The sequence below is a fragment of the Aethalodelphis obliquidens genome, unplaced genomic scaffold (genome assembly GCF_003676395.1).
Source record: "Aethalodelphis obliquidens isolate GAN/ISIS:26980383/991018 unplaced genomic scaffold, ASM367639v1 scaffold31, whole genome shotgun sequence".
NCBI lineage: Eukaryota > Metazoa > Chordata > Mammalia > Artiodactyla > Delphinidae > Aethalodelphis > Aethalodelphis obliquidens.
This window is the reverse complement of record NW_020837975.1, coordinates 12,943,539-13,084,432: the sequence shown is the minus strand read 5'-3', so window position 1 is coordinate 13,084,432 and position 140,894 is coordinate 12,943,539. Positions and strand designations below refer to the sequence as shown.

Sequence of the window (140,894 nt, the reverse complement as noted above, 5' to 3'; positions counted from 1 at the left end):
TGTGTCCCCCACCTCCAAGCTGGCTGCTGGAGATGGAGGCATGGCCCTGGCCCCCCTCCTCTGTCTCATCGGTAATTGGCAGCGTAGAAAGAGTGGGGCTTGGTTTGGTATCGTGGAGACCCAGTTTGCATCCTGGCTCACTCACTTCTACCTGGGTCTGTGATTTGGGGCAAGTCATCTGAACTCTCTGAGCTTCCAGTTCTGTTGTGTAAACCCAGGAGGATGGTTCCCACTTCACAATTGGGAGAAATTAAGTGAGCACCTGGTACAACACCAGAGGCTTCAGTAAATGGTAGCTCCCTTGCCCGGGTCTGCCCTCCCTGACGCTTACCCAGCAGCAAGCAAGGGCAGCCTCACACGGCATGTGTCCAGCACCTTACCTGGTGCTCACTGTGCAACAGGCACAGTTCACAGCACTTTACATGAATTAACCAGTTTAATAGTCACAACATTAAATATCAATTAATATTAAGTACCAGTATTTCCCCCATTTCACAGGTGAGGAAACAGAAGCACAGAGAGGTTCAGCAACTTGCTTAAGCCTCACAGCCTTCCCTTCAGCACCATCTTCCCTGGGGGGAGGGAGGGGTCTCAGGGCTGATCCTCTACTGGATAGATCCTCTTCATCCCCCAGGGAAGTTAATGAATTCTGAGCTGCTGTTAATCAAGTATAAATGCCCTTATGCACTGGCCTCCAAACTTTTTTTTTTTAAAGTAATTCAACTTTATAACAATTATAAGTAAACCTCTTAAAATTTTCTGGACAGTGCCAGTCTTAAAAGAAAAAAAAAGACTTATTTTTTAGAGCAGATTTAGGTTCACAGCAAAATTGAGTGGAAAGTATAGAGAGTTCCTGTGCACCCCCTGCCCCACACATACCCAGCCTCCCCCATCATCCACGTGCCCCCCAGAGTGCTACATTTGTTACAACTGATGGATCTGCACTGTCCCATCATTATCACTCAAAGTCCATAGCTAACATTCAGCGAAACATATAACGACATGTATCTACCACTATAGTATCGTACAGAGTATTTTCACTGCCCTAAAAATCCTCTGTGCCCCACCTATTCATCCTTCCCTCCCCCTAACCTCTGACAACCACTGATTTTTTTTTTTTTTTTTGGCTGCGTTGGGTCTTCGTTGCTGTGCGTGGGCTTTCTCGGGCTTTCTCTAGTTGTGGTGAGTGGGGGCTACTCTTCTTTGCTGTGCGAGGCCTTCTCATTGTGGTGGCTTCTCTTCTTGCGGAGCACGGACTCTAGGCACGCAGGCTTCAGTAGTTGCGGTATGTGGGCTCAGTAGTTGTGGCTCACGGGCTCTAGAGCGCAGACTCCGTAGTTGTGGCGCACGGGCTTAGTTGCTCCGCGGCATGTGGGATTTTTCTGGACCAGGGATCGAACCCATGTCCCCTGCATTGGCAGGTAGATTCTTAACCACTGTACCACCAGGGAAGTCCCAACCACTGATATGTTTAACTGTCTCCATAGTTTTACCTTTTCCAGAATGTTGTGTAGTTGGAATCATACATTATGTAGCCTTTTCAGATTGGCTTCTTTCACTTAATAATATATATTTAATGTTCCTCCGGGTCTTTTCATGGCTTGATAGTCCATTTCTTTTTATCACTGAATAATATTCCATTATCTGAATGTACCACAGTTTCTTTATCCATTTTTTTCATTGAAGGGTATCTTGGTTGCTTCCAAGTTTTGACAATTATGAATAAAGCTGCTATAAACATCTGTATGCAGGTTTTTGTTGGACGTAAGTTTTCAGCTCATTTGGGTAAATACCTAGGAGCATGATTGCTGGATTATATGGTAAGAGCATGTTTAATTTTCTGAGAAAGTTCCAAACTGTCTTCCAAAGAGGCCGTACCAGTTTGCATTCCCACCAGCCGTGAATGAGAGTTCCTGTTGCTCCATATCCTTGACGTCAATAGCATTGACGTTGTCAGTGTTTTGGATTCTCGTCATTCTGATAGGTGTGTAGTATTATCTCATTGTTGCTTTAAACTGCATTTCCCTAATGATATATGAAGTTGAGCATCTTTTCATATGCTTGTTTGTACCTGTATATCATCTTCAGTGACGTGTCTGTTCAGGTCTTTTGCCCTTTTTTTTTTTTTTTGCGGTATGCGGGCCTCTCACTGTTGTGGCCTCTCCCGTTGCAGAGCACAGGCTCTGGACGCGCAGGCTCAGCGGCCATGGCTCACGGGCCCAGCCGCTCCGCGGCATGTGGGATCCTCCCGGACCGGGGCACGAACCCGTGTCCCCTGCATCAGCAGGCGGACTCTCAACCACTGCGCCACCAGGGAAGCCCCTTTTGCCCATTTTTAAATTGGGTGGTTCATTTTCTTATTGTTGAATTCTAAGAGTTCTCTGTATATTTTGGGTAGCAGTCCTTTATCAGCTACATCTTTTGTGGGACTTCCCTGGTGGCTCAGTGGTTAAGAATCAGCCTGCCAATGCAGGGGACATGGGTTCGATCCCTGGTCCGGGAAGATTCCACATGCCGTGGAGCAACTAAACATTTGCGCCATGACTACTGAGCCCGCATGCTGCAGCTACTGAAGCCTGTATGCCTAAAGCCCGTGCTCTGCAACAAGAGAAGCCAATCACAATGAGAAACTCACACATTGTAATGAAGACCCAACGCAGCCCCCCAAAAATAATAAATTAGTTTTTAAAAAATAAAAAACTTAAATTTAAAATTTAAAAAAAGATATGTCTTTTGCAAATATTTTCTCCCAGTTTGTGGCTTGTTTATTCATTCTCTTCAAAGTGCTTTTTGCAGAGCAAAAGTTTTAAATTTTAAGTCCAGCTTATCAATTATTTCTTTCATGGGCCCTGCCTTTTGTATTATATCTAAAAAGTCATTGACAACTGCCAGTTCATCTAGTTTTCTCTTACATCATTTTCTAGGAGTTTTAGAGTTTTGTGTTTACATTTAGGTCTGTGATCCACTTTCAGTTAATTTTTGTGAGGACTGTAAAGTATTTATTTTTGTGTGTGTGGATGTCCAATTGTTCCAGCACCATTTGTTGAAAAAAGTGTCTTTGCTCCATTGGGTTGCCTTTGCTCCTTGGTCAAAGATCAATTGACTCTAGTTATGTGAGTATTTCTGGGCTCTCTATTCTGTTCTAATGATCTATTTTTCTATTCTTTGCCACTACCACACTTTCTTGATTACTGTAGCTTTATAGTGAGTCTTAATGTTGGGTAGTGTCAGTTATTCAACTTTGTTTTTCTTCAATAATGTGTTGGGTACTCTGGGTCTTTCACCCCTCCATATACAAACCATTTTTTTTTTTTTTTTTTTGCGGTACTTGGGCCTCTCACTGTTGTGGCCTCTCCTGCTGCGGAGCACAGGCTCCGGACGCGCAGGCCCAGCAACCATGGCTCACGGGCCCAGCCGCTCCGCGGCATGTGGGATCTTCCCGGACCGGGGCACGAACCCCTGTCCCCTGCATCGGCAGGCGGACTCTCAACCACTGCGCCACCAGGGAAGCCCTACAAACCATTTTTTAACGGCTTTATGAAGATATAATTCACATACCATACAATTTACCCATTTAAAGTGTACGATTTAGTAGGTTTTGGTATATTACATTACTAATTGTTTTAAATTATGGTAAAACATTTATAACATACATTTTTCCATTTTAATAATTTTAAGTGTACAAGTCAGTGGCAGTAATTACATTCAAAATGTTGTGCCACCATCACCACTATTTCCAAATCTTTTTCATCACTCTAAATAGAAATTTGCAACTGCTAAGCAGTGACTCCCTAGTTTCTTAGCTTGGCCATGACAAAATACCAAAAGCTAGATGGCCTAAAGCAGTAGCAATGTATTGTCTCACGGTTCTGGAGGATAGGAGTCTGAGGTCAAGGTGTCAGCAGAGTCATGCTCTCGCTGACGGCTTTAGGGGAGAATTCTTCCTTGCTTCCTCTAGCTTCTGGTGTTTGCTGGCAATCCTTGGAGTTCCTTGGCTTGTAGAGTCATCACTCCAGTCACATGGCCATCCTCTCCCTGTGTCTTCACATCACCTTCCCTCTGTGTATGTCTGTCTCTGTGTCCAAAGGACACCAGTCATACTGGATCAGGGCCAGTTCTAAAATGACCTCATCTTAACCTTGTTCAATTTGCACAGACTCTATTTCCAAATAACATCACATTCTGAGCTACTGGGGGTTAAGACTTCAATGTATCTTTCGTGGGGGGCATAATGCAACCCATGATGCTCCCCATTCCTCCCTTCCCCCAGCCCCTGGCACTCTGTAATCCACTTTCTGTCTCTATGAATTTGCTTATCCTAGATAAGTGGGATACAATACTTGTCCTTTTGTGTCTGGCTTATTTCACTTAGCATAATATTTTCAAGGTTCATCTATGTTGTAGCATGGATCAGAACTTCATTCCTTTTTATGGGTGAATAAATAGTCCATTGTATGGATATGCCACATTTTTTTTTTTTTATCCATTTATATGTTGATGGACACTTGGGTTGTTTCCATCTTTTGGCTACTCTGAATAATGCTACAATGAACATGAGTGTTCAAGCCCTGCTTCCTCTTAAGTATTTTGACAGTGCACCTATATCAAGGTTTTAAAATTGCTGATGCAGGGGACACGGGTTCGTGCCCCAGTGCGGGAAGATCCCACATGCCGCGGAGCGGCTGGGCCCGGGAGCCATGGCCGCTGAACCTGCGCGTCCGGAGCCTGTGCTCCGCAACGGGAGAGGCCACAACAGTGAGAAGCCCGCGTACCGCAAAACAAAACAAAACAAAACAAAATAAAATTGCCCATCAATCCCCATGTGTGTCATTTACTTATAAATTATATACCTGTGCTATTATGTTATATATAGTGTATATAATAAATATGCTTAAAAGTGAAAGGGTGAGACAAAGAGTAAATAGGAATGAATCCAATATAAATGAAGTAAATATAAATAAGTGTTTCTGCGTGAATCCCGTTTTGGAGACAATGCTGTACCACTCTTCCTGAAAGAATATATGTGATTGACAGACGGCCTTGCCTTAACCTCCTGGCTGTAGCTTTCTCAGGATCTCATATTTCTTTGACAATCTGATGAAAATTATGCGCACTCTGCAAAAAAACTTCCCTCCAATAAACATAGCATTTCCAATACAAGTTTGGGAGATCCACAGAAGCCCAGAAAGCCTCATTTAAGATGACTTGCCTTAATCTGAAGGACTGCTTCAGCGGTGGAATTTCAGATATCTGCATAAAGTGACATTTGAAGGTGGGGAGAAAGAATTTTATTCACCTCCGCAGCCCTGTTTCTGAGTCTATGGGTTTTTTAGGATAGCCTGACATTGCTGAAGAGAACAAACAAAGCAAAATATATGGAGATTGGAGTTGCATCCAATAATCAGAAAGTGCTTCTGAAGAGCCGAGAGAATAAAACAGAACTGCAGGTGATGAAGGTGGTGGTAGGAGTGGAAGGGAGGTTGTTGGGTGGGGGGTTGTGTATCCTGGCCCCTGAAGATGCCCATGGACTCCCACTGGGGTGATAGACAGTCTGGCTTAAAGTCGCCAAGCTGATGGGTGGGATAATGTCAGATTCTCACTAAGGGGAAAATCACGGCGAGTTTGCATTTGGGTTTCCTTTCTGTTTTGGACCTTGCAGTAATAAGAAGCAAGCCATTGTCACATTCTCACTATCATCTCACTTATTGCCATTCGTATCAATTAGTGTCCAAACAGGAAAACAGAAACCATTCTAGGTGCTTTTAGCAGAAGGGGGTTTAATACTGGGAATTGGTCACAAATGTCTTAGAAGGGAGGAGGTGATGCTCAGAGGCTAGGAAGCTGCTACCATCCCTGGGTTGGAACCCACACTCGGGGTTGAGTAGCTGGAAGTGTTGCCACTGGAACAGCTGCCACTGAGCAGCAAGCAGGGACCCTTCTTGCCCACTGATGCTAAGGAAGTGCCTACCCCAGGTGCCCACGCTGCTGCTGCCAATTCAGAAGTAACCTGCGGAAGCAGAGAACTCTGCTTCTCCCTCCCTCGTGCCTTCCCATCTCTCACCGGTCCCTCCCATTCGCAGAACCTAACTGGAGTTTGGGAAATGTAGTTTGCTAGCTTCCAGCACCTGCAGAACACAGAAGGGAGGACATGAAGCTGGGAGCCAACAGAGCACCAGCAAGTCACAGCAGCCATTGCAGACTCCGCCAGAAACAGACCCATGTGGACCACTGAATTTTCTGTCTCCCTTCCCCTGGGGTGCCCTCCTTAAAGACAGGGTGCTGTTTGTCCACCACACTTTCTCCAGCACCTTGAATGGGGTACCTGAGTCAGTGCTCCATAAAGCTGTTTTCCCTGACCATTTTATCCTCCCACGGAGACAGGGTGAGTGTTCTCCGCTTTCAGTGTATAAAGGAGGCAAGGTCCAGAAAGTCATGACTTGCCCAAAGAGACCCAGCTGCCATGACATGCCTGTCCGACAAGTCTCGGGAAGGTTTTGGGCGAGGACAGGCCTGACTTGGCAGTTGTCGGCGCCCCACTGCCCGCCACGCCTTCCGGTCTGGCTGCCCAGAGCAAGCTGTGATGTGGATGTCTCTTTCAGGTCTACAAGTGCTCTCAGAGCTGAAGCCAAGAAGGGCTGACTCAGCTGTGACCTCCTCAGGGCTGGGAACTTCCTCCTGCCCCAGGAAATAGGGCATCCTGGCACCTCTCTGCCAAACGGGCCATGCTGTAAGTCAGGTAGGCTAGTCGATGGAGACAGGGGCTGGAAGAGGCAGGAGCGGGACCCTGCGTGGGACCCTCCCTCCTCTGTTCCCCAGGGTGGAGCTCTCCATCGCAGAGTCTCTGCTATACTTAGAGGGACAAGATTTCCCAAACCAAAAATTGGTACATGTGGTTAGACACATACGACTGTCTTTATGAGGAAAATGGGAGAGAGTGTTAGAAATAGGGTCTGTCTCAGGGTTTCTCAATCTTGGCACTCTTGACACTTGGGGGCCAGAGGATTCTTTGTTTTGGGGCTGTCCTGGGCACTGTAGGATGTTTAGCAACATCCCTGACTTCTACCCACTAGATGCATTCCTCAAGTTGCGACAACTGAAAATGTCTCCAGACATTGCCAAGTGTCCCCAGGGCAGGGTAGAGGGAAGCGCTCCAGTTGAAAAGCAATGGTCAGAATTCCCTGGCAGTCCAGTGGTTAGGACTCCATGCTCTCACTGCCAAGGGCCCGGGTTCCATCCCTGACCAGATAATAGGATTCTGTGCAACACAGCCAAAAAAAAAAAAAAAAAGCAATGGTCTATCCCCAAAACTCAGGTTGTATCTCTACCCTGGACATGGCCAGTGGCCAGGAGATGGTGCCCAGTCTGGCAGAAATATAGTCCTGCCCCTTGAGGAGGGAGGCACAATACTGGCCCTAGTCTGAGGGAAGAGACAGATCCTGACCCTGGGGAACTTCTGGTCTAATGGGGGAGATTAGACAGCCCCTAGAGAAACAGGAAAACATGGTGGTTAAGAGCATTGAACTTGGGAGCCAGAATCCAGTATTCAAATCCTGGCTCCACCATTAATAGGATAAGTTACCTCTTTGAGCCTCAGTTTCCTTATTTGTATGATGGGGATAATGATGGCACCTATGTTGTAGAGTTCTGTAAAATTATTTATTTGTTTTTATGATCGACTTTATTTTTAGAAAAGTTTTAGGTTTACAGAAAAATTGAGAAGCTAGTACAGAGTTCCCGTATATCTCATGCCAGTTTTCTCTCTTATTAACATTTGTTATCATTACTAACCCAACACTGATACTTTTTATTATTAACTAAAGCCCATAGTTTATTCAGATTTCCTTAGTTTCACCTACGGTCTTTTTTCTGTTCCAGGATCCCATCCGGGACGGCTCAGTATATTTTGTTGTCATGGCTCCTTAGGCTCTTCTTGGTTGTGACGGTTTCTCAGACTTTTCTTTTTTTATAAATTTATTTATTTATGGCTGTGTTGGGTCTTTGTTGCTGCGCACGGGCTTTCTGTAGCTATGGCGAGTGGGGGCTACTCTTCATTGCGGTGCGCAGGCTTCTTATTGCGGTGGCTTCTCTTGTGGAGCACGGACTTTAGGTGCATGGGCTTCAGTAGTTGCGGCACGTGGGCTTCAGTAGTTGTGGCTCACGGGCTCTAGAGCGCAGGCTCAGTAGTTGCGGCGCACGGGCTTAGTTGTTCCGCAGCATCTGGGATCTTCCCAGAACAGGTCTCGAACCGTGCCCCTGCATTGGCAGGTGGATTCTTAACCACTGTGCCACCAGGGAAGCCTTCAGACTTTTCTTGCTTGTGATGACCTTGACAGTTTTTAGGAGTACTAGTCAGGGATATTGCAGGCTGCCCTTTTACTGGAATTTGTCTGACTTTTTCTCGTGATTGGACTGGGATTCTAGATTTGAGGAGGAGAAGGTCACAGGGGTAAAGCACCCTTCTCATCGTGTTGTCTCAATACTACATCCTATCAACATGACTTATGACTGATCACCTGGCTGAGGTGGTGGCTGTCAGCTTTCTCTGCTGTGAAGTCCCTCCCTCTCTCCTGGCTGTGCTCTGGGGAAGGAAGTGGCTGTGCCCAGTCCACGCTTAAGGAGTGGGGAACCTCGTAAGGAATTTGTGAAGACTGAATCAGTGCAGAAATACATGCTTCTTAGAACAGTGCCTGGCATGGGGTAACCCTTCTGCACGATTTGCTGTTATGATGATGATAGGGAGACCCTCTGAAGAGGAGATTGGATGGTCCCCACACAGAAAACATACTCAGGGCAACTTGGAAGACGGTATGCTGGGTTAGGCAGAATAATGACCCCCTACCCTCCAAAGATGTCCCAGGAATTTATGAATACGTTGCCTTACATAGCAAAAGGGATTTTGCAGATGTGATTAAAGGTGTGGACCTTGAGATGGGGAGATTACTCTGGACCATCCAGGGGAGCCAATCTAATCACATAAATCCTTAAAAGTGGAGAAGCTTTCCTGGCTAAAAGTACAGAGAGAAGGGCTTCCCTGGTGGCGCAGTGGTTGAGAATCCGCCTGCCAATTCAGGGGACACGGGTTCGAGTCCTGGTCCGGGAGGATCCCACATGCCGCGGAGCATCTAAGCCCGTGTGCCGCAACTGCTGAGCCAGCGCTCTGGAGCCCACGAGCCACAACTACTGAGCCAGCGTGCTGCAACTATTGAGGCCCGCGCGCCTGGAGCCCGTGCTCCGCAACCAGGGGAGCCACCGCAATGAGAAGCCCACACACCACGGCGGGGAGTAGCCCCCGCTCGCCACAAATGGAGAGGGCCCGTGCGCAGCCACGAAGACCCAACACAACCAAAAATAAATAAATAAATTTATTAAAAAATAAAAGTACAGAGAGAAGGTACACAAGGTCAGTGGCTTGTGACATGGACGGCAGAGGGTCAGAGAGATGGCAGCATAAGCACTTGACCTACTGTTGCCAGTTTTGAAGGTGGAGGGAAGGGCTCCAGACCCCAGGAAGGCGTGCAGCCCTGCCAACGCCTGGAGTTTAGCCCCATGAGACCCGTGTTGGACCTCCTATCTACAGAACCATGAGGTGATACACCTACAGTATTTAAAGCTGCTGACGTTGGTCAAGACGGCGATAGGAAACTAATACGTGTACCGACAAGCACGGGGTTGGAAGTGGAAATATAGTCCTCGAGCAGAAATTGCTGCTTACTAACTGCAAACGAATCAGCTTTCTGGCCCTCTTACCCTGTGAACTCAGTTCTTCCAGAACAATAACAACAACCACCAAAAAAACATTGGTGCTGATGCTGCCATTTCTTGGGGGCCAGCTGCGCCCCAGGCACTCTGCTGGGGCTTTTAGAACACTGTGTCGTTTAATCTTCACACCGCACCATGCTGTCTCCAAATTTACAGAACAGACAGAGGCAAGGATCTTCTGCCCTTCTTCATTCCTGGGTCAGCTCCCTGCTAATAATTAACTCTTTACAAGTTGGAAGTGGATTTTCAGTAAGTCAAAGTCCCTTTCAATCCAAGGGGTCAATTAGAGGAGATGTGTTTGCTATCTTACAGGCCTTGGTTCAGGGTCCTGGTAGATGTATCAGACATTGCCAGAGCATCTGGAATATCCTGCAAGCATTCATTCATTCATTCAATAAGTATCCATTAAGCACCAAGTATCCCCTGCCCTCTAGAAGCTCCAGCCCGATGAGGGAGAGTGGGCCTTGGACTGGCATAATTGTAACCTGGGCAGAGTAGGACTGTGGCCTTCAGGAAGCATGTCATAGGTGTTTAACTGGGGAGGAGGCACCAGGATGTGGGAATCCAGGAAGGCTGCAAGGAGGTGGCACATTTAAGTTGGGTCTTGAAGAATAAGTAGGCTTCACTAAGCAGAGATGATGCCAGTGGCATTCCAGGTAGGACAAAAAGCACCAGCAAAGGCATAGAGGAAGAGAAGTGGAGGCTGTGGGTTAGACCTTTTACTCCTCACAGGGTGCCCATGGAGTAGGTACTATTATTATCCCCACTTTGCAGAAGAATAAACTGAGGTAGAGAGCAGTTAAATGACTTGCCCTGGAACACACCGAGCTTACAAGTGGTGAGAGGGGTGTTTGCAGCCCGGCAGTCTGACTCCAGAGCTCCTGTTTTTGGTCTTTTCATCACGTCTGCTGGGGAAATGCAAGCTTAGCAGGGTGAGTGCAGACGCTCATGGGCGAGAATGAGTGAGCTTCATTTATCCATTCCCTTGGTCATTCAACAAACATGGATGGAGCACCCACTGGGTGCCAGCTCTGGGTTAGGGGAAACAAGGGGACTCGAGGAGCTCCCATCTGGAGAAGGCAGACATGCAGATGCTGAATCCCCTTGCTGTACAGTGAGCACCTGAGAGATGGGCAGAGGAGGGAGTGTGGAGGCCAAAGGCCGGCTCCTGGGAAACCTTTTCCAGGAGGATGGGAGATGGAGCAAAGTCAGCGAAGGAGACAGGGCAAGGTGGTCAGAGAGCTTGCAGGAGAGCCAAGGGGGCAAAATCAAGCCCACCCCTGACATTTGCAGGGCCTGGGAAATGCAAATGGCTCCTGGCTCCCAGCCTGCCCCTCCCCCTTTCTTTTCACACTTTCAGCTTGTCCTGCAGAGTGAGGGTCTCCTATTCATGGAATGCATGCACATTCCAACCATAAACCCCAGCTCCGTCCGTGCTCTCCACCTGCAAACAGCTGCCCGTAATTGCCCCTCAGGGCCTGGGCACACGCACCCGTCATGCTTCACCCTCAAGAGGACAAACCAAGGCAGGAAGCCCTTGCAGGCTCTGGAAGTGGGCCTTGAGCTGTTTGGGCAAAGATGCCCAAATATTGGGTACCTGGAGCGTGGCCTAGAAGACAAGTCACGTGCTCCGGGCGGGGGCGGGGGGCATGCTCTTTGGCCTCATGAACTCCTTATTCTGTCAAGGACTCTGGTTGTCTGGGTCTAAAGGTCATTTTGCAGACAATTATGGAAGCCCTAAGAAGAGGTTTCCTCCGATGTCACATTCTCCAGGGAGGTTGAGTGAACAGGATTAAGAAAAGGCCACTGCCCGAGAAGGTGGCCCTGGGCTTGGTGAGAGCGGAGTCTGTGTAGGGCGGGGTGTGCAGAGATGTGGGGTGAGTGTGAGGTGAGGGATGGGAGGCAGAGAGCACAGAGCTCTCTTTCAAGAAATTTGGCAGAGAAAGGAAATAAAGCCGGAGGAAGGGAGCGTGAGGGGGAGGGAGACGAGAGGGAACGTTTGTGTTCCTTGGTGTTTAGAAGGCAGTAGACAGGAATATGTTTTAGTCGGAGGAAAAAGAGTCTGTGGAAAGAGAGACAGGCTGGGAAATCAGGAGAAAATATGTCCAGGAAGGATCTTTTTAACTCATCAGACAGGGGATATGATGGCCTTAAAAAAAAAAAAAAAAGGAAGGATTCCTCTTTCTCTGAGTGAAGATGGTGGGAGGAGATTGAGAGATTGAGGGAGCCCTAGCTGGGGGGTCTAGATTGTCCCTGAAATAATCCACATTTATTAAACACCCATTCACTATGTGTCAGGCACTGTTTTAGGGGTGCTAAGCATATAAGATCTTACCCATGTCTCACAACAGTCCTTAGAGTCAATACAATTATTGTCCCCTCCATCTGACCATAATGAGAATGGGGGCACCAGGAGGACTAGTAACTGGCCCAAAGTAACACATCTAGTTACTAGTGATCTCAGACTTAGGCAAAGGGGCCTCCGACCAGGGATCTGCAGTTTCGAAGGCTCTGCATGTCACAGCCACGTGGGAAAAGAAATTTACTAACAGAATGAGACTTCAGCTTCTGGCCATCATGAAGTGACAGGGGCTAGGTTTACTCTCCTGCCCTAAAAAACTAGGACTCCAGACAAAATAGCTGAAAAAATGATTTTCAGACTTTGGACAAAGGCAACACGGGACTGGTCCCTGGGGAGAGGGAAACAAATGAGGTGAGCCCTGTAATTAGCCCAGCTCCCCGCCCCCGGCAGCTTCCAGGCTTCAGTGCAGGGAGGAGGGAATGCAAACAGAGCTTGGATGTCTTGCTGATTGAGAAGACAGATTTAGAAAGGTGCTAGAAATTCACAGGCCAGAGTCCCAGGGAAGTGGAGCTGAACATATATCCAGAGATCTGCAGAGGTGTCTCCCTGGGTCTGGCTGAGCACTGATTTGCACACACATGAAAGGAAAGGCTAGGAAAAGAGCCACTGAAGGCAGAGCAATGCCTGGAGCTCACACAGGGCAGGGATTAGTTTGTGTTCCCATCAGGCAGAGCGGAAAGACCTCATAATACACGGGATATTGAATACAGTCCTCAGAAGCGTATCCCCTTAGCAGAGGTCTAAATGAACCTTCGACCAACAGCTACTCTGTATCTGTCCTAAAAATCTTAAAAGCAAGCCTCAAAAGTATACATCTTACTTCAAGTATGTTAGCTATGTGCCAGAACAAAGTCCAACCCTGCTTAAAGGAATGCAACAAACTCCTACACCAAACAATGGAAAATTCACAATGTCCAGCATCTAATCAAACTTCAGACCAATGGCCCTCACGAACATAGATGCAAAAATTCGAAACAAAATTTTAGCAAATCAGATCCAACAATATGGGGGCTTCCCTGGTGGCGCAGTGGTTGAGAGTCCGCCTGCCGATGCAGGGGACACGGGTTCGTGCCCCGGTCCGGGAAGATCCCACATGCCGCGGAGTGGCTGAGCCCGTGAGCCATGGACGCTGAGCCTGCGCGTCCGGAGCCTGTGCTCCGCAACGGGAGAGGCCACAACAGTGAGAGGCCCGCGTACCACCGCAAAAAAAAAAAAAAAAAAAAAAAAAGAAGAAGAAATCCAACAATATATAAAAAGGGTAATAATACATCATGACAAAGTGGGGTTTATCTCAGGAATGCAAAGTTGGTTTAATGTTTGAAAACCAATCAATTGAACTCGCCATATTAACAAATGAAAAAAGGGAAACCATAGGATCATTTTAATAGATGTAGAAAAACTGACAAAATCCAACATCCATTCCTGTTAAAAACTTTCAGAAGACTAGGAATAAAAGGGAAAGTTCCTCAGTCTGATAAAGAATATCTAGAAACAGGGAATTCCCTGGTGGTCCAGTGGTTAGGACTTGATGCTTTCACTGCCATGGCCCTGGGTTCAATCCCTGGTTGGGGAACTAAGATCCCACAAGATGTGCAGAGGGGCAAAAAAAAAAAAAAAAAAACAACTAGAAACAAACAAACAACAACAACAAAAGGACACGCTAACAAGTAGAAAGGTATGACCCACAATCAGGAGAAAAATCAATCAGTAGAAACAGATTTAGAAATGAAGAGATTAAGTAATTAGCAGAGGAAGACACTGAGATAATATAATTGTGCCTCACTCATATGTCTCATGTATTCAAGAAGGTAGAGAAACATAGGAACATGATCAGGAGAGAAACAGAAGTTATAAAAAAAATCCAATTGTAATGTCCAAAAGTGAAATATATAATATCTTAAACAAAAAAATACACTGAATGTGATTAAGAACAGATTAGACACTGTAGAAGAAATGATCAGTGAATATGCAGTTACAGCAATAAAAAACACAAAAAGAAGAGGGGGAAAAAAACATAAATAGAACATCAGTGACATTTGAGATACTACCAAGTCATCTAACATATGAGAAATTGGAGACCCAGATTGGGGCAGGGAAATAAAAAATATATATTTCTCCAAAGGAGAAATAATGATAAAAAAATTTTCAGGTTTGATGAAAACTAAAAACAACAGAGCCAAGTGGCTCAATGAACCCAGGCGGAAGAAACATAAAGAAAACCACATAAGAAGACATCATAATCAGATTGCCGAAAACCGGTGAGAAAGGGAAAACTGTAAAAGCAGCCAGAGGGAAAAGAACACATCTCAGACAGAGGAACAAAGAAAAAGAGTGACAGCATATTTCTCGTGAGAAACTGTGCGAGCCATAGGACAATGGAGACACATCCTTAAAGTACTAAAAAAAAAAAAAGAAAGAAAGAAAGAAAAGAAAGAAACCATCAACCTAGAATTCTATACTTAGTAAAAATATCTTTCAAAATGAAGGCAACCTACCTAGACTTTCTCAGACCTAGAAAAACTGGGATCTGGAATAGTCAAAGCAAATTTGAAAAGAAGTAGAAAGTAGGAAGACTTATACTGATGTCAAGACTTATTATAAAATTACACAAAATTCAGTGACTTTTATATTTTTCTGTCTGTCATCGTAGAAAAAGCATAGCTCTGTGTACACACGCTTACACATTTTTGGTTTTAAGGAAGATATATTTGTCAACCTAGGAAGCTGGAACTTTTTTAATGTAATGGTTTGTTAGCTTTATTTGCAGCTTTTAACTCTCAAGTTATGGAGCTGGGGAGTCTCCTCTGCACTCTTGCCCTGGGCTGCAAACATGAAATGTGGGGCTGTGTCTAGGAGGTGATAGACCCCAGACCTCACCAAAGTGGTCTGACCCCGAGTACTCCCCACTGCACCATACTGCCTGCTAGTAGAGAACGGGGAGAGTATTGCGGAAGAGTAAAGCACAACTCTATAGCACAGGGAACTCTACTCAATACTCTGTAAAGACCAAGTGGGAAAAGAATCTAAAAAAGAGTAGATATATGTATATGTATAACTGATTCACTTTGCTGTACAGCAGAAAGTAACACAATATTGTAAATCAACTATACTCCAATAAAATTAATTTAAAAAATAAATAAAATAATGGGACTTCCCTGGTGGTCCAGTGGTTGAGAATCCGCACTTCCACTGCAGGGGACATGGGTTCGATCCCTGGCTGGGGAACTGGGATCCTGCGTGCCGTGCGGCATGGCCAAAAGAAAAAAAAATTAAAATAAATAAATAAACAAAATACTGTATTCAAAAATAAATAAATAAATCGATTCCCACTATATTTCAGTAGGGGGGAAAAAAGAATAAAGCACAGAGGAGTTTCTGAAAAAGGCCTGTAAAGATGCCAAGGAATGTCTGTGGGAGTGGAATTTAATGTACAGGAGGAAAGTTTAATGCGTGAAGGAGGTAAGGGCGGTGGGGATGCTGAGGGCTTTTCTTCTGGGGACAACAGACTCACTGGAAGTAGGGTTATCAGGAGAGAGCTTGTAGCCTGGAGCTGGGAAGCACTTGGGTTCTGACCACTCTGTTGAGATGATTCTCCTTACTTCAGCCAATGTTCTATTACCCTCAGGAGTGGAAAGCCAGTTCACTTGATGATTGTAAAGATAAATGCATGAAGGCTTCCTTCCCTGGTGGCGCAGTGGTTGGGAATCCGCTTGCCAATGCAGGGGACAGGGGTTCGAGCCCTGGCCCGGGGAGATCCCACATGCCGTGGAGCAACTAAGCCCATGCGCCATAACTACTAAGCCTGCACTCTAGAGCCGCGAGCCATAACTACTGAGCCCACGTGCTACAACTACTGAAGCCCACACGCCTAGAGTCCATGCTCCGCAACAAGAGAAGCCACCGCAATGAGAAGCCTGTGCACTGCAACGAAGAATAGTCCCTGCTCGCAGCAACGAAGACCCAACGCAGCCAAAAATAAATAAATAAATAAATTTATTAAAATAAATAAATAAATGCATGAGAAACAAAGCAACATACTACGTTCTGGCAAGATACTTTGCCTGCCAGATACCACTAATGTCGGGCCAGCGATAGCTAGCGGTAGAGCGTGTTAGACACAGGCTAGCACTAAGCCAACAGCTTTCTCTTTGATGGTATCAAAAGGATTAAAAAAGACTCAAAGTGCAAAGTTACTTTTTAAAATATATTTTAATTAATTTATTTATTTTTGGCTATGTTTATTTATTTTATTTTGGCTGTGTGTGTGGGCTTTCTCTAGTTGCAGCGAGAGGGGGCTACTCTTCGTTGTGGTGTGTGGGCTTCTTGTTGTGGTGGCTTCTCTTGTTGCAGAGCATGGGCTCTAGGTGCGTGGGCTTCAGTAGTTGTGGCGCTCGGGCTTCAGTAGTTGTGGCACACAGGCTTAGTTGCTCTGCGGCATGTGGGATTTTCCTGGACTAGGGATTGAACCTTTGTCTCTTGGCGTTGGCAGGCGGGTTCTTAACCACTGCGCCACCAGGGAAGTACCAAGCAAAGTTACTTTTTGCCATCAAATCATCTCTGGGACACCAGTGATACAGCCCGCATCGTCTGGGAAACATTGCTCTGGGCCAGACTCCTGAGGGTGCAAAGCCGAGTGGTCAAGCCAGACTTCCCCATCTACCACTGACCTAACGTTATGTGCTGGTACCTTGTCTCCAAAGACCGCCCCCAACAATCTCTCCCATCTCTGTGCCATGTCGCTCCTCCTACCAGGAGACAGAGGCTATCTCCACTCCCGTGAGTCTGAGCTGGCCTTGGGACTCACCTTGAACAACAGAATGCACCAGAAGTGAAGTGTGCCAGTTCTAGCCCAGGCATTAACTGACGGCTTCTGCCTGGACTCCTTGGGGCCCTGGGCTGCCATGCGAGAAGCCCACTTTGCTGGAGAAGGAGGTCCAGCCACCCCAGTTGAACTTCCAGCTGAATGTAACCAAATGAGTGCCCCACTACCGCCACAAGGAGCACAGGTACTGCCCAGCTGAGCCCCCAGAATCATGAGAAGTAAATAGCTGTTCTTTTAAGTCACTATGTTTTGGAGCAGTTTTTACACAACAGTAGGCAACTGACCATATGCCAAGCACCGCCAACAGCCTTACGCATGTTATTAATCCTTCCAGCATCCCTGGGAGAAATGTTACCTTTCGCTCCATTTTACGGATGGGAAAACCCAGGCTCAGAAGGGTGACATCACCATGCCAGCAGTCTCACAACTAGAAAGTGCTGGAGTGTAGGCTGGACCTAGTCTGTCCAACTCCAAGATGGGCAGGACAAGGGGCTGGCTGGGAGACCGGGGGAGAACCCGTGTTCCCATGCCAGGAGGGAGAAAGAGGTGCCGCCCAACTTGCTCTCGTCCAGGACCGTTCTGGTGCCCTGGCCAGAGTGCAGCTGAGGGGGGCACTGCAAGATGGAACAGGAGGCCAGGTTCTGCACTGGGGGTTAACGTGGGGAGAAAGAGGCTCCGTGACCAGGAACTCTTTGACTCAGACGGATCCCAGCCCCCCACCCTGCCTGGGACACCACCAGACTTCACATGGTCCCAATTGGATACTATCTCTGAGACAGTCTCCTGGCTTGTCCAGCTTGCCAACCCCGGGACCCACATGGCCAGCCTCCTACTACCCCGTGCCCATGCTGTGATGGATACGGGGCTGCCCACTGTGGGCATTTCCCTGGCACAGAGGTCCCGCCTGCCTGTCTGCTGGCATCCTGCCAAATAATCTTTTCATGTCACAAAGTAAACCTGAAATTCCCCTCCCCCCCTTGATCCTGGATGTTTATATGGCCGAGAGGGGACATTAACGACACTAGTATCTCCTCAGGCCCGTAGAGCCCGCACTGTGATTCCGAGCTGGGTGCCCAGGGGTCCCTCCAGGCATCCGTTTGCATGAATTTACTAACAGACAGGTGGGCATTCCTTGGAGGCCTGGGAAGAGAAGGGATGTTTCTGGTGCCATAGCCTGGGACAGAGCGAGACAGGAGAAGAGTGACGTGAAATCAACAGAGGGGACTGTGGAGTGTCGCTCTCAACCTCCAGTCCACCCTTCTCTGGAGACGTCAGAGAGCTGAAAGCCACATTTCTCAGACCTCGTTGGCAATAGGGGTCCGGGTGCAAATTAGTTTCCCCCTAATGTAGGTTTACTGGGTGGTATTTGGAAGCAGCAGTGAATGCCCTTTTGGGCTGCTTTGGCTCCCAGGAAACGTGCAGGAAATGGGCCATTTTTCTGCTGCAGCCTCCCAGGGGCCATTCTGTAGCTTCCTGGGTGTTGAGAGGCCGGTTTGGCAGAAGCAGTAGCAGCTTCCTGATCCCTGGATGGCAGCCATGGGGTGTCATCTTGAACTCTGCGCTCCAGTGGGGCCTCAGAGGGAGAAGTCCCTGGTGGGTCCCAGGTAGTCATCTCCTCTCCTGGGAGATGTCGTTCTCCTGACTTGGGCAGGGCCACACCTTTCTGGTAGGAGCCACACCTCCCTCTGCCTGGACGCTTGTCTTCTCTCTTCTTATTACCTCTCCTCCCTCTTTCAATCCTCTCCCCATGAGAGCAGCTCAGTTTCCAAACTGTGACTTATTCTGTACATTCGAAGGTGCCCCTGGGCTTGCAGGAGGATGGACAAAGAATCCAGAGGTTGACAGTGTAGCCTTGGAGCTGTCACTCACCACCTGAGCCCTGGGGAACACGCCCTTTCTTTTGTGGGCCTTGGTTTTCTAACCTGTAAAATGATAGGGTTGAAATGAAAGTTCCCTCCCAGCTTGAACCTACGATGATCCATTCCACAAACACGTAATTGAGGGTCTGCTGTCTGACAGGTACTGGGCTGGGTGCTGGGGCAACAAGATGAATGGGGCCTGGTTTTTGCAGAGCTCACCTTCTAGAAGACAGGCAGGTGAATAAGCACGGAATTAAACCATAGAGGGCTGTGTGCTGTGCCGTGGTTGAAAGAATAGAGCTCTACCAGTCTTGTGAAGAAAACATCAGTGTCCTGGCTCCCTGCCCCCCCGCTCCACCCCTCCACCCCACCCCCAGTCCCCCCACTCTCAATTCTTTTAGATGATTCCTTTGAGTTTTAGCATCATACATATCTGTAGAAAAGAGACTTGCATCGCTACTTTTTGACTTTTCAGTTTTTGTTTTTTTGTTTTCTTTTTTTTTGTGGTACACTGGCCTCTCACTGCTGTGGCCTCTCCCGTTATGCGCAGGCTCAGCGGCCATGGCCCACGGGCCCAGCCGCTCCGCGGCACGCGGGATCCTCCCAGACCGGGGCACGAACCCGCGTCCCCTGCATCGGCAGGCGGACTCCCAACCACCGCGCCACCCGGGAAGCCCGACTTTTCAGTTTTAAGTGCCAATGAAGTTCTCACTTTATAAGATGTAGATTAAATTCCCTTTTATCCACCCTCCCCATTATAACCTTCCCCAAGAACCCTTTCTCGTCTCCCCATTCTCCCAATATGGTTACATCATCCTCTTGGTTAAATGCGATCTCAGTGTCTTCATTTTTATGACTGAATGTTATTTATAGCTAAACCATGTAGTTAGTATATTATTACTATTTCAACATTTTTTTCTCTCTAGAGTGAGCTGCCCTTTTTTATTTGCTTAGTTTTCCTCATACATATTAGTGATTCAATCTCTAAATCTTCCCTGGTAGTGTGGATCTCATCTCAATATGTCCAAATTTTAGGCATTCTGTGCATGTCATCTTCTTGAAAATCTCTCCCAGAGCCCTTTCACTTCTCCAGGAGGACCTGCTTGCTCTCTCCTCCTGGCACGGATCCTAACCTCTCTCTCATGTTGATTTTCTGCTTTCTTTTTCTTGTGTTTGGGGGAGGGAACACATCCTCCACCCTCCCGCTGTGAGAAACGGTAAATGAGAGTTGCAGTTTGGGGAGAATTTGCATGTCTCAACATGTTTTTATTTTACAAATTAATAGTTTAGCAGGGTATGGAATTTTAGGTTGGAAAAAAATCTCTTAGAATTTCTATGGCAATGCTCCATCATCTTCTATGACTGTGCTGTTGAACAACCAGTGGTGTTTTGAATCCTGATCCTTTCATGTGACTCATTTTCTCTCTAGAAGTTTGTAGCATCTGTGTCTCCAGTTCTGAAATTCCATGATGCTGTGCTTTGGTGAGGGTACATTTTTATATGCTCATTGGCCTGTTCCGTTTGGAACTCATGTTCATCAATTCTGGGAAAGGTTCTTGAAACACTTTTTAAGGGATTTTCTCTTCTCTGTTTTTTCTGTTTTCCTTCTTTGTTTTTGTTTCTTCCTTTGCTTGCTACAGTTTGGGAGGATATCTTTAACTGCCAGTCTTCCTGTTTAATTTTCATTCCTCTTACGTTTTAAACTTCTGAGACCTCATTTTGTTCTCTGAATGTTCATTTTTATAGCATCTTATTCTCATTTCATGGATGCAATATCACATTTCTCTGAGAATAAATAATTTTTTTTAAAGTTTCTTTCTGTCTGCATAACAATTTCCTCCAAGTTGCTTTCATCTATTTGTTTTGACCTCTGTTTTTCACATTAGATGCTTTCTTTATATGTCTGTGAATCTTTGGGTTTCTGGATTTTTTTTTAGTTTATTTATTTATTTTTGGCTGTGCTGGGTCTTTGTTGCCGCACGCAGGCTTTCTCTAGTTGCAGCGAGTGGGGGCCACTCCTTGTTGCGGTGTGGTGGCTTCTCTTGTTGTGGAGCATGGGCTCTAGGTACATGGGCTTCAGTACTTGCAGCATGTAGGCTCAGTAGTTGTGGCACACGGGCCCTAGGGCTTGTAGGCTTCAGTAGTTGTGGCTCGCGGGCTCTAGAGAGCAGGCTCAGTAGTTGTGGCGCTCGGGCTTAGTTGCTCCACAGCATGTGGGATCTTCCCGGACCAGGGGTTGAACCCATGTCCCCTGCATTGGCAGGCGGATTCTTAACCACTGCGCCACCAGGGAAGTCCCTGTGTTTCTGCTGAAGCATGGAACTCTAAAAGCTTTGCAACTTAGAAACCCTTGATATCCGAGTCCTTCACCCAGTCCCCTGTAGTGGTCCTGCCTCTCCTACATCAGTGTTTCCTCCAGCCCAAAGGCCCTCCATTTTACTCACTCCAGAATATGCATCTCCCATCATCTACAGTGCTACAGGGAGGGGAAGGGACCTGCCTGCACAGAGCAGGGGAGGGATCTGGAGGACTAACTGCTCCTTAAGCTGACTTTCAACTAGTTTACTTTTTTTTTTTAATAGGCTTTATTTTTTAGGGAAGTTTTAGGTTCACAGCAAAATTGGGTAGAAAGTATAGAGCGTTCCCATATACCCCCTGCCCCACACATACCCAGTCTCCCCCGTCATCCACACCCTCAGCCCAGGGGACATTTGTTACAACTGATGGACCTACAGTGACATATCATTGTCCCCAAAAGTCCATAGTTTACATGCAGGGTTCACCCTTGGTGTTGAACATTCCATGGTCCCATTGGGTTGGGACCAATGTATAAAGACAAGTATCAACCATACAGTCTCACAACGAGTATTTTCACTGCCCTAAAAATCCTGTGTTCCATCTATTCATCCCTCCCTCTTCACAGCCCCTGGCAACCACCTACATTTTACTTTTTAAAATTCACCTTTAGGGCTTCCCTGGTGGCGCAGTGGTTGAGAGTCCACCTGCCGATGCAGAGGACACGGGTTCGTGCCCCAGTCCGGGAGGATCCCACATGCCGCGGAGCGGCTGGGCCTGTGAGCCATGGCCGCTGAGCCTGTGCGTCCAGAGCCTGTGCTCCGCAACGGGAGAGGCCACAGCAGTGAGAGGCCCGCGTACCGCAAAAAAAAAAAAAAAAATTCACCTTTATCCCTAGTTCTAGAGGTAACCAAGGTAACCCATGCCAATCCTCCCCTGAGCTCTGGGCCCTGAGTGTGGAGCGGGGGGAGGCAGGGAGATTGCCTCTCAGCTGCCCTCTTCACTGGCTGAGGACTCAGCTTTCTCTGCCCATCCTCTCTCCAGCTTCTGAAACTTGCTGTTGTCTTCTCCCTTGAAACTTGTCTTCTCCCTTGTTCTTTTTTTTTTTTTTGCTGTGCCGTGCATCTTGCGGGGATCTTAGTTCCCCAACCAGGGATCGAACCCAGGGATCTTGCAGTGAAAGCAGAGGCCTCACCACTGGACTGCCAGGGAATTCCCTCCCTTGTTCTATTCTATTCGTTTCTATGAGTCTACACCCTAAAACAAGTCCCTCTGCTGTAGTTTAGCGGGGCTTCAGATGGCTGGAAGGGAAACGCATGAGCTCAACTGGCCACCTTTAATTAGAAGCTGCTCCAGCTGGATTTTCTGTTGTCACCTCCAATTCAACTTGACCCAGACACCCCTCCCCCACCCGCCCCATCTTCTCCTGCAAAATAAGCTCCTTCTCTTAGGAGATTCTTAGTAGGTTCTGATTTCTGCCAGTGGCTTCCGCTGCTCTGTTACCTAAGGCTTAACACCATAGGGTCCTCTCCGCACCCGTGCGTCCCTTGCCTCCTGTTCATGAAACTAGTCTCCCCTCTGGTGTCCTTCCCATTTCCCCTCCTCTGTTCACAGAGGTGGCCAGATCCAGCGTCTCACACCCAGGCCTGAAGGAACGGCCTGTTACTGATCTCCAAGCATCCTCCCTTCACGTTTAACCTACGAAATGTCTTCAAACAAACTTGCCATGGTCATGTCATTCACGGCTCAAAAATATTTTGTCTAGAGTAAAAAGTGCCAATTTCTGAGTTAGGTAGGGGAGTTTCTACAATATGACTCCTATCTGCCTCTCCTGGCCTCATACTCCTGCTAGGACCGCTGGGCATGGTTACGGTCACTCTGAACACACTGGCCCTTCCTGACTCTGTTCCCTCTGCCTGCACACCTTTCAAGACTCGGCTTAAATGCTGCCTCTGACACAAAGCTTCACAAGTTATCCCGGGGAAGTTGCCAACACCCTCTTCTGTGTTCCCAACCTCAAGTCGAATGTCCTAGTGCCATTTTTTTTTCTTTTTTTTTTAAATTAATTTATTTATTTTGGCTGCACCGGGTCTTAGTTGCGGCACGCGGGATCTTTAATTAGGCATGCGGACTCTTAGCGACGGCATGTACGTGGGATCTAGTTCCCTGACCAGGGATCGAACCCGGGCCCCATGCATTGGGAACGCGGAGCCTTACCCACTGGACCACCAGGGGAGTCCTGTATTGCCATTTTTCGGCTTACATATCTGTCTGTCTTTGGGGTTCTCTGAGGGGAGGGACTGTGTCTTATCCATCTTGTACATTCAGGGCTTAGCTTGGTGCCTGGTATACATTGAGTTCTCAATAAACGTTGAATGTATGAATGATCGACTTCATAGTTACACTGCATTATTTGTGTCTATTCTTTTCTATGCTGCTGCCTTCATTATCACCATATTAATAACCCTTTGATAGGAAGATCGTTTTAATAATTAAACTCCCTGCAAGTGTCATTAGAAGGACCTTCTTTGTACCAAAGATTGTTCACAGCAAAAGGGAAGAGAGTATGTTCTTTCTGCATGTTGCCTAGCTTCATTTATTATTTAACTTCTTTACATCTCCGTGTTCTTTCTCCAGCTGCTCTGTAAGCCTCCCGAGGGCAGGGCCTGTGCCTAGCTCTTCCTTCCAGCATTTTCCATAGCACCGAGCACCAGCCTAGGTAGAGAGTAGGGGCTCAGAGAAGATTTGTAGATGGACCGCGTGTGCTCTGAGGTCGGGGAGGATAAGTGGGCCAGTCTGGGGTGACTCTCTGATGTGGAAGCGAAATCGGGAAGCCCAGCTGGGCCTGGGTCAGGCCTGGGAGGAGGGAGATGGCAAGGACCAGTGTGGACCATGGGAGAAGGCATCTGGGAACAGCCCATCACAGCCAAGTGTTCTTTGGGAAGCAGGGAGAAGAGGGAGATGAGGAAGGAGGGAGAGGGAGGGAGGAGAGGAATGTGTGTGAAAGGAGTGGCAGTGGGGTGGGAGGTGGCCAGTGCACTGGGGGAGGAGCTCAGTGGGTGGGAAGGCCTCCAGGCTCAAGGCCTCAGGGCAATTTCTTCACTCTAGGGGCTGACCAGCCCCGGTCCCCCCACTCCTCTGCCTCCCGTTCGCCTCCGTAGCCCCACTTTGTAGTGTGGGCATCAGAGCCACCTTCAACTTCATTGCTGCTGAATCTTCCCTGCTCCCTCCTCCCCTCCCCTCCCTTCCTCCCCTGGTGAGTCCCATGACCAATTCCAGACTCTCCCTCCCAAAGGGGGCCCCACCCCTCTTCCTGAGCAGCTGTGGTCAAGTCCTGAGGGAGATACTGAGAAAGGAGATGTGAGAAACACCTAAACTGATGGAGCAAGGAGGGTCCACTCACAGGCACTCATGGGAGAATCAACCTGAACCTCTGCTGCCCTCTCCCCACCCCGCTTAAATATGTATCAGAAAACACAAAATCATTACAGCTGAGAAAACTGATAGCAAAACCTTTTCTTGACATTCCATGGCGGTGTCTCCTCCCCTCCACCTCTGGGGTCCTTCTTCTCTTTCTCCCTTTGCTGCTAAACTCAGTGAGAGAGAGATTCCCCTCTCGCCTCTGTTTCTGCTCCACACAGGGACTCCTTCATGCAGCTCTCCTGTGCTCTTCCTCTCCTCGGAAACTATGCTGTCCTAGGGTGCCAGGGGCCTCCTGTTGCCCAGTCCACGTTGGTGTCGGTGGCATGGAGACCGAAGCTGTCCCTGGCCTTGCCTTCCGTGAGCACTGCAGCCCTGCCCCTGCAGAGCCCCTGCCTTGGCCTCGGGACCCCCTCTCACCAGCTCTCCTCCCTCCTTGCCCCCTGACCATCTCTGTCTTCCTTCACAGCCACGCCTCTTGCCCCATGACCAGATGTGGGCCCAGATGTGCTTCACCAAGGTCCACCTCTCCAGCCCCTCTGCACAGGGCCAGCTGGCCATCCTGCCCCTCCCTGCAGGCCCAGTTGAACATCGAACCTCTTCCTTGGCTCTGTCTTGAGCCCAGAGGGGCTGAAAGCATGAGATTTCTTCCTCTGGCCCAGGACCCAAACCTTGGAATCATTCCTCTTTTGTTTTTAAATGAAATATTCCAGCCACACAAAGGTACAGGGAATAATGGAAAGTACCCCTGTGTTCCCAGCAGCTGGCTCAGGAATAAACCATTATCGATATACTTGAAGCCCCTTGAGCGCCCCTCCTCATCGCATCTCCCCTTCCCCAAAGAGGCAGCCACCATCCTGAATTTGTTATTTATCATTCCTACAAATTCTTTAAATGTTCGCTACATGTGCATGTGCCTTACATGATATATAGCTCTCATATGCATGGCTTTAAGCATTATGTAAATGGCAGCACTATGTATCTTTCTTCCATCTTCTCCCCTTCAAATGTACCCTGCTGCTGACAAGTAGCTCTGCTGTATCCCTTTTCTCTGCAGTCTAATATTCCATTGTGAAAATGTGCCACACTTGACATCTCCCCATCCTGTGAATAGACATTTCAGATAACACTCAGCTGAGGTCATTCTGGACCTCTCTTCTCTCGTGCAGTCACCTGGTCCCAGTTTCTACTCTGTTGTTCAAAAAGCTTCCTGATGTCATTTTCCAAAGCAACCTCCCTATTTGGGACTCCTTCGCCCATCACCTGGACAACCCCAGTAGCCACCTAATGGCCCCCGCAGCCCCAGCTTAGCCCACTCGCCCCACAGCTACTTTCTCCCCGCACCTGATGTCAGTCGGTTCCCCTCTGCTCTAAACCCTCTCCTGAGCGCTGCCCCTGGCCCCCAGCCTGGACTCCCAGCTTGCCTTTGGACCCTCCAACAGTCCCTCCCACTGGCTTTCCAGTATCATCTCCCAGTCCTGCAGCCTCTCTGGCCTTCTTGACTCTCCCCTAAATGCCCTAACCCATCCCGCCCCTGCTTTCTCTAGGTGGTTGCCCCGCTTGCCAGGCTCTCCTGCTGAGCCTTATCTTTCCCTCGAGGCTACTACAGTGCCGTATCCTCTCTGAGAAGCCTCCTCTGAACACCTCTGCAGGCCACAGCATGGCGTGATGGAATCACGGATTTCGCCCCTGCCAAGCTCACTTATGTATTTATTGAAGTACCAGACTGTCCCCCTCTGATGTAAACTCCTCGGTGACACGGGCCACAAGTTTGAATCTTCATCAGCATCGCTGCTGACGGCGTATCAGGAGGCATGGGCCCGTCTGCGTGCTTCACATCCACGATTCCATTTAATTCTCCCCTCGATCTCCTGAGCAGTCAGGGATTCTGGTCACCACTTTATAGATAAGGACACTGCACCACAGTTCACGTGCCGGGGGTCTAGCCCGGTGCCAGAGGAGGTGAGTGTGGGGTGGCAATGACAGCGGTGGGCTGGGTTTCTGCCAGTCCACTGGCTTCTCTGCCCCTGCCTTTCTCTCCTCACTCAGCCCTTTGTTTTCTGCCACGTGAACCTTCCCAAAGCTCCATCTAGGTCTACCTACAAGCTTAGAACGTTTCTTCTCTCCCCGCTTCCTACCCAAGTTTCCCCCTCCCAGCTGCAGCCTCTCTTCCAGGGAGTCCTCCAGGAGCGCACCGGTCCCCTCACCCCCATGGTGACTGGCATCCAAGACCACACTTTGTTAACAGCTATTATGTGCTGTGGGCCTACTAGGCACTAGACATGTTTTGATATGCTGTATAATTAGTCTTCTCAACAAGGCAGTGATGATCGCCCCACCCCAGTCTACAGACGAGGAAACTGAAGCCCCGAGAGGTCAAGACGTTTTCCCAAGGCCACAGAGTCAGCAAGTAGCAGAGGCAGGATCTGAACCCCTGCAGGCCCTGAGTTTTCTCCCCTGCCGTCCTCGGCACTTGGCTGACCACCGTCAGTTTCCCAGCCAGAGAACCAGCCCTCTGAGAGCCGAGTCCCGTGCGCCTCTGGTGTCTGCCCACCCGTGTTCTTACGTTTGGCCTGCTCCTGAGCCCAGGCGGTGCCCTATGGAGACAGTCTGAGTTCCAGGTCTGAGAGCAGGAAGGGCCCTGACCCCTAGCAGGGGTAGAAGCCTTCTACTCAGGGCCAGGAGCTCCAGAATGCCCGCCCCACCCTGCACCCATCTTGCTAATTTGACCCATCTCCCAAAGGTGGCCAGTGCCCCCTTCCCACACCCCCTCCCCGGCCCCTCTTGGGTAGGACAGAGGGCCTTTCAGCCGTGGCTGCCACCGTGACCCCCTTCTTGGGAGGGGCTGTTTTTCTAAACTTTTGAACCTGAGGTGGAGGCAGACCGCAGGCGTGGAGGGGACCTGGGCCTGTGTGATGGGATGTCACTGTGACTACCGTGTGGTATGTGTCCCTGCCCTGGCTGGCCACAGGATAATTGCAGGCTTTCAAGATGGAAGGGACCTCTTGGTGTAAACGTAGCTAGCTAATTAGCAGCACGTGTGTGTGTGTGTGTGTGTGTGTGTGTGTGTGCGTGTGTGCGTGTGCGTGTGCGTGTGTGTGTGTGTGCGCGCGCGCGCGCGCACCTTGTGACTCTGCACCCACTCCCACCCCTGCCCAGGGGCCTCTTTGCCTTCACTGCTCAGACTCGCTCCATTTTCCAGCAGAAGGCCCCCCAGTACCCCCCTACCAGCCTGATTAGTTTTATAGAGCGTTTCAGCCTTCTTTCTCTGGTTCCCTCTGTCCCTTAGTGACATTCCAAGCCCCAACTTACCTCATTCTGCCTAGAGAAGAACAGCATCTGGGGAACTCTGAATTCAGGGCCTGATTCCTGGCTCTGAGGCACTCTGTACCTCAGTTTCCCCTTTGGGAGCCTCCAACAAGGGGTGGGAGGCAAGCCAAAGTGTACAGCGTCGCTAGAAAGCTGAGACTAAGGCACGGAGCCGCTGTCTTCCCTTCCTCCACTGCAAACCAGATTCCTCACTCATAATGCTTCATCTGTTAGCCTCTGAGTCCCTGAGTCTCAGTTTCCTCATCTGTCAAATGGGGATAATAACAACATCTAACTCAGAGCTGTTGTTAGGATTACACAGAATATAGGGCTTCTAGAATAGTGTGTGGTATGCGATAAGAACATTGTTAGTCATTATTGTTACCATTAAAAATCTTTACTGAGTCCACTGTGGCGCGCAGTGTACTAGGCTCCAGAGGCGTCATCTCTCCAGATCCCGCTCATCTCTCTTCTATTTCTGCTCAGGGTGCTTCATACGTCACAAGTTGGAGGGGGTCTGGAAGCTCCCAAACAGCAGGAGGAACCCTTTTCTGCCCTAGGTAAGAGACTGCTCTCGGGGACATGGGGTGGTAGGGCCGTGGTTGTCACAGGAAGTTGAGCGCCCTCTCCCCACACCCCCACCTCCCATCCTCCCCTGGACGGTAAGTTTGCCCAAAGAGGAGCAGAAGCTCGGCTTTGTCTGAAGCGCCCTCTGCTGGCCATCGGCGAAGGCCTTGGTCAAGGGCAACGAGTTAAATAGAAGGTTGGGAGAGAGCAGAGCCTTCTGAATGCGAAGGGAAGGGGACTTCTGTCCGATGCACAGCCCACAGTGCCACCTTCTCACCCTCAAAATGCCTGGCTTGGAGTATTTTTTTTTTTTTTAACCAGCCTGAGAACAGTTTCCAAAAACAGCTTCTCTCTCCCCTGGTAAATGCTGAAATAGACCAGGGCAAGCAGCCAGCCAGAGCTAACCACCTGCCCCCCAACAGCTGCACAGAACAGGAGGAAGGAGAGCAACTAGACAGCATGCAGAACTTCCTGACAGCAAAACATGATCGGGGTCGGGATGTGGGAGGTGGTGCTTATTTAGAAGAAGGTAACGAGGTAATGATGGGGAGGAGTGTCCCGCGTGGGATCTGTCAGATCAGAAAGGAAATAATTATGGAGTCTGTACTCAGAAGACGGAGGCCCACAGCAGCCTCCTGTTTCTCAGATCGTAAGACCTTCTTCTCTGCCAACACCTGGGCTAGATCTTCACCCCATGTCCAAATGTACTGACCAGACATTTGCCGGATCCCTGTGGGACGGAATCAAAACAATGGACTCAAGTTTGAAGCAGGAGTTAGATCACTGGAAGGACTGTCCTGGAAGTGAGGCTGGGTGTATCCTTGTCCCTCTAGAGTCTCCCATGTGGGAAGGATGCTCCCAGGGCCAGCCTAGAAAACAAATCTTCTTCCGTGGGTGGAGTAGGGAGTTTGGCAGCCAACACCTCTGGATTTTCTAGAAGGCTGGTGGGTTCCAAGGGGAAGGGGGGGGAGGGGAAGCGGCGGCTGCAGTGAAGCTGAGGGTGACTGCTTTATGGCGTTGTAGAGAATGCCGTCGTCCACACCAATTATAGTTCTACCGTACAGAGCCCTGGCGGCCTCCACGGAGGGCAAGGTGGGGCAGATTACTATATTATCAGTGCCACTTGCTCATAGCGTCTGGTGGGCGAGCTGGTGGGTGGACGGTGGGGATTCTGAGCCCCCAGGCTGAGCTCCCCTGGCCTGACCCAGCCGGGCCCCTCCTGAGATGCCCTCTGAAAGGAGGGACAGGGGATTCACCCTGGGCTCTCCAACAATGTCCAGAGGATTAGAGCAGGGGGAGGAGGCAGGGTGGACAGAAAGTGGGGAGAGTGAGACAGGACACAGATGATGGCTGCAAGGAGTAGGAAAGGCCTGAGACCCATAAGTCAGCGGAGATTCCATCTCCAGCTCCTGCTGGCTCTTTCCTGCTCTACTTCCCTCAAGCTTGGCTTTCGGAAAGTTCCGGCAGTTTGGTGATGTGTGGGGTTACCGATTCCAGTTCTGCTACTTTCTCAACGTCTTCCCCCCTCTCTCCGCACTTCCGCCAAGTACACACACTCCTTCCTGCGCCCTGCTCTGGACGAGGGAGTGTCTGGAAGGTGAACACAGTGCGGGGAGTAGGGGACTGGCCGATAACCCAGTAATGGCACTGGGGTCTGAGGAAGGCGGAGGGGGCTCCCTTGTTGGGGTGGGGCAGCAGATGGGGAGCCAGGACTTAATGTGGGCTGGTGTGGTGATGCCCCCCACCCTACCCCTTTAACAGCCTGCCCCTTTTCCTCCCCCAGCTGTCGGGGTCCAGACTGCATGGGCTAGAATAACCTTTTTCGACCTGAGCCCACCAGTGCTATGACGCTGCACACAGGGGTGGGCGAGCATTTCAATGCTGCACACACACACCTATCCAGGTAGCGCCCAGGAAGACACCGGTGATGGGCCCAGAGGACACCTGGGCATGCGGTCCTGCAGCAGGAACTCTCTCCATCCCCAGAGGAAATCTCCCTGATGAAAACATCCAGGCCAGGAACCTGGATTTCAAACCCACGAAGGAACCGGGGCAAGGAGCTGTGACTTTGAGAGAAAACAGGAGAAAGATGGAGAGACCTGGTTTGAAATTTCCGAGAATGCTAAGATGACGGATGGAAAAGGGGGCCAGGCGGAGCAGAGAGGAGCCAGAGCCCTGGCTGGGATGAACGTGGAGGTGTCGGTGCCCGGGACTCAAGCCCACTCCCGTACTTGCAGGAAGTGCCCCTTCAGGAGCCCCCAGCTGTCCAGAGCCATCCTTGTGCTTTCACGCCCCTGCCCTCCCTCCCCTTGCTGACACACGCAGGGCCCTGTGAATAGAGGACGTTTAATATTTCTGTGCTGGTCAAACAGAACACAGGTGGGGAGTACATAGGGGAGGGGGCGGAGGGCCCCCTGCCTCTTGGGAGGGGTGCCTTGTGAAGGGGTGTATGTGGGGGATTCTTGGGAAATAGTCCAAGGAGTCTTCTCAGCAAAGGGGCCTGGCCTGGGGTGTCATAAGCATCAAATACACCCAGTCCTTGGCCTTAAGTTGGGGTCCCCCATAGGGGGTCTGTGGAGAGTCTCACTTTTCTTCCAGCTCCTTCGCTGGAATCCACACTCCCAGTGTGATGGGGGACTTGGTCCTGGAGAGAGGGGTCTGGAGAGCCCCCAGTAAGCAGCCCAGGGTTGGGAAGAGGGCTCCCGTGCCCACCGCCCAAGGGGCCAAGAACCCCGCGGGGTGCCAAGGGCTGCCCACCTCCTCCCCTCTGCCTGCTTTTCTTCCCCCGGGCCGGGCAAGAGCAGAGGGGAGGTGAGCAGGGCCGCCAACCTCTACTGAGTCCCAGGGTCCTCAGGGTGGGGTGGAGGGAGGCTGAAGAGAGAGGGTCTTGGCCACCAACAGACACTGTAAACTTTGGTTTAAAACAATAACTTAAGTTGGGGAGGGCTTCCAGCCTGGGGCCGGGATGGGAAGCGGGATGAGCAGGGGGTACGGGAGGCGACAAAGGAAAAAGCCAACAAAAAGTTTTGGTTTTTGCTTCCGGCATAAGAAAGGTCTTTGGTCATCTGTGTAACTGGGGGGTGGGGGCGCAGGGAAGGGGTGCTGAGGGCGGGTGAGGGAAGACTGCGAAGGGGCACCTGAAGGCTGGCGTGGGAGTCCTGTCGGGTCACAGCAGCCGCCGTGTTCATCCCACCCGCCCCTCAAGCCTGCTTTCAGCCTGGCCTTTCCCGGGACACAGGCAGGTGCTTCCCGCAGTCCTGGCGCCACCGGGGGCCCCAACTCCAGCCTCAAGGGCAGCTCGGCCGCCTTCAGCGGGTCCACCTCTACGAGTGCACCGGGCACAGGCCTCTGTGGAGGAGGTGGGCACCGGGCCACTTTCCTATGCTCCCTGGCCTGGGGGGCAGCACCCAGCAAACGGGAGTGGAGGCCCAGTTCGGCCTGGGGGGGACCTGGAACCAGGCAGCCCTGCTCCCACGGAGCCCCCAGGGCACTCCACTTGTCCCCCCTCGCCAGCTGTGCCTCTTGATCGGGCACAGCTGAGGGGCAGGTTTTTACTGGGGCTGCTCTGAGACTTTAGCTGCCCCCAACCCAGGCCAGGGCAGGGGTAGGAGCGGGGGGTGAGCTACTTCTTCACAGTAAGGACAAGAAGGTGGAAGGGAGCACAAATTAGGGAAACGGGGGCCTCTGGCCAGAGAGTACTGCCAGAGCAAGATGGGGGGGCCCTGGGTGTGAGAGGGTGGCTCAGCCCCGCCTGCGGGTCTCCATGGCACTGAGGGGCCCTGCGGGGGCGAGCTGGTGGGGGAGGAGGGCCCTGCTGCTGCTGCTGGTGGTTGGGGGGCGGCGGAGGCGGGATTCGGATGTGGGCGGGGGAGTCTGAGGAGGGGTCTGGGCCCTCCGTGTCCTCTGCCAGTCCCAGACCAGGGGTTCTGTGTCCCCTCGGGGGCGGCCGGTCCCTGCCCCCCCCACTCCGAGCGAGCGTCGTCGTAGGTCAGGTCACCTTGGGAGTTGCTGGCCCAGCCCCCCCATCTGAGTCCTGGAAGTGCCTTGAGGTTGGGCGGGGCGAGGAGTCGGGGTAGGTGGGGCCTGGCTTCCGGGGGAGGGAGGGGTCTCACCCCTGCCCTGCCTGCCCCTAGAGGCCCTTAGGACAGTTCCTCTCCCGGCAGCTCCTCCTCCAGGTCCCTGTCTTCTGGAGGCCCCGAGGTGCTGGGGTTAGGGGGCCCCAGGGGGGGTCCCGGCCGCCTGTCTTCCTCCGCCTCAGCTGGCTCCTCTTTCACCTGCACCTGGTGGCTGTGACAGAAGGGATAATGTGGACACCCTGGAGGTCCTCTCCTGCCGGCCCAGCCCAAAATGCATCCAGGATCTGGGGGCGCAGGGATGTGTCCAGAGTTTGCCTCCCCAGGACCCCCTCATCTCTGAGCCGCTGAGGCCTGACGTTTCAGGTCTGGTCTCCCTTCAAAGGAAAGGAGGTCTTGGGATGAACAGAGATTGCCTTTGGTTGGGAAGGAGAGAGGAAGGGAGATGACAGAGGATGGAGAAGGGAGGGAAATAAAGAGTGTAGGGCGGGGAGGGGAGCAATGAGAAGGAAGAGAGGGGCCACCTGCCCTGGGAAGAGAGCTGTGCTGAAGGCGACAAGATGGGGATCCCAGCTGCAGGGGGAGAAGATTCTGCCTTCCTGATGCTTGCGGGGGGCACGGCTGTGGGCTGGGGTCCATGCCATGGGCTCACCTGTACTGGGGTGGGGAGAGGCGAGGGGGGCTGCTGCTGCCGTTGCTGGGCAGCGGCTCCATGGGGGCGCCCATGTCGTCATGGCTGAGAGGCAGGAGGCTGCTGGCGGAGCCAGGGTTCAGCATGCCAGGGCTGTTGAGGAGGGGGAAGCTGCTCTCGGCCAGGGCAGCCTGGAGGGCACAGAGTTGGGGCCTGTCAGCGGGCTCCACCCAGTCAAGTACTGTCCCTTCCCCAGCCCTAGAGAGCCTCCCGTGTGTCCACGGGCTGGCAGATCTCTGGCACCCCCTCCCAAGGCCAGCGCTCCGAAGCTGAGCTGCCTCCCAGCTTTCCTGAGAACCTGGGCCTGACTTCTTCCCTTCCTGGGAGACAGAGGACCCCCACCCCCTGCCCCCGCTGCCACCCCAGATCTGTAAGCCAGGGAAGGGATCACCACTGGCTATGCCAACCTACCCGCTCTGTGCCCCGTCTCTGCCAGGGAGGGTGGGGGAATGTCTCTTCTGAAGACCAGTGTGCTGGAGGGAACGTGAGGGGGTGGGAGGACACTGGGCGGGGACCAGTCCACTACCTGGTAGCTGGCGTTAAGTGCTCCATAACTGAGGCCCGAAATCATGTTCTTCACCAGCGTGGGGCTCCTGGAGGAGAAAGAAGGCAGCGTCTGCTGCATTCATTCGCTTGTTCCTCACTCAGGTCTGGACCCTAACTGAGGGCGTGCTCTATGCCAAGACTGTCCCATTCATGAATCCTGGGAGGCCAGAGTCGGCTGTGCCCCATCTTATTCAATCCTCCCACTGACCTGGCACATCTGGGACTGAAAGCCCCCTTCACAGGTGAGCTGCCGGGGCTCCTAGGGGCCCTGGAATGTGCCCAGGGTCTCAGGGCTGAGAAGTAGGACCCAGACCCCTCCCAGTGTCTGTCTCCACGTCAAGTGGCCCAGTATTTTCGCTCCAGTCTAGATTTCCCGATGTCTGGCAAGGTCCGAGTGATAACCTCCATAGTCCCCTACTATAAAATCCACTTTCTTGCCATCCTGAATTTTGGGACATCCAATAAGCTGTGTGCTCAGCCTGTCCCCACGTGCTCCACACCAAAGGCTTTTCTGCACAAAAAAGTGATTAGGAGTTGGGTCAGGAAAAGCAATGGCTTAAGGCCATCCTTCCACAGTGACTATCCCCAGTTTAGAGGGTGTCTCAGAGAGGTTAAGGAACTGGCCCGAGGTCACACAGCTGGTGAGAAGCAGAGGTGTAATTCGAACCCAGGTCTTCTGATTCCAAGCTGATAAGGGGACAGGAAGATTCCAACCATTGTGCCTGGCACGTGGGGACACTCAGAAGGGAATGGCTTTCCTTTTCGGGTCCCAGCCCTGCCCCAGCACCCACAGCTGTCTGAGGGTAGAGAGGCTCTTGTCTGGGGTGAAGGAATCTTTGAGGGGCACAGGCGCCCACAGAGAGCCATCTAACTTGCTTCAGAGGCCCAAGATGCGCAGGCAAGCCCATGTGGGGTGCTCGGTGCGGGGAGGTGGTGGTGCTGGAAGGGAGGCTGAAAGAGGAAACCTCCCCCAGGTTCCTCAGTTTCCACTGGAAGTGCTACATGGTAGAGGTCAGAGACCCAGCTCTGCCAGGAATCTGCTGTGTGACCACCCTCCAGCCCCTTGTCCTCTCTGGGCCTCCTCTCCCTGTAAAATGAAGAGGGCGGGGGGGCCTGGAGATCTCACAGACTGGCTCATCCTGCAATAAGATGGGGGGGAGAGTGGCCCTGGGGATGGCAGCCCCCTCCCCAACGGCCACACTGGCTGCCACCTGCCCACGCCTCGGCTCCGGCCGGGGCTACTTTGGGCTTCTGTCTCTCTCTGGTGCCAGGTTCCCCTCAGCTCCTTCCCTCAGTCAGAAGCAAAAAACAGAAATGCCCTCTTCCTAATCATCTGAGATCCCAGGCTCTCCTGGGCTCCTTCACCCCTTTCCTCCCCCGACCCCCGACCCCACAGTGGGAAGGATCCGGGGCAGAGAGGTACCCTGGAGAGGTCTGGGGGGGGTGGGCCCACGTACCCCGTCATCTTTGGTGGTCTCCGCTTCTGGTACTCCCGCTCGTCCACAGTCCACACGGCGCCCTTGACGTTCTCCACGCGCACGAAGCACTTGTGCAGGCTGAGGTTGTGTCGCACTGCATTCTGGGGGCGCAGTGACAAGAAGCAGACGCTCAGAGGTGGCCCCTCCTCCACTCGGGGGAGCACAGACAGGAGGGTCCTCAAGTCCCACCTTCCCCAGCAACAAGCCAGGGGAGGGCTGGGCAGGAGAAGATGCCGCTGGAGCCGAGGGAAGACCCCTCTGGGCCCTTAGAGCCAGGGGCTCCGGCATCCTCACCACCGCCAGCCCGTTGTATTGTCTGCTCCCTTCTCCCTGCCACGTGTTGGAAAACTCTTGTCTACCAAGTGAATGATACCTCGTTAGCGATAATCTGTTTTCTCAACATCGTTAGTCCGATGCATGTAGCTGTTAGGGCTTCTGAGCGGCACGAGACCACACTCAGGTCCTGGCACCTCAGTGAGCCTGGGACACCTTACCTCAGGTGCACACAGAGTTCCCATTAAGCCTTTGAAAGTTTTGGGAATAACTCAGGAAGCCTCACTGCAACCTTCCTTGACCTTGGAGCGTGGGAGCCTTGACTTTGGGCCGTGGCTCAGAACAGACGGCTTACTGAGAGCATGAGGTATACAGCAGAGGCCTAATACATACTTGTTAACATAAGGAAGCTGAGAGGAAGGAGAGCCTGGGTTTAGTGACTGTACAGCAAGAAGAGGAGGGACAAGTCACCTTGTCGGTCCCGCCTCCTCCCAGCAGGATAACTTCAGGAATTGAGGTCATCCGGTTTGTAGGACACTTGGGTGGGGGCAGGGGTGCTTGGCCCAATTCCCCCCGCACCCCGGGAACCTGGGCTAGGGCCCTAATCCACCCCACCACCGCCCACCATGTGCCTCGCTCCTGTCCCCACGCTCTCCTCTCTCAACTTCACAGCCCCAGCCGTCCCTGTCCCTGTTACCTGTCCCCCCTCAGCCTCCCGCACCTCATCTCCATCCTCGTCTCCTCTTTACATTTCTAAACGGGGAAGAAAGCAGGCTGGGCAGGCAGCCCATGCCCCTGGAGATCGATCCCCTCTCCCTTTCTCCCTTCCAACTCTTGCCACTTGCAACTGGCCCGATTTCATTACCAATTTTAATTTGCCTCTAATTAAATCCTGTGTATTTTTCCGACTCGCTTGCTAATCCACGAGGGAGGCGGGCGGCTGGAGTGGAATCTCTTGGAGCGATAATTACAAAGGGCCTAATCACGCCGGGGCTCCTGCCTTGGAATAAATTTGCCCGCATTACGGGGCTCCGATCCTCTGCTTTGCAAATGAGAATGACCCCAATTTCCGAGGATGGCCTCACTGGGGCTTTTTTCCCTCATTTCGAAGCCTGATTCGTGATGAGAGACTAATTCGTTACGCTGAAACATTAACGGCAATTTAAGGGGTCTGGCAAGGGCTGCGTAAACAAAAGGACAGGCCCACAACATGGGCCCTGGGAGGGGACAGACACGGGGGGAGGGCTGGCGAGTACCATCAGCTTGGCAGATGGCAGCTCTGTCCCCGGATGAACGGCAGCTGGCCTGGCCCACGCCAGCTCCCAACCCTTCTGCCCTGGTCTGGAGTGGACAGCATCCCAGGGTGGGGGCCCAAGAGAGTAAAGGAGGAGGAAGGAAAGGAAGCTGAAATAGTTGAGGAGAAGAGGAGGGACCTCAAGGGGCAGATAAACGGGTCGGAAGTGGGGGTGGAAAGAAAATAGAATTGGGAGTACACAGGGTGCATTTCCCAAGTGACGTGAATGGAAGCTTGGCGGCAAAAAATCCTGAAGGTCAGAGTGGACCGCAAGCTGAGGTGGATTCTGCTGGGCCACAGGGAGGGCGCAGGCAGTGCCCCCAGTGACAGAAGCAACAGCAGAGCACAGTTAAATGGGAAGGTCACTCAATGAGCTGGCTGCTTGCTGGGACCTAGACTAGGGGAGGGGAGATGGAGGTGAAGACCTGGGAGGGAGACACGCCGCTGAGATGACCAAGGCTGGGCCACCAGTCGAAGGTGGTATGAAGGCCCAAGGGGGCTGGGCTACAGGAGAGGTGGCTTCATGATGGTCATCGAGGGGTTTAAGAAAGTCACCTAAACTAGCTCCTCCCGACCTCAAGAAAGGAGAGAAGTAGAGATTGCAGAGGGTGATGCAGTTAAGAGAGAACGAGAAAGGAGGGTAGGTGGATGAGAGGCACTCTGCCCCCAAGGAGGAGGTTGTCTAGGGCAGTGAGGCTCCACATTGACTCCCCTAAAGGTAGAGGATTAATATACAATATTAAAGTAAACATTACATAACAATTGTAATGATCCCTAAAGTTTGTACAGGACTCTATCATTTACGAAACGTGGTATCCAAACTGGCCTGCAGGTTGGAGACTGAACCAGGTGGCTCCAAGAAGGCCCTGAGGGCTCAGAGAGAGGGCAGGACTGTGGTTGGCAGGAAATGACATCACTCGCAGCCAATCACAGCAGCTGTCCCAGCCTTGCAGCCTCTTCGCCAAGCTTTGGGAATTGGGCACGGGGATACAGAAGGCCACGGAGCAGTCTCTCCTGCTGCACTTAGCACAGAGAAGGCAGAGAAGGCTGGGCCCTGTACAGACCCCACCTTGTCCTGGTCACTGGTAGGGAGGGGGCCCTAGTGACACTTGTTGAAACCCGGTGGGATCGGGGAGGTAGGCTGTTTAACTGCAGCTTCTGCACTGGCCAGCAGAGGGACTCAAGAGCCAGGGATCCAACTCAGGTCCTGAGATGTGGGGGACTCCTTCCCAGGTGTCCATCCTTTCCCACAGGGTACCCACACTCCCTTCTCCTTCCCCTCACCCCCTCCCACCCTGCTGCACAGAACCTAATATTCTCACCCATCAGACAGCCAGACTCGTACCCCCCATGCTGGCTCTAGAAAAACAAAATGGCTTAGCGTCCCAGCCCACAACTCTTGTGTCCCATTTTCCTAGGTTCCCTCCCTTGTCTGTTTCTGATCCCCCAGGAAAACTCTTATGGCTGAAGGTGTTAAAATGACTAATTGGATGAAGACAATTATCTTCCTGCTACTGATGGCAGAGCTGGGGAGAGTGTGAGCGTTTGTTTTTGTGCCCCAGTGTATTACAGTCCAGGGTCTCGGTCCACCCACGTGTCCAGGCCTGCGAGCCCCCTCCGTCCACCCATCCTGGGCTTCAGAGCATGCGCCTTTAGCCGAGGACTCTGAACCCTGAGGGTCTCCTGTGAATGTAACCCCGGCCTCCCTACCAGGCTCAGGCACTACCGACTCCCGCAGGCCCTACTTCAGGGGGCCGGGGTTTTTGGGCCCATGGGGGGCGCGCTCCAGAGAGGTGGAGGTGGAGGGGCCCAGGGCCCAGGGCCCAGGGCCCAGCCTGGGGCCTGGTGGGGCCACGTCTATAGAACTGCCACCCCGAGGGGACTGTTAGGCAGCCTTGGTCTCAAAGGGATCTGGAGATGTCCAAGGCCGCCTGGGGCCCTGGCAAGGAGGAACGGGCATGCCTCACCTTCCAGGTGGCCGTGTTTCTCCGGAAATAGGCGAACATCCTGGTGAACCAGTTATAGATCTCATTCAGGGTCAGCTGCCTGTCGGGGGTTTCCAGGATGGCCTGTGGACAAGGAAGAAGTACAGAGACCCTCAGTCTGGGCCTGCAAGGGCCACAGGCCTGTGTGCTCTGCCCCAGCTCCCCTCAGCCTGGCCCCTAACTCATCTGAGAGCAGAGAAGACCTGCTGCGGAAGCATGTGGACAAGACTGGGGGTGCCTGATGGTCCCGAGAGGGGCAGGCTGGTTACAGCCCAGCCAGAGGCCAAAGGGAACACGAGCCTCGAGGGCCGTGCACTTGTGCGAGGAGCACGTGAACTTCTGCTGCAGGGAAAATGGCTCCAAGGGCTCCTGCCCTAGACTGGGAAGGAAAGCAGTATTCTTGGAAGAAAGAGGTCCGGGGGTGGGGACTGTTTGGAATTTATCCTGGTTTTTGTAAAGGGCACCCTAAACATGAGATGGCATGTGGATGTGTGTGTGTGTGTGTGTGTGTGTGCACATCTGAGAGAGACAAGAGAAAAGGAGACAGACTACAAGTGACCGTAAGTCTATCATGGGACTGTGTGTGCGTGGAAATGAGGGTATGGATGACACGGGGGGTGTAAGTGGCATCAACATTGTGTGTGCTCCCACAGACAGGCCTGAGTGACCAGCAGGATGGCTCAGCTGAAGCCCATGTGAGGGGCCGTCTGGCTGAGAAGGAAAACGCAGGTGTGAGTGGGAGAGGACAAGTGTGAGATGGAAAGTTACGTTCCCTGGTCCCGGGACCCTGAGGGAGGGGTGCAGACTGTGTGCCTCCCACCCCCACCCCCCAGACTCCGTCTACCTTCCCACGCTCACCTGGCGGATGAGGGAGGCGTAGGTGAAGGGCGGCCGGACGTCGGCGTTCTTGTAGAACTCATGATTCTGGGCCAGCTCTGGGGGAGACAGGCAGAGGCTGAGGTAGCCAGAAGTGGGGTCCAGCTTGGGGAAAGACACCCCTCCCCACGGCCCTTACCTGAGGAGATGGGGGAGCAGAACTTGTCGCTGGTCCTCCGCCGGGCGGGTCCCCCACTGTGCAGGGAGGCAGAGCCGAGGCCAGGGGGCCGTAGGGGGGTGACAGGGGCAGCGGCCGAGGTGGGGGGGTGTACGAGACCATCTGGGAACGAGTCCGCTGCGGAGACGGTCACCTTGGAGAATGAGGAGGAGCCGGGGACTGGGTTCAGCTGTGAGCAACGGGGAGGATGCTGAGACCAGTGCCGACAGGATGAGGGGTCCCGTGGTGGGGCGGGTTCTTGGAGGGCCGCAGGGAGGGGAGAGTCACTCACTGGCTGACTGAAGGGCTTGGGCTCCGAGGGCCGCATGTGCAGATGGGCCATCATGGCCTGCAGCCGCTCGCTCTCCTTGGCGAGCTGTGGAGAGGCGGGAGGTGAGCAGGGGTTGTGCCTGGTGGTGGGGAGGGGGCGGGGGGGGGGCAGTCGGGCCCTCCTCCTCCACATACCAAGCCCGTCACCACCATGCGCCCCCGCCCTTGGTACCCCAGCTCCCTCCGTCCCTTGCTCCTGGAAGACCTCGGCTTCTCCCTGCCCCTCTGGCCCCTCACACCCGCAAAGCCAGGACTGGGGGCTGCCTGCTCCATGAAGCCCTCCCCGCTTCTCCAGACTGTGTGTCCCCAGCCTAGACCCCCGCACAGCCGCTGCACTCTGGGGGCCCTTCTTCCCAACAGCACACGCCTTGCCTCCCGATCAAGAGCAGAGGCTGTGGCTGAGCAACGCCCAAGTTCAGTGGCACCATGTGTGGCGGTGCCCTCACGCACTGAACGGAGAGGCAGGAAGGGATGAATGATTCATTCACCCCATTCATGAATTCAATAGATCTTTTACAACCATCCTCTCACGCAGGGAGCTCTGCGAGGTGCCAGAGGGACAGGGGTGAACATCGATCGGCTGCCTGATGGCCTGTCCTGAGCAGCCTGAGTATTCCGTGCTGCAGAGCGTAGACTCCGGGGCCAGACTGCCCTGGTTCCAATCCCAGCTCTGCCACCCACTGGCTGAGTGATCAGAGGCAAGTTACTTCACCTCTCTAGGCCTCTGTTTTCTGTATCTGTAAATTGGGCATAATAATAGTAGCTACCAACCATATAAGGTTGTTCAGAGGACCCCTTGAGTCACATAGGTATTTAGCAGAGTACAAGGTAAGGGCTCAGTATGTTAGTTATGCACACCATTTTTGTTGTTTGTGTTAGTATGAGTCTCTTCAGGACCTCGCATCAGAGAGGCCCCCAACCCTGGTTTCCCCCTCAGAATCTGGCTGCCCTCACCTTACAACCATGGTAAACGAGGACCTAGAAAGCATTCGATGACCCTTCCATGAGACCCCCTAAATCCCTCCTGGAAAGTCAGTGCTGTGGGTGAGGCAGGGGTGGGAGCCCCCCACGCCCCTCTCCCGCAGCCGGAGGCCACACCTGGATCTCCAGCTGCTGCACCACCTGCATCTGCACGCGGCACTGGGCTGTGCTCCGGTCGTCCAGGGCGTGCTCTGTGTTGAGGTGTCTTCCGGGGGAGGAGGGGGTGGAGAAGAGAAAGTTGGCCCTGGTTCTGCTGTCACCACCCACCCCAACCCACCCTCTAATCCCGCCCACAGCCTGGAAAGCAGACAGACCAAGAGATACAAAGAAGGGAAAGGGATGGGGAAAAAAACAAAAACAAAAACGGGGCATCGGAGGAAGCCGCCTTCCCGTCAGCCTCCTTTGATGTCTTTGCTAAAACCCCAGCTACAGAGAGATCTAACTGCAAATGAACTAATTAAGTAAACCTCTGACGAAGCGTGAAAACAATTTGTTTGACCCTGATGCTGCGAGGGTCTGGGAGACAGTGGAGTTAATCAGTCAGTGACAGAGCCTGGCACGGCTACGGCAGCTGGCTGCCTGCTGCCAGCCGCCTGTCCGCCAGGCCCGAAGGCCGTCACTAGGCCGTCGCTCTCCGGGGCTGGGGCTGGGGGAAGCCGGGGAGGGCAGTGGGGGAAGTCTTCTCCTTCTCCTCACACGCCCAACCTGCTGGGCTCAGCAGCCTGGGGTTGGGGTGGGGAGGCTGCTGGCCCAGGAAATACAGACCGCAGACGGGGTAGGAGTGACCGGGGAGTTGATGGGGGGCAGAGAAGGAACGAGGCCTCCCCCCGGGGTGAGGATGGCAGGACAGCTGGTGGCTGAAGGCGCAAGAAGTGACAAGCTGGGTGGCAGGCTGGGGGATGAGGGGCCCCGTTAGGGGAGGCAGGCTGGGGGGCAAAGGAGAGTGGGGCTGACACCTACTTGATAAACTGGCCCAGGTCTTCACACAGGGTCTCACAGCCTGGCCACTTGCACTCTCCGTGTCCGTAGAGGGGGTGGGAGCCGGGCGTCTCCTCGTGGGAGGAGCTGGGAGGGCAGGAGGGAGATGGTGGTCAGGGACCCTGAAGACCCTGGCAGCCCTGGGTCCCGCCCAGTCCCAGCTCTCCTACTGATGACGTTTCTGTCCCTAATACAGGTTCCCCAGAGGCCAGGCACAGTTGTGCGTGCCCCGGGAGAGGCAAACCTGCCCATCCCTGAGCTCCACAACCCCACCCCAGCCTCTACCACAGGTGCTAGCCCTCAGGGTCAAGGCCAGTCCCCGGGCAGGTCTGCAGCACCTCCTCCCAGCCGGAGCCCCATACCTGTCTCTCCGAGGTGTGAGCACAGTGGGCTGTCCGTTGGGCAGGGTGTGGTGGGAGAGGGGGGGTGAGACTTTGGGGGGGGCGGCGAACGAGGTAGCGGTGGTGGCCGTGCCGGTGAGGTCCAGCCCCTCCTGCTTAACGCTGTCCTCGGCGGGCTGCCCGGGGGCACCCTCGCCCTTCCACAGCTGGGGCAGGTCCGTCGGGCACACGGCTGCGATGGGAGGGAGAGAGAGGGGAGGCTGGCCGGGCCCCAGGAACGCACGGGGCCCCCACCTCACTCCCGGGAGCGGGGACAGCGAGGGTGTGGGGCTGGGGGCTGGCTGAGGGGCGGGCACTCACCTTGGCCGGGCTGCAGGCTGACCAGCCCCTGTCTCTGCAGGTTGAGCAGGTGCTGTTGCTGCAGCTGTTGCATTTGCAGGAGCTGCTGCTGGAAGGCCAGCTGCTTGTTCCCCAGGGCCTGGTGGGGGGCCCGAGGGGGCGGGCAGAGAGGGGTACCATCAGCCTCAGGCGTGCCATCTGGCCCCCACCCTGCGGCCGCCCCCTCCCAGGGCCTGTCGGCCCCCGGAGCTGTCGTGGTGGTGTCCGCAGCTGCAGCCTCCCTGCTCCCGGCCCAGCTTCCATAGGGCTGCATGCCTCCTCGCAGGAAACACGCACGCACACACACACACGCACGCACGCACGCGCACAGACACACACGGCCAGACCCAGACACGCAGCACGACGCCCTCCCCGCTCCCGCCTCCCTCCTTCCGCTGCTTCGGCTCCCGCACCACAGCTGTGCTCGCCTGGGGGGCGCGGGGGGCTCTCATCACAATGATGGATGAGCCTGTCAGACTCCAGGGGCCACTCCCGCCTGGCGGGCACCCTTCCCACATGCCCGGGGTGCCCCCCTTCCGCTCTGAGGAGGGGGCCTTCTCCCCTCCAGCTCCTCTCCTCTCTTGCTTCTTAGATACAGAGAATCAAGGCGTCTGACGGGACTTTCAAAGATCAGCATTGACAGGTCATCAGGACCCAGGCTAGGGAACAGTCACATCACTGCTGCCCAGGTGCCCGCCGCCTGCCCGCACTTGCTCACTCTGCTCTTAGTGGCTCCCTCTCTCCTGCTCTGGCCCTGCTCCCCCCACCCCCCCACCCCCAGATTCAGTACTTCACACAAGCACTGACAGTCAGTCTGTCAGCAAGCCTTTTCTGAGCCCCAGGAGCTGAGCCTGTCCCGGGCTCTGGAGGCAGGGATGGCTCAGCCCACCTGCCCTGGAGGTGGGGTGGTGGGCTGGCTATTCAGCCTAGAGACAATGCAGAGAAGGAAGCAAAGAGGAGACCTTTGAGGGGGAGGCTGAGGGCGGGAGGGAATGACTGGGGGTCAGCAGGGCAGCCTCCTGGGAAGAGGCAACTCGAACTTGGCTGTGGTTTGGCCAGCAGGAGGGAAGTGCGTGTCTGGGACACGGGGTGGGGGGCACTACAGGGCCTGGTATGGAAGCTCAGAAGGCACTGTGGCCCAGATGGGGCAGGGGGTGCAGGCTGGGGAGTTCTCTGGAGATGCAGGGCAGGATGTTACAAGAAGCAACAGAAGTTGGGGCAGGGCTGAGGGGAGGGACTGAAAGATTTTCAGAACCAGGCTAGAGGGCTGAGGTGCTGGGTCACTAACAGACGAGCAGGCAGGAAGAGGGCATGACCACGAGGCAGCCGGTCATGAGTGCGGACCATCCAACACTCACATACCCGTCTACGCGTATGTGCTCAGGTAACACAGGGCTCAGCCCTTCTGCTCTCCTAATCCAACAACACAGAGCGAGGAGAGGAGGTCTGAATGGGGTTGAGGGGAGGTGGTGGAATGTGGGCCTCCATCCCCCCATCCGGTCCCCCAGCCTTTCCTGGTTTTTCTACTATCCCCACAAGACCATTCTGTCCTGACCACTTTGGGACTCCCAGCCCCTGGCTAGGAGAGGGCTGGCGCTGCAGGCGAGGGGCGGGGGTCCTTTGAGGGGCACATCCGGCCCTGCCCGAGCCCCTTACCTCTTTGGGTTGCTGCTTCCCAGCCTGCTGCTGCGTGAGGAGTTGTAAGTGGAGCTGCTCTTGCTGCTTCTTGTAATATTCCTGCAGCTGGGGGTCGACAGCAGGGTGGGAGTGGGTTAGCACAGGCGGGGGACTGCTGACCCCAAAGCAACGGCCAACCCTCTCGTGACTGGGCTGCTGTGAAACAGATGGTCCAGCAGGGAGATGTCTGCTCCGAGAGAGGCTCTCCCAGAGCAGAGCCTGGACGGAGAGGGAGCGGAGAGGGGAGAGGGGAGCCTCCCCCTCCCTTGGTGGGTGAGGATGAAGTACCAGCATGTTCTCTGTCCTCCCCTGGGGTTTGGAGATACAGGTGGGGCGCTGTGAGGCCGTATGGGGGTGTGTGGGCGAGGCCTGACCTCTGACCCCTCCCCAGCTGTCCTGGAGGAATGCAGGTCAGTCCAGCCAGAGCGGTCTCTCTGGTTTCTGCCACTGCTTTGGCCTTTGGTGATGTTGGTAGTAAACAGGGTGGGAGTGGGGAGGCCAGTGCCTGGAACACCTCACCCTCCTCTCCCTTATCTCCTGGGCGGCCCCGGGGCCAGACTCACCTGCTGCAGCATGAGCGCCTGCTGCTGCTGGAGCAAGGCCTGCAGCTGTGGGGGCGACAGGATCTGCTGCATCTGCTGGGGGGTGAGCATCTGCGGCGACATCATGGCCACCGACACGGGCACCTGTGAGATTCGGCCGCGTCAGCCCCTCACCTCTGCCCCACCCCGGGGAGGGTCCGCGCCCAAGCCCCTGCCCACAGCAGGGCAGAGCAGCTCCGCAGTGAGCTGCCTGGGCTCACATTCTGGCTCTGCCACCTGCTAGCTGTGCGTCTCTGGACAAGTGACTCACCTCCCTTGTTCTTGGTTTTCTCGTCTCTGAAATGGAAGTAGCGGTAGTGCCTGCCTCTTAAGGTCATCACGAGGGCTAATGAGTTAGTACTTAGAACAGAGCCTGCAAGCGGTTGGACATTATTGCAGGATGTGCTGTCTTTGGTGCACAAAGATTAGACCCCAGCGACACTGGTTAGTAGAACCCATGCTTTGCAGGGTTTCTCCCCCAGTGATGGGGAGGGGCAGCACCTAGCCACTGCTGACTCCAGCTCAGTCTGTTCTGAGAACACGACCCACAAGGTGGGCCTGGCCAGGAGGGCAGCCTGCAGCCATGGATGGGAAGGTTTCAAACTGTAGCCCACATGGCATGAGGACCTGGACTTTGGCCCCTCTCACATGCGTGTCACGTGCTCCAGCACACCTGTCTAGACGGCACACACAGTGACCGGGAGCTGACGCCCATGCAGCACCGTGAGGGCCACCCTGTGTGAGTGTGTACGTGTCATCACCTAACTAGGTCCCAGTGGGGTGGAAAGAACGCCATGCAGAGACGCGGGGAGAGGCGGGCTGCTCCTCCTCGCTCTGCAATGAACTTGCCAAGTGACCTCCAGCCATTCACTGGCTGTCTCTGAGGTGTCAGTTTCCTCCACCATAAAACAGAGATGCCTCCTTCCAGCAGGAACTTGCAGGATTCTCATAGTAGGGCAGCTGTCTGCCCCCTGCCCTGGGTGAGGCCTCTGTAGGAGGCCCAGAGACTCTAGCTACAGGCAAAAGGTTCAGGGAAAAGCAGTATCATCATTCTTTTCCCAGTTCCCACCTCCCCTGAAACCCCCAGCCTGTGCAGTCATAGCCTGGGTGGTCCAAGCTGCAGCACTGTCTTGATGCCCTGTTTTAGCAGGACAGGTGTCCTGACAGGGCGATCGGCCACCCCCGTCGCACTTCAAGCTCCGTGTGCACAAGTCTGTAATCTCCCGTCTCACTCCCCAGCCCCAGCAGAGCTGGCACATGGCAGGCACTCACCAAGTGTATGCTCCCCCGAGTTGAGTTACCTTCTTGGCAGATCAACCCTGGGGCAGGGAGGGAGGGGTGCTGGTGGGCCAGTCCAGGGGGAGTGTCTTGCAGAGACTTGTCCTGGTCAGGACAGCACAGGTTATGTCCCCAGTGGATTCCTGGGCCCTTTCACCTTCCCCCAGCCCCACAGGCGGGGCAGAAGAGGAGGAGTTGGTTCCATTCAGGATCCCTGGCAGGGGCAAGGCTCAGCCTCAAGCCACCAGTGAGGGCATCCCCAGGCAGGGGAGCAACGGGGGGAAGGGCAGTGGCTCCAGGGACATCGGTAAGTCTCACTGCCCCCACCTCTTCTTGCCCCCCCCCCTTCACTAGTGGCTGAGCCCCAGCCCTGGGCTCCCCTCCTTTACTGCAGCCATCTCTGTGCAAACATCCCTGGAAGGGGCACCTAGCTTTTTAGCCACGGCCACACCGTGTGAATGAAGGCTCTGAGGGGCCTCTAACGACGAGCCTTAAGCGGCAGCGTTGGGACTCACGTGCAGGTCTGTGTGCTCTGCAGTTCCCTATGTTCCCACATCCCACACCGCCTGTCCCCACGCCGCTCAGAGCAGGTCTTGAGAAGGGTTAGGAGAGTGTGTGGAAATGGAACCATCCAGGGAGCTCAAGGGTTCGATGAGGCTAGAGATCCCAAGGGCCAACCTCTCTCTTTGCAACTGTCTCCTGGGGAGGCTGGGGAAAGCCAGGCTGCAGGGCTCTTCTGGTTCCCACTCTCGGAGGGGCAGGCCGTGGCACACATCCAGCCCCCCCTTGCAGAGCCAGCCTGTATCCTTTGCTGGGTGCCCCCGAGGCAGCTGCCTGTCCTTTGACACGGGGGCCCCCAACATGGTGGAGCTCAGAGCCCTGGATTTCTGAGTCAGATGACCCAGGTTCTTGTCCCTGACACTGACTATCCTTTGAAATCGCCAGGTCTCACTTTCTGCATCTGCTGACTGGGCTTTGGCACAGCTGCCCTCCCCGCTCCACAGGACTACTCAAGATGATGTTGGTGGCGGCTGACTACATGCCAGGCGTGCCAGGTGCCTGGCTAAGCCTTTTATGTGTATTATCTCCCCGAATCCTCACAGCAGCCCTGGGAGGAGGGTACCATCATCGTCACCATTTTAGAGGTGAGAAAACCGAGGCCTAGAGGGACAGTGGGGGAAGAAGTAAGTGAAAGTGATTTGTATTTCAAATCTACATGAAATCTACATGAAATTCTACACAAATGTAAAGAAAATTACTTTTTAAAACATTCTGGATTTTCCTTTCCCCTTCTTTCCCTCCCCTCCTCCACGAGTGCACCTTAGGCGCGCCAGGGCCCCAACGTTCCGGCCCCAGGGCCATTACGTGGCAAGGGTCACTTGGGGCAAAAGCTCTGGGCCTCCCGTGCTCACGGCTGTGAGAACTGAACTAGAGGAGATGGACAGGGCCCCCAGCCGAGGAGACTGAGCCTAGACACCCAGGAGGTCTTTCCAGGCACCAGGGGTGTGAGTCACCGCGAGTGGCCTGCAGGAAAGGATGTGGTATTTCCTTCCTTGGGGCTTTCCTACTTGGAGGCAGGGGAATGGAAGAGATGACCTTGGAAGGCCTCCCCGGCCCCTGCTGCTCCTGCCAGTTGGCTGAGCTGCAGGCTGGAGAGGCGGCTGCGGTAATCTGGATGGATTACCTTGTGTGTACTTGTCTTGAAGGTGGCCCAGCAGGGTCAAGAAAGGTCAGTGAGGTGGCGGCTGTCTGCTATCTCCTGAGCTGGCTGAGCCCATCCCTTCCCCTCACATCCCTGGGGGTTCTGAGGAGTGAGCTGGAGCTCCCCTGGTGTCCCCGCTGACCCCTCACCAGGCTGGGATGTGTCAGGATGGGCACCGTCAGCTAGTCAGCCCAGCGAGGCCCGTGAGTCACCATCTGGAGGGCGGCCAGGGCAGCTAAATGCTTACAAAAGCCCTGGCAGTGTGAGCCCCGGGCAAAATGCCGACAGCTGCCTCCAGCCCCTCCCTCGGGGACCCTGCTCAGGCCTGGAGCCCTCCGACCACCATGTAAATCATCACCGTGGGGCAGACACTAGGTCATTTACAAAATCATCTCGTTTTATCCTCACCACCCTAGGGGATAGATGCTGTTATTAGCCCCATTTTGCAGATGAGGCAACTCAGGCCCAGAAAGGTTAAGAAACTTGTCCAAAGTCACACAGCTGACAAGGGGCAGAGCCAGGATTTTAACCCAAACAACCAGCTCCAGAACTCACACCTTCCTGCATACGCTGTGATGCTGCCGCGTGCTTAGCATAGTAGTGAACTGCAGTCCCCAGTACAGAGCCCTGGCCCGATGGTTCTCCGGGCTTGGGGAGACGGGGGTTCTTGGGGCCATGTCTGAACTTCTCCAGGAGCCTGGAGCCCCAACCCTGGATACTTTTCCTTGCCTCTCATCCCCACCCTCAGGTTCATAATCTCCAAGGAAGTGGGGCTTCTGACCCCGTATGGGGTCCAGGGCCTAGAAATAGCTTTTCTAAGAACTCAAGGCTGGTGGTGGGAGAGGGGAGAGCATATTTTGTTGATCTGGGGCCTGAATCAAGTGGGTAATGCAGATCGATGGCAGCCTCTTTCCCAGTGGTCCCCAACTCAAGGCAGGATTGCCTGCCCACTCACCTCCCAGCCATGTTCACCACCCCTCTCTTAGAGCCAGCTTCAGAAGAGTTTCTAAAACCATATTAGGTCTCCAGCTCCAGCCTGGAGACTGCCTGGTTTGTCCCTGCGCCTGGGCGCCAGGCAGGGAGAGCTCAGTCACAGAAGGCAGCACAGGTAGCTGGGAGTTTGGGCAGAAGGTTGGCTAGGGCAGGCCCCTTAGCTGTGCCCAGTCTTCATCTCATCTTCTCAGCCCCCTTGCCATTTCTAGAAGTTCTTCTTGGTGTCTCACCACGATCTTTCTTGCTGCAGCTCCAGCCAGGACTGAGGACTACCTTCTGGTCATTTGCAAGGGAGTTGAACCTAAACTAAGCTCTGGCCTAGTCTCCCCACACACCCAAGGACCCCGATCCCCATACTTAAGAGGTTGAGTTTGGGTCCTTGATGCTGGCACCAAATTGTATCCATCCCAACCCTCAGCCTCGAAATAAGCTTCCTCCGTGTCAGGTACCATCCCTGCTCCTCCCAGCCCATCATACATGGTAAGCACTCTGCAAACGTTGTCAGTTTAGGAAGTACTGAGTAAGTGTTTGTTGAGCGACCCCTCTCGTTTTTTGGGGGTGGGGGTGATCTCCGAAGGAAGATTCCACAGCCTCCTTTCCTTTCTTAATTATTTCAGATCCTACCCTTCTTACCCTGCTGCAAAGTCCTTCTTGATGTCTGACCTGAGTCCCTCCAACCACCATCCAGCTCCCTCCCTCTTACTTGGGTCTGGAGACCCTCTCTGGGCTGGGGAACATTCCTACTGTTCCCCAGCCTACCCTTCCCTGTTCTTAGAAGCGGGTACTAGGCTGGGCCCAGGGTAGAAAATTCAGAACAGATTCAGAACAGTAGCCCGAGGGCCACTTCAGACCCAGGGAGTACATGCGGGGCTCCCGAATTCAAAGAGACCCAGTCCTGACACTACGGGGGCATGAGAACCTACTACCTCATTCCCGTTAGTGGCTTATCCGAACTGTCCTCCCCTTCCCCGCCCAGGCCACTACCCCTCTTTGCCCAACTCCTCCTCCTGAGGGCTGTCTCATTAGGTTGGAGACTTTTAAAAAGAGGGTCACTGCTCAGGCCCCACAACTGTCCTGTCCAGCACCTTCAACTTCTGGAAAGTACCTTCGGAATGTAAGCTTGTTTCACAGAAAACCCAGATGTGCCCGGGGAGCCACAGAGCACTGGAATCTGCCCCAGGACAAACCCAGTCCCGGGTCCTTCTCGGGCCACCCTGTACCCCCTCCCTGCCCTGCTCCTCTCGTCGCCCCACTCCCTCAGCACCCCACCCTTCAGGCTTCAGCGCTCTGCGGATCGGATCGGATCGTGCTCACCCTTCCTCCCTTAGATAAACTTCCTTCCAAAGCCCCGCTTAGTCCCCTCCCCAACTTGGAGCCACCACCCCTCTCCCCCCGCCCCCCCCAAGAGGGGTGGGGAGAGCGAGGAAGCCCGGCTGTGGGGGGTGGGAGGGGGAGGGGAGCCAGGGAGGGAGGGGAGCTAGGGGGAGGGGAGCAGGCTGCCGGCGGAGCTGTGACCCACCCCGACTCAGACGGCAATTCTCCCAAGTTCTTTGTGACACAAAAGGTAAACAGAAGGCCTGGCTTCCCCCCCCCCCCCCCGCCCCCAACCCCATCTCCCCTCCCCTCCCCCAGCCAGCCAGATGGGCCGGCACGCTGCGGGGAAGGGAGAGGGGGACAAAAAGGGCAGACTGTGCAAAGGAAAACAAAAGAGACACAGAGACACCAAGAGACAGGAAACGTGGGGAGACAGAGAGAGCTGGTGGGTGAGAGACGAGGAGGTGGGGGGAGGGCGTGGTGGTCTCAGCAAGTGAGACAGCCTGGAGGGGAGCAGAGAGGGACAGGCCCAGTGACCCGGAAGTGCCAGGGAGAGGCCCTGGGCGCAGAGCCAGGGAAGAGGAGGCAGGCAGACAGGTACAGAGACAGAGGGCTCAAGCAGACTCAAACTCTGAGCGACAGACGTGAGGCTTGGTAGAGGAAGGGCTGGGCGGTCAGGTGCAGATGAGAAGGTGGTGTTTCTTCTCCTGCCCCTGCAGTGACTGCAATCCCCTCTGGAGAGCCGCCCCCTCCCTGGCACTGGGGATGGGGCCAGAGCAATTCTCCAGCCGGTCCTTCCCCTCCCTCGGTGCCAAGCCCACCCTCCGACCCGGCCCCAGCCCAGCCCAGTACAGCAGGGCATCCTCCTCACCTGCACGGCAGAGGCCGACTGCTTGCTGTCATTGTTCCCTGGGGAGCTCAGGCCCGAGGCCTGCTGCAGCAGGAACTGCCGGGCCACTTGGAGAGCCTGCAAGACAGGGAGGAATCAGTGTTCCGTGGGAGGGCAAGGGTCAGTGCAGGATCCTGGATTCAGGGAGCGTTTGGAGAGAATAAAGGGGAGGAGGTCAGGGTCATGTAGAAGGTCTTGGGGATGAGTGAGAGGGTCACAGGGTCCACCTGGGCTAGGGGATAAGGATAGAGGTAGGAGTCACTGAGAGAAGCTGCCAGGCTTTGGGGATCAGAACCTGTAGGGACTCACTCTGGGACCTGGTGAGGTTTTGTTGGGACTCAATGGGGTCAGCTAATGGGTCAGTGGTCAAAACAAGGACCCAGGAGAAAGTACAGCGGTGGACTCAGCCTATTAATAGTAGGTCCAGTTTGTCGAGCATCTACATGTGTCAGGCACTTTACAGGCAAGATGTCATTTAATCCTCTCCTGGGAGGGTGTGAGGTAGGGATTATCAGTCCCATTTTGCAGATGAGGAAACGGAAGTTAAGTAATACACCCAAGGTCACACAGCTAGGAAGCGCCAGAGCCAGGATTTGAGGCCAAGAAGCCTGGCTCCAAGGCCATCTGCCTTACTAGGTGGTCGGTCTGGGGGCTATGGGAGTAGCATTCACTTGGAGTCAGAGCACACGGTTGGGGGGATGAGGGTGGAGTCTCAGGGTCTGAGCGCTACGTGGCTTTATGAGTCAGGGCAGGAGGTCTGGGAGCAGGGCCTTGTGGCACTGGGGGAATTGGATCAAGTCCTGAAGGGAGTGTGTGAGCTATCAGTGAGTTACACTGACTGTAGTGGTCGGGGCTTGGAGGCCACGGTGGCTCAGACTGGGCTCTCAGCTGGTGGGATCATGAGAATGGGAGATGCATGGAGTCTGCAGGAGCAGCCTCTCCGGCCAGGCAGTGGGCCTAGGAGGTGGGCGGACGAGCAGTGAGAGGTTGAGCAGGAGAGGTCAGGTAGGAGACAGAGGCCAGGAAGTTCTCTGTAAGGTCAGCCAAGCAAGCCCTCCATCCCCGGCCACTCCAGGTCAGTAAGGGGCTCAGAGGCAGGGGATGTGGGGACCTGTCCTGAATCCACATTTCAGGAGCACAAAATATACCCAGGTTCCTCAAAGATTTCCTTGGGGGCCAGAGCAGTTGTGTCCAGGCTTTTGACAGGGGGGCCTGGCATCAGGCAGACCTGGGTTTGAAGCCCAGTTGTGCCGCCTACCGGTAGTGTGACCTTGGGCAAGTTATCCCCTATCTTTGTGTTCCAGTCTGCTCTGCAAAACTGGGCCACTACCTAACTCTGAAATACGTGCGGGTGGGGGTGGGGTGTTAAAGGACCAATGCTTGGCACTTGGTCGGCATTCGAGGAGCAACGGCTTCCTTCCCTCCTGTATCCTGAATCTCTCACCTCCTCCAGCCTCTCCCCAGCGCACCTATTAAAAGCAACAGGCCACCTGCGGCTTCCTCGCACATCAATCCACACACACTTGTCTGTCCTCACGTGGACTTCCACTCTCCTACCCACCGCGAGCACCACCAAGGCAGACCTATAAGGTGGGACACGGATGCACTCATAGCCCCCCACCCCGCCACTCAGCAAACACTTAGGGGGCGCCCACTGTACACCAAGCATATATACACACCCCCTTCGCAGCCCTTTCATTGAACAGCTGAGCCTCCCTGAGGCTTAAACCTAGTTTACCTTAGGACAGTACCTAAATACACCCTGGTGTATCTATGGGAGCGTGTCCCAGGGCAGACCTGGCGTCCTGGCATGCCCCTCACCAGCGCCCCAGATCCTAGGCCTCTTCCACACCCCTCCTCCCCGGGACCTCACACTGGGAGGAGTGGCCCGGGGTTGCTTCTCTTCAAGATTCACATCAGAAAGTAGAAATCTGACCTGAGTCAAGGGCTCTGAGAGGCTGTGGGAGGAGGTGCAGGGTGAAGAAGGGGAAGGAGGTGGCCAGCTACTCATCCGGAAGGGGCCCTGCCTCTATGTGCCTCGTTTTTTAGGGACCCCCCCCCAGGTCTAATGACACGGGCTGGACAGATGCTCTCTGTGCTCCAAAGGTAGAGATGGGGTAGAGGGGTCAGAGATCAGGGGGCAAGGTGGGTGAAGAGGATGGCTCAGAGGGGCTGGCAGCCCAGGTGACCCAGAGGGGATGCTGGTCAGGGTGGGGGGAGGAAGCCCCCCCCACCCAATCCCTGGTGGGAAGAGGGGAGCCACAGGGGAGGGTTTTCCAGGGGAAGTTGGAGGGAGTCCAGAGCAGTCTCCTGGTGGGGGGAGTGGCCTGGGGGGCTGGATTCTCTCCCCACTGACTCACTTACTTGGTGGTCCCCTGGAGCATGAAATTATACGATTTACAGGAAAAAAAATGACAGGGCCTTGCAATCTCATTCCTGTGAGACCTCCCTGCGACAGGCCCCACCCCTCCTATCACTCTGAGCCTTTCCTCCCCCGTTAGGCCAGGTGACAGGGGATCAGGTGAGACTCTAGGCCTGGCCAGGTTGTCACCTCCTCTGACCTCCCACCCTTCCCCCCACGCTCCTTCCTTCCGCTTCCTACGTGCCAGGGACGGTGCTAGGTGCTGGGGATACAGAGAAACAGAACTTGGCCCTGCCCCAGGGCTCAGGGCTGTGCTGTGATGAGATGCCCGTCACAGACTGAGGTGGAGACGGACACCAGCACCGGGGCCCAGACGAGGTGGCACCACTGACTGGAGGCTGGAAGGGCAGGCTCACCAAGTGGACAAGAAGGGTGAAGGGTTCAGGGCGTTCCAGGCGCAGCGACCCTCAAACCACAGACGACCGAAATAGCCGGTGAGTCTGGGGGCCTGGAAACCACTTGCAGGGACAGAAAATTGAGCTGTGTTGGAGGTCGGTAGCCAGAGAGGCTGGAGGAGCCCAAGGGGTCTGCTCCTCTAGGCACTTCATTCATTCATCCTTCACTCATTCCTTCATTCACTTTCATGGCCACCCACCTCATACTGGCTTGGAGAAGAAGGGGAGGTGACAGTGGGCAGCACACGCTCATTTCATGGACTTTGCTTACAGCCCAGCCTTGACCCAATTAGGGACTTGGTACCACCTAAAGATCACCCTATAGGTGCCCAGGGGTGAGGGTGATGGGCAGACCCTGGGTTTGGGGCCCAATCTCCCCTCCCCAGATGGCCTGGACATGTCACTGACTGCTCAGTGCCCTGTAATGCTACGCCATCCCCCACCCCCATCTGGACCCCTAGCCAGGGATGGTGCTCTGGGAGGAGGGGCGGGGGAGGCCCTCTGGCCTAGGATGTCCTCCTCCAGGGTGGTCACCCAAGGGATCAGGTAGGTCTAAGACTTTCTAAAGCCCCGAGTCACAGTTGCCGCTCTGGCACACCAGGCATGTGTCTGCACTGCCTGCAGTGGCTGGGGCCTGATACACGGGGTTCAGTTTCTCTTCCTTGTGGGCCAGATACAGCTTTGAGTAGGAAGAGGCATTGAGAATCCCACCGGGGAGAAGGCATGGGGGTGCTCAGGGCAGAATGGGAAATTGGGAGCCATTTGGACTTTTATACCATATTTTCCTGCTCCCTCCACCCCTCAGACTGAAAACCAAATGCCCAGCTCTGTGGTTTGGGGAATGAAGTCTAGTTTTCCTCTAAAGGAAGCAGTACTGGTCCATTCGGGGCCTGGACCCTGGCCAACGGGATCTGGGTCCAAATCCTGGCTCCACCAAATACTGAGTGACCTTGGGTAAGTCACATCACTGCTCTGAGCCTCAGTTTCTTCCTGTGTAAAATGGGAATAACCCTGTAGTCAGCTTATAGGTTTGCTGTGAAGAACACATGTGACAGTGTACACGGAGTACTCAGCACAGTGCTGGCAGTGGGTCCTGGATGGACATTAACTCTTGTGATTGTGATTACTGATCTTTCACCTGCCCAGGCAGCTCCTGATCATTTGTCCAGTGCCACCCAGAAGGACTTGTTAACCAAGCCCTTTTCCATCTACACCCACCCCCATTCCCCCTCAAGCCTAAGAACTCAGTCTCGCTAATGAAGCCGAACTCTCCTCCCCCAACCGCCCATTCAGAAGTCATTAGCAGGAGCTTCACAATTAGGAACAAATGGCTTATAACGGATGGCATCCAGGGAGGGCGGCAGGGTTGGAGGAGAATGAAGCTAGTGCTTTGAGGGCAACAGGGAGCTGCTATGAAAAGAAAAACAAGTCTTGGGGCAGATGCATCTCTCATCTGCAGGATGAGACTACACCCTCATTTCTGTCTTGGAGAATTTGGGGGAGGACCAGCATCCTCTCTGTGGAGGCCAGGTGCAGGGCTGTTTACTGGTTCTTTCTCCAGGCTGGAGGATTCCAGGTCTGTGTCGGGGTCCCAGCCTTACTCTGTGCGTCTGGGAGGGCGGGGACGTGGTGCTCAGGGAGAGACAAGACGAAGGGCTGAACTTTGAAAACAGAGAAGCAGAGTCACGCAGGTCACAGACCTGGTGAGCTGGAGTGTTAGAGGGTATCTAGTCTAGTGTTTTCCCAATTGCTGGTCATGAGCTAATGGTGGGTCATACAATATCAATTTAGAAGGTCAAAAAAAATAGAAAAAAATACACACACACAAACACACACACACACGAAAACATCAGGGTTACTAGGTAAGCATAGCATTGTTTCGTGAAACTCTTGTGTGCTGCCACTCCAAATAAAAGGCATTGCTTACGGCAGATCTCCAGCAAAAAGGTTTGTGAAACACTTATCTAGTTCACTTTATCGATAAGGAAACGGAGATCCGAAGAGGGGCAGTAAAGCGCCCCAAAGTCACACAGCGGCAGCAGCAGAACCTGAGTCCCCCTGGGCCTGACACGGGGCTCTGCACAGGGACGAGGAGCCAGGAGCTGGGCAGACAGGATGGAGGAACCCCCGCCCCAGCAAACTCTGGTCTAATCCCGATGGTGGTAAAGAGGAACCAAAATAAACAAAACCCAAACTTCTTTTGTCTGCATCTCGCTAATTTTGGCAAAACTGGGATCTCAACTGTCCTGATAATTTCAACTGGGAGCTGGCTCCATTTAGGGGAAGGGGCCCTAGAAGGGTGTGTGGTGGTCCGGCCCCCCCCAAACCTGAAAAGCCCTCCCAGGAAGGCCCATCACCTGCCCCCCAACCCCCGGAATAGGACTTTTGATTCATTTATCTATAATTCAGCGAGTATTTGTGAAGCCCCACAGGGCACTCACACGGTCCTAGACCCTGGGGACATGGCGTATTTGCATTAATGGAGCTCACGTTCTAATGGGATGAGACAGACCCTACAACGAAGCGAAGCGAGCTGTGAGATGGTGGCCAGCGTTACGCAGAGGACGGCTGGCTGGTTACTTAGGTTGTGTGGCCAGGGAAGGCCTCTCCGAGGACGCATTTCGGATGAGGGGGCTACTCTTTCAGGGGAGGGTAGTCACGGTTGGAAGGAGCTGGTGCAAGAGCCCGGAGGTGGGCATATAAGGTTGGAGCATCACGAACCAAAAAGGCCAGTGTGGCCAAGCTGAGCGGCCTGAGAAGAAGTCCCAGGGGTCAGCAGCGGCCACATCACTGGGACGATGGCTTTTTATTGCCTTCTACACTCAAGGAAAAATTGCTGGAGGATTTTAAGCAGGAATGGATACAATCTCTGAGAGGAGATACCTAACCCACTGCTAGTAAACAGTAGGTACCTAATAAGTATTTGTTGACTTGAATTAAACAGGAAATGTCTCTCCATCTACCCCTTGAAATACAAGTCCTCTGGGACCAGAGTGTGGAGGGAAGGGGTGCAGGGAGAAGGGTCAGGGGTCAGGGGCCCCCACCACTAAGGGTGCTGACCTGGGGAGATCCAGGTTCTCCACCAGCCAGGCTCTATCCTCCAGCAAAGAGACATAAAAATGAAATTACACAGAGAAGGGGGGCCAGGAGGATGGGGGAGAGGAGACCATAAAACCCCCGAAGTGATTCTACACCTTTTTCCCTTGGAAAAAAAAAAAAAGCTTTTTGGAAAAGGCTGTAAATTTTTTTTACACCAACCTCGTAAAAATGACATCGGCGCATTCTCAAATTAGAACCATTAAAATGAAAACCAGCAACGCGCAGATACAGACAGGCCCACGTGGGTGGGAGATGCACAGACCGGTTTTAGGACCCCTTCACCGCCAAGCGAGCGTCTTGAGAATGCCTCCTCTCCACAGAACAGAATTAACAAATGAACCCAACAGTGCCCCAAAGGGCAAGGCCCTCCCCAGAGGCTCCTTCCTTCCCTCCCTTCGGGCCCCCAGTGGGGAGCAGCCCCAGGCCCAGCCAGCCCCTCTGGGCCCAAACCGGCTCCACCAGAAAGGTCCAGCAGTGGCATCCGGGAAGGAGCTGAAATAGTGTGGGGCAGTCGCGGGATGGTGGTGCTTCCCCTCAGAGAGACTCCTCCCAGATGCATCCCAGTAACTGGAGTTCTCCAGAAGGAGTTCTATTCCCAGGCTTGGGTTCAGCGCCACCCTCACACTAGCCGTTCCGCAGGGGCTGTAAGTGTGGGGTTTAGAGTGGGGACTGTGGGGGCATGCAGTTCCCTCCCACAGGGGCTCCTCAGAATGAAGGGGCTCCAGTAGGAGAAAACCTAACTCACCTGCGGAAACACTCACCCCCTTTCCCCAATTCTCCCCAGTCCCCAAACTCCTATCAGTAAGTACAAGAACTCTGGTAATAAAAAGGGGGTGAGAGGGGGAAAAAAGAGGGGGGGGTGGCAGAATTCCACAGCAGAAGGGAAACCTGGGAGCACAGTGGACTTGCTCTTCCCTAGTCCCAAGGAAACAGGGGCCTGAGCAGCCCTTTCCCAGGCCCCAGGCCCTCTCCTTGACCTTTCTCTCCCCTCTTAGGGAAACTTCCTTTTTTGTTGGACTAGGGGGCAGACACACAAAACAGGGTGGCCTTTGGTTTAGTAACCCAGGAAGGGTAAGAGAAGGGGGGTTACGGGCTTCCCTGGTGGCGCAGTGGTTGAGAGTCCGTCTGCCGATGCAGGGGACGCAGGTTCGTGCCCCGATCTGGGAGGATCCCACATGCCGCGGAGCGGCTGGGCCCGTGGGCCATGGCCGCTGGGCCTGCGCATCCGGAGCCTGTGCTCTGCAGCGGGAGAGGCCACAGCAGTGAGAGTCCCACGTACCACAAAAAAAAAAAAAAAAGAGAGAGAAGGGGGGTTAGGTCCTCTCCCCTGAGGCATCCTCTCAGGACCCTGCCTGAGGGGTAGTAAGGGCCCACCTCTCACCCGGGCCCGGGCCCGGGCCCACCTCTCACCTGCTCTGTTCCCAAGCAGGAGGGAGAGGTCGGTCGTTTCTAACACTACCCCACAACTGTCCCGGGTCAGGGACCTCACCCACGGGAACTTTCTAAGTCTCGCCTCTGAGGAGTTCGGGTCCCAGCTCTCCCTCCAGGCCCCCAGTACTTCCTGGGAAGGGGCTCATTCTACGGAAAGAAGAGGGGAGTTTGGAGGGTGTAGGACTAGAGATGAAGGAGCAGAATCTGGGGCAGGAGGGTGGGAGTCCCAAAGACTGAAGAAATGGGCCCCAGACCTGAAGACGAAACGCGTGCGTGAGGTGTCTGGGCTAATTCACCTCTGAAGCCTCCCCTTTCCACCCCATCCCCCTAGAGGAGAGCCAGATGGGGGAGGAGAACAAAAATCTCTTCCATTCTTCTTTCCCCAGCTCCCTGACACTCCCCTCGCTCCATCTCTATGGAGGGGGGTGAGTTAAAAGCCCATGAATGTGCAGAGCCCCCAAACCATTTTGAATCTCCTCACAGGATGTGAACAGGGTGGGATTTGGCCCCAGTTGCCAAGGCAACTGCGGTGGGAGTTCCCAGACGCTAGGCAACCCTCCTGTGACCCCCGCTGACCTGTCACCCCCCGCAACCAGAAGACAATAGGAGTGCAGGCTCCGGAGGCCCAGGACGCCTTTCAGCTCAGCCGCAGAGCCGGCAGCCCTGCCCGCCCCCACTGTCTGGCCCAGTCCTCCTGGCCCCAAGTCCGGCGAGCATCCAGCCTGGTCCCCAAAACCTCCCCAGGCCCTCACCTCCCCAGAGCTGGCACACACTTCTCCCAGCCCTGGCTGCCCCCATCAGGGATATTTGTGGAGTCTATGGGGAAAGCCCTACACACTGGGAACATTTTCATACAGGTGAAATTAGATTAGGAGAAAATGCAGGGGCGACCTTCAAAGAAAAAAGCCATCCTAGAGGGGAAATGTGCGGTCGGGGGCCACTGAGGAAGGAGACTTTGTCTTGGTGAAGGAAGGGAGGGGGTTGGCGGGCAGCTGGCACGCCTGTTCGGTTCAAGGCATTCTTTAACAGCAGCTGGGGATCACCAACTCCAGCGGGCCAGCAGGGTGCCAGGTGCAAAATAAGGTTCGATGCGTGTTTGCTGAGTGAATGCACGCTCCAGGGCCCACAGCACTCTCCTCTCCACGCTTCCTTCTCAGGGGTAAGTCTCCAGGAGACTGGAGACCAGATGAAAGCCCCAAGGACAGAGTGGAGGTGGTGTGGCTCTGTCACTCACCAAAAAGAGGGCTGGGAGGAGGGAGCGGGAAGCTGGGGCCTTGACTGCTGAAATGGGGCAGCCAGAGGGGGACCCTCTCTCCAGTCAGACAGAGCCTGGCAGCTGAGCCCTGTCTCCCCTACCCCGCCTCTGTTTAAACAAGCTCCCGGCCTGCTGTTGCATGGAAACAGGCGCCTGCTCTTGTTCCAAAGTGACGTGGCTGCCCTCTTCAGCACTGTTTGTTTCAGCCTAAAGTCCTGTCACCAGCCTGACTTCTGACTCGCCCTGTTTATCTCTCTCTCTCCTTTGTCAACTCATTACTCCCAAAGGCCAAGACTGCATTTCCAGGGCTTGTTTATCCAGAGCAGAGGGGCAGGGACTAACAGACCAACCGACAGACGGACAAAGAGGAGCCGCGGAGGCACGAGGAGGGGGGACCCGGGCACTGCCCGAAGACCCACTCACACCCTCTGCCTCTGGAGTGGCCACTTAGAGCCAGGGGCCATCGCTGCTTTTGTTGGTTTGTTTTAAGAGCGCTTTTAGATTGGGAGTGGAGTGCTCTCACTCACTCACCAGCAGTGGTTAATTTAGCACCTACTAGGCGCCAGGCCTTGCTGCCTCCATTTCCCTCAGGGGACTGTGAGTGTGGTGGGAGCTGAGCCCTGCACTAGGAACCGGGAGACCTGAGATCTAGCCTTTCCCGTGTCACCTGGACAAGTCAGTGCTACCTCTGGCTGCCCCCTCATTGTGATATGGGAATAATAACACCCATCTCCCCAGGATGGTGAAGCAAGTAAAGACCCAAAGCACCAAACAGAGGTAAGGTGTTTGTTTGTCCTCAAAGGACTTCCTGGTGGGGGTCGAGGAGGAGGGAGCACTCGCTGGGCCACGGCCCTCTTTCCTACATTCACTCTACCCCACAAACAGTCAGAGACACTTGTTGGGGGGGGACCAGAAAGTGTTACCCTCAAGCTCCCCCCAAAGCCTCGCTCATATATTGGAGGGAGAAGGACAGCCCACAGGCTGTTTCCTTTTAATTGAAAATTTTGTAATTTTAATTTTGCAGGGTTCTTTTCATAGTTTGGAGCCAAGAAAACCTTTTTTAAGTCTCAAATATTTTCCTTGGCCCCAGGCACTACGCCCATAGTGAGCCCAAATGGATAAAACAGCCCTCCCTCCGCCCGCCTCCAAATCTCCACCCCAGTTTATTTGTGAAACAGATATAGGATTTTCCAGGACTTTGGGATATTCACCAAAACAAACAGGGATAACTGGAACGTGGAATATAGATGGTAGAACGTGGCCTGAGCGCAACGCAGAACAGAGAAACCTGATCGGTACAGACAGTTCTGTCCCTCCCCACCCCACACCTCTCCCCACTTATCCTGATATCTGTGTTCAGTCTTCTCTTTAAATAATTTTTTTCAAGAAACTTTCCAGTTTCAGTATTCCTCCCAGCCCTCCCCCAACAGTCAAAATTTTTCACAGCTCTGTCTGCATAGAGGTGCAGGAGGGGAAGAGTTTTCACCCATACAAAATGGGTGGCCTTAGAGATTTCTGGTGGGGTGTGTTCTGTTATTATTTTGATGAAGGGCAGGGTTCTGCCCTTTGACCTTCTGTCCCCCGCAGGTGGTACAGATTCTGTGGGTCTCTTCCCCAGAGAACCTGTTTAGGAGGGCTTGGGAGATACCAGCAAACTCCCAAAGACCATCTCCCTGGAGAAAGGAGACAGGCCCTTACTGCTCAAGTTTCCACTGTTTGCAAGAGGAAGGAATTTTTTAAAGTCCTCAATTCTGTTCACATCCGTACTGACCAGGGATCTTACACCCAAACTGCATCTGATCCTAACAACCGCTGTACTTTAGGTGCCGAGAGGTAAGGGAAGCCCAGGACTGGCCAAGGTTGACAGCTGGGAAGGGGCAGGCTGGGGCTTAACCTGGCTTTGTTCAGTTCCTGCATCAGTGCTGGCTGACCAGCCCAGCGCAGAGCGCGGGGCTGGGCTTCTGACGGTGCTGCTTCCAGTCTGACCTCTAGCTTCAAGAAGTGTGGTGGTAAAGGGCCCCTTAGGGGCTATGGAGTCGGGGAAGGAGCCCCAGGGCAAACCTGGGAGAGAGCATGAGGGCGATGTGGGTACACACACCTGTGTGCACGAGGCGGGGGTGGGGTACGGGCAGGGAGGAACATGCAGTACCCGAATTTTCCACATTCCCAGCAGAGCCCCCAAGGGGCAATGCCACCAGCAGTGATTCGAGGAGCAAAGTCAAATAAGAGGAGCATCCCAAGGCCAGGGCTGGCTGGGCCGGTTCTCCTGAACTTGTCAAGCACGATTCTCCCTTTTTCCCCGGGGTGGGGCCAGGACCTGGGGCCCCTGCTCTGTCATAAGCCAGCTAGGCTTCCCCACCCCCTAAGGCCTCTGGATCCTCAGAGAGGCTGGTCTTGGACTCCTGAACTCTGCAGTTTAGGGTGGGAATGATGAAGGGGAAGAGGGCGGGGGACGCAGACAGGGCTTCCAGTCTGAGCACTGAAAATGGAGGCCTGCCTCTGCCTACTGCTCTGGACCTTTTCCCAGCTGCCTTGACCCTTGGTGCCTGGAAGTTTAATCTCACAGCTAGCCTGCATCAGGGGCCCAGGCAGAGGTGGAGGTGGCGAACATTTCATTATACAAATAAAATGAAGATGCCACTGTGCACAGCCCCCCTCCCCCAAAGAGCACACACCTAGAGCAGGGTCTCCCTACCCCAACCCTGTTTGTTAACTTGGCAGGGGTGCGGGAGGAGAGCCCAGGCGCCCACCCACGCAAGACGCACACCCTCAAGCCTGCTGCCCAGGCGTCTGTCTGCCCTCGTGGGCATTTCTGAGGCTGTTCTAAGGTCCATGATCTCAGGGCGCCCAGCCCCACTTCTCTTTCTGGGAGGGCTGCTCTCCCCCTGCCTTAGTGACCACTCGAATGGGAGCGCACACAGGGGGTCCCTGCAGGCTGGACCTTCTCAAGAATGTTGAAGTGAGGCTGCGTGGCAGGGAGCGGTGGCCCCCAGGTGGCCAGGGTGTAGTGGGAAGAGGCCTGGCGCCCCTCTCCCCTCTCCTGGGTTGCTGGGGAGAGGCACCAGCGCCTACCTGTTGCTGCTGGAAGTGGAGCAGCTCCGCAGGGCTCATCTCGCCGTTGCTGTCTGGGCCCGCGGCCGCATCCCTGCCTGCGCTGCCTCCGGCGGGGGCCCCGCCACCACTGCCGCCGCCGCCGCCGCCGCCGCCGCCGCCATCCGCCTGCCCGGAGAGGCTGCCCACGCCGTTCTGACCAGACGGAGCCGACCTGATTGTCTCCGAGGCGGATTCCACCATCATGTCGCTCTAGCGGGACCTGGAGGGGGAGGAGAGACACGGGGGAGGGGCTGAGGCTGGACAGGCAGGGCGGGTTCCACCCGGGGAAGCAGGCGGTGCCCCTCAACACCCCATCCCCAAACGACACAACCCCCACCAAGTCCTGGGGCGGCTTCTCCCTCTCAGCTTCCTGGAGGCTGATCCTGGGACCCCTGTTGCGGTGCAGACCCTCCCTCCTAAGGTCACCCTCCGCCCCAGGCAAGGGCAGCTCCAGACTGAATTGGAGGCCGCCCCGTTGCCCCCCTCCCCCACATTTCCTCGAGGAGGCGCTACCCCCCCACCCCCCCCCAACCCAAACCGGTTCAGGCCTCTCCCTCCAGGCTAGTGTGTAGGGCAGAGCGGGGGGCGGGGGGGGGGGGTCCTGCAAGGACTTGAAAGCAGGTGAGCTAGTCCCCAGAACCACCATATTGCCCCCCTCGCCGACCCGCCCCCACCCACATGCACCTGTGATGGTCTTTGTGTTTGTTCCCCCCTAGATGGGGAGTTCCCCCGCTAGATGGGGAGTTCCCCAAGAGCAGGGCCTCCTTCCCGCACGCCCCCCCCCCCGCAACACACACACACAGCAAAAGCCGCTGCCATTTTCCCAGCAACTATTGGGTGCCAGACGCTCTGCTGGGCCTGGAGCTGTGCAGCGAAGGCAGCTGGTGGTCCGACTTCTCTGACCTTCCATTCTAAGGCCTTCAGACCAGCACCTGGCCCAAAGCAGACACTCAATATTTACTGTCTCTACAGGCAGCAAGATCCCTTCTCACAAGAATTGTGGGAGAATAGTTTTTTGGGGGTTTTAAAAAATGTATTTATTTATTTTTGGCTGCGTTGGGTCTTCGTTACTGCACAAGGGCTTTCTCTAGTTGAGGAGAGTTGGGGCTACTCTTTGTTGCGGTGAGCAGGCTTCTCATTGCAGTGGCTTCTCTTGCTGCGGAGCACGGGCTCTAGGTGTGCGAGCTTCAGTAGTTGTGGCACGTGGGCTCAGTAGTTGTGGTGCACGGGCTTAGTTGCTCCACAGCGTGTGGGATCTTCCTGGACCAGGGCTCAAACCTGTGTCCCCTGCATTGGCAGGTGGATTCTTAGCCACTGCGCCACCAGGGAAGTCCCGGGAGATAGTTATTATCATCTTGATTTTACAGATGGGAAACTGAGGGTCCAGACAGTCAGAGGATTTACCCAAGGCAGAGTCAAGGCCTGAATCCTGTATCTTCCCCCATCTCCCCCAACTGCCTCTCAAGAGTGGCTGAAACATGCTCAGAAAGAGAGAGGGTATGACTGGGATGGTTATGCTTAGCGAGGAGGAGGCCTGGGTTTCCTTCTACAACTCACGGAGGCTGTACTATCTCAGGGGCTCGTACACAGACTATGAAGCAGATGGGGGACTTCAGTATGCAGAGCTGTTCTCAAAGTCTGGGGTCTCCAGCTATCGTCAGATTCACAGCCCCCTGAGAGGAACAAAAGTTTCAGCCAAACAGGACACAGTTGGTATTCCCCATGGAGCTTTGACAGAAGTCTTAAACTCCCTAAACCTCGGTTTCTTTGTTTGTATAAGTAATTACTCCAAGCCTCTCAGATCCTGTGAGGAGTAAATAAAATAGCACATGCAAACCACGTGGCAGAGTAAGCACCAATAATGATGTGTCCCTTCTTCACCTGCCCTATTTGTAAGGGTGAACACCCTGGGCTCAGAGAGGTCAAAGACTTGGCCCAGATCACACAGCGATCGGGCTGGAAGCCAGCCAGCGTTCTTTCCTCCCTTCTTGATTACCTTTCGGCCTTGGCAGACCCCACAACCACACGGTGTCCCTGACCCAATAAACAGGTGCAGGAGGGCCTTAATAGAGAAACTGCTGGAAGGATTATTTCCGAGTTCCTTCTTCGAGGTGGCAGCTCCCCAATTCTCCTTCACTCTGGAAGAACTCTTTCTCCTCACTCTGTTGGGTCACTTGCTGTTTTTGTCCCTGCTGTCAGCAGAGTGGGGAAGAGCAAGAGTATCTAGGTGTGCGTGGGGGGTTGGGGGGACAGAGCGCTGTGAAAGGCCCGGGAGGCCACTAGTTCACGTGTATGCCATATTGCCCTGCTCTTGTGACTCTAGGTGTCTGTCCCAGTGGGCCTGTGTGGCCTCCTGGGTGACCCTGTGCTGCTGGAGTTTGTGCATTTCTCTGTGTTCCCAAGGCCTTGTTGCTCCCCCACGCGCCAGCTGCTGTTCCCAATCCTGGGTTCTGCGAGGAGCTGGGCTAGGGGCAAGGGCAAGGTTGGGGGCAACGGTTCAGAAGAGACTGAGCACTTGGTCTCTGGCCTTAATGGTCGTGTCAGCCCCAGGGCCAGTAGCTACCAAATGATGGATGGGGTGGGCACCGTCCTCCATCCGCCAGAGCACAGGGCTCCAGCCCCTCCCCACAACCGCCCACCCGGACCCCTCCCAGCAGCCCACAGAGCACCTTCCCTCACTCAGGCCGGGGCCCCAGCTACACGAGGGGGATGGGGAGACAGCAGGGGCCGCTCTGCTCTCCCTCTGCCTGACCCTGGCCCTGCTGGGGGTGGAGAGCAGCTGCCTGCCCCGATTCCAAGTCTACTCCCCTGAGATCTGAAAACTCCTGGGCCCCAGGGGACAAAGACCAGAGCCTCAGGGGTGTGTGTGCACAGGAGAAAGGAGAGAGAATCCAGCAGTTTCTTCTTGGGGTAAGGGAGAGTGCCCCCTTCCAACATTCACACACACCATAAAGTTGCTCAGACAGCAAGTTTGGAAAAGGGAGAAAAAAGGAAGGAGGACGCAAACAGAGGTGCCCTTTTCTTTTCTTTTTATTGGGAGGGGCGACAGAGCGACACTCAGTGAACACCGTAATTGCTGCAATGTGGCTGTAATAACAGCTATTCAAGGGCCGGATCATTCATATTAAACAGGGTGAAGCCAGCCTCTCATCTGCAAGCTTGAGATTATATGCATTTGAAAAGTCATTTCTGCAGGCTGTACGAACGGCATTAATTCCCACGTGGCGCGCTGCTCTGCCCCCTCCCGGGGCCTTCACCTCCTTCCAGGCTCGCGCCTGCCTGTCCACCAATACCAATCCAAACCTGCAGGTGGGTGCTCCGAGGACTCTCCTCACCTCTGTCCTGAGACACCTGTCCTCCTGAGGAGGAGCACAGCGGCAGCCTCAAGCCTCCTTGCCTGTCTCTCTGCAGGTGTTGCAACAGCACCGCGGTGCTCCCTGCACTGTGGGTGAGCAGGCTCTGCGTGCCTGGCGCCCGGCCACGTAGGGATGGGGTGGGGTGGAGTGGCGTACTGGAGGCAGGCCTTGATATCCGTGCCCTGCACCCACCACAAGGGTGCGGGCTGGAGGGTGGAAAGGCAGAGTCCGTGGGAGCCTGGACTCTGGCTAGAGAAGGCAGGGGACTGGGTGTCAGGGGGCCTGAGCTCAGTCACAACCAGCTGTGACTTCTCTGTCCTCCTCCTTCTCTGGGCCTCCACTTCCCCATCCCTACATGGAGAAGCGGTCTTGAAGGTCTCTTCTGACTTGGAAGCTCGAGGAGGAAAAATCCCTAGTCAGTATGTACACAAGAAGCCACCGTGTTCTAGCGGCTGGTGAGAGCCACCGAGGTTCCACTTGAATCACAGCTGTCCCTTTCCCAAAGGGAAATGTATGCCTCAAATTTCCCAGTGGGGACCGGGGCTGCCTGCTCTGGTACCGAGGGGGACCCTCCAAGAGCCCCCTCCTCCATTCACTCCCACCCTTCCGCCTCTCTCCACACACTCCTATCCTGCCAATCCGCGCTCCCGCCCCAGGCACCCATTTCCTCAGCAAAGAGCTGCTGACTACCTGCAGAAGTGGAGAGGCGCTCTGGGAATGAGACCATCAGGTTTCAAGGGCCAGCTGTGTGACCCTGGGCAAGTCACTGGGCTCATACCAACAAGTAAGGAGAGGAAATTAGAAGGCCTTTCTAGGATTTGCTAAAATTGAGGCCCACCCCAGCCTTCCCTGCACCCTCTCCTACGCTGCGCTGGGGGCAGAGGCCGAGTCATTTCCTGTGCTCTAGGATTTTTTGTCTGGGGCGCTTGGTCCTGTCCTTGGGTAGGTCCTGGTCTTCCGTCTCTCAGGGTTCCCTTGGGGAGCCAGGGCACCTCGGAGCCTTTGGCCAGTACCCCGACGCTCCCGCAGACGACGCCGTCGAAAGGAAGGAAGGAAGGGAGGGAGGAAGGGAGGGAGGGAGGGAGGGAGGGAGGAAGAAAGGAAGCAAGCAAGCAAGCAGGGTCAAAGCCACAGCCGCCTCTTCCGCTCCGGGGGAGTCTGCGGGCCGCCGGGGGGGAGGGTGTGTGTGGGGGGTCCCACTTCCCGAGGCTCCTGGCCCTTCGAAGAACGCGGGCTCGCAACGAGGGCCGCCTCAGAACGCGCCCGGGTCCGCCTCTGTCCCCTCCCTGGCCGGAAGTGACGAGTTCCACCTACCTTGGGGCCAAAGGGAGGACCCAAGGGCTAGGGTGCTTTCGGGGGAGGGGAAAAGGACGGGGGAGCCCCACACGCGTAGAAACTTTTTGTGCCTTTTCCGCGGGCCCATATGGTGTACGGAGTATTAATTACCGTAGCTTTTTAATTAACAATCGCTTAATCTGAGCCGTAACATTTGCCACGACACCCTACGCCTCGTTGCGAACCCGCGCCGCCCGCCCTGCCAACTCATCAATTAATTTTTATTGACGTTTTCTTCCCCAAACAGGCACAATACCAGGGTTTTCCAATTAACACCTCCGCGATCTCTAATTAGTGCAATTAACAGACTGATGGATGCCCGGAGTTTACCCGCGAGGGAGGGAGGAAGGGAAGGAGGGAAGGGGCGGGGCAGTCCCCAGCGCGCTCTCTCTCCCGGCGCGCGTCCCGCAGGGCGCACACGTGCATGTGCTCAGCCTGAGATGGGGTGCTCAGCCTGAGATGGGGCGCACCCCCAGCTCTTAGGGGAGCACGGCGGGTGGGGGCGTGACCACAGGTAACCTGTACCCAGAGCAATGGTGGTGATTTGAGTTGAAATAGCAGACACTGCCCTTTTGTAAACCTAGAACCTAGTTGGAGAGACAGCTGAAAGCCTGAGACTAGAAGTTGGGAAACTGGCTTCTAGCCCCAGCTCTATCACCAACTTGCTGTGTGACTTGGGCCAAGTTAGTTCTCCCCTTTTCTTCTCTGTATGATGGGGGAAACTAGACTAGATGTAACTACCAATTTATAATGCACACCCCTATCAACTTCCAAGAAAGACTGGGAAGCAGACTGCAATAAAAGACAGATAAAGCTACTTAAAATATAGTATCATGGGGTAGTAGGAAGGGAGAATAAATAGGCCAAGATCTTAAGCCAGAGGATCTCGCACTTGAGTGCATCAGAATCACCTTGGAGGGCTTGTTAAAATACAGATTCCTGGGCCCCAGGCCTGGAGCTTCTGATTTTAGGTCTCTGGAATGAGCCTGAGAATTCATTTCTAAAAAGTTCCCAGGTGATGCTGATGCTGTCTGTCCAACACAACAGGGCTTCAACGATGAGCACTGGCTTTTGGTTATGAGCTTCCTGGTGGCCAAAACGAGATGATCTACCTCCAAGACCATTAATTCATTCAACATGGATTTAGTGCCCCATTAAGCTAAGCACTGAAGACCTATCTGCAGGAAACAAATTCGGTCCTGGACCCCTACAGGCTTACAAAACATAAACAAGCCAGTACAGGTGTCCTGGCTGCTTTGAGGGCAACTGGTAATAACGGAGGTCCTATTCCCCCTCCCTTTTTTTCCTGGGTAAACCTGGCATTTGCCTTTTCGAAAGCTTAGCCACTAGTGGAGTTATGGTCATGAACAAAGTCATTCTTCTCTCTCCTCTGACGCTGGCCAGGAGAATATTTCACCGGCAATGACCCTTCATCCATTCATTGGTTCAACGAATATTTAAGCACTTACCCATGTGCCAGGCTGTGTGTGTGCAGACCTGAACAGAACAGGGCACTGGCCCTGCTCTCCTGGAGCTAATGTTCCCAGGAGGTGAGGCAGATGATAAATAAGGACACAAACAGATACGCTCAAATAAAATAAATTCTATCAAATATGAGTGCAGGGAATAAACAGGGGGATCTAATTTACACGGGGACAGGGAAGGCTTCCTTTTAAAATGGCATCTATACTTAGAAAAGAATGAGCACGTATGGGTCAGGTAAAGTGTACACTGAATGCAGGGGACCAGCATATGCAAACGCCCTTATTTTACAAGAGAAGTCACTGGTTTCAGACCTTCTTCGGAGCAAAACGTCTTTGAAATGGACACATTTCTAGATTATATAAAAAGACACCTAAGTGGGTACCACACAGAACAGAGCATGAGGATGCCCTCTATTTCCTTCTTTCTCTTTCTTTTCCTTTCTTTCTAGCTGTCCGGCTATCAGCTCTTACTTGTGTCAAGGGACGTAAAGCAGAGGGCTTTTCAGAGCAATGAGCACTGGCATTTCAAGTAACTTGGGATACTTCCCAATCTGTCATCCCAAGACCCAGGGATCCCCTTCCCCATTCAGCTCAGGCCCCAAAGGCCCACTGGCTTCAGGCCACCAGGTGAGGGAGGGCTCAGGCAGGAGCCACTTTGGGCCTCAGCCTTTCTTATCAGCCCCTCATTTGGCATCCTACCTGCTGACCCTGCTCTGATCTCTTATTACCTCTGTAATTAGAACATGAGCAGTGAGGTCACCATTCTGAGCCTTGGTTTCCCTGTTTACCATACGAAGCTAATACCAATAACCCTTCCTTTCAGGGTTGCTGTGGTATCAAATAAAATACACTGCCAGAGAAGGTGTTCAGAGAAGGGTATTAACTACAGTTATGGGGACCCAGCAAGTCCAGACCCCATCCCCTCATCCTAGCCTTATGGTTTGGCATTTGAGGAAAGTGAGACAGAATCCAAGGGTTAGAATGTCTCTGTAGCTCCAAAATGGGTCCCCACACCAGAGCAGGGTGATGTGAGTCACATGACCACTTGGTTCTCTGATCCGCCCAGCAGTGTCTCTCCTCCAGCAGATGGGGCTGTCAGAGTTCCAGAACAAGCTCAAACCCCCTCCAGGCCCATGCCCTCCCTGTACTCGGGGACTCTCCCTTGTGTGGGTCAGAGGCTGGCACCCTCGGTTTTCTCCCTAAGACTCCCACTTCAGCCTGAGAGTCTCCCTAAATGACACACTAGGAGCTATCTGGTCCAACTTCAGGGACCATTCAAGGCCTCTTCTTGGCACAAAACTTCCAAGCCCAAGGAGCTAGTGCACGTGGAAGGGTGAGGACACATCTCTAAAAGGCTGCAGCAACCTCTGACGTGGAAGGGGACCCACCATCCTGGGCTGTCTGTTCCAGGTTCGCCCCCAAGTTTGTTTGTTTGTTTATTTGTGGCTGTGTTGGGTCTTCGTTGCGGTGTGCGGGCTTCTCATGGCGGTGGCTTCTCTTGCTGCGGAGCAAGGGCTCTAGGTGCGTGGGCTTCAGTATTTGTGGCTTGTGGGCTCTAGAGCACAGGTTCAGTAGTTGTGGCACACAGGCTTAGTTGCTCTGTGGCATGTGGGATCTTCCTGGACCAGGGATCGAACCCGTGTCCCCTGCGTTGGCAGGCGGATTCTTAGCCACTGTGCCACCAGGGAAGTCCTCTCCCCCAAATTTCAATAACTTTATTTTCTAATCATAAAAGTAAGACGTCCTGGTAGAAAAGTATGAAGAAAAAGTAAGGAGACTTATAAGTACCTTATAAGATCCTTTTGAGATCCACCCCTTCCAGTCTCATCCATTTTCGCCCTCTTTGGGCATATAAACATGTAAAACGTGAGCTTGGGCTCATAATCTGTACATGGTTTGAATTTTTCTGTTTTCCCACTCACCACTTATGGTCATAACCATTTCCACATGACATCAAATATTTTAATTAACAGTTTTCAGTGGTCACAGAGTTGTTTGAATGGGCTGTGTGTTCCAGAATTTATTTAGCAAATCCCCTAAAGCTGGACATCCAGGCTGCTGCCTATGTTTTCACTATGACACTAATAAACACCCTCATGTGAACAGAATATTCTCCATTTCTAGTTGCTTAGGATACAGGTTTAGGTGGAATTGCATGTTTTTAAGGCTCTTGATACATGTATTCCTTGATGTCCATAAAATGTGTGCTGACTTTGCCCTACCTTCAGCAATGCACCCCTGTCCCAGAGGACTCACAAGCCTTTTTTTTTTTAAGCTATCTTCCTCCATTCTCCTCAGCTCCTTCTTCAGAGGATTCTCAGATTCTGCTTATGGTATTGAGAACCCAACACTACCGACCCTGTCAAATCTGGGCACATAGCTGGGTGATGGGCCTCTGCCTGCAACTGACACTGGGCACAGTGGGTACTGGCATTTGGACACACAGAGGGGGATAAAACACAGCCCTTGCTTTGGTGGGGGGTTATAGTTTGGTGGAGAAAGGAAGACATACAGACAAACACAAGCATTTAAAAATACCCATACTGGGACTTCCCTGGCGGTTCAGTGGTTAAGACTCCAGAGTTTCCACTGCAGGGGGCGTGGGCTCAATCCCCTGACAGGGAGCTAAGATCCCACATGCCATGCAGTAGGGCCAAAAATTTAAAAAAAAAATACCTAAGTTCCACTCCAGATCAATTTAATTGGATTATCTGGGATCCAGGCATGGATAATTTAAAAAGTTCTTCCAAGTATTCTAAACTTCAAGTACAGCCAGGGTTGAGAACCTCTGCCCTATAAAACACACACAACTTTACAAATGTTAAGTAGATACTGGGGGGTGGCGTGGTTGCTAGCTATGGGTGCCTAGAGGGAGTGGGGGTGCTCCAGGAAGGCTTCCTGTAGGAGGTGACTTCTGAGCTGAGTTTTATGGAAGTGAAGCCTGGGCACACAATTTGTGAATATATTTTAATAACAACCATTCCACTCAGAGTCCTTGAAAGTTCTTTCCCATACCCTGTCACACACAACCTGCACTCTGACAGATGAAGGAACCATACTTCAAAGATGTTTAGTGATGTGTCAAGGTCACTTGACTGCTAGGAGGTTGAGCCAAACTGAAACCCTATAGCTCTTCTGACTCCCAAACCAGTGCTCTTCCCCAGAATTCCACCTCAGACGTGGCTAGGCCCAGAGGGCGGTCATTCTGGAATTTCCCTGGAATCTGAACCTTTCCCCACCACCATCACCACACCCCAGCGCACTTTCACTGGCTCTGGCCCCAAAATGCTCCCAGCAGGCCCTTGCAAGGTGGCCTCCCTCTACACGCCTTCCAAGTACCATGACCAAAAGGAAGAACTAACAAAAAGAAAAAAAAAAGAAAGAAAAAAAGAGAACCAAAGATCCCACTCCATCTCATTAAGAAAGTAAACATAAGAGCCATCTAAGTGTCTAATTAAGCTTCTAATTAGTCCCTGCTTGTTACTAATGCAAATTAGATTACTCCGCTTAACTACAGCATGTCCACAACACCCTTGTTAATTGCAGGCTTTTGAAATTAAATTACTCCCTAATTAGCATATCAAAGCCATTGATTCGGAGCTGGGAAAGATGAGGGCAAAAGGAGCCGAATGCCAAGTTTGGTTAATCAGAGATGGCTAATTAAATAGTGCCGTCTTTCGTGGGGGGCCCGCTGGTTAAGAGGTGGGGTACTCATCCCGGGCCCAAGTGGCCATCTGGAGCCTGGTTCTGGTAGTGCCCTTGGCACCATGGGGCTCCAGCTGGGCTGGGACAGACCAGTAGTCTGGCCTTCTCTGGGGCCCTGGCTGTTCTGCCCAGCCCGCCTCTGACATGCCCTGGCCCCTTCCTTTGTCTCTCCTGATGATATCTAGGGGTGGCATTCACAGGGATCTTGGGTACCAACTCAGGGGCATCCAAAAAACACACCCATATTCGAATTGCAAGATTCAGCATCCTTCCACATCCCTCTCCCTGTTCCAAGATGAATTCTGGAAAGGTGATTGCTCCCAGTGCTTCTCTAATCCCCACCTGTGGTGCCATTCTCGGAAGAAAGTCTCCCCATCTCCAACAAAAAGTACATAAATTTCGGGGGGGGCAGGTAAGAGCGTGATGACTTTCACAAAGGGGCTCACCTGGGCAGGGATGGGCTGATTTCAGCTTGGAACAGACCCCTCAAAACACAAGACCCTGTAATTCCCTCCGTGGTAGAAGGAAGGGGAAAAGAAATCACCCACCACCATCAGTTCTTAAGCAGCTGTGCAAGAATTAGATTTGGGTCAGGGTGTCCTAAAGGTCTTCTCTGAGCTCTCGTACAGACCCTGCAAAGTCCTTCAGACACCTGCCCCCCCCCCCCAGCTCTTCCTAGAATACTGAGAATGGGCAAAATCTCCATGAAAAAGTTGCTGAGGGCTTCCCTGGTGGCGCAGTGGTTGAGAGTCTGCCTGCCGATGCAGGGGACACGGGTTCGTGCCCCGGTCTGGGAGGATCCCACATGCCGCGGAGCGGCTGGGCCCGTGAGCCATGGCCGCTGAGCCTGTGCGTCCAGAGCCTGTGCTCCGCAGCGGGAGAGGCCACGGCCTGCACAGCTAAAAAAAAAAAAAGTTGCTAACTGAAACGCCCTCAGGGGCTAGGCGGGTCCCCAAGCAGGCCAAGTGGGAAGTGGAGGGTACTCAATCCCTGTCTATCTTTACCCCACAGAAATGCAGGCTCCGTGTTTGATAGGGTTTGGGTTTTTCAAAAGCAGCCAAGTGGGGATATTTATGTGAAATTTACCACCGTAATAAACTTTGTGTGAGCCAAGGAAACACATAAGGGGTGAAGTCAGTCCATCTGTGACCTCAGCCCTTATGGTCAGCATTCTAGACAGGCAGGTTCCAGTCAGCTGTGTGACCCTGGACAAGTTACATCACCTCTCTGGGCCTGGGGACCTCACCTGTCAAACAAGAACAAGGAGGTATGTGAAATGGCAAAGCACAGTTCCTCAGTCAGGGTCTGGTGACCACCTAGTTCTACTCTGTACCTGCCATAATCCCTTCCCAGACTTCGGATGTCTTCTAGAACCTTCTTCCTCCATCTTCCATGCAGAAGGCAGAGTCTGGGCTTCCAGGTGTCCTTGGCAATGCTGAGGGCTTGTTCCTACAAATGCCTGACGTGGCAGCTGGGCAGCTAGGAGGTACACACCTATGCTCTCTGCCCTACATTTAACGGATTAGCCCTGGTGGGTGCAACAGATCTTAAATGCCTCTTCTAAAAAAGACAGAACTTTCACAAGAACAAAATCTTGATGACTGACAGGTCCCTAGCCTGGTCCTTCAGTGTCCCCCGCCCCCAACTAGGGTGTGTATATGTGTGTGTCTGTGTATGTGACTCTGTCCACAGCTCTCCTTCCCCCAGTTCTCCTCTCCAAGTTTCTCACCAGCAGCCCCCGCAGCACAGAGTCAGGGTCATGGCCAAATTCCCAAAGGGTTTGGTTTTGCTGATTTACCGAGGGATCAACCAGTGCCCAGGGGAGAGGAAACCCCCGCCCCCACCCCCCAGTGCCCAGCTCAAAAGGGTGAATCTCAGGCAGTGCCCAGTCCATGGGTATCCATCCAAACCAAATTGGTCTAAAGGGCCCATAGCAGTGGTTTTATTTTAGAAAACAAGTGAAATTTAAAGCAAAGCAGAAAAAGATAAATGGGGAAGGGGTGAGGCTGTCCTGGTGTGAGGGGGAGGGCGGAATGGTGGTACAAGCGGACCAAGCTGCAGCCCGCCTCGCTGAGCTCTCTCCCAACGAGATTCAATTAATTGATAACAAGAAGCATCAAATTAATTTCTGGAGGATGTGAGATTCTGATGAAGGGAAATCTCGTAGATGGGGATCGGGTGGGAGGCGGCGGGCAGCGCCCCCTCTAATCAGGCTCCGCTGCCTAATTGGGGAGAAGGAGACTTGCCTGGGCCGCTTGGTCGTCTGCCCCACGCTCCACAGCGCCCCTTTCGGGCAGGACACGCGGAGGCAGTGAGCTCCGGATGCGTGGAACAAAGCGGGCCAGTCTCCTCTCACCCAACGCCCAACTCCCTCCTCCCCACCACCAGCCCACAGCTGCAGGGAAGGGCGGGGGCAGGGAGAGTTGAGTGTGGGTGCTCCCTCACCAACTGCACAGTTATGAAAACCAGAGCCCAGAGAGAAGACTGTCATGCCTAAGGTCACAGAGGGAATGAGGAAGCTGGTAGCAGTGCGCTTACTGGTGCCCCTCAAGGGTGAGTCCCAGACCCATGCGACCCAGATGGGCGAAGTCATCCCCAAGCTCAAGGAGGTCAGCACACAGCGTGGGAGACCCTCCCTGTAGCTAAAAGATAGAGGCCACCCGCTCCCTCTTCCAGAGTTCCCTGGACCCCCAAACCCCAGCATCTTAGGACCGAAGACATCCGGCGTGTGCGCTTCCCCGCGCCTCGCAAAGATGTGCTCGCGGAGGCTGAGGGTAACACTGGCCGGGCTAGTAACCCAGAGTGAGTGCCCGCAGCTGGGGGGCAAGGACCGGGAGCCCTGGCTCTCCTGAGAACCCCGGAGGCTTCCTAAAGGAAGGATTCTCCCAAGTGGACCAACTGTGCACCCTCAGCATCCGACCTTCACAAGTGCCTCTGTGCCTCCGGCTCCAACCCAGAGATGTGGATGCCTCCAGAGCTCTGCGCCCGAGCACTTACAGTAGCCGCCGCTCCCTCGGTCTCCTGCAAATCCTGAGCTCCCATCTCTCCCCCAAATTCTCCTCAGCTGCGCCCGCCCTTTTCTTTCAGGGTGTGATACACATCTGCCCAAAGAATCCCCTGAAGGAGTGAAAGGAGGAAGTATATGCTACCCTCTTTTGGACCAAGTTCTTTCAGCCTGGGTCTCCTGGAAGCCTGAGCTCCAGAGCTGGGAAAATGAATCCCAGGGAGCCCGCCCTCCAGCACGCCCGGTTGAAGAAACAAGAACAGAAGCTCCTTCACCAGCCCACGAGACAGTTTCCCTTCACACAGCTCAGCCCTCCTGGAGGCTCTCAGGGCCAGCACCTGCATCCTGTGCCGGCTGTGGAGTGTGAGGACCGGAGCCTGCCTCCAGTCGCCGGAAGCTGTGGGAAAGATCCTCGCTGGGGCACTTGCTCCATTTCTGATTTTCCAAGTTGTAAGCGAGCCCCCTCTTATTAAACCTCTTCACCTAGACTCCTGCGGGCCACTGCACACAACGATGGCTCCACCATGTTTGTGGAATGGAGAGCAGGAGTCCCGGTCTCCATGCCCGGATCCACCCTGCCCTCCTGTCACCACCATGTGTCCCTCCCTCGTTGCCGGGGGGAATTCTGGGTAATTTCCACCCGCTGACCCTGCCTACCTTGAACACATGCAGAGGGTCACTGGTCTACACACCTCACTTTGTTACTGTCTGAGGAAAAACCATCTCCCCTCCCCTCCCTCCCATTTGCACCGTAGCCCAGGTCAGGTGTCATGAGAAAACTCCAAGTAGGAGAGAGGACTTTCCCCATGCCCTGCACCACCAACGACTCCACGCACCCTCAGGTCCCCCCAGCTTGGGAGGCTTCAGCTGGGCAGAGGATGGGGCCTGGGGACGTGGGCAGAGCTGCTGGGATTTGGGGAACAGGCTGCACGGCTATGACCAGGGCTGGGGAGAAGAAAGGCACCGGGCTGCACTGGAGCAAGGGACAGCCAGGTAAAGATCCTGGGAGGAGTCATCCTGGGACAAGGCACAAAGGAAGGAAGGGCATCAGCCCGGCCCAGGCTTGAGTGGCTCACTCCTTTGAGGGACCAGATGCTTTGGGCACCTTCTGTGCTAGGAGCTCTTCATTTCCAGCTCAGGCAGGCATGCCCCAAGTCCAGGCTCTGCACAGGGCCCACGAAACGCAGTCTCACAAGACCACTGCGTCTGCAAGCCTCAGGGTTTGGAGTAGAGGGTTCCTGCTGTAACCCCAGCAGGGCAGAACTGGCCGTGGGTGAAGGTGTGCATTTCCATGGAGAATCCAGGGAGGCAATGTTGAAAGAGGCGGAAACTTCACACTCAAGGGAAGTTTCTTTTTGCTTCTTTAAGATGATCCATCCAGGAGTAGGTCCCAGATTGATCTGAGACTGCCTGCCAAGCTTGTCTTCCATAACGCTGCATAAGCCAGGGTTCCAAACCATAAAAAGTCTCCCTTTTTGGAGAAAGGTGGTGCTGGCCATGTTTCCTCCTCTGTGTTCTAGGGAACTATCCCTCCCATTTTTGCTTCCATGAGCACCTTAGGATGTTGTGGGGAGGGGGGATGACTGGACCTTCCAGGGTCATGTGCAGGTGGGAAATGTCAAGTTCTGAGCCCAGACCTTCCCTTAAAGGGAAGACAGGAGGAGGAAACCCAGCCCTCTCGTTGGAGGGCTGAGAGGGACGCAGGCCTGAGCTTTTGAAGAAGGGATGGGGAGTGGCAGGCCCTCCCATCCCCTCCTTTCTCCCTTCCCCACAGCAGAGGCTCAAGCCCTACCGGTTACACTGGGAGTCCTAGGAGCCCTACATGTTAGTCCCAGCCCTACCACTAACTAACTGTGTGACCTCAGACAAGTTGCTTCTTCTCTCTGGGCTTCATTTTCCAAACCCCTAAAATGGAGATTAATTTCCAGTATTCAGTCCAGCATGTGGCCTGGCGGTGCTGGGAATCTAATAATAAAAGCCACCCCTTGGGCAGTACTACCCTGCGCCAGGCACTATGCTAGGTACTTTACGTCTGCTCTTCCGTCCTGCTCCCAACCAGGCTGTAAACGGTTATCATTGACCTACCTTACACATAAGAAAACTGAGGTTCCAATAGCTTAACTAAGTTCTCCAGAGACCCACCACCACTGGCAAGTTCCAAAGGCTTTTCCCCTGTGACCCATGTTCTGCCCTGGGGAGGCCTGAGTTCCTTGCCCTGGGTTCCAGGGTTCTGGAACCAAGTCATAGGAAGTCATTTCAGCCATCGGAGCCTCAGAATCCTGTCAGAAACAGTGCCTGCCCTGCCTTGGTCTGGGAAGCTGGGAGATTTTGAAAGGAAACTGTGCGGAGCTCCTTGGATGGAAGAAATTATTACTTTGCACAGTTTGGGTTATTAGAAAAGTAAAGACATTGTGCCTGCTTGGGATGGGCATGGAGGGGTCTGTATTTCAGCTGGAGAGACAAGAAAGCCACCAAGGCAGTGGGGCAGCAAAGGATTAGGATGTAGGGAAGGAGGGTGCAGCTACTCCAGGTGTGGAAGATCAGGGAAGCTTTCTTGGGGAGATGGCCCTTCCCCCCTTGCACCTCATACCTTTCCTCTGAAACAGACACGCTGCTCCCACCCTCCTCTCTCTAATGTGATATCTTATCTGCCTCTCCTACCCTGACAATGTGCAGACCCCAGCCCTCACTGCTTGGGCACACCAGTGCCCAGCCTGGGACCTGCCCAGACAGAATAGGGGCTCAGCAAACCTTTGGGGAATTAATGGATTAAAGGATTCCCCCCTCCTTTCCTGCCCCTAAGGAAGAGGTGTGTTTGGAGTAGGGGCCCAGCAGGATATGCACATTCCTGGCAAGAAGGGATCTACCTGCCAGCAGCCAGAAAGGAAGTTTCTGGCTAAAGGCACAGGGAAGGAGGTTGGGGTAGGGATGTCTAGGTGTGAGAAGTGTACCTACACAGAAAGGGACAGGGACAGGTCCTTTTTCAAGTTAGGCCCAACCTGCCCTCCCCCCACCCCCCAGCACTGGTGTCAGGTCTTTCTCCCCGCAGGGCTCACGGGTTCACCAACTCCATAACTCCTGCAAAACCTGCCCAGGACTGGGAGAAGGACAGGGGCCCAGCACTTAGTGCCAGGAGAGAAGGTTCCCATGGTTCCCCCCAGTTTAGTGTCAAGACTGCGATGGGGCTAAGGTAGTGGGGGGGATCCAGGAGAGATTCACATCTTACAGGGGTCCTGAGGTGGCGGGGAACACTCTCTACAGCCACCTCCTCCCCCTGCCACGTTGCCCCACTGATGAGAGGGGGGAGTGACGCCAAATGGGGAGCCCCACGAGACATAGCCCTGCTTCTGAGAGCCTCAGATCTAAGGGTGCCAGAGTGAGCAAGCTGTCCAGGTGCCCGCAGCACAGTCTCAGGGCCCTCCCTCCCTCCTGCCAGGTGACAAAGAGCCCCAGAACCCAGGCAAGACAAAGTTAAAACAAAAATAAAAACAAAATAAGCCTGTGGATCTCCCATCCCCTGCAGCGGTTTTCTGCCAGGTTGGGCAGGGGTTGTCTGGGGCAGGGGCTGTCTGAGGTGGGGGGCTCTCCCTAGGGCAGCTGGGGCCTGGCCCGCTTGTTGGGCCTTTGGCCCCTGCACCCACCCGCTAGCTCACCAGGAGGGTCATCGGCTTGAAATGCCCAGCGCCAGCAGCGCTCCGTCCCAGAAGTGAGCTATTGGGTTCAAATTCTTGGTGTCGAGGTCTCCATTACCCACTGTGCTCCACAATGGGACCGGTCAGACCCTCCCATGGCTACTGGCGGTACAGATGATCCCACAGCTCCTTCCTTCTGGGTGGGAGAAGGGGGCACCCAGGTGAGCCTCCAGCTCCGACCCTAGCTGCCTCTCAAACTGCGCTCCCAAGGCCCTCAATCCCAGACCCAGCACAGTTCGCCCTGGGACAATCCAGGCGTCCGCTTTAACACGGGATGAACATGCTGAAGTTCAAGTGAAAACCCGCATTGGCCAAAATGCTCCTGGGCTTTCTCAGCCACCACGGGGATGACAGCTTCAGACTTGGGTTTTCTCCTCCGGGTACCCCACCTCCAACCCCTGCTCCAGGCTCCGAGGTCAATCAGCAGGGAGACCCGGCGCTGGGGTGCGAGACACGCGGTGATCTCCAGACGCCTTAAACCCCAGGCACGGAGTGAGCGAGGAAATCAGTCAGGCGGGGGATGGCAAGAGAGGCCCGCGGTGCAAAGGGACGAGCCGGGTGTTCTAAGGGCTCAGGGTCTCTGCGCTCCCGTATCCTCTTCCCCTAACCTAGACAGTCCGGGTGAGACGCCGATGTGTTCACGAGGTCGCCCCAGTTGGAAAGAAGGAATCCGCAGCCGTCAGGGCCTCTGACTCAGAATCCGCCTCCCGCGAAATCGCAGAGTCCTTTGCCGGGGACGCCGGGACCCCAGGTCGCTCAGGGCGCCCCGCATTCTAGCGCCTCGAGCTGTAGCTGGGCTCAGCTGAAGTTAGTTAGTTTGGCGTTGATGGGGAGCGCAAGACTCGAGAGCTGCCGAGATGACCGCCTCTCAAAGAGAGGTGTCTGCCAGGAGGCTGTCCAGGGGAGAGGCCACAGTCCTGGATCTGAGGGGGGTCTTGCTTGGTTATCCCGGGGCACTCGTCCCTGGCGGCCTCCGAACCCTGCTGCCGCCTTCTCTCCCCACTACATGGTGAGGCGGGGCTCTCCCCAAATGGGGTGAATGAAGATATCGGCCGGGTCAACCCCCCACCCGCCAGCACCGGCGCACAAAATCACAAGGGACCGTTTCCAGACGCTCTCAAGTCCCCAAGAAGTTTTCCGCTCTATCTCCCAGCCGACCCAGGTATGGCGGAAAGGCGCTGACTGGCCCCGGAACCTCCGAGGTGCGACCCCAGCAAACCAAGTCCCCTCCTCACCTAAGGCGACGCGTTGGATAGGACCGCGGTGCCCCCCCCCCCATCTATCTGCCTCCGGCGCGTCTTGGGGAGTCCTGGACAGACTGGGGTTGGGGGAGCCCACTTCACCACTTCCCTCCCCGGCTCAGGAAAGTCCGGGCTGGGAAGTACTCTTTGTCTGACTCGGGGCGGGGGGGTGGTCGCGCCCCCAGACACCCCATTCCTCGCGGCCAGGCCAGGAGGAGGCCGGTCCTAGATTCTTGGGGGGAGGGCGGACCTTAGTAGCCTTTCCAGCCCCCCCAACCCCTGCCGACCTCCTCTGCCCGCCCCCCCGGCGCCGCGCCGTAGCCCCCACCTGTTCCCCAGGCAGCTCCGGCCCACGGGGGCCTGAGCCGGGGCGGGGTGGGTGTCGCGGCTGCGCTGGGTCAGGGCGCCGCAGCCGGCCCCGGCTGGAACAAAGTGCGCCGGCCTGGGCCCGGCTCCTCCCGGCGCGTCTCCCGCGGGCAGTTTGCAAACACAAAGTGAGCCAGTGAGCGGGCGAGAGAGTGCGCGAGCGAGGGAGTTGGTCTGGTCGCCGGCCCAGCCCCCACCCGCGTCCCCGAGCTCGGCCAGCCACCTACCTGTCCGGCCCGGCCGCTCCGTGCGGGCTCCGGCCCGTCAACCCGCGCGGGGCATGGGGCTCGCTCCGGTCGCCGCCCGGGCCCGCCGCCGCCCGCTGGGACTGCCCCTCCGCGCCGCTCGGCGCCGCGCAGCTCCCGGGCGTCCTCCCTCCGCGCCGCGCCGGCCGGCCGCCGCGCGCCCTACCCTCGCCGGGGCATCGCACTTTGGGGGCAGCTCGGCTTGCTCCGGCTGTGCTCCTCCTTCCCGATCCTCCCGCGACGCTTGTTCGCTCGCTCGGGCGCCGGGGCTCCGGGACCCCGGCGTCCCCGCCCCCGGCCCAGCCCTGGTTCCGGCCCGGGCTCCTCCCCGCTGCGCCGCCGCCGCCTGCGCCGCGCCCTCCTCGCGGGCTGGGGGCTACGTCCCGGCCGCCGGCCGCACAGTCCGGTCCGCAGGGGCGGCCGGCTCCGGACTCCGAGGGGCTGCGACTGAGCCCGGGCAGCGAGTGGCTGCGAGCGGGCGGCGCGCGGGCGGGGCGGGAGGGGGCGGGGAGGAGGGGGACGGAGGGAGCGCGCGGAGAGCGAAGGAGGAGGGAGCGAGCGAGCGAGCAGCGGAGGGAGGGAGACCAACTTCTAGCGCTACCATAATTCACCTAAAGCAGGTGCAGCAACTTTCACCCTGCCCGGCAGCCAAGTCGTGAGCGAGAGGAGACCACGTGGACCAAACTTTAGGGGAAGAAAAGATGGGGATCTGGGGAGAAGACGTAGGGCTGCGATCCTGTAAAAAGGGGGGGGGAGGTGGAGAGACCCCAGGGATTCACACTGGCCTTGCGAATCCCTTGGCGCGCTTTGCAAACTCCAGCTTTTCCCTGGAGTCTGGAGGTACGGCCAAGCCCTGCTCCCACACGGTTCATTGGTTCCCGGCGGGCTGCGCCCTATGCAGGGAGTGGCCGGGGGGCCCAGAGCCCGGAGCCGGTGTCCTTCCCCCTCTCCCTTCTGCGCCCCACTGCGTGGGGCTGGGGGTGGGCTCTTGAACCGGGGGGTGGGGGAGGTGGGAAGGCTCCTTCTGGGCTTTGTGAACGGTCACCCCGGGCGCGCGCCGCCTCCCTCTCCGGAAGGGGAATTTCCCATAAAGTGCTCTGCGAACCGGTGAAGAAAGGGCCCAAAGCTGGACCCACGCGGGCAGAGCGGAGTGCAAAGTAGAAGCAATTATCCGGACAAATTAGATTGTAAACAAAACTCAACGTCTTTTGCCTGAGGGCGGGGTAGGGTGCGGGGAGGAATCGGAGGGATTGTGGCGGTAGCCAAGGTGTGTATTTGGGTCGGGAGGGGGAAGTCTGGATGAGGAAAGGCCCCAGATCCAAGGGGGGAGGGCTGTGCTGGTAGCAGGCGCCCCACTCAGAGACCCGTGGAAGCCTGAATAAATCCTTCCCCCGCCTTCCACCTCCAAAACATCTCCGGTCTGTTGCAGTGGGGAGGGGTGAGGGACACCTCAGGGGTTTTCAAGGAGTGCCCATGACCAAGGGAGGACCCAGCTGTGGGGGGAGGGCAGGAAGGCCGTGGCTCTAGAAGGCTCTCCTGCCCCAAATCACCCGAGGCAGGTGGAGACGGGCAGACACAGGATGATCCTGTGGAATGTGGGCTGGGGGTGCTTTAGGGATTGGAGCTTAGGGTATGCCAGGGCTGTGGCCTGGGGAGAGAGGATTTCTTGGAGGAGAAGCCTCTCCAATGGGGCTTGGAAGAAAAAGAGAGGAGGCTCCCCCTCGGGTTCTCCATCCCTTATTCCATCCCTTTTCTGTGGGTACAAATAGCCAGAAAGAGCTGTAATGTCAGTGCTATCTGTCCAGGTCTAGATCCTATGTATTGCCCTACACAGGGCAGGTGTGACGGGCATATTCAGCTTCTGCTGGAGTATTTCAAATAGCTAGTGTCAAATTGTTGGGAGGAGGACCCTAAGCACCATTTATGTGGATACCACAGGGTCCTTTCCAGTGTAGCCAGAGCAGAAGCAATAAGAATAAAATAACCACAGCTAACCTTTGAGTCGTACCACATGCCAGGCATAGGACTCATTTCATCTTCACAGTAACCCTATAAGTAGATAGTACTATTACCTCCATTTTCCAAAAAGGTTAAGTCACTGTCCAGGCTTACCCGGCTGGTAAGTGATGAAGCAGGATTTCAACCAGAGCTACTTCTGTGAGGCCTTTAAAGCAGTACTGCCTGCTTGTGGGTGACCTGAGGAGTATAGTTTGGGAGAAAGGAAGCCTTTGGTGGTGTGACTCTATTTATTTTCTATGGAGAGTCAGCGCTGGTGGGAGTCAGGGTGTGTGGACAGGCCTGGGCATGGCCTGGAGTTGGCAGGTTCTTGTGTAAGCCCGGCTGGATTATGACCACGCCATGCCCCTCAGGTCTCCTTTCCATCCATCCTACAGAGGCTTCAGGTCAGGTGAGAACTAGGGACTTTCAATACAAAGGAAGGAATGAGGTGACCTCCAGTGGGCTTCTCTGGCTGGCTGTCATGCCCACTGCATCCTTTACCATCACCTTCCTGCGGCAGCCCTCCATACCTCACACGTGGATTCACGTGCCCAAAGGGATTTCCCTAGGAAATGCTTTGGCTTTCATTTCAGCTTACCCTCATCTCCAGGCCAGTTCAGTTCCCAGCACCCTGTGAGTCACAGTGGGGGGCCCAAAGGAGGCAAAGGATCCTGTCTGGGCCTCACCTAAAGGGCATTTTAATGAGGAAGCAAAGCCTCAACGGGGAGAAGTCTCACAAACAGAATGTTGAACATAAAACCAAAGAAAGATACAGAGCACACACCCCAAAATTAAAGCAGCCAGTCCAGAGTCCTTCCTTCTGATGCAGGACCTCTAGGAAAAGGTTCAAAAAAGTGGCCCTTGGCTCCTGAACCAGAGTGCCTGGGAACAGGCAGGAGGGTCCTCTTTCTGTCCCTGTTCCTTCAAAAGGTCTAGGCTGTGGTGTGGCAAGAACCGGGACCCATGGCCTGTCCTACTATGGAGGCCATGGTTGAGAGCACAGAGACTGGAGTGAGACAGCCTAGGGTTGAACGTCAGTGTCTGTCACTTACCAACTGTGTGATCCGGGCAAGTTACAGGATGGAGCCAGTCTCCTCATCCACGACATTGGGAGAATGCCTCCTGGGGGGTTGGGAGGGTGACATGAAAAAGCCTGGGCAAAGCATCTAGCTCTGTGACCTGTTCATCAGATACTTTCCATAAACACTCATTTTCCGTTTTGTGAGCTCCAGTTTCCTCACCTAAAAGTGAGAATACCGACTTCACAAAACTGCAAAGCATACATACATCTGCAGCTGATACTTAGTAAGCGCCTGCGGTGTGTCAGGTACTTGATTCACGTGCTATTTGGCTGCATCGCCCCTGGCATAGAGGCTTTTCTCATTTTACAGCGAGGTACTCAAGCTCAGAGAGGTGAGGCAACTTGCCCCAGATCACACAGCTAGAAGATGGTACAGCAAGGACTAACTCACAGGTCTTCCTGCTCTGAAGAGTTGCCCTTTCCCAGGGTCAGCTGCCTCCCTGTTGTGGGGATGCAGTGGGTTAGTGGGTGAGCTTGTTCTTAGTACCAGGCCTGGCACGGGGTGTGTGTGTATGTCCAGAAACATTCGTCAGTCCTTTTATTCCCACAGTCCCAACACATCTAGACCCAGGTATTTTATGTTTCCAGTCATCCGATTGCTTGAATTTTACTTCTTTTCCCTCTTCAAAACCGTTTTTTAAGGGAATTCCCTGGTGGTCCAGTGGTTAAGACTCAGTGCTTTCACTGCCATGGGCCTGGTTCCATCCCTGGTCGGGAAACTAAGATTCCACAAGCCACGTGGCGTGGCCAAAAAAAAAAAAAAAGTCAAAAAAACCAAACCGTTTTTTAGTTAATTAAGGAATAAAACTTTTCCAGCATGATGTAGTGTCTCAACACCTAAGTATATACTAACAGAAATGCGTAATGTGTTCACCAAAAGACAGACACTAGAATGGTCTTAGCGGCCATTCCACAAATAACCATCAACAGTGGAATGGGTGAATAAATGCTGGTATTCTCATGCATGGGCTAGTACTTGGTAATGAGAATGAACAGGCCATTGCCACACAGCAACAGAGAGAAGTCTCACAAACAGAATGTTGAGCATAAAAGCCAGTCGTGAGAGAGAAATTCCACCTATCTGAAATTCAAAAATCGGTCGAACAAAATCGAGGTGTTAGAACTCCGGAGAGTGGCTACTCTAGGCAGGCGAGTAAGTAGGGGTTCCTGGGGGACTGGGAGTGTTCTGTAGTTTTTGAATTGGGGATTTGGTCACGTGGGTGTGTTCACTTTGTGACAATTGAGCTGGCGTACCCTTATGATCTGTGCACCTTTCTTTATGCTTTCAAAAAAAAAAGCCTACAAATTGTTGCTGATAAAAGTCAAGAACCTTCCATATCCTTCCCTCCCTTTGTCCATCCTTCCTTTGCCAGAGGCAGCCGGTTTCCAGAAGCTGGGAGGTAGCCTTCCCAAGTAAGTTTTACGCTCTTAAACATTTAGTGTGGCTTGGGGGTCTCGAAATTTTAAATAAAAACTATCCTTCTGCTCCTTGCTTTCACGATTTATTGGTGGTATCATTTACTAAATTTCATGTTGCTGACATTAATCAGGTTTGCTATGTGCATCTCTAGGTCATTCACTGAAAAGGCTTGCGTTCTGTCACATCAGTTCACTGCCATTTCTTGACCCAGCCTCCCCGTGATGGACGGTTGGGTTGTTTCCAACGTTTGGCTATTGTGGTCACACGGCAGTGGGCTTCCTTCTGAGCAGCGTCTCTCCACCCAGCCACCCAGGGCCTTCTGCTTCTCTCTCCTCCTTTGCCTCCTGACCAGTCAAGCTGACCCCCTTTCCTTTTGTGGTTCCTCCACTCTGGCATCTTCTCTCCTCCCCATCTCCCAGCTGCCCCTCCCCACCCTGCTTCCCAACCTTTCTGACTCAGAAAGACCGAGGATCTGTGCTGGGTGGAGGTGGGGGAGGGATGGAAGGGGGTAGCCTCTTTCTTTGCCACAAAGGCCCCTGTTCTCCAAGATAAATGACGATTTTAACAAAGAAATATTTCATTAAGGGTTGGTATCTTAATGAACTGTGCCAGGAACCTCTAAGGCACTCTCCAGACTCTCCCCCTTTTTAAGGGGGGCTCCTACTCTTGAGGGGAGGCTTATCAGTTTACCATATTGCCCTGAGTAGAGGACCATGCAGTGTGGAGAGCTGTCCCTGGGGGCTGTGGAGGAGGGGAGGGCACCCAGGCCTGGGGGTGGGGCTGGTTACCCCTCTTGGTGGCAGGGGCTGGGCCCTGGGAGATGTTTACAGACCTCACTTTTAGGGCCTCAGAGACTCAGGCCTTGTCCACGGGGTGGTGGGCATGGGACTCCAGGCTGATTGGTGGAAAATCATTCATTAAGGATCGGGAAATGAACACTAACCTGACAAGCAGTGAACAATTTTCCATCCATTAGAACACAGTGTCTTTGGGTAAAATGAGACCCCCTCCGTGGAGGGATTTCCGAGCAAGGAGAGAACAGGACGCAGGCAGGGATGGGCCAAGAGAGCAGACTCGGCACCCTTTCCCCATCCCGTGCATCACACCCAGCCATCCACCAAGGGGGCAGGGGGAGGCCGTGCCCAGGGACAAGGACAGGCCAAGCAGGGGCACAGAGAGGAGAGCCCCTTCTCCCTTCATGCGGTTCAGCCTTCAAGAGCTACCCGAAGCCATCCTTCCTCAGAAAAACGCTTGGATTTAAATCCCAGTTCTGTCGCTTTCTAGCTTGAAACCCTGAAGCAGGAGGGCTTAATCTCAGTTTCTTCAATGGCAGAAGAGGGAGGAAGATGAGGGTCCAGCAGAGGTGGTGAGTGAGTGAGTGTAACACCTGTAGGGTTCTCCACCCGGGGAGGCAGGCATCTCCTAGCTCAGAGCCATGATCATTATCTCTTGATGCTCCAGCCCACTTCCACCTCTTTCCGGCTCCTTCTTAGCTGGCTGGTGTTGATTTTACAATGTGTTGTTGGCTAACTTTTATTTCATAAGCGCCAAGTCACTTTTAATACATTGTATTGTTTGTTCACTGTTTAACCACGTATGCCTCATCTCTCTAACTAGATAATAAACTGAAGTCGGGGCCCATGATTTTAGTCATTTTGGGATTTCCTCTTGCAGCCCAGTGTGCTTTGCACAGAAAATGCACGTTGAATCGGTTTGATTGTAATTTGATGCTTAGTTAAAAAAAATAGCCTGACACCTCAGGGCAAGTTGGTGCCCTGCAGGTAACAGTGAGGGGGGCTGGGGGGGCGGAGTGCGGAGTTTTAGGAGCTATGCAGTAAAACTGTGTCTTCAGTGATTGGAGGGAAAGAGCTGGGGGTCAAGGTGGGGACTTGGATGGAAAATGGGACAAGGCAGCACCCTCACTCCCTCGGGGCTGCCGCCTCCTGCCAGAGGGCTGTGCCCCCCATTCTTCTCATGACTGCTCCCTGCACGTTTTCTGCTTGTCCACGGGGGATACCTTCAGAGCTCTGTGCTCAGCAAGGGAAGCGTTCCTTCCTCAGGGAACCTGGAAGGCCTGCGTTTTGGGGTCTCGGCCAGTGGCACTGGAGGGTGAGGTAGGATGTGAAGGAGGAAAGTCAAAGCCAAGGTGGCCTCACACTGGAAATAGCTACCACCTATTGAGCACCTGCTGTATACCAGGCACTTCTCATATGTATCTCTGATCTCCACAGTAGTCCTAATGTTTGATTCTTTTGTTTGTTTATTTTTAAAGAGAAGGCAGTGCCCGAAATGGCAGAGGCAATCGATGTAGGGTGGATATAAGGGGAGAGAAGAGAGAGTCTTTATGTGTCTCTGATTGTGTGTGGTGTCTGGCAAGGCCTGTGGAGAGGGGCTCACACATTTCCTGGGCTCCTTCACACTGGTTTGAGTCCGTTCCGTGCTGGGCCTGGACTCCAGCGCCCACCTCCTTCCCAGTTCTCCTGCACCCTCTCTTCTTTCTGGCCTTCTCTCTTCCAGATCCCTCTGCTCTTGACCCCTGGCCCTCCAGCCCCAAAGACCTCTCTCATGGTTGCTGGGTAGCAGGAAGTCCCTGGAACCAGGCATCTGAAGGCTGGAGTGAGACTGGATCTTGATTAGAGAAGAACCAACTGTGCGCCCGTCCCCGTGTTAAGCACTCTTCATTCATGACGTCATTTCATGACGTCATTTCACCTCCCACCAGCCCTCTGAGATGATATAGCAGATGCTGTGAGTGCCCTGTCTGTGTGCCCTCAACCTGACCACTTATACCCCTAAGGCTTCCAATCACCCACCTGCCTATCTTTGCCTGGGGGCTTCCTCTGGGCATTGGACTCTGCTTTGTCACCATTGGGAGACCAGAAGTGCTGGGGAATTAACACCATCCAGGAGAGCCCCGCACCCATGACTGATAAGCATTAGTGTGTAAATACTTGAGGTGTGTGCTCTCCATGCGCTCACAGGGTTTCCCCAGCAGGACTGAGCCACCCCAGGAGCCAGCTTGATAACCAACTCGATCGCTTTCCTTCCTTCCCTTATCTTATTTCCCCACTTCTCTCCTGGCGTTTCCTTTACCTCCTACATCAACCATGGGTACTGGAATAGTTGTCTCAGGGCCTGCTTCTGGAGGAACCCAGCCTAAGTCAGGTGGGTACCGTCATCATCCTCGTTTTACAGATGACAAGACCAAAGCTCCGAGACGTTGAAACTCACACACAGTTCCACAATTATGTAAGCGGAGTGCCTGCATTCACACCCTGGCTTGTTAGACAGCAGAATGTCCACTTCATCGCTCTCCCGGACGCCTTCTTGAAGGCCCTTCCCCCTCTGCCCCCAGAGTCTTGTTCAAGGCCATTGCCCCTGGTTTCCTGCCTTGAGAGGTGAGAGATGCAGAGCAGGGTGGGTCGGGCGTACACTGGCCGGAAGTGGGGAGTGTTTACAGGTCACCCAGCTCTCCCCCCCTCCCCGTGGGTCCCAGGCCAGTAGTCAGAGCCAGTTCTTGGATCTCAGACAGAAAGAGAAGCAATGACCACCCACAGGACTGGACATAGGATGAACAGAAAAAAGTGAATGCTACTCGGAGTGCTGGAGAAGGAGAGGACAGAGTCAGGGGTACCCGGAGGGATGGACTCGGGGCTGAGGAAGCTCTCCAAGCCTTTGCGTTATACGAGGGCCTGTGATCAGACTTCCCCGCGTGCAGCCAGGGCGAGAGCTAGGAGAGGATTTCTTGATAGTGGAGTTTGCTCAGACTTGGGCTCTGGAAAGTCCCCTTCTGGGAACCTCAGGCCCAGGGGAGAAATCGGCCAGCATCTTCTATGAGTGTGGAGGTGGGCACAGCGTGGGGATGACCTGAGCCGCTCAAAGACAAAGGTTACACGGAGAGAACATCTTGCCATTTTCTACTTGGTTGGTTTTCACGACATCTTTGACTTAGTTTATGTTCTCTCAGAAGCAGACTCTGACGCAAGGATTCAAGCATGAGTTGGGAGTGGGAAAGTGGGGGGCTGGGCGGGGGTGTGGGTGGGCGGGAGGCCCACATAGGGAGTGTTAGCATGTACTGTGAGTGAGAGGGGCGCAGGCCTGCTGGCGAACCCCGGAATATGTTTGAGGCATGCCTCAAGTTGTCCATATGATGGGGGCGAGGAAGCTGGGGTATTTATCCACCAACTCCCTCTTTGCCATTGGTGGAGGGCTGCTTCCAGGCACATTAACTCTCCAGCGCTTCCAGCTTGTCCTGAGTCTAGCCAAGGGCATCTCCATGGCCAGAGGGAAAAAAAAAAAAAAAAGAAAAAAAAAAGAACCCTCAGGCAAAGGGTAGGTGTTGGCAGTAAGCAGCCTTCTCCGTTTGGAGGTAAGTGCCGAGAGGCATAGGCAGAACGCCAGCACCTGCCACACTCTGCCGTCCTCCTTGACTTCTCCTTTTCACGTGCCCTTGTGAGCTTGTGTCATCTCCCTCTTAAACGCTTCGGGTTCCCAAGCCTTCAGCCTTGACCCATGGCTCTCCTCAAGCTACATGTCCTCTTGGACAATCCCATGTACTCTCATGGGTTTAACTACCATCTTTGAGTTGGTCCAAGTACCATCACTTTCTTGGACCTCGCTCCCACCCCCATGTCTGTGATGCTCCAGTGATGGCATAGCCAACATGTCCCAGACCCAAATCATTCAATGTCATCTGTATCCAAAGACGTGCCCCGCCTCTGCCCTTTCTCCTCAGTTGTGGCATCACGATCCTCCCAGTCATGTAGAAACTATTAGAAGTCGCCCCTTGACTCTCCCTAGCCCTTTCTTTCACATCCAATCAGTCACCAAGTCCCGTGGATGTGGTTTCTAAAATGTTTCTCAGTCATTCCCTCCTCTCCATCCCCATTCCTACTGCCGTTGGCTGGACGCGCATCATCTTCTACCCGGGTTATTCCAGTAGCCTCCTAACTGACTCCCATTTCCAACCTGATCCCCTCCCCGTACCTCCTTCCAGTCCATCCTCCACAGTGGTCAAAGAGTTCCACCTACAGTGCCAACTTGAACTTGTCATGCTTTGTTCAAGACCCATTCTCACAGGGCCAATTTCAAGTACACCGGTCTGGTACACAGAGCACAAGGTATCCTTTCTTGAACCTTCGATTCCATCCCTGGCCACTCCCAGCTCTGCCGCTTCCGTCTTGTGGCGTGTGCTGTGCTCTTTCCTCTCATGCGGTGTCCTCTGCTTGGAATACCTGTTCTTCCACTTGCTTTCACAGTTGACTCGAAGACCCAGCTTAGATGACACCTCTCCTCAGACGTTTTCCTTGAACGCTCCGAGCTGGGTTAGGCACTCTTCTTTTGTGCTCTTGTATTGGTGCAAGCATCAAAAAATTCACTGCAAATGGACTTAAATAACAATAGTAATAGATTGACTTGTATAACTGAAACATCAAGGGGTAGGGCTTGCTACAGGTCATGTGTGATCTAGGGGCTTAAAAAAATGATGCCGTTGCGGTCTCTGCATTGCTAACTCTGCCTTACCCTGGGTGGGCTTCATTCTCAGAGTCCTTGGAGGCAGTCCTATAGCTTCAGACTCACATTCTGCCCAGTTCAGTCCAATGAACCGTTCAAGCAAATGCTGGCTTGTTGGGACCTGTCTAGGGATTTACTTGCCCCTCTCCAGACCAATCAGAATGTCCAAGGGCTTAGAACGTTCTACTTCAGCAGTTGGCAAACTCTGGCCAACTTGTTTCTGTAATGGCAGAGTTCAGTAGCGGAGGCAAAAGACCAGCAAACTTTTTTCGTAAAGGGATAGATAGTCCATGTTTTAGGCTTTGTGGGCTGAGGCAAGATCAAGGATATTATGTAGCGACAAGAGATATTATGCATAACAAGACAGAAAACAAATTTCCACAAAATTTTTATTGATGGAATTACAATAATAATTGAGTACATTTTTTTTTGGTAATAAAAGGTCTACTAATGAGAAGAATGGGATTTTTTTTGGTAAGGGTGGGAGGGATAACATTTTGCTTAATTGGAGTTCAAAGTTAATGCTCCTTGCCATCAGATCGATGACAAATGTTCATCTATAAAAATTATTCTTAAAAAACATAAAATTATTCTTGGCACTTCCTGGTGGTCCAGTGGTTAAGACTCTGCGTTCCCAATGCAGGGGGCCTGGGTTTGATCCCTGGTCGGGGAACGAGATCCCTCATGCATGCTGCAATTAAGAAGCCCAACTGAGAGTCCTCATGCTGCAACTCAGAAGTCCGCATGCTGCAACTAATGACCCCCATGCCGCAATGAAGATCCTGCGTCTTGGTACAGCCAAAATAAATAAATAAATATCTTTAAAAAATTATTCTTAGTTCACAGACCATACAATAACAGGCAGGATTTGGTCCGGGGGCCATAGTTTGCAGACTCCTCCCCTGAATTATATCAAACCATTATCAAGCTAAGGGAAGAGACTGTGGGAAGCTGGAGAAGGAGACAGCAAACCACCCTGATGGTGGAGATGATATCAGTTCCAGAGGGCCTTGGATGTGGAGCTGCCTTTGTGACACACCATTCAGAGTCAGGCTGTGGGGGCATTTTATCAGACATGTCTTTATAAGACAAATTCACGTCCATTAGGCCTCCTAATCCTGACGCCATCCCTGTGACATAGGCAGGGCAAGGGTGGTTGTACCCTTTTTACAGAGGGGAAAAGAGGCTCAGAGAAAAGTGACTTGTCTGAGGTTTCCCAGCAAGGCCTCTCTGGGATATGTTTGAGGATATTCTAAGGCATGGGCTTTGGGACGTGTGCTTTGCTGAGTGAGTAATTGAACAGTTGTGGCATCCCCTGGTTGGAGGGCAGAGGCTGGGCCAGCAGGAGTAAAGGCTGGTCTGGACGTGTCCTAGGAGGCTAGGTCTGCGGCAGGCTCTGTGATATCCAGTGGTCCACTGGGATGGGCGTGGTCAACACAGGTGCTCAAGAACCCAGCTCTGTTTCAAGAATATCTGGGCTTAGGTCTGTCTCCCAAGCAGGACAGGTGGTACCAGCTCAGTACCCCTGAGCTAGGCTTCAGGTAAGAATGCCCGGGACACAAACAACGAATTTGACCCCTCACCTTATGGCCTCCAGCCTCCAGGTCTGGCCTCATCTCAGTCCCTGATGAGCGCTCTCATCCTGCGGGCCAGGGTGGGGTTTATAGATTTTGGTTTTGGCCGTACTACAGAGGACGTGGGATCTTAGTTCCCTGACCAGGGATCGAACCTGCGCCCCCTGCATTGGAAGCACAGTCTTAACCACTGGACATCCCAGGAAGTCCCTAGGGTGGAGTTTAAACTTTGACGTTGGGATGACCCCAGGGTGGGGGCAGGTTGTGGACAGCCCTCAGCAGGACTGTCTCAGCCCTCCTCCAGGACTGACCTGGCCTCAGGCAGGGCTGCCGAAGGTCACAGAAGGGTCTGGGGGTGGGCAGAGGCAGCCAGAGGTGAAGGATGGTTGCTGGGGTCCTTTCCAGGATGATGATATAGGGATACCAAGTGTGTGAGCACAGGTACAAACACACACACACTTACTGGTCTCACAGACGTATTTACACACTCCCATAGGCAGATGGTCACACCTACACCTATCTTCACTACCAGGATCTCACATACACACACACACACTCTAATGGTTTCCTACACTTATTTACACACTCCCAAGCTTACACCCCATGTTCATACACGTCAGTATTAGTTTCCTAGGGCTGCTGTAACAAAGTACCGCACACTGGATGGTTGAAAACAACAGAACTTGGTTATTGTCTCACTGTTTTGGAGTCTAGAAGTCCAAAACCAAGGTTCTGTCTGAGACCTGTAGGGTGGATCCTTCCTTGCTACCTGCTAACTTCTGACAGCCTCAGGCACTCCTTAGCTTGGAGAGCCTCACTCCAATCTCTGCCTCGCTCCAATCTCTGCCTCCATCTTCACGTGGACATGTGCTTCTGTGTTTCCACATGGACATCTTTTCTTTTCTTTTTTTTTAAAACCTCTTTATTGGGGTATAATTGCTTTACAATGGTGTATTAGTTTCTGCCGTATAACAAAGTGAATCAGCTATACATATACATACAGCCCCATGTCTCCTCCCTCTTGCGTCTCCCTCCCACCCTCCCTATCCCACCCCTCTAGGTGGTCACAAAGCACCAAGCTGATCTCCCTGTGCTATGCAGCTGCTTCCCACTAGCTATCTATTTTACATTTGGTAGTGTATATATGTCCATGCTACTCTCTCACTTCGTCCTAGCTTACCCTTCCCCCTCCCCGCGTCCTCAAGTCCATTCTCCACGTCTGTGTCTTCCATACGGACATCTTTTTATCAGGACACTAGTCATTGCGTGAGGGGCCAGCTTACTCCAGTACAGCCTCATCTGAACTGATTACACGTGCAATGACCCTATGTCCAAGTAAGGTCATATTCTGTGGTACTGGGAATTAGGACTTCAGTGTATCTTTTTGGGCAGGGACACATTTGACCCTTGACAACACCTTATGGCCATAAAAATCTCACATGTACCTCTCATACTCCCACAGTGACACTCAGATGTATACACTCAAAGTCACACAGACACATGTTCACACGTTCTTGTAGTCACAAAATCGCACATACCGACATATGCCACCAGGATCACACACCCACACCCACACGTACACTCACAGACACTCCCTCTCCTTCAGTCTCCCCGTCTTACACACGGCACCGCACCCATCACAGTGACTCCTTCACATGCCCGCGTGCCCCAGCCTGTCTCCCACACATCGTCCCCCTCACCCCTGCCACGCTCAGAGCCCACCCCGTGAGGGTCATGCTCGAGGCCCACACTTGGCTTGTACCTCTCACACCCTCTCCACCCACAGTCCCTCCCCTTCTGACTCCTTCTCCATCCAGCCCACCGGATGCCCAAGCTACCCTCAGGGCGGGGAGGCAGCGGCCAGCCTGGAGGGCACCCTGCCCCACCCCAGCCGGGGCACCAGGTGAAGAGCCCCTTGATGGCTGGGATCAGGCGTCTCCCACAAGCCTTCTCCATTGTAGACTCCCACTCTTCCTTCCCTGCGGCGGACAGACAGATGGACACATGCACACGCGCTCTCACGCTCACCCCCGCGCCCCTCTGGCAGCCCCACGGCAGCAGTCTGTTCCTCATTATGGGCCAATGCGCCTGTTTACTCACCCAGCTGGATATGGTTAGAGAGTGATAAATAATGAAAGAGAAAACAGGCTTTTCCCCTCTGTGGCTTCTATTTATGTAACATGTGTCACAGCTCACTCACAGACTTTGTTTCGGAGCTGGTTGCAGGAAACAGTTTATTTTTTCCGGACAGTGGCTTGGGAGGCGGGGTGGGGGGCCGGGGTTTGGGTTTCTGATCTCACGCCCATGGGAGTTTCGGGATCTGGTTCCCAGAGTCCTCTTCCTCTGGTGCCTCCCCTCCCTGGCTCCCCCCGACAGCGACAGCTCTGGGGCAGACATCACAGTTCAAGGCTGCCTTAGAACCGGGTTTTCTGACTCCACCGATTTGGAAGGAGTTGGGGTGGTTGGGCCCCCTCCCAGCTGCCTGTGAAACCCCTCAAACAGAGGGGCTTGTTTTAAGAGCCTCACAGCTCGAGGCCAGGACTCCCTGAAAGGAGTAGGTGCAACAAGGGGCTTCCCAGGTAGCCTGCACCTGTAAGGCGGGAGGGAGCAAAGGGATTCCTTCTATAAAATATGAATAATAGATCCACGCCTTGTGTCCACGTAGCACTTTCGCGTCCGTGGTCTCAGCTGTTCCTTCCCAGGTGCGAGATTGAGGAACAGGGATCAGGGGGGACTGGCTTTGGTCTGCTCAGCTGGTTGTGAAGAGCCAGGACTTCAAACTCACCCATCCCACTGTCCCTCCTCTCCCAGGGCGCCTCCCTCAGAAGAGTTCTGGTCAACTTAACATACACTAGGGCAGGTGGGAGTAGTTACAAGGGTGTGGGGACTCGGAATGCAGGAGATATGAGTTGTCAGAGAAGTGAGAGAGCCCTCCTCCTGTCCTTCCCCCAACACTAAGGTGGCCATCCTTTGAGGGATGCTCCAGGCGGGGAAGAAGCAGCAGGAAGTGGTCCTGCTTCTCAACCCCCAGTGCAAGGAGGGCCTTGGGAAGTTTAAAGACAACCTGTCCCCTTGGAGCCTGTCTTTTGCCGGGGCAGGGAGCCCATGCCTTGTTTGACACGGAGCCTCAGTAGGGTCCCAGGTCACCTGCTGAGGAAACCCCCGAGGCACCTACCTCTAAGGAAGGCAGAGTCTACTGTGGAGGATGGACTGGGAAGCCCCCAACTCCAGCAGACTCTGCCTGTGTGTGTGTACAGGTGACATGGGATCAGTCCTGCCTGGTGGCCTCAGGGATTCTTTCGGGGACTGTCCCACAGGGATCTCCTGGCTGGTGGGAGAAGCGGACACATTCCTAAGACAAGGACTTTTGAACACTGTCTGACAAGCATAAGAAGACACAGTGAACAGTGGAGGATTCCTGGACTGAATGTCAATATTATGACATAGTATGAGTGTGTTTCATGTTTGGTAATTACAATCATTGCTGCTTTTGTCGTGGTCATCCATTTACAATGCCTGGTGTCAGTTTATCTCTTGCAAAAATAAAATACAGTGTGTGTGTGTGTGTGTGGAAAAAAAAAAGAAGACACAGTGAAGACTCAGTGAAAAAGAGGAAAAGCACGAAGGAGGTGGTTTTCAGATTTAATGGGTGTCAGGGTCACAAGGGAGCTTATTAAATGCTGATGCCTAGGCTTGCCCTTGGGTGTTAATTCAACAGGTGGAGAGCATCCAGGAATCGGCATGGCTGACAAGGTCTTGGGAATTCTGAGACGGGTGGTTTCTCAAAGGCTTGGAGACAGTAGAGCCCTCAGTGGGCTCCGGAGGCACCCCCCTACCCCCCAAAATGAGAAGGAAGCATTATGGTCAGGAGGAAATCTGACTTTCCCCAAAGAGTGGGAATAAACTGGTCAGAAGAATGATAAAATTGGTTTGGTTGGAAAAAGGGAGAGAGGAAGGGAGGGAGGGAGGGAGGAAGGAAGGAAGAAGGGAAATGAGCATTTACCCACACCAGTTAGGTACCAAACACAGTTATATGACAATTGGATCTGTCTGCTTTGACTTTTTGACATCTATACCCATGTCTGAAACCTAAAACACTGTCAACATTTTATTCTTATTACCAGGTAATGCTGACACAGAAACACACACCTTACCCTGAGTCAAAACTTTTCGTATCAGCCAAGCAGTTTGCACACCTTTGAGCACACACTACAGAGCAGGCAGTTTTAAATGCTTTATATATGTAGTTTGATATTTACGGCATCACAGCCCTGACAGGCAATAACATTCCCATTTTACTGAGGAGGACATCAAGGCTTAGACTTATCTAAGGCCACCCAGCTATGCAAATCCTGGCCATAGGAAGAGTTAGTGGTCTTTTCACTGCTCCGGGGAGGACTCCTGTTGGGGAGCTAGAGTAACTTAATCCAGAGCCTGCTTTGCAGCCCTCTCTCGAAGACTCCCTCCCTCCCCCCCTCTCCCTCTCCCCTCCCCCCTGAGGAATGGGGAGGTGACCTCTCTGCTACTCCTGCAGGCCCTTGCCTTTGGGGCCCTATGGACCCTCACAAAGCCCACTCAGCCTGCATCCCAGCCTCAGAGCTTTCTGCCTGCAGGCAAATGCCCAGGACAGGAAGCTAAGGCCCCCGGGGGCTCTGGTATTTAGTCCTGGGAGCACTTGAGGTTCTGAGGGGGTCCCAGGAGAGAGGGGCCATGTGAGGGGGGCTCAAGGAGCACCCCTGCCTAGGTTTCCAGGAGCCCGCTGCATCCCTGTCCCCCTGGCAGGATGGGTGTGTCAGAAGCTAGAGAGGGGGAGTGTCGGGTAGGGGCAGGGCTGGCCGGAGCCCCTGCCCTGGGCGTGTGTTCAGGCTGCAGGCGAAGCTTGATTTCAAACTTAGGGACTCATGGCAGTTTCCCAGGGGTCCTGCCCAGACCGCCCCCCACAAACATTCACCTGCACACACACACACTCTCAGGTGATTCCACTGCACTCAGGGCCCCTTTTCATGAAGACCCAGACAAAGCTCTGGCCTCTGATGTCCCCTGTGGACAGTGACATAAATAGTAAAAATCAACCTAAACCCCACAGGCTCTGCACACCTTGTCTCTAAACTTCACATTGATCCTGCAAGGAAGCTTTTATTATAACCACCCCCTAACCTTAGACATGAGAAAAATGGGGCTCAGAAAAGCCAAGTGACTGGCCTGAGGCCACACAGCCAGTATGTGACAGAGCAGGACTGGGATTCGGATGCTTCCTCCCTATTGCCGGGCCGCCATTCCTGTTTCTCTCCCAGCACCTGGCACCCAGTTCGCATTCAGGAAGTCAACCCATTCATGTGCATACGTGGGTTTTCTTTCATACATAGTCAGCACAGGCCCCAGCTGCCCCTTTCTCCAAACCCACCCTGAGCTGTGATCTCATGGCAAACTCAGAAAATCGCAGACCCCTCTGCTTCTGCTACAGCCAGAACTAGCACCAGCCTGAATTCCCTGGGTTCCAGACTCAGTTTCCCTCTGCCTCTCAGGTCCACAATCCTGAGCAAGGCTCCCCCTGCTTTGAGGAGACCGACAGCCCTGCCCCAGGTCTGCCCCTCACTCTGGAAGCCTCCGGCCACCTCCACCCTCCCCTCTTCCTCGGAAGCGTCAGGTCTGGCACTGCCCCCCTGCAGCCCCCTCTTCCCACGGCCCCCTGGGAGCCCGGGCTTTGCTTGAGGGCAGCGAGAGAAGCCGCTGTAACAGAGAAACCTCGGGCTCCCCTTTAGAAGTCCCCGGAGGAGGCAGATCTGAGGAAAGGCTGCCAAGAAGGCGCCTGCAGCAACGTCAGCTTGAGAACAACCTGGCTGACAGGATGCTGAGCGGGGATTAAGGTCGGGATCAGGGAAGCCAGGGAAACGAAGGCAAGTTCCCCGCTCCCCTTCCTGCTGCCACCGCGGCCTCCTCCGCTGCTGGGTTTGTCTTCTTGCTTGTTCTCTGGGAAAGTGGGTGGAGAGGGAAGTGGGCAGGGGTGAGGCAGGGAGGTGGAGGGTTGGGAGGACAGGGGAGAGGTGGAGACAGGTAGGCAGGGGACAGGAGGCGACTATTCTCTGGTTGTCAGGACTCGGTGAAGGGCTGGGCAGAGACAGGGTGGTCCTGGCCTGGGACCCTTCCCTGCCGATTGTCCCCAGTTGGTCCTGGGGCAGCCAGCAGCTGCCCTGTTAACCCTCCCCCGTGTGCAGAGCCTGTCCTGAGTGTTGGTGGCAGGACCCATGAGGACAGAATTGTTCTTACTCTGAGAGAGGCTCCCAGGCCAACATGGCAGATGTGATACAGCCTCCGGAAAGGGGACAGGCCTGTTTCCATCTGCCTACAAATGCAAGCTCTCTGTTCTATGGAAAGGCCTTCACTCCGACCTGCCTCGTCACTGAACTGTCACGAGAGCCTGGCCAAATGGGCTACTGAGTTCCGGATCAGCCACTGCAACAGAATTCTAGTGAAGCCTCAGACCCTTGCCTTGTCACTGGCGGGGTTAAGAGCGTGGCCTCTGGTCTCAGATGGCATGGGTTTGAATTGTGGCTCTGCCACTGATTTGCTGTGTGACCATCAGCTAAACTCTCTACGCCTCAGTGGCAGAAAATGGTAGCGCCCCCTCCTAAGGCTGTTAAGATGAAGGGAGTGAACACACGAGCAGTGCTTGGGGTAGGGCCTGCCACAGGGGATGGATGTAGTAAGGGCAGTCGCATTTATTTTGGGGGCAGAGGACAGGAATAATAGTGATAATCCAAAGTCAATCACCCAAAAGCTTCCTGGAGGAAGGGACTGTGTAATCTGATTTCTGTGTAATCTGAGGCTTGACAAGGAGTGAATGGACGAGTGAATTGGGGGTGAGGGACAGAGCCCCTGTTTGCTTGGCGAGTATGGGGCCTGAGGGGGGCGGGGATTTAAGGATGTGTCTGGAGAGAGGTAGAAAGGGTTTGTTTTCCGGGAGACCCACTCCCGGCCAGTCTTTCTCCAAAGTTCTTGCTCTAACTAGGGGTAACATGACTACTCTCTCCCAGTCCTGCCAAGGGCGAACCTGGGGTGCAAAGACCATGAAAAGACGCTGTTGATCATCGTGACCTTTCCAGAATGGGGCATATTTCAGAAATCCAAGCCATTCAGAGAAGTTTCCAGTTGTACCTGTGTTCTCTGGACCTGGTGAGGGACAAGACAAATAGAGAAACATGCAGAGACTACAAACCTGGTGGCAGATGGTCCCAGTGGGTTGGGTTCCAGCTCTGCCACTGACCAACTGTGTGACTCGGAGCAAGTCAATTAGCCTCTCTGGGCTGGTCTGTGACACGGGATAAAGATTCACACAGGAAGAGAGGAGGGCTCGTTCCTGGCCTCCTCCAGGGCTTCAACTACAGGGCCCACGCTGGCCCACGCTGCAGTTCCTCTTGGGGTTCCTCAGCCCCTCTCCCCATCTCTGGGCACCCTGGCTGCAGGCTGGGTGTAGAGAAGGGTCTGGGTAGGAGTGAGAGCTTGGGATGGGTACCAGTAATTGAGGAAAGGGTCTGCTGAGTCTGAGCTCTGGGGGAAAGCACTGGGCCAGGGGGCCTGGTCTCTGCAGGGCTGGGTGGGGAGCTCCAGGTTGGGGATTTTATCTCTAGGGGACTGGTTTCTGGAGAATGTAATTTCAAAAACTTCTTTTTTTAAAAAAAACAACCTGTCAATAAAATTTATGTATATTTATTGTAGAAAATTTGGAAAATACAGAAAAGCATAAAACAGGAGATAAAGTTCAACCATAATCCCACCACTCAGAAATAACCGTGGTAAGATTTTCCGGTATCTCCTAGATTTTTAAAGTACACACACACACTTTCACACACTCATGAACATTTACACATCTATTCACACTCGTATACTCACACACGCATTCACACACTCACACGTTTACACACATATGTGTATTTATTATAGCATAATGCACTTGATGTACCTATATCTCAAAAAATGTAGAAATGCATCGGGGAATCATGAATACATTTGCGAAATACAGTTTCGTAAAACTGGTTTCTTCATTAAATAAATTATTGAGAAACTTTCCCCCATGTCATTGAATATTCTCCTGCAGCATCCTTTAAAATGACTGCACATAGGGCTTCCCTGGTGGTGCAGTGGTTGAGAGTCCGCCTGCCGATGCAGGGGACACGGGTTCGTGCCCCGATCTGGGAGGATCCCACATGCCGTGGAGCGGCTGGGCCCGTGAGCCATGGCCGCTGAGCCTGCGTGTCCGGAGCCTGTACTCCGCAATGGGAGGGGCCACAACAGTGAGAGGCCCGTGTACTGCAAATAAATAAATAAATAATAAATAAATAAATTAAATAAAATAAATAAAATGACTGCACAGGACTTCCCTGGTGGCACAGAGGTTAAGAATCTGCCTGCCAACGCAGGGGACGTGGGTTCGAGCCCTGGTCCAGGAAGATCCCACATGCCTTGGAGCCACTAAGCCCTTGCACCACAACTACTGAGCCTGCGCTCTAAGATCCCGCGAGCCACAACTAGTGAAGCCTGCCCGCCACAACTACTGAACCCATGCGCTGCAACTACTGAAGCCTGTGAGCCTAGAGCCCGTGCTCCGCAACAAGAGAAGCTACAGCAATGAGAAGCCTGCACATGGCAATGAAGAGTAGCCCCCTCTCGCCGCAACTAGAGGAAGCCCGCACGCAGCAACGAAGACCCAACACAGCCCCAAAACAAATAAATAAAATAAATAAATTTATTTAAAAAATAAAATGACCGCACAGTGCTCCATCTCCTGAGTGTGTTGTAAGGCATATACTTCCATCCATCCTCAAATTTTGGTCATCCAGAATGTTTCTAGATGTTTGCTATTATAAGCAACACTGCAACAAACATCATTGTAGAGAAATTCTTGAGGGGGTGGCCAACTCTGCAATTGTTTACTGGTCTGTCTCCCCGCAGGCCAGAGTGTGAGACTTTCCAGGGCCGGCTCTGCATCCTATTCGCAAACCTCACCCCTGGTTCCTCGTAGACATCCAGTAATTGTTGAATTGCATTGCATTTCTGGAGCTTGTGCTCTGGACTGAGGGACTGGGATGGTGGGCTGATCAAGAGGGAGCCCACCTTCCCTGCTAGAACACTCAGGGCTCCCCAGCGCCCTATGTTGGGTCCGCCAACTTCTAGGAAAAAAATCATTTCTGAGCCCAGAGCCACTGGCCATCCCGGAGCCTCGCTGAACTGCCTCCCTTTATCTTCCTGGGCAAACCTAACTTGCCTCCCCCTGCACACCCCCCTACATCTGACTCATTTGAGTCCTTTTGTTGTGTCTTCAAGCTGAAGGCCTAGCCGACAGAGCCCTTTCACCTGCTCATTACTGCTGGAGTAATGTTGTGGTAACTTGCTGGGCTCCCCATGAAGCAGCCCCCTCTCTGGCCCCCATTTCTCACAGCACAGCCCCTTGGCCCCTGGGAAGTGCCCACAGGGCACACCTCAGCCCTGCCCCCTGCTCTGCCCGCCACCTCCCGAGGCACCAAGGAGCCTTTGTCTCTTCCACCCCGCTGGCTCTGGGCAGATGCTGTCATTCTTCCTAGTACAGATTTGTAGAATTATGGATTTTGGAGCTGACACCCAGCTCCCCATTTCTCAATGGGTCTTTAAAATGAATGAGAGGTAAGAGACAAAAATGGAGAGATAAAACTTACTAATTTAATTTCCCCCCTCAAGCATCCATGCCCCCAACCTCCTGCAGTTTTCTCTTTTTTATTTTCTCTTTCCCTCCCTCTTCTTTTTCTCCCTCTTCCCCCTTTCTCTCTTCTCTCTTTCAGCTCCGACACTCTCTCCCACCCTCCTGTCCTTATTTCCCCTCCTCTCCCCTTCTTTTTTAAGTTTTTTTTTCTTTTAACTTTCAAGGTCATTCCGGACTCCTGACGCCGCCAGTCCCTTGGTGAGAAGTGAGCGCCATTGGCGTCTGTGGCCTCTGTTTCCGTGGCAACCCAGTAACCATTAATTTTCAATTAAAGGAGACAAAAAGCTCGATGACAGCTCCAGGTCTGCTGAAGATGTCAAGAATCTGTATTAATATACAGCAAGAGAGCATAATTGTGTGTCCATCTTCCAGAGCAGCGAAAAATGGAGGGATAATTACCAGCTCGAAAGCCACTCTGTAATTTAGTTCTTACTGTCACCACAGCCCTACACATTAGCATAAATTAAAAGCAGAGTTTATTGTTATCAAAGTGCATTGATATCGCCAGACCCGCTTTCTTCCTTTTAACTGTTTGTCGTGGGTGAGTGACTCCCCAACTCTCTCAGGGTCTCCCTGGGGTGCGGAGAAGTTCCAGCGCAGGGGCTACCGAGGTACGGATGCTGGATCTGAAGGTCTTGGTCATTTCTGCCATCCTCCCTTGGGGTGGATGGGGGCAAGGCTCAGGGCATCACCCCTCTGGTGGGATCTGGGTCTCGGGTGGGGAACTTGGATAGTGATTTGCCTCCCACGTGTGAGTGATTTGGTTTGCCCGAGGGCCCTCTAGCTCTTTCCGGAGGGGGCTGCTGCCCATCTTGGCATCCCCTTTCAGTGCCTAGTGCGGCGCAGGGCAGGTGATGTGTGCTCAAAGCCAGCCTGTGAAAACAAAGTGAAGGTCGAGGGGTCTCCTTTCCTGGGGTAGATGTCAGCGGGGGCCCTTCCTGCTTCCCCAGTTCAGGCTGTGAATTTCCCAGCTCAGTGTGGAGATGCTCCTGGCTCTGGTCCAGTTCCCACTGGCCACTCAGGGCCCCAGGTCCCAGTGGGGCCCCTCTGGATGCCCCTCCCCTTGCTGCTGGGCCATCCATTACCATGCCCTCCCCTCGCCTGGGTCCTGCCTCCTTGCAGACTCAGCTCTAAGTAGCTACAGTGCCTGGAAGTGCCTCGCTGCCAGGGTGCCAGTGACAGCAACAGAAATCATGAATTTCTGTGAATGGGGGATGCGGGGTTTTCTTGTATTCTATCCAGAGAGAGCTGTCCTTCAGAGGGGAATTGAGTGTAATTACCCTTAAGGGAGCGATCCTTACACAGTCAGTCACAACACTGACCTCCTGGCTGAGATCTGACAGTAAAATTACAGGCTGTGTACTCAACAGAAGGGGCATCCTCCTTTTTTGGGGGGCGGAGGCAGGAAGGAAGGAGGAGGAGGGGAAGGAGATACAGAGGCTTTGAAAAGAAAAGTGCTGGCTTCCAGCTGCCAGGAGAGCGGGTTCTCCTAGGCAAGGCATTGTGGGGCAGGGAGAGATGTCCAGAGATTCCCCCTTTACTTCCGCTGGTCCTGAGGGGGTGTTAGAGTGGACATTTCGGCCCTTTAAATCTCTGAGCCGTGCGTGGTCTGTGATCTTCGCTAAAGTTAATCTCATTGTAGGTTAGGGTTTAGAGGATACTAGAATTTATTCACTAAACCACCCACACATGTTTCCCCAAACACATCTATCTGTCCCTTGGTCTCTCTCCTGGGGCCTGAATTTCCACTATTCCTCCTATCTTTGAGTTAATACATCCTAGATCCTGTTAAACTGCCCCTGGGTTATTTACTTGGCAGGACTAACATGCTAATCTGTGACCACTCCAAATTTAGCATGGATTTATCTGTCACACATGCTGGCCTGTCACATGGTAGAACCCTAAACCCTAAGGACGCAGGTCAGGCAAGTTTTCACAAGGTAATAGAGAAAGTCCGCTTTGTGGGCAGATCGCTATAGACTGTAAAGCCAGGGAAGGAATGGAAATAGATCCCCAAATCTCCTAGCTGGGAGGGACCCCCAAACCAGCAGATCCAAACTCCTCTCAGTGCAGGGGTCCCCTCTGCTCCACTTCTCTCCAACTCTAAAGAGGTCCATTCTGCACTAAACACCACCGACTCCTGGAAAATTCCTCCTGAGTAGAGTGCAAATCTGTTTCCTATCTTCCCTTTGGAGCGGAGGGACGAATCTAAACTTTCTCCAGTGGGACAGCCTTTAGCTACATGGACACAATGTCCAACATCTTCTCCTTCACTTCCGGGACCCAGTGGGCCCATCACCATCCAGCTCACCCTCCCATGGAAGAGCCGAAAAGGAATCTCAAAGGACGAAGGAAGACCTGAAACACTAGTCCAGCGTTTACTGAGCATCTACTACTTTCCAGGCACAAACACCCACCGCACTTCCTTTCATCCTGTCTAGTGAGGAGTGGATATGTTATTCCCATTTTACTGTAGAAGAAAAAAAAGACCCAGGAAGCTGCAAGTCACTCGCCCCAGATGACCCAGTGGCAGAGGGGCAGAGCCACGATGGGAACCCAGTGGCAGAGCCACGATGGGGACCCAAACTCCTGATTCTGGTGAGGCTTTCTTTGAGCATCCAGCTGCCTTTGCCCCCAGGCCCAGCAAGCACCCTGAACTCTGTCATTGCTCTGCCTGTCTCCCCACCTCCAAGATGCTTTGCTCCAGGGATGCCTTCTCTCCTCTCTCCTTGGCAGGGAGAAGGAATTCCAGGGGAAATCCATCTCGAGTCCTGCTTCCTCCCTGAAAGCTCCCCTGCCCTCAGTAGCTGCTTTAATGACAGCACCAGCAATTATTTACGACCGCAGGACCACACTCCAGAGCTTGTAATGTTCTAAAGGAGGGCACTTCATTCAATTCCCCAGGCATTCTCCGTGACTGAGGGTTCTACCTGGACCCCTCTCCCCTCTGAGATCTGTGTCTCCTTCAAGACCACCTTCTCAGTGATGCCAGCCCTAACCATCTTTCCCAGTTCCTTGTACCCAGCTCCGTCTCTTCCCACAGTTCCTATCACCTTTTAACATAGTATATAATTTGTTCATTTTTAGGCTCGTTGCCTATTTTCCTCCACTTTCACCTCCCAAAGGGCAGCAACTTTGTTTATTTTGTTTACTGTTGTGTCCCAAGCATTAGAACCCTGCCTGGTAAAAAGCAGGTGACTGATGCGTATTTGTCAAATGGGTGGGAGGAATACTTAAAACCCAGGCGTGTTAGTTTTACAACAAAGAGGAACTAGGGCTCTAATTATGGGTTACGTGGCTTGTCCAAGGTCACAGAGCTGGTGGTACCTAGATCCAAGCCCTCATTCATTTGGGACTGCTGAGTATGGGGCTCTAAGTCGGGCCTGATGGGCAGGGGGGAGAGCAGCTGGTTTCCTGGGGGACTTCTGCCTGCACACCCACCGGCGGGTCCTTCTGGGTCCCCCTTCCCTCCTTTCTCTTCCTGCGGCTCCTTTCAGCACCTCTCCCAAGCCCCAGCCGGGGAGGGGCTTGCAGGTGCAGTCTGACTGGATTCCCTCCCCTGAGGACTGGTCCCTGCCTGGCCTGGAGTCCACACCCAGGGGCCCTGGGCGCCCCTGGGCGCCCCTGGGAGGCCCCCATTCTGGTCTCTGAGTGGCTCCTCTCCCTGGGATGTGAATCTGGGCCCCAGAGTGGCCACACAGAACATACATCTTAAACAAACACTTCTCCTTGCTGTTTATCTCCCTGGCCTTTAAACAAACTCTTTCAGAGGTTTCTGCTGATAGGAGAGATTTACTGAAAACCATTCCTTGCTTAAAAGCTCTGGGTTTATGCTACTGGGGTGGAGGCACGTGGTATATCCTCCGGACCACGTGTTTATCCTCCAGGCCTTGATAGACGAGCAACACAGACTAATCTTTATGGAAAAGAAAGTAGGAAAAGCAGGAAAGGGGAGGGGTGGAGACTGAGGGAGAAGTTCGGTTCTTGTCTTTGACTCCAGGAGGCCGTGGCAGATCTAGTACCGCAGCACCCATCACACTGCAGCCCGAGGGGGCAGGGTGCGGCGCCCGGCAGGGTGGGGCTCCCTTGAACTTTGGACGGAAGGCCCTTGGGCAGGTGAGCCTCTTCTGGGGCCCCCAGCCCCGGACAGAGGCCCGAGTGGGCCTCCCCTAGTTGGAGGAGGTGAGGGCAGGGACGCAGGGCAGCAGTCACATGACAATATTTAATCTTGTATTCGACCAACATTTAGGAAGCACCTAGTGTGTGCTGGGACCTGGGCTTACAGAGTTGAGTAATCGTTAACCTCTACCTCAGCATTTCTGTCGGCCTGGCGCTGTTCTAAATCGCTTAGCTGAATTAACTCACTAACTACAGCAGGCCTAGAAGTAGATTCTGTAATTATCCTAGTTTTGCAGATGGGGAAACCAAGGCACAGAGAGATTACTGAGCCACACCCCAGAGGTTTTGGTTTAATAGGGGTGCAGTCCGGGCAACATATTCTAAAATATATCCCGAGCAGAGAGCTACTGTTATAGAGATGGACGTACTCCTTGCCCCCTCCTCGTCTTCCCAGTAGCATAGCATTTCATCAGTTCTAAGGTACACACATCTTTGACATCTGAGATATGTCTCACAATCCACTGACAGCAATATTTTTTAGTGGAACATAAAGTAATGGTGCATCTTACAATCTTAGGTTTGAGAAAGCATAGAAATAGAGAACGAATCTCTACCACCTGTGGGCACGGGCTGGGTGGGTTGCATGCATTTTCTCATTACTCTACTTCCCAAAGCTTTGAGACACATCTTGTGAGCACCTCTGATGAGAAAACAGAGGCACCAGGAATTTACTAACTTGCCTAAGACCAAATTCAAACTGTGGATTTGAATCCACAATTAAATGGCCTAATATTTACTCCTGACCCTTGAAGGGTGCTTTATACTTTTCAAGCTGTCTTCACATTTATTTTGTCCACTGAAGAAGAAAGACTGAGTGGCCTTGTAAGTTACACACCTGACTTCTCAGCCTGTAAATGTGAAAGACCCATGGGAGGTTTTCTTGTTTTTGTTTTTGTTTTTAAACCTACCTGGGCTTTTGTAGATAGAAGCTGCTCCTAAGAGGAGAATGGGGCCAGGGAAGTGGGCCAGGGCAGAGGCCCTGGGCAGGGGCGGATGTCATTGCAAAGACTCGGCTGACTTCCGTCTGTGCTTTGTTTGTGAAGTGAAGGGGCTATTGCGGCAGGTGGGGACGGGAACGCAGGTAGGAATTTCCAGGCCGGAAGCCACTGCCCCTCCTCCGTGTTTACACTTGGCAGGCCACACCCCTCAGGATGGCACAGACTGACACCCCTTCCCTCATCCGCCTGCTCTGAGCCAAAAGCCTTTCCCAGCACCCTGAAAGTACTTTTCAGCACCTGAGCCTTGTCCTGGGCTGGGCTTCCAGGGAAGAAAGGGGGAGAATGTGATGGGGAGGTTAGAGGTGGGGTGAGGTAAGATGAGGAGGTAGGGGGTGGTCCAAGCTAGGACAAAGTTATGTGATTGTCTTGCACTCATCACCTTTCTTTTTGTATTATTTTTTTATATTGGGACACCCAGTCTCTAAAACCTTCCCTCCCCACCTAGCAATTCTTGCTCTTAAGATACGTCATTCACAGCAAGGTAAACGTGATCGAGAGCAGCTTCCACAGCCACCCTTTCGAGAGAGAAGTGCATTTGGGCAACGGCCTCTTTGTCCATTCATTCTCTGATTTACTCAACAATTTCCTTGGACATTCCTGGGGACCCTCCATCCCATCTGAAAGCCTTATCTGGGCCATCTCTGAGCTGTTTGGTGGGCTACTGTCCAAGTTTGGGCTTTGCCAGTAATGACACCCCTACCCTCCTATACAATATCTAGGTATATTGGCAGAAACCCAAGCTCTCTTTTTCACAATACAGTGAAAGTAAAGGTAATTCACTCTCACGGAAAAAAGTTTGGGGGACTTTGCTTTAAATAAACAAGGTGGTGCTTTACCCCAACGTTCATTGCAGCACTATTTACAATAGCCAAGACATGGAAGCAAAGTTAATGTCCATTGACAGATGAATAGATAAAGAAGATGTGAGATATATATATATATATATATATATATATATATATATATATAATGGAATATTACTCAGCCATAAAAAGCCATGAAATAATGCCATTTGCAGCAACGTGGATGGAACTAGAGATTATCATATTAAGTGAATAAGGCAGACAGAGAAATATCATATGATATTGCTTGTATGTGGAAACTAAAAAAAAAGATGCAAATGAACTTATTTACAAAATCGAAATAGACTCATAGACATAGAAAACAAACTTATAGTTACCAAACAGGAAAGAGGGGGAGGGGTAAATTAGGGGTTTGGGATTAACATATACACATTACTATATAAAAAATAGATAACCAACAAGGACATGTAGCACAGGGAATTATACTCAATATTTTGTAATAACCTGTAAGGGAAAAGAGTCTGAAAAAGAACATATATCTCTATCTCTATCTATCTATCTATCTATCTATCTGTCTATCTATCTATATAAATGAATCACTTTGCTGTATACCTGAAACTAACAAAACATTGTAAATCAACTATTCTTCAATTAAAAAGAAAAAGGATGGTGCTTTAATAGGACATTTCCAGGTATCAACCAATCAGTCTATTTAGTTTGGTCGTTGCGCTGAGTTTCTTAGGGCAGTTGGGCAGGAGCCCATCCAGGACATCAGACCCTGGATGGAATTTCCAAAGGGGGCCACTGTCGATCAGGGCTCTGGATTCGTTTTTCTCTCTCTGTCCTCAGGAGAGAAAGAGCTGACTGTGAGCTATTAGGAGAAGACTCTGAGCTCAGAGCTGGAAGGGACCCAAAGAATCCTCTAGTCTAGTTTATAGAAGCTAGAGTGGCTTAAAAGTAGTACAGCCTTTTAATAAACTTAATTTACGCTGAAACCCCAAATATAAAACAACTAGGAGTTGTAGCTCTAGTTGAAGTGGGAAGCTGGATCCTACACACTCTGTTTCCCCAATTACCTTTTCAGTGGTCCAAAGGTCCCCCGTGGAGTCCCAAAGCTTGAAGTACACATATATTGGGTTGGCCAAAAATTCATTCGGCGTTTTTCCATAAGATGTTATGGAAAAACTCATCTGAACTTTTTGGCCAACCCAATAGAATCCACTGAGCTAGTTCAGTGATCCATGTTACAGACAAGTAAACTGAGTCAGAGCATGACGGGGAAGATGGTGGCCCCTAATGAGGGTCCTCCACCTCCATGGTCTGCTTTGGGTTCACGTTCATTCCCTAAATCATGATGTGTTTTCCTTTCCAACTTGGCCTGCAAAATCCTACCTGCCGTCAGCCTCAGCTCAAAGGCCACTTCCTCACGGGGCAGTCCCCAATTCTCTCATGCAGTTCTGGCTCCACGCCCAACCCCGTCGGTGTTCCCAGAGCTGGCTGCTTCTGCAACTCTCTAAGGGTCAACTTCCCTTGCATTTCTGCTCATGAAGCAGGTCTTTTCTCCTTCACCAGACCGTTGAGCTCTCTGAGGTCAGGGCGTCTTTTTCATTTCAAGCATCCAGCCCGTGAGTAGGTGTGCGGTCACACTGAAGCTGTTGACATGTTTTCTGGGGTGAAGGTGAGATGCTTTGCCCATGGTTGTGGGAGGGTCTGCCTACTGGACAGCCCTAGTTCTCATCAACTCAGCTGGGGAAGGCCTTGAGTTTGATTAAACGGTTACATGGAGAACTGAATTAGGGTGGGGGAGGGACAGCCTTTAGAGCTTGTGGGGAGGGTCCTTACTGTCCTGAACTGGACCCTTCCCCACCCCCCAGAAGATGGGGAGCAGAAAACCGGGTAGGGGAAGAGAAGCCAGGGCCCCTACACCTCCCGCCATCACTGGTTTCCCTCTTCTCTGGCATTTTAAGAGCTCAGACTCAAACCCTTCAAGGGCTTTTGAAACAATTAGATTTGCAAGTGCCCAGCACTCAGTCTAATTGCTTAAAAGCCACTTCAGGCTCCAACTGACCCAGAGTAAAGCCTGGGGAGTGGGCAGGGGGGAGGGGAGACCCGAGACACTCTGTCGCCTTGCTTCCCAGGCCTTTCTTGGAGAGCAAGGTCTGCAGCAGGGGTGAGGCCGAAAAGGGACCTTCGATTGTCCCCAGGTAGCAGAGCAACTGAAATTTCCCTGTCCTTTCCCCAGCCCTTGCCTCCAGGGAACTCCTCACATCTAATCCTTCTCTCACACACCTTCTCATGCAAATCCCGGCATCCTCAGGGGTGGTCAGGGCAGGTGTGTTTCTGACCAATTTTCAGAGTTCAGACTAACCCAAGGTAAGGAGGCCCAGAAGGGTCAGACAACAACTCTGGGGGTATCTGACTCAAAGCTGATGCTGTTCCTCTGGGATCTTCTGCTATAGGGGCATGAGGGGTTTTGCAACCTCTAAGTCAGTTCCACCTCTCCACGCTTTTCTGATTACTCTTCCCCCAGATTCTGGTTTTTATACAAAATTCTTCTCTCTGGCTCAAGATCCCACAATGCTCCATATCAGATAGGGTCAAATATTCCCTGCAGCCTTTGCGCCCGCATAATTTGGCCCACATCACCTTAACGCCGTCCCACCCCTGTGCCTTTTCACATGCTGTGCTCTTGCCCTGCACTCCTCCGCCATCCAACGGAGACATCTATTTACGTGCCCATCATCAGGCTCAACAGTGGGGACGCTGGGACGAATAAGTCATGGGCCCCGCTTTCAGGATGACACGTTCTAGGTAGAACATAGAAATACGAACAGATGAATTTCTTTGCCAAAAATTTGTTGAGGTCCTACTATGTGCCAGATGCTGCCCTAGGCTCTAGGGACACAAACAAAACAGATAAAGTTCCCATTCTCACGGACCTTATACGGTGGAAGAAGAAACAGCAGCAACGTGTAAGCAGAGAGATATGTAAACTGCCGGATGAGATTCCTGAGTGAAGGGAAACAAAACAGGGGGAAGAGAAGGATCTTGGAGGTGGGGCCATTTGAGCAGAGACCCGAGTGGAGGGAGGGAGCAGCTTGTGCAAAGTTCCTGAGGCAGGGCTGCTGTCCGTGTGTTCAAGGAGGAGCAAGAGGCCAGTGTAACTGGAGAAGAATGAGTGAGAGATGGCAGGGAGAGATAAACTGGGAGATTGGGATTGACATACACACAATACTATATATAAAATAGATAGCAAATAAGGCCCTACTGTATAGCACAGGGAACTCTACTCAATACTCTGTAATAGCCTAAATGGGAAAGAATGTAAAAACAGAGTGGGTGTATGTATATGTGTAACTGATTCACTTTGCTGTATACCTGAAATGAACACAACACTGTCAATCAACTATACTCCAATAAAAATTAAAAAAAAAAAAAAAAGAATGAGTGAAGGAAAGAGATGAGATGAATCAGAGGGAACAGGGGCCGGATCATGACAGGGGCTGTAGATTCAGCAAGGACTTTGGATTCTAGAATGAGATGGGACCATTGGGGATATTGAGCGGGGAGTAACATGAACAAATATGTTTTTTTTTGTTTTTTGCGGTACGCGGGCCTCTCACTGTTGTGGCCTCTCCCGTTGCGGAGCACAGGCTCCGGACGTGCGGGCTCAGCGGCCATGGCTCACGGGCCCAGCCGCTCCGCGGCATGTGGGATCTTCCCGGACCGGGGCACGAACCCATGTCCCCTGCATCGGCAGGCAGACTCTCAACCACTGCGCCACCAGGGAAGCCCAAATATATGTTTTAAAAGGCTCACTTTGGCTGCTGATGGAGAGCAGCCTGGAGTGGAGGCAGTAGAAGAAGTAGGGAGACTAGTTAGGAGGCTACTGCAATAGTCCAGCAAGAGCTGGTGATGGTTGGGGTATTGGGAAGTAGTCAGATTAGAGATCATTATAATACAGTGTAGACACTCTGTTATGAGAGCACAAGTCAAGGATCGCTAGAGGTTTGATCACAGAGCTGAATCTTAAATGAGGAGGAATTGGTCCAGACAAGAGATGGGAGATAGGCTAGAGGGGACAGGAAGTGCTGAGGTGCTAGCTTCACACGTTGTGAGGAGCTGGGAGCAGGTAGACAGGCCAGAGCATCATTTAGAGTCAGGGAGTGGTGTAGCCTGGGGCTGGAGAGCTGGAGAGGATGAAGAGCTGGATACCAAGGGTGAGAGCCTAGTTGAAAAGTTTGGGTTTCCTTCAGCGGGCGGCAGGAAGCCACCAAGGGAGTCAAGCCTGACCGTTTCCCCATCCAATTTGTGCTGGACAAAGGTCATTCTGAATATGGAGGGCGGGGAGGGGCAGGACTGGGGGCTGGGAGGCCAGTTAGGAGGCTGACCTGGTGACAGATGGGAGTGGCCTGGACCACAGGAGCCCGGATGGAAAGTTGCCAGGATGTTCAGGCGATGGCTGATTGGATAAAAAGGCATAGAAAACGAAGAACAAAGAGTGATCCTTGATCAGCTCCTGTGCCCTTAGACTGGGATGAGGGCCCCCTCCCTTAGGGCCCTTCTCACAGGGCAAGAAGTCTATAGAGCCCACCGGGACCGCCCTCCTTCCAGATCACTCTCCAGATACCCAGGCCCCCTAAATTCTCACGTGCAGGGTCTGTGCAGGCTGCCTCCCCAGGTCCACCCTCCAGGGTGAAGGTGCCGGGGCTGCAGGCTGCATGGGGGATTACGCAGAGATTGGGCCTGCAGACTGGGGTGGCCAAGTGGTGCTCCCAAAGCCCTTCCCAGCTGAAGGTGAAGCTGAGGATGGGAAGGGAGGGGAGGCTGGCTGGGGGCGGGGGCTGGGGGAGCACAGAGGCCCAATCTCCCTGCACTGTCCTGAACAGAACTCCAAGAAGCCTGGGAACTCTAAATTTCAACCTGGCCTTCCAGATCTTTAGAAAGTATATGTGTCAGCCTGGGAGAATAGAACATATTTTATTTAACAGTTTGTTAACTTGATTTATAACTTTTAAATATTTAGACATATGGAATGTGGGCCTCCACTTGTACTTTTGCCTGGTCCAGGAGGGGTGAGTGGAAAACTCCCCAGGGCCAGGATTATGTCTTATTTGCCTTGTTCACCCTCCCTCCTCCGTCCCCCATCCCCGGGCCCCTGGGCCTTGGTAATTTCCATCCAACTGGAAAGAGAATCAGATCCCGGCCTGATAGTGAGATATGTGGGCTTGCTGAGGCCCCAGGGGGGAAAGGTTGGTCAGGCAACTGCAGAGGCCTTTGGATGGTGTGGCCTGGGCAGGGATTGGGGAGGACACGGACTGGGACCCCGGGGTTAGGAGAAGGGACTCCAGGCACAGATGGCCCCGTTCACAGCCCACCTCTGCTCTTTAGGATTGCGTGGTTCGTGTAGGACAGGATAATGAAGATGATCCCTAATTACCCCCACCTCACAGGGTATTCGGGGAAGATGCAGTGAGCATCTGGCGTGTAGTTAGTGCTGTCAAACATTTGTTATTACTCTCACATAAAATGGTCCCTTTGAGGGAACTTTTAAGCCAAGCTAAGGGGCAGCTCCTGGCACATCAAGGAAGGAGTCAAAGTTGGTTTTCGTGCCAGATCTTTTTCTTCCCACTTTCGAAGTTCCCCATGGGGAGTCACTCAGTGATCGGGCTGTGCCTCCCCCTAACCCCCTCTAGCGACCCCCCACAAAAGCTCTCTGCTATTTCTTCAAGCTCCACCTTCTCCATCCTCCCATTCCCTGGAAGCCTGGCCAAGAAATTCACTTGCACACATCTTGCGGGATCTCAGTGAAACCCCGGAATCCTAACCACTAGGCCACCAGGGAACACCGCACTTGCAAATCCTTGAGGCTGTAGTTCACAGGAAGATGTCAGTGGGTGAGAATGGGCCCAGCACTGTGCTGAGTGCCCTAAACTCACCATCTCATTTAATCCTTTTAGATAATCCTAGAAACTCTGTTCCAGATGCTAGGATCCCTATTTTTTACATGGGGAGACTGGGGCAGAGAGAGGTTAAGTAACTGGGTCAGGATTTCTCAGCAAATAAGTTACAGAGCCAGGACCAGCAACTAAGAACGAGTGGCTGGAGTCCACTCTCTTTCCCAGGAGGAATCCAGCCTTATTTGGAGCTCCTGTGATACTCCTGCGGAATAGAGTTTAGACCCTCTGGAGACAAGGCCCTGTCCCAATAGAGACACTTTGAAGATGGGAGGATTGCAGGCACTTAGCAGGCTGATGGCGGGCTGAAGATCTGGTTTGTCAGGGAGAGGAAGTTCTTTTGTTTTCCTTCAGATTATAGTTGAGGACCTTCCAGGCAAAAAACAAGCAAACAAAATAACCCTCTCTTTTCAAGGGACAAGGGCTATGGGTGGGTCTGGAAAGGAAGGTACTTTGTGTTTTGGAAATTCTGAGACAGAGGTTTTTTGGGGCAGTACGGTTTCTAGTTGGAGGGAATTCTATAGGGACAAGGAGCTGCTCCTTCTCCTCTACAACCCTGGTGACTTGGGCTCCTTGGAAAGTTGCCCAATTTGGGGAGCAAAAGCCCATGAAGAGATACTCAGCCATCACTTGCTTGTCAAGTGGAGACAGCGACATTTGATTCTGGCCCCTGCCCTCAAGAGCTTACAATCTCATAGGACAATGGATACACACACTGCGGGAGCTTCACATGGAAAGAGCACCAGCTGAGGCCTGCCATCTGGCCCTGATGTGAGCCTACTGTGTGACCTTGAGCAAGTCACTTGCCCTCTCTGATCTTGGTTTCTCATCCATAAAATGAGAAAGTTAGTATTGATCACTGGGTGAAACCTTTTTTTTCCTTTTAACCATGGGACCTGGAGTTCTAATGCCATTCAGCACTGGACTCTGGTGCGAACAGCAGAGCTCCTCTGCTTCTGAGAGGTAGGGAAACCACACTCTATCTTCTTTCTCTTCTTTTCCAGGGCAGCTCTAAGTGTCTCTGATGGTAAGGCCTGAACCACATTGAGAAACCTCAGGAACAGCCTCATGAAGGAAGTCAGGTGGACTTGAAGGCTAGAAGGATTCTGATGGGTGGAGGTGTGCGAAGGGCACACCAGGCAGGAGGCAGGATGTGAGAAAAGATGCAGAGACAGGGAAGGGCAAGGTTGACCCAGGTGCGACCAGCCTGGCTGGAATGGAGGAGATATACATGAAAGGAGGTGAAAAGCGCCGCCTAAGAAAGAGGTTCCCAGGTGGCATCCATGGGACCTTCACAGGTGCATCAAGGGGTAAAGATGATTTCCGCCACAACTGGGAACACACGTCCAGGTTCCTTCCTACAGAAGGGTGGGGTATACCCTGCTGCCAGGGGAAGGGTAAGAACCAGCATCCAGGAAGTAGTAATAACAATGGTATCTACTTCAGAGCGTCGTTCAGAGGGTGAAATGAGTTAGTGTACGGAGCTGTGTCTGGCACATGGGGAATGTTGCGTAAGCCTTTGTTAAATATGGTCAGACCAGGTCCTCCTCAGGGAGGACCCTGAGGTCGCCAAAGTTGTGCATCTTTTCTGGCCTCTGACCTAGCATTGGTAGTGATGGCTTAGGGTAGTGATGGCTTAGAGTAGTGATGGCTTAGAATTTCTCCAGCTTCAGTGCTCGCCCATGATGGTGATTCTGCGACATGTGTGTGCACGCACGTGTGCACGCGTAGGGTAGGGAGTGTAGCCGCAGGTGTCTGGCCACTCCCTGACACACACGCACACACGTTCCCTTCCTCATTCCTTTCTCTGTTGCTGGTTTGCTCCTGGCCATCCCACCCTCCAGTGCCCCCGATTTCCTTCCCACCCTTGCCCCAAGCCCACACCTCGCTCCCAGCCTCCTCCCTCCCCTCTCCTGGAGCCCCTGGCCCGCCACTCACCATAAATCTGTAACTCTGGAGGGTGCGTGTATGGGGTGGGGTGGGGGCCGTGGTGGAAAGGCAGCAAACCAAACCACCCCCAGCTAATGAAAACGGCGATAAATCTCTGTCCGTCAGGTTTGTTGTGAGCACAAACATTGCCAAACAAGGGCCCAGATGGCCTGCAGGCCCTCCTCCCCACCGTCTTTAGAGCTTTAAATGGAAATGGTTGCTCTTACATCTATTTACTACTTGGAAACGGGGCGGGGGGGATGCCTGAGTCCAGGAGTGCTTGGCCACGAAACAGGGTTGGGCCAGGTGGGAACCCTCTGTGCCCCACACCTGAGCAGGCCTCCTCTGGCCAGTCCCCTACCTCCTCTGCCCCTGCTCCTGGAGAGAGCTCGGGGTGAGCTCCCTTTGACACAGGCCAGCTGTGGGGAGTGGGGAGGAAGAGGCTGCCTTCACAGCCCGGCCTCAACCTGCTCCAATCCCCAGACACACATCCCGGGGCAGCCAGACCCAGCTCCTCTCTGTTGTTTCCAAAGTTCTTCACCCCCTGCCCAGAACTTTCCTTCCTTTCCATCCGGTCAGTTTGAAGCCTACCCTATCTTTCAAGCCCAAGCCAAGCCCCACCTCCTCCAGGAAGTCTCCCCAGCCCTAGTCCTCCTGGACCTCTCCGGGCTCATTCCTACAGCCTTGCCCACTGGGAGCTGCCCAGCGCGGTCATTACCGGAGGTGGACAGGTCTGGGTGTACAGTACAGCTGGGCTTTACCGCTGAGCAGAGGGACCTGGGGCAGGTTAATGTGCCAGCCTCAGTTTCTTACTCTGTAAAATAGGTATAATTATGGCACAGTTGTGAGGAGTAAGTGAAGTGAGTATAGTATGTGCTTATGAAGTGAGGGGCACGAGGGGCACAGTCCAAGAGCGCCGTGTCAGCGTTTATTACTGGTGCTACCCACACTGGACAGCACACTTCCCTGTGCCCTGTCTTTTCACAGAGACGTGCATATGTGCATGTGCATGTAGGCATGTGTGTTTGTGTGTGTCTGTCTGTCTTAGTTTGGGTCCCCTGAAAACAGACTGAGACAAAAACTTGAGTGCAGGTGGTTTATTTGGAAGGTGGTCCCTGGAGGCTGGAGGTGGAGAAAGGGGAGGTGAGACAGGCTGGGGAGGGGGAAGAGCCAATGAAGGGCGGGGTGGTTAAGGAAGAGTGGGGGCTTGCTAAAGCACGGTGACGATACCTCACAGCATTGTCCTACACAGGTCGGGGCAGCTGGGGTATTTTTCCACCCACTCCTGCCCCTCATTAGTGACAGTTGTCCCTGGCATTTCCCAGCTGTCCTGTGGGCTGAGTAAACCTCGAGTGGGCCCTGCACAGCAGAAACTGTGCAGGTGAGAAGCAGAAAGCTTCCTTGGGTTGGACAATTCCAGGCTCACTGTCCCCTTGTCACCACAGTTTCAGATGAACTAAGAGGCAGGCCTAGGGGATACGGGGCGAGGTACCAAAGGCATCCTCTGCTGAATTCTCCACTTTTCTACCCCTACAGCCTCCAGCACAGTATTTTGCACACAATAGGCACACCATAATTATTTATGGACCAAAAGGAGGTTTGGGCTAAGGGATGGGAAAACCTGGAATCGCCCCACTTTTCAGTTTTTTACTCAGTGTGTGAGGCTGAGCAAGGCACATGACCACTCTGGGCCCCAATCTGCTCCTTCTGTGACGTGGCCACATTCTCCGCTTATCCTATAGTCCTGCTGTGATGAGCTGGTATGGTCTCTGGGGGCTGCTCAGAACAGGAAAGGTGTGGCTTATGATTCTTATGATGATGATGATGATGTGGGATAGGGGAGGTTCCCCAATCCAAGTCAGAGGTGTCCAGTGGCATGTTATTCACACATACTCTATGGTCAAAACACACAGGTGTGTTCCCCCGGCCCTACTGGGATGCCTCCTGTCTCTTCCTAGCCTGTGACAACTCCAGATATAAAGGATCAAGAAAGAAAAGACCAAAGGGCTTTGAATTCCTGACTCCTCTGTGGAAAAAAAAAAAAAAACCCAAAGGGGCTTCCCTGGTGGCGCAGTGGTTGAGAGTCCGCCTGCCGATGCAGGGGACGCGGGTTCGTGCCCCGGTCTGGGAGGATCCCACATGCCGCGGAGCGGCTGGGCCCGTGAGCCATGGCTGCTGAGCCCGCACGTCCGGAGCCTGTGCTCTGCAACGGGAGAGGCCACAACAGTGAGAGGCCCGCGTACCGCAAAAAAAATCAGAAAACAAAAAAACAGAAAACCCCCAAAGGGAGCCAAGGGGGTCCAAAGGGATGCTCTGTGGTTCCTCATTTCTACGTCACCAGGTGGGTTTACCAATGGCTGGTGAATGTAGAAACCATTTAGGGCAGAAGTTCTTCACTTGGGGGGTCTTGGAATCCCTAAGACGCCCATGGATAAGTTTTAGGAGTTGCTAAATCTATTGAAAACACTTGTAAAATGGAGTGTGTGAGTATATGCACATGAACTGCTCTACGTCGGTGATCTGGAACTTCCAGTAACTTCTCAAAGGAGTCTGACCCAAGGAGAGTAGATTTGCTCTACCCCAGATCTCCCATGTCAAAGGGGGAAGACACTGAGGCCAAGAGAGGGGACGTGAACTGCCAGGTGACACATATGGAGCCGAAGAAGCCCAAGGTCCCTAACCCCATGGGGCTGTGTGGATCGGTTAGGTCTGCACAACAAGAAACGCGGGCCTGGCTTCCCGGGAGGCTGTGCTAGAGCCCATGGCATAGCGCAGTCTCTCCTTGAGCCTGGGGACACAACTCAAAGGCATGATGTCATCACTATTCCCTGGCGATGAGGGTGGGTGCTGAGGTCTGTTTCCATGGAAAACAGAACAAGAGAAAACCAACCAAAAATGGAAAGAAAAGGAGCCCCCTATTACTGAGAAGCTTGGGTACATTGGCGGGCCTCAGTTTCCAGAGGTGGAAATGCAAATGATAGTCCTTCCTCTCTAAGTTGTGGTAAAGAGTAAAAGAGACCAAGAGAGTGGAAACGGCTTACAAAAAGGCAAGCTGTACACAAACACTAGTAACAATTCTCACAGCAGAGGTCCCGTGAGCACCTGTTTTGCTGCTGGGAGGAAATTGTATACCACCTGAATGACCCAATTCTGGACAACTCTGAAATTCTCCTGCAGGCCCTTGCAGCCTGATGTCAGAGCAAGAGCCCTGTTTTCAGAGTCAAACCTGAATCTGCACCCCAGTTCCATCTCCTGTGAATGAGTGTTACCTTGGACAAATCACTCAGCCTCTTTGGGTCTCAGATTGTCCATCTGCAAAGTGGAGACACACATCTACCTGATGGGGACATTATGAGGATTTGATGAGTCAGTGTAAATGAAAATGTAAATGAAAATACCTGTAACCGTGACTGGCACTTAATAAGTGCTCAATAAACATTTGCTAGTTTGTTCCTGTTCTTTGACAGTTAGCAACTTTGCATAGTTTCTTTGTTCACTACTAAGTCTCTGTCTCTGTCTCCCCCACGTCTTCTCCACTCAAATGTAAACTCTGCAGCATAAGGACATGCCTGTCTTGTTTACAGTTGTATTCCCCAAGCCTGGCACACAGCGTGCAACAGATATTTGTTAAATGAATGAATGGAAGTAGCAAAGCACGTTCTTAAGGATGGGAAGGAACTCTGACAATGTGAGAACACTCATCAGTCTGGACCAGCCCCAAGAGGGACCCGGAGCTGTGCCAAGAGCCGTATTAAGGATCAAGAGAGTTGGCTTCCGGTCCCAATTCTGCCACTTAACTGCTGAGCCACCTCGGACAAGTTGCCGCACTCTCTGGGCCTCTCTGTGCGCTCTCCAAAGCATGGGAGCCCTGACATTCCCGGGCTTCCCCCTTCGAGGCTGGCCTCCGAGGAGCTCCGACCAGCTGGGGAGTGTGGGATTGTGGGACTTGGGGATAATTCAGCCACTTCATTAATGACAAGGAAGGAGTAGTGGGAGGAGATGGTGGGAGGTAGCAATCCTGGAAGAAAAATCAACAGAAGGCTGTGGCAGCTGCGGGTGGGGTAGGTTTGGGGACAGCCACACTGGGCTAAAGCGCCGAGCGGCTGTTCGCGCCCCGGGAGCGTGTCTCCTCCGCGGCGTGTGCGCCCGGGTCTCGGCCTGCCCCTCCCTTCCCTGCGCGCCTTGCCAGTTCCCGCCGCCACTGACTTTCTGACTTCTTAACTTGTCAGCAAATCCCAGAGTTAAAAATGCACACGCACCCCGGCCAGCCGCCAGCAGGGCCGTCTGGCCGCGGCTCCAGATGTGGGGCCACCGCGCGGGCCGCCCGCCCCGCCGCGCAGACTAAACAATCAGCCTTGGCCGTGAGCGCAGCGCAATTCCAGATGCCGCGTCCCTCGCGCCGCGCGCTAATTGGGCCGCGGGCGCGAGGCTCTGTCAGCGCTGGCCAGGCCCTGCCGGGGGCGGCCTTGGCCCCGGGCCGCTCCGCTTAACTACTTAGGGCGGGGGCGGGGTGGGGAGCAGGAGGGGAATGGAGGGGGGAAAGAGGGAGAGAGACTCAGAGACAGACAGACACACGAAGAGAGGCCGACAGAAAGGGACAGAGACATTCTCAAAAAGAGAGCTAGAGAGACAAATGAGAGTGCTAGATTCAGATTTAGGAGACAGAGACAGAAGGGAGGGAGAGAGATACACACAGAGATTGAGAGACAGAGAAACAGAGGCAGGGCCGACTAACACGAGGGTAGACTCAAGAGAGGCACAAAGACGCGGATGGCCGCCAGAACGTGGCCCATGGGACCTACGTGTTTACCGCCGGGTCGATGCACGGGTGTCCACCCCTCTTGTTTTAAAGAACCCCCTTCTCACATTCACACTTTTTATAATTTCTTCCTAGACCCCGGCGAAGCTGGGGACTGGGCCCGCTGCACGGCCACCTAGTCCTGGCTGTGAGGAGCCTGGGGGACTGCGTGGAGGAAGAGCCCTCGCCCCAGAGGAACCTGAGCCTTCGAGGGTTCACCCCCAATCCTGGCTGAGAGACTTGGACGCTGCAGGCGGGTGCGGGAGGGGGCTGAGGGGGTTTGCCTGTAGGCAGGGGGACACCCGGACTGACTCCAGCAGTGCCCCTCCTCCACCAGGCAGCTACTCCGGCGGCACCCTCCTTTCCCTGGCGCCCCGGGGCCTCCTCCGGGCACCAGAGACGGGGGATAGCAGGTTAAGCCGAGGCCCAGGGCAGGGAAGCCCACCGGGGACCACCCGGGGGAGCCCCCCCCCAGCCTCGTGTTCCGCCCACGCCGGGAGGCCCGGGCGCCCCGGGGGTGAGCGCGGAGGGCAGTGCGGCGGCTCCGCGGCTCTTGGCGGCCCCTTTCTGACAATCTTTCCTTTGTTTGTTTTCTTAAATCTGGGAGGCCCGAATTCCTGCCGGATTCCGTAGGTTTCACTCAGGAAGGAGGCGCCCCCACCCCCTCTCACGTCGGGCCCGGCTGCAGGGGGAAAGGCAGGTTCTTCCCGTAGGCTCGCGGCGCGCAGCCCCGCGGCCCCGGGCAGAGCGAGCGGGCGCCGGGCGCGGCGGAGAGTCCCGGGCGCCCTGCCCGCGCGCGCCACCGCGAAGCCCCGCCGCAGGGCCACCGGCGGCCTCAAACGAGAACATTAAAAATAAAAAAAAAAAATCAAACCAGGAAAGTTTAAAAAGGTACAAAGAGCAGCTCTCTCCCTCCACCCCCACGCCAGTCTCATTCCACACCCCTGCACCTCTCACACTCCCCTCTTTTTTTTTTTTTATTTTGGTCTCCAAACTTGAGCCTCATTAATTTCCAAAAAAAATTTCCCCCAATAAAAGGCAAACATGGAAAGAAAAACAAACTATTAGAAAATAGAGGAGGGAGGAAATGTTATTTAAAAGGTTAGCAGACCGCATCATTTTCCAATGATATTATATACTCCCAGCAGTATCCAAAATATATATGGGCCGTGGGCCAAGAATGTAAAAAAAAAAAAAAAAAAGAAGAAGGAAAAAAAAACTTGAAAAAAACCCCTCACTTAGACACAACATCTGGACCTGGGAGCGAACAAACCCCCCATTTATCACACTTAATCCTCCAATGAAGCAGTCGACAGTTGACTTCTGTTTTGCTAATTTAGCTGCTTTCAAGCGCCGGCCCAGTCCAGACCGGGAATTAAGTGTCACTTGTGGAGGGCCTCCCTTGCCCCCCCCCCCCCCCCCCCCCCCCCCCGCGTCTTCGCTCCCTCCCTCGCCCCAGCGGCCCTCAGATAGGGAAAAAAGACCATTAAAGAAGAAAGAAACTTTTTATGAATCGCCTTTACGTCCGCCCACTCGGGTCAGTGAAAACCTCCATTCTGACCTCCTTCTGCCCCTCCCCGGGCCCAGCACCCTGACATCCACTTCCTTGGTGACACACGCCCACCGACCAGCTAGCTGCCTCCCCTCTCAGACTGGCGTATCAGTGGCAGCAGCTGGTCACCCCGCTTGCTCACCGGTTGCTCCTCGGGTTGACTAGGTGCTGCCAGCCTTGTGTCTGGCAGTGCCCAGTGGCCTGGCAGCCTGACCCTCAGGCAGGGGTAGAGCACAGCAGAGGGAGGGCCCTGGCGCTTGGGCAGCAGGGGGCCTCCATTCTCCCCCAGAAGTGGATGGAAGGCAGGAGCCCCGAGGTGGAGGTCATGGGCCAGCAGCATTTGGAGACAATGGGATCTTGTGAGGGTACAAGCAGGAGAGAGAATGAATCAGGAAGAGTGTATCATTTGAGGATTAGTCAATAGATTCCTGGGACTCTGGCCCATGGTGCCAGAGGCCTGGGTGGCCGGAAGTGCAGACTTCCCTTCTCAGTAACTTTCCTCCCTGCCCCCCATTCCCCGCCCCCGCCCCCCAACCCCCAAGGCCTCTGTGGGTCTCTCTCCTCACCTCTCTCTGTCCATCTCTTAGTCTCCAAGGCTCCTTTCCTAGACTTTGGAGCCCAAGGCACAGCCATTTGCCATTCCCCTCCCCTGTTGCTGGGGATCGCTGTGCAAGGGAGCAGCGAAGGTTACAGGTTTAGGGGACAGTCCTCAGGGACCTGGAAACGGAAGCGGCTGGAGCGTGTGCCCCAATGCAGCCTGCTACTGCTCTTCACTCAGATCCAGCCCACCCCAGCCCCCAGCTCTGAGTCCTGGCAGAGTCCCCAGGAGCAACCTGCACTCATGAAAGAGGCCCCCACCACCCTGAATTCCAGTCTTCTGCGGGCTCTCATGGTGGTCTGGCGGGGCCTCAGACTTCTGGGGGAGAGACCATCCGTGCTGGCCCTATCCAGAGGCGGTCCCAAACCTCCTGGTCCCCCCTCCAGGGCCCACAAAAGCATCCTCCATATGGACTGTACTCATTCCCGTAGGCATCCGTCAACAGCTATTGTAGGCCAGGCAACGTGCTAGAGTCAGGATACGGAGATGGAGGAGGATCCGCGCCTCTGGGGGCTTAAGCTTCTACCGGGCCCTACTTTCTGTTACTATGGGGATATTACCCAGCTATCCTCATTCAAAAAGCAGTCATCGAGCGCATGCCCTGTGCCAGACACTGTGCTAAGCCCTGGGGATCTGGAGATGCTAGAAGACCATTGGTGTCTTTAAACTTGTCAGGGAGAGAGACATGCCAACAATTGATTCTAAGACAAGGCAGAGAATAAGAGCCTAAGTGAGGCATTTACAAAAACTTCAGGGTGTGCCCAGTGGAGAGGCTGACTTACCCTGGCTGGGATAGAAGGAGGGTACGACGGACTGCAGGGTGGTGGTGGTGGGGCCTCATTGCTCTAGCTCTTGAAGCTCATCCTAGGGGTAGTACACCTAGTGGTTAAGAGCAAGGGGTCTGAAGCCAGACGGTATGGTCCGACTTCCTGCTCTGCCACATCAGCTGTGGGATCTAGGATTTCTTGGCCTCTTCCATCCTTGGTTTCATCATCTGAAAAGTGGGACTAACAATAGTAACTGCTTTGTGAGGATCCAATGAGATAATCCAGGGCAAGCCGCTGGCATATAGTGAGCTCTGAATGAACGTCCACTTTAGTCGTCTTTCTTCCAAAGGATGTGGATGGACCACCTCGTAGCCTCCCTGCCATCCTCCCTGTGGCCTCTTTCTCCAGCCTGAGGACCTGGCGCAGTGCTGGGTACACAGAGTAAATAGAAAACCTGTCGACTCTCGGCTCAAGTGACACTAGGTAGAAAATACTGTGCACAGTGGGTGGTGGACCTAGATGTACCATCTCCTCCCTCTGATACCTGGCCATGGACCGGGTGAGCCATGATGGACTGGGTGAGCCACCCAGAGGATCCTCTGAAGCCCTCTTTCCCGGCTCGGCAGAAAGTCAAGAAATGTGTTTCGGCCTGGAGCCGCTAGTCTGTGACTCTGGTTTGAGTTCAGACCTGACTTGCTATGTGTCCTTGGGCAGGACGTGTCCCCTCTCTGGGACTTAGATTCCTTATAGGTAAAGCGAGTGAATGCTTTCCAAGCTCCGTTGTAGCCCTGCTTCTCCTTTGAGCTGGGGGAGCCTCCTCTTCCTTTCTGGAGGCTGCTGCTCTCATCTGAGGCTGTGATTTCTACTCCACTTCTCGCCTGCCTCTTGGCTTTTCTCAGTGATATCCCCCCTTTCTCCCTTCTTGCTTCCCTCAGCCCTTCTCTTCTTTTTCTCTCTCCTCCTCTTCCCCTGCCACAGTCCCGGGACCTAGAGAGTGTGTGGATGAACTGACTTTTTCTCCAGGTTTCCCCCTCCCACTTCTACCCAGCTTTTCGATCCCCAAACAGAATCTGGGCCTGAGGAGCTATGCCTCCCCACCTGTCCTCCTGGCTGGAAGTCTATCACTAATGGCTTTGGTGGTGCCCTGATCCGTGACCTCTGACTTCTGAAAGAGTGGAGAATGGCATCCTAGCTGGACCAAGAGAGTGCCTAATATGGGTCTTCTGTCCCCAGGGACTGGCAGGCTCTGTATTCCCACGCTGCCTTCCCCCCAGAATCCCAGGCACGGGGAAGGGTGCAAGAAAGGAAGCCTTTTCTAAGTCTGCTGACTCTCAGCCCCCAACGCACCTCCTCCACGAGATGCCATCTTCCACCTCTGAGGCTGGGAGAAGCCCTTCCTTTGTGGAGGCCCGTGTGCCTGGAGGTTATTATTGTCCCCAAGGAACCACTTATTATTGTCAGGAACCATTTCTGGAGAGCCTACTATGAGCCAGGTACTGTGCTCTGAGCCCAGAGGAGGCGTCTGTGTTGGGGTAGAAGGGAGCAGGGTAGGACAAAGGCTGGGGGGTATGCCGCTGTCAGGCTGAGGCTCGGGGGCAGAGGGTTTGGCAACGCCTGTGCGTGGGACCAGTTGGAGTGGCACCTGAGATGGAGCCAGGTCCTGGAGGCAGGTAAACAGGATGCTGTGTGCTGGGTGTGGTGGAAGAGGAGGGGGGACATGGTGGGGGCAGCACAATGGGCTACTGTTGCTCTGGAGTCACTGTCACTCCTGGACTCTGGGCTTCCCCTTCCTCTCCATCACCCTCCCACTGGGCGATACAAATGTCAAGATATATGGAAGATGAACTCAGAGTCATCTGCTTTCGGCCCCCTCTGCTCTCACCTAGATCGCAGGGGACCAAGATGATGCGGTAGATGCTGCAAGGCCCAGGCCTTCTTTTTTATTTTCCCCAGCTAAGGGGGGAACAAGGAGGGAGCAACTGGTCACTGGGAGGTGGTTGACAGAAATGAGATCTAGCCAAGTCTGGTGACTGGGCCCTGGCCTCAGCTGGGTCACTAGCTAGCTACGTCTGTCCTTGGGAAAGTCACATAACTGCCCTAAAACTCAGTTTACTCATCTGTAAAATGGGCTAACGGTGACCCTTGCCCTGTCTTCCTCACAGCATGATGTGGTGTTGTGAAAGACACTAGACCTTGTCGAGAGCTGTACACAGGGAAGAGCTGACTGCTTCCGCCCCTGTTGTTACTCTGCTGCAAGACCCCTTCTGCCTGACAAAGCTCCCCTTCTGAGGGTAGGAGTAGGGAAAATTGATGACCGTCCATGTGGGACTATTGACAGATCTAAGGACAGGAATGAGGATTCAGATTCTCAAGGTATTCAGCCAACCAGTCTTCATTCAATTAACCATTCAATTCAGTCACCATTCATTCAATTAACAAATTTTTTTTTTTTTTTTAGTTTCCTCTCTAAGCCAAGCACTTTGAAACTCTGGGCCTTCAAAGATGAACAAGGTATATCTTCTGCTCTCAGGGAACTCCTAGTCAGCTGGGGGAGGCTGAAAACATACACACACACACACACACACACACACACACACACACACCACTAATATATAATAATAACAGCTAATATTGATTGAGCATTTACTATGTGCCAGGAATGGTTTAAGCATTTTACATGCGTTAATTATACAATCATTCTGATTCTGAAGATGAGACAATTGAAGCCCAGAGAAGGTAAGCATCTTGCCCAAAGTCACACAACTAGTAAGAAATAGAGCCAGGATCTGATTCCAGGTACTCTGTTTAGAGCCTGGGCTCTTAGCCAGTACACAGTACACACAGCATACATGAGCCTACACAAACAAGAGTGAAAGAAGAGTTAAGAGAAGATTGGGTTGAGCCTCTGAAGGAAGAGAAAAGGGGAGTAAAGATTGACTGTTGTCTACTTCCACTAGGACAGGACAAGGTGAAACGGGCTTGACTTACAATATCTCAGAGAAGGGGGTTCTGGGATGTGTTTTTAAGGCAGGAGGCTGAGTCGGTCTTTCTTGAAGACAGCAGAGAGATTTCTGATTGGGATAGATTCCCTGTCAGCCCTCTGCTTGTGGTCCTTTCCAGCCCAAAACTGGGAGGGAGAGCCCTCGGGAGGTTCCTGGTAGACGAATGTGACTCCTACATGTAAATGGAGCTATACCCCCACCCCAACCCAGAGCCTGTCAGGCCCCTTGCTCTTTCTCTTGCCTGTAGCTGCTGGTGAGCTGGGAGGAATGAAGTAGGACTGAGTGTTCTAGGAGGTATTGCTTTGGGAACAAGTGATGGAAACCTAACTCCAAGTAGTTTAAGCAAAAGGAAAGGATTTCTTGGCTCAAACAAGCAGGAAGAACAGGACTGGTGTACGCACATGCACACACATGTGGGGTGGGAGTGGGGGGAGAGTTTAGAGCGTCTCAGGCCTTAAAAGATACCATCAGCTTTCGCTCTTCTATCCTTTCTTGATCTCATCCATATCTTGGCTATGTTGTTTGGTGTGTGAGAGCCTCTTTTTCTCCCCCTACTGGGAATGGGGGAGGAAAGGGAGGTCAGGGCTTCTTGTCTGTCAGAGGACAAGGAGAGGTGGGTAGAAGAGCATGGCAACAATTTCATGCTCACATCTCAGAGAAGAGAGAACATCTGTCACTCTCAACTCCCTCTGTCTATAAAATCCTAGGGGAGGACTCCTATTGGCCTAGCTTGGGTCATGTGTCTACCTCTTAGACAAATCAAGTGGCTAGGAAAATGGTGTGCAGTGATTGGCTAGGCCTGGCGTACGTGCCCGCCCTAAGTCAGGAAGGGTGGAGAATTATGACTGGCAGCCCCATAGAACGGCATGGAATGAGGGAGCAGCTGTTGTGTGAAGGAAAGAGGTGCAATCACCACAGAGGACAAGGCTGCCAGGCAGACACAAACAACAGATGCCCCCCACCCCCGCCACGGGGGACAGAGGAAGGAATAAAATAGACTTGGCATTTCTTCTTGGAGCTTCAAATTTTAGTCCAAGATTTTTGAGGAAAAGTTTTTAATGACATTTTAAAACATTATTTTTATTTATAACACACATAGCTGTGATATGGAGTAAAATTTATAGCTCATATAGACTTCTAAGATAAAACAGAAGATACCCCAAAACGGGGGGCTTGTAGCAGGCTACAAGCTGTTTTCCTTATCCAACCCCCTCCCGCTCCTTGTGTATTTTTTCTAGCTTCTCTGATGTTAAGGAGGGAGATGGTATGGAAATGGGGGTGGAAATTTGAGTTGCACTAGGAATGGAAATAACATGGATTTTGGAGCCAGAGAGATGTGGCTTAACATCTTGCCCTGCCATTTTCTTACTGAGTCTGTTTGCTCCCCTGTAAAAGGGATACATCGGTGCCTGCTTGCGAGAAGGGAAGTGATTAGAAGTGACCTAATAATGAAACACCCAGCCCAGCGTTTGGCTTGAAGGAAGACATTTTGTAAATGTCAGCTGTCACCTCCGTCCTTCCTGTGTCTGCAGGCTCTGGAGGCCAGCTCTGGCAATCCAGGGCCCAGGGAGCAGGGAAGGGGGCCCCCCACTCATGGCCCCCAGCTAAACCCCTGCTGCTCCTGGCAGAAGCCTTATAGCTCGCTCCTCTCGGGAGCTATAACCATAGACATGAGTGTGGTGATAACCGGCTTTGCCACCTGGTGGACACTGACTAGGCAATTAATCGTTTGCTAGTGTAGACACAACATCACCCTCCAAGCGGGAATTCACTGACCCACGTTCCCAAAGCTCCCTGTGCTAACTTCTTTTATGGTTCATATTACCAAGCACTGCAATGATGCATTTACCTGTTTATATGACTCCTGCTGCCACCAAGAGTCAAGAATTTGTGAATTCTAGGAGACAGGAATTGTTCTCTCCGACCCTGTACCTCCAGTGCTCCACACGGAAGTTAGCATGGAGTAAGGGCCCAGTGACTGTTTGGTGACTTAATGAAGAAATAAATGGACGGAGCTGCAGCCCTGGGTTGCTTTTTTGGCCAAGGATTGTGTTACCCCCAATTTACTGAGCCGTTAAGATGTATCGGGCATATACTAGGGCTCTTTCGTTGTTCTTTCATATAATCCCCCGAACAACCCCGTGTCACAGGGACTATAACTTGCTCCCATTTTAAAGATGAGAAACTGAGGCTCAGAGGGTTAAATTACTTGCCCAAGGTCATCCAGCCTGTTAGCAGTGGCATTGGAATGCAAATCCAGTTCTGTCAGATGTCAAAGTCAGGGAATAAAGCTCTACATGCTTCTGTCTTCCGTCCCAGGTCGTACTGAGGTGTCCAGAGAAGAGGGCCATGGTACAGAGAACCCCCCAGGAATGAAGCTGAAATGGTGGGTCCTTTAGAGAGAGCAAGGGTTGGTGATCAGAGAGGCCACTGGCTTAGGTAGGGGAGAGGGGAGGGGAAGGGGGAGCTCTTGGGGGCTGGAGGTCATGGGGAAGTTCAAGGGGACTTGGGTCTGGGGAGAGGGAGGAGGTGTCAGGGCAGGGTCTCCGCCTCAGAACTGGCTGGGGCTGGGAGTCAGCCCTTTCAGGTTGTTTTCTAGCTGGATTGGGGGGTGTTTAATATTAATAGTAATGACTGTGGCGGGAAGATAATAGGCCTCAGTCAGATTAGAAGGGGGTAAGCGCTTATCTCTGGCTGCTGAAGACACATGTCTTTCACCTGCTCCTTTAATATCCCCCCTCTTTCATTCCACCGCCCACCCCCTCCCACCAGCCTAGAACAAAAGGGGTATTATGGGCCGGGGTGTTTTCAGGCTGCAGCCGAGGAGACCTCCCCTTCCCCCTCCACTCCCCCGGTACACCCCTCCCCAAGTCTGAATGAGGCTTTTTCCTCCCATAAGAGATTAGCTCCGTTTGACAAGGCAGTGAACTTTGGGAGGGGTGAGTGGGGGTCTCCTCCGGGAGCCTCCAAAGTGCAGCCCTAACGAATACTGCTGGAGAGAGACCCCAAGAGACAGCCCTGAAGACAGACAGACAGATAGACAGATAGAGAGACACAGAGCAGACAGGGCATTGAGGTAGAGTTAGACTCTGAGACACAGGAACACACACACACACACACACACACACACACACACACACACACACACACTTGAGGATGTTGGGGAAAGAGAGGAGAGACAGGGGAGGAGAGACAGAGAGGGAGACAGACACACAGACATCCACTAAGAACAAAGAGGCAGAGAAACACACACATACACACTTGTCACCAGACAGACCGACCCAGAGAGACAAAGGCAGAAAGAAAGATGGGGGACAGAAGACGTAAGGACGGAGACACCAAATAAATAAATGAGGAAGAGGAGAAGAAAGGAAATGAAAGAAGAGAAGATGAAACTGGCAAGAAGCAGGAGGAAAAAGGAGACTTCGGAGAATTGCACGGGGACTGCTGGGCTTTTGACCTTCCCTGGGGCTGCCTCTGCTGACCCTGGCCTTGGGTCAGGGCCAGTCTGGAGCGGGTGTTTTTATAGCTTGGGAGGACTAGGGGTGGAGATGGAGCAAGGGCAGGAGGAGACATGGAGGAGAGAGGGAAAGAGAGACAGACTGGGAAACAGGCCCAGAGAAAAAACTAGTGAGTTGGAAAGGTAATGGACAGAAAATGCCAGTGAATTGCCTTGGTAAGGTAGCTCCCAGCCTCTGATGGGTGTGATCGGGTGTGAAGGTGATGGGCTGGGGGACGGGGCTCTGAGGAGGCTTCTTCTTTTTTTTTTTTTTAAATATTGATATATGTCGTGAATTTTTTAATTAATTTATTTATTTATTTATTTATTTATGGCTGTGTTGGGTCTTCGTTTCTGTGTGAGGGCTTTCTCTAGTTGTGACAAGCGGGGGCCGCTCTTCATCACGGTGCGCGGGCCTCTCACTATCGCAGCCTCTCTTGTTGCGGAGCACAGGCTCCGGACGCGCAGGCTCAGAAGCCATGGCACACGGGCCCAGTTGCTCCGCAGCATGTGGGATCTTCCCACACCAGGGCTCGAACCCATGTCCCCTGCATTGGCAGGCAGATTCTCAACCACTGCGCCACCAGGGAAGCCCGAGGCTTCTTTTGATATCATGTAGGAAGAGGATCCATCCCTTCTGCTGGTGGCAAGATGGAGAGAGGAGGAAAACCAAGGGCCACTTCCACCGCTATTAAGAGTCCCAGCCCCACTCCATGCCGGAGAGCTCTGATGGCATAGTAGTGAGGGAGCCAGGCTGTTGGACCCCAAGAGTCCTGGGTCCAAATCCTTGCTCTGCCTCTACCTGACTTCAGGTAAAGGACGAATACATCTTAGCCTCCCTTTCCCCATTCACGGAATGGAACTAAGAAGAGTATCTCCCTCAAGGGCTGTGTAAGGCTCAAATTAGGACAAGGTCTTGGCGCCATCGAGACCCAGAGTAAAGACTGATATCTATTGGCTACTTGCTATTTGCAGGCCCTGTTCTGAACAATCTTTCAAATATTATCTCATTTAAATCTGAGAACAGCCTCTCCAAGATCTAGCTGGAGAACATGGCAAATCACAGTCCAGTCAGTGGTGGAGTTACGATTTGGTCCTGGCCAGCTGGGGGTTGTCCACCACTGCCCCCGACACTGCCGTCCTCGTTAAGGAGAGACACAAAGTCCCGTTCCCACCATCCAGAAGGAGCTGCACTGACTTTTCAGGAGGAGAAGCTGATTTTTATGTATTCCGAGGGGCTTGTGGTTCCTGCTGGTGGAAGGGCAGGAGAGGCAGAGGTCCGCTGGTAACTTCCACAGCCGGCTCTCCGGGAGGGAAAAGGAGTGCTCGCCAATTTCCACGGTGTAAATACTCCCGCCATGGCCGGCTGCAAGCTATGAGGGTGACCTTGACTGGATGGCAATGGGAAAGAGATGCCTGCAATCTGCCTGGGTGAGCTGAGTAAGCGGGGCCCAAGTTGCCTGTGCAGAGAGAAGATGACTTCTGTGTACCCCTTTTCCCCCTGGGACCTTCCTGCCTCGTTCAGGAGAGAAAGGGCACTTGGTACCCACACTCCGTGCTCATGCCAGGGCTTGAACAGAAGATTCCAAACCAAGGGCATATGCTACGGAATTTGTATAAGTTCAGAAGTGGGAAGGGAGTGTTGGGGGCTGGCTGCGGAGGGGTGTCTGTTTTGTGTATCCCTCTGTCCTCCGCGGCTGGAACTCCTAGAGGACAGGACCGCCTCTTCTCCTCCCCCCATCCTTGCCCCCCTTCCCCTCCCAAGTGCCCAGAACACCCCTCTAGGTGCTAGCGTGAACTAGTGTGCAGTAACAACCGTGCTCGGGGTGGGGTGGCAGCAAAGGCCTGTGGTCCCCCCTCCTCTGGGCCCTCCAGGGTCTTCTATGAAACCAAATACTCCCCCCAGTCGCCCACCCGGACACCTGACTCCCTCCTGGGGCCCTCTCAGGGTGCAAGCCGTTTCCTGTCTGGGTCTTGGTAACCCCCTGAAATCCCGGCCTCCCTCCCCCGATCCCTTCCAAATGCTTATTAAGCCGTTTGCAAATCCAGGGCTGAACTGAGCGGCGTGAGTTTAATAAAGCAGAAGACAGATGCCATCCATCACGGGGGCCCCGGGGGTGGGGGGGACGCGGTGAGCTGATGGGCGCACACCCTTCTGGCCGCTTCTAGGTCAGCCAGCCACACAGGATGGGGTCCTGTGGTCCCCATCAGGACCACCTCCTGGCTGCATGTAGCTACTCTTCAGGTCACATGCCTGCCATGAATCCTGTTGGGACCATGGCTCCCTGTGGACAGAGAGAGTGTCTGGGAATTGAGAGAGGGGGCAGCCCAAGCCGGCATTCCACATGGATATCTGTAACAGGCAGGGCGCAGACTAGGATACGAATTGAAGTGGGGACCCGAAACCTCAGTAATCAAGATAAATGATATTTTGATGTAGTATTTTAAAAAACTCAGAAGCAATGCCAAAACATCCGTGATGAGCAAAATAGCATAATTTTGAATAAAGACAGTCCGTTTTACCAATTGCCCTGTTGCCTCAGTATCCAGTATGAACCATTGCGGCACTGAGAGCAGACACCCCAAACTCAGAGGGTTCAAAAGCAAATTCCTGACCTGCCCTTACACCTGCACCTTTGAGAGTCTTCCCACCTCAGGTAGGGCAACTCTGTCCTACCAGTTGCTCAGGCCAAAACAATTGGAGTCCTCCCTGATTGCTCTCTTTCTCTCATATCTCACACCCAAACTTTAGGAAATCAGGTTGGCTGTAATTTCAAAATACATCTAGAATTCGATGACTTCTCACCACCTCCACTGCTGTGCTTCTGGTCCCGTGTCACCCCTCGCTCAGCATCCCCCACTGGCTCCCACTGCACTGGGAGTGAAAGCGCTTACAACAGCCATGGCGCCCGACGTGATCTGCCGCCTTCCCTTCTCTGACTTGCGTCCTATTACTTATTCTCTCCTTTGCTCCCTGCACTCTGGGCACATTAACCAGCTAAGCACATTCCTGCCTCAGGGCCTTTGAACTTGCTGTTCCTCTGCCTGGAACATTCTTACCCCAGATATCCACACATGTTCCTTCCCTCAGCTGAGGACTGTTCAAACATCACCTTACCACTATATCTAAAACAGCATGCTGCTGCCCCCATGGTCCTCCCTATCCCACTTACCTTGCTTTTTTCCCCTTTTTTTTGGGGGGGGGGCAGGGTTTGTCTCTAAGTCCCCATTGTGACCACAGTGCCTAGCATTAGAGACACCGTTAATGCTGTCTGCCAGCCCCACCTTTGAACAGAAGGCTCTCCACTGAAAGTGTTTCCTCCTGCCTAAGTCTCTGATCCTTGTCTTGTTCCAAGTCCTACAAAAGGCACCTCCTCCAGGAAGCCTGGCTCTGGACCAAGGGTGTGGAGACTTGAGTCAGAACTGTGGTGTCACAATAAGGGCTCTGAACAAGGAGAGCAGCCCTGGGATTCAGCCCTGCTCGGGGCTGACTCACTGTGTGTCCTTGGGCAAGTTACTTCTCATCTCGGGACTTACGGTCCTCCTTTAAAAAGGGTTGGGACCAGCTTCCCTCTACCTCTGACCTTTGAAGATTTTAAAGTCTTTCCTGAGAGCCTAATGTGGTCTCTGAGGTCAGACTGTCTGGGCTCAAATCTTGGTACCACCGCTTCCTAGATGGGCCAATTAGATGTTCTAGGCTTCTTTTGTTGCATCTGTAAAATGGGGACCATTATGGGCCCCTCCTCACAGGACTGTTGCGAACATTAAATGACAGGATGAGTGCATTCATGTTCAATGACTCAGAAAGCACCTAAAATACTCCAGAAACGTTAACTGGTTTCATTACTATTAGTAGTAGAGTCATCGTGGAGAATCCTAGAGTCTTCTAATTGGTTTTTTGTATTTTACCAAATTCATATACTTATAAGGAGCAGCAGCAGCAAACCTTTCATCCCCAGGAAATAAAAAGGCTGAGAAGTGGCCAAGGGAAGCCGGCTCTCAGCTTCTTGCCTCTGGACTGTCCTGGCTTCTCTCATGCCAACCAAACTGTCAGTGGCCCACACCTTCCTCCAAGGGGCTCCCACCCCCTACCCTCTGCTCCCCGGCCTCCTCCCTCCTGCAGCCCCTGGTCCCAGCCTTCCCTACCCTTGTCCCCTGAGCCAGGCTCTGCATCCCACAAAGACCCAGGCTGGGCTGTGGCTCGCCTTTCACACCCAGATGCAGGAGGCTGCGCGGGAAGCCCTGCCTGGGGCTGGGCCAGGGGCCAGCTCAACATCTGGCGTCAATTACCAACGGTGGCTGCGGAGTGGACTCCTCTGCCTGCCACTCACCTATCTGCCAGGGTGACAGAGGAGATGGGAAAAAGGTTTTCACAGCTGGAATAAATTGAGGGGAAGTGGAGGGGGAGGGTCAAAAAGAGACAAAAAACAACACTGAACTCAAGATGGAAGAAAGACAGTGTTAGGGAAGGTAATGAAGAAAATATGTGTGAGCGTGCCTGTGTGTGTGTGTGTGTCTGTGTGTGTGTGTGTGAGCATGCGTGTGTGTGTATGAGCATGCCTGCGTGTGTGTGACCATGCGTGTGTGTGTGTGTGAGCATGCCTGCGTGTGTGTGAGCATGCCTGCGTGTGTGTATGTGGGCACGCCTCCGTGCGTGTGTGTGTGAGCATGCCTGCGTGTGTGTGTGAGCACGCCTGTGCGTGTGTATGTGAGCATGCCTGCGTGTGTGTGTGAGCATACCTGCGTGTGTGTATGTGCGCACGCCTCCGTGTGTGTGTGTGTGAGCATGCCTGCGTGTGTGTGAGCATGCCTGTGTGTGTGAGCATGCCTGCATGTGTGTGTGTGCATGACTGTGTGCGTGTGTGTACATGAGCATGCCTGCATGTGTGTGAGCATGCTTGCGTGTGTGTGTGAGGATGCCTGCGTGTGTGTGAGCATGCCTGCGTGCATGTGAGCATGCCTGCGTGTGTGTGTGTGAGCACGCCTGTGTGTGTGAGCATGCCTGTGTGTGTGTGTGAACATGTCTGTGTGTGTGTGTGTGTGAGCATGCCTGTGTGTGTGTGAACATGCCTGCGTGTGTGTGTGTGTGAGCATGCCTGTGTCTGTGTGAGCATGCCTGCGTGCGTGTGTGTATGTGAGCATGCCTGCGTGCGTGTGTCTGTGAGCATGCCTGCGTGTGCGTATGTGAGCATGCCTGCGTGTGTGTATGTGGGCATGCCTCTGTGCGTGTGTGTGTGAGCATGCCTGCGTATGTGTGTGTGTGAGCATGCCTGCGTGTGTGTGTGTGAGCATGCCTGTGTGCGTGCGTGTGTGTGTGTGTGTGTTGGCAAGTCAGCCAGGGTATTTTATTTAGTGTTATTTAGTATTTTATTTATTGTGGGGGGCATTGCCTGCTTCTACTGAAGACTGGGCAGAATCCCTATTTGAGATCTCCCAGTAATGAGAGGTAAGGTGGGATGAGAAGGGGGAACAGGGAAGAGGGGAGGGTGAGGACGGACCAGGAGGTACCTGCTGAGGGGGCAGAAAGGGGACAACAGAAAAATATGGCCCTTGGAAGAGAAGGAAAAAGCCGAGAGGCCCAGAAGACACCGTGGCCTTGCTCCCAGCCCACCGCCTGGTCCTTTGGATCGGGCTCGAGAACCTGTGCTCCTCTGGGTGGGGGTGAGAGCTTGGGGGGGCTTCCCTCCCCCTCCCCCACCTGCCGACTCCGCAAGGCTTCCCCATCCCTCCCTCCGTCCCTCCCAGCCCCCCACACCTCTGAGGCCAGGGCTCAGGAGTTCCCCTCCTTCCCCACCTGCTCCCCATTGACACCATGGCACTTTCAACTGCCCACTCCTTAGTCACCAAGATCTTTCCCCTGGACCAGTGCACCGCCCCCCGCAAAGTTGCCTAGCTTCCATTGAGCCAGGGCCAGAGGGGTCCCGACCCCCCATTAGGCCCCTGTTTGCAGAGAACTCTTCTGTAATAACCTGGTCAGAAGGCAGGGGCGGAGCCCCTCCGGAGGCCCTCCGAGTGTGTGCAAGGGGCTGGGGGCAAGCGGCCCACTTTAGGCGGCTGACGGCCCTTCCTAACACTACCCCTGTTGAGTCCATAAAAGCCGCCTCTAGTGTTACAGCGTTTGAGAGACTATTAAGTTTTAAGGCCTCGGACCTCCGGGGAGGAGGCACAGTGACACGGGTGGTTTGTGCGCTCTGGGTCGCTGTGGCAGCCCGGAGACTGACTGGGGCTGAGTTTGACGGCCCAGGCCTTGGAAAGTGGTGGGCAGGGGCAGGGGAGAGGGTGGAGGGCCGGCGTGGGGCCCGAGATCCCGCTCTCTCCCTCTCTCTGTGCCTGGTCAGTGGCTCTCAAACTGTTGGAGGGGTAAGTGGGGAGAAGACAGGGCTTTTCCCCAGGAGATAAGGAGGGTTGAGCGACTCTGGGCCTAAACGAGAGACACTCTGTCTCCCATCATCCGCTGGGCCAGGTTGTGGCCCCCAGGGTCGCCCCACTCTGGCCCCCTTTCCCGACATCTCCCGTGGAGGGTGTGGCAGCCATGCTGCCCCCTCCGCTTTGCTGCCTCTCTCCTCTGGAGGCTGGGGTGTTGGCATCCTCCCCACTTGTCCTAGGCCCTCTGCATCCTCAGGCCAGCCCCGAGGCAGTCCTGGCAGGCGGAGAGGCCCCCCCGCCCCCGGGAGCAGAAAATCTGTGTTTGAATCCAGGCCCTGCCATGTATGAGCCCTGTGACCTTGGTGCTATTCTTCCGGCCTCAGCTTTCTTACCCGTTACCAGAAGGGGTTGGACTAGATCATTCCTGAACGTGCACCAATTCTCTGTGTCTAACTTCACTGCTCTGTGAGAAAAGGAGTGACTGTTAGATTCAAGTGAAAACTCAGCACATTTAGAATAATAGCTGACATCCCTGAGCGCTCACTAGGCACTAGGCGTTTTACGGGTTAGCCTCTCATTACAACGACCCTCTGCTGTGGCGACTATTCGTTCCCCCTTTGCCAGTGAGGACACCGAGGTTTTGGGAGACCAAGTGCTGGCTCTGGGCTGACCAGATCTAGGGCCCGTGGCTCAGCTCCACACTAGTCAGCCCACTGCAGGGCCCTGACTACCTGTTAACCCGTTAGGTGGTAGTCTTGTGTAGGAGGACTCGGGATATAGATGGTGGAGAAAGGACAGCCCCAGCCCGCTAGCTGTTCTCAATACCTGTGCACACATTCTCTGGGCCAACCCCTCTGAGCCTCACCTTCCTCCTCCGCACCTTGGAGATGCTAATGAAATGAATAGTACCCACCTCAGCAGCTGCTGAGAAAGAGCAATGGAGAACAGGCCCTGAGCACGGGGCCAGCCCACACAGAGGGCTCCTTCCTTGTTAGTTACCCCTGTCATTGTCACTGCCATCCTGACGGGTTGCAAGTTCCCTGCTTCAGTCAACTCTGGAGGAAAACCAGCCAGAGACAGTCCACGTGGGGGGTCAGCGCAATGCAGTCGGGAGGTGCAAGGAGGCCAGCCAGCCCTGTCACCAACCCTCCACCTGCCTCTCTTTTCCTAAAGCCTGCAATTTGGAGATAATAGTAATAATAACACCGCACATTTGGAGAGCCCTCTCGTTAGCATTTCAATTCAATTCTGCAAATATTTACTGTGTGCTGACCACGTGAGGAGCCTTCACATCGATTACCTTCTCCTAACTGGCCAACCCCTCCCCTTGGCCCTGGCACACACGTGCATCCACACACAGACCCATGTATGTACATGTATGCACATGCACACATGCACATGCACGCAGGTGTGAGCACAGGCACCTATCACATACATGAAGGGCTGCCGCTTGCCCTCTCCCTCCTCTCTCAGCCTTCATATACGTTTTACCCTTAATTTAGGACATTCACCTTAAACTCTAAGACTCTCAGCAGGCTGGGACCCTGACCTCCTAAGTCACTCTGCAGAGGGTGGTTGGGCAGGATGGTAGGAAGGCACTGAGCTGGGTGATTAGCACATGGACTTGAGAGTCAACCAGCCCCAGTTCAGATCCCTTCTCTGCTGCTTAGCAGTTCAGTGTCTCCGGATGAGTTGCTTAATCTTTTTGTGCCTCAGCTTCCTTATCTGTAAGATGGGGAGGATGATAGTAGCCACCTCATAGGGTCATGGAGGATTAACAGGACAGCACACCTGGCCGGTGTACCAGGGGCGATGGTGATGATGGTATGATGACAGATGTGTCACCTGGTCTAGTGGAGAGCTGATTCCTCAGATAATGACATCTGAGTATCATTGTGAGGGATCCCAGCTAAAATATATTTTCCCTTATCAGTCTGCGATCAATGCCACTATCAGTATTTTGGGTTAAGGTATTTATCCTTTATTTAACTATGCCTGGAATTCAATAGCTTACCATCATCGTGTGAATGAGTTTAGCAGATCCCTTATAATTTGACTCTAGTTATGGGATGGTGCCCCTTTCCTTCTTTAGAAAACATCTTTTTTTAAATTAAATTAATTTATTTTCGGCTGCATTGGGTCTTCATTGCTGCGCGTGGGCTTTTCTCTAGCTGTAGTGAGCGGGGGCTACTCTTTGCTGCGGTGCGCGGGCTACTTATTGTGGTGGCTTCTCTTGTTGCGGCGTGCGGGCTCTAGGGCGCGTGGGCTTCACTAGTTGTGGCTCGCGGACTCTAGAGTGCAGGCTCAGTAGTTGTGGCCGCAGCATGTGGGATCTTCCCAGACACGGGCTAGAACCCGTGTCCCCTGCGTTGGTAGGCGAATTCTTAAACACTGCGAAACCAGGGAAGCCCGAAAACATCTATTTTTCTGTGCTTTTCTGTGCTTCCTATGTGCTGAGTGTCAAAGACACAAAGGTGAATAAGACACAGAACCTGCTCCCAAGAAGCTCCCTGCCTAGAGGTGGAACACACCATGGCAGCCAGTGAGAAGAGCTATGATGGCCGTAAACGCAGGAGTTGAGGTTGGGGGTGTGCTGGTTCCAGGAGATGGAGCGGAATGAGTCTGGGAGGAAATGAGTGCTCGGTCTCCCAAGGTGATGGTGGACATTCCCGGCTGAAGGGCAGTGGGACTTTGTAGACAGGGCCATGCTGGGGGGAGAGGAGCGGGGACAAGACCATGGTGGGGACAGACTGCATCTAGTCCGAAGTTTTCCAGAGGCCTCTCTGCTGCCCTGCATTCTCCACTCCATCCTGAAGTAGACAGTGAAGAAGCAGCTGGCTTCCTTTTAGGGACCTCGTGTATTGAAAAATACACCTCTTTTAAACATGAGACTCAGGGCTTCCCTGGTGGCACAGTGGTTAGGAATCCGCCTGCCAATGCAGGGGACACGGGTTCGAGCCCTGGTCTGGAAAGATCCCACATGCCGCAGAGCAGCTAAACCTGTGCACCACAACTACTGAGCCTGCGCTCTAGAGCCCGCGAACCACAACTCCTGAGCCCGTGAGCCACAACTACTGAAGCCTGCGTGCCTAGAGCTCGTGCTCTGCAACAAGAGAATCCATGACACTGAGAAGCCTGCGCACCGCAACAAGGAGTGGCCCCCGCTCACCACAACTAGAGAAAAGCCCTCACACAGCTACGAAGACCCAATGCAGCCAAAAATAAATACATAAATAAATTTTTAAAAATAAAATAAACATAAGACTCTCCAAGAACAGTGAGATGACCCGGCCATGAGAGGTTCGCTGGGCTGATGGGGAAGAGCGATGGCTGTCAGATGATGTCCTGCTCACTGGGGCACATGCCACCTCCAGGTTAAAATTGTGTCTCTCTTTTTCTGCTGTTTGGATACTTTGGAGTAAATGCTCATGTGCTATGACTCCCCTGTCGCCCCCGTTGGTGCAGCCCTCACCAGTTGGCACCAGCTGGCTGCATGGTTCGTTCACCTGTGCTGTTGTAGTGCTCCTTGCAACAACCAGTGTAGCGTTCCCTTTATTTTCCTGAGGTTCAGAGAGGTGACGTGCTTTCTGGTAACAGCAGAGCTGGGCTTCCACCTCCATGACCGTGTTCCTGGCCTGCCCTTGTTGTGTTTCCGTTATATGCATCTCAGCCCCAGGACCCAAGAATAGCTGCGATGCCCGAGGAGAAAGAGGTTTTACAAGAGAGGCAAGTCCAGAAGCCCACCCCACCATCCTTCTACCCTGCGCCATCCTCCCTCTCTGGGTTACTTGCCTC

At 53.4% G+C, this 140,894-nt stretch overlaps 1 protein-coding gene and 1 long non-coding RNA gene across 3 annotated transcripts; one reads left to right on the top strand and one right to left on the bottom strand.

The window, feature by feature from the left end:
• Window positions 1-30,721: 30,721 nt before the first annotated feature.
• Window positions 30,722-81,808, bottom strand: FOXP4 (forkhead box P4). Of its 2 annotated transcripts, none has more exons than XM_027127197.1 (17): window positions 81,314-81,808; window positions 62,883-63,123; window positions 51,191-51,286; window positions 45,015-45,137; window positions 44,431-44,517; window positions 42,757-42,874; window positions 42,418-42,628; window positions 42,038-42,142; window positions 41,195-41,282; window positions 40,059-40,142; window positions 39,749-39,956; window positions 39,592-39,668; window positions 38,716-38,817; window positions 35,161-35,282; window positions 33,684-33,750; window positions 33,119-33,288; window positions 30,722-32,680 (listed from the first exon to the last, which is right to left on the bottom strand). In XM_027127197.1, exons 2-17 carry the CDS (start codon window positions 63,105-63,107, stop codon window positions 32,533-32,535), a joined length of 2,031 nt encoding a protein of 676 aa, XP_026982998.1. In that variant the 5' UTR covers window positions 63,108-63,123; window positions 81,314-81,808; the 3' UTR covers window positions 30,722-32,532. The 2 variants fall into 2 exon arrangements, with proteins under 2 accessions (XP_026982998.1, XP_026982999.1); XM_027127198.1 differs by having other exon boundaries at window positions 39,749-39,920; window positions 81,314-81,806.
• Window positions 80,583-103,146, top strand: LOC113631090 (uncharacterized). The gene is made up of 3 exons (XR_003437182.1): window positions 80,583-80,726; window positions 83,166-83,170; window positions 102,816-103,146. It is a non-coding gene; the product is annotated as an uncharacterized LOC113631090 (long non-coding RNA).
• The last annotated feature ends 37,748 nt before the right edge of the window (window positions 103,147-140,894 follow it).

Coding starts and splice junctions, on each gene's coding strand:
- FOXP4 (XM_027127197.1), bottom strand. CDS start 63,107: ATGATGGTGGAATCCGCCTCGGAGACAATCAGGTCGGCTCCGTCTGGT. Junction 42,875..44,430: donor GGAAGCAGCAACCCAAAGAG/GTAAGGGGCTCG, acceptor GCCCCCCACCAG/GCCCTGGGGAACAAGCAGCT. Junction 40,143..41,194: donor TGCAGCAGCTGGAGATCCAG/GTGTGGCCTCCG, acceptor GCCTCTCCACAG/CTCGCCAAGGAGAGCGAGCG.